General features: G+C 42.4%; 4 protein-coding genes and 1 long non-coding RNA gene across 17 annotated transcripts in view; 1 reads left to right on the forward strand and 4 right to left on the reverse strand.

The window, feature by feature from the left end:
- LOC140508232 (uncharacterized) overlaps window positions 1-4,431 on the forward strand; it is an 18,907-nt gene extending 14,476 nt beyond the window's left edge. For all 3 annotated transcript variants that reach the window (XM_072616021.1, XM_072616022.1, XM_072616023.1), the window contains exon 4: window positions 2,456-4,431. In XM_072616021.1, coding sequence (XP_072472122.1) covers window positions 2,456-3,600 — 1,145 coding nt within the window. In that variant the 3' untranslated portion in view covers window positions 3,601-4,431. The remainder of the gene's footprint in view (window positions 1-2,455) is intronic.
- Window positions 4,432-30,331: 25,900 nt separating this feature from the next.
- Window positions 30,332-51,073, reverse strand: LOC140508230 (uncharacterized). Of its 3 annotated transcripts, none has more exons than XM_072616016.1 (6): window positions 49,353-51,073; window positions 48,631-48,701; window positions 46,976-47,102; window positions 46,421-46,516; window positions 34,470-34,564; window positions 30,332-34,085 (listed from the first exon to the last, which is right to left on the reverse strand). In XM_072616016.1, the coding sequence occupies exons 2-6, from the start codon at window positions 48,664-48,666 to the stop codon at window positions 32,574-32,576; spliced, it is 1,866 nt and encodes a 621-aa protein (XP_072472117.1). In that variant the 5' UTR covers window positions 48,667-48,701; window positions 49,353-51,073; the 3' UTR covers window positions 30,332-32,573. The 3 variants fall into 3 exon arrangements, with proteins under 3 accessions (XP_072472117.1, XP_072472116.1, XP_072472118.1); XM_072616015.1 differs by having other exon boundaries at window positions 49,214-49,364; XM_072616017.1 differs by lacking the exons at window positions 46,421-46,516; window positions 46,976-47,102; window positions 48,631-48,701; window positions 49,353-51,073 and adding an exon at window positions 35,750-38,692.
- A 3,078-nt stretch (window positions 51,074-54,151) lies between these two features.
- On the reverse strand, window positions 54,152-115,348 carry LOC140508223 (uncharacterized). Of its 9 annotated transcripts, XM_072616004.1 has the most exons (8): window positions 77,158-77,260; window positions 75,441-75,550; window positions 73,041-73,141; window positions 67,772-67,824; window positions 60,516-60,642; window positions 59,921-60,016; window positions 57,764-57,858; window positions 54,152-57,146 (listed from the first exon to the last, which is right to left on the reverse strand). In XM_072616004.1, exons 4-8 carry the CDS (start codon window positions 67,772-67,774, stop codon window positions 54,558-54,560), a joined length of 2,910 nt encoding a protein of 969 aa, XP_072472105.1. In that variant the 5' UTR covers window positions 67,775-67,824; window positions 73,041-73,141; window positions 75,441-75,550; window positions 77,158-77,260; the 3' UTR covers window positions 54,152-54,557. The 9 variants fall into 9 exon arrangements, with proteins under 9 accessions (XP_072472105.1, XP_072472110.1, XP_072472106.1 ...); XM_072616009.1 differs by lacking the exons at window positions 57,764-57,858; window positions 59,921-60,016; window positions 60,516-60,642; ... (2 more) ...; window positions 75,441-75,550; window positions 77,158-77,260 and adding exons at window positions 89,048-90,438; window positions 91,332-91,405; window positions 100,354-100,443; ... (1 more) ...; window positions 111,344-111,444; window positions 115,059-115,348 and having other exon boundaries at window positions 54,152-56,949; XM_072616005.1 differs by lacking the exon at window positions 75,441-75,550 and having other exon boundaries at window positions 77,158-77,300.
- On the reverse strand, window positions 67,005-67,765 carry LOC140508238 (uncharacterized). The gene is made up of 2 exons (XR_011968353.1): window positions 67,434-67,765; window positions 67,005-67,328 (listed from the first exon to the last, which is right to left on the reverse strand). It is a non-coding gene; the product is annotated as an uncharacterized lncRNA (long non-coding RNA).
- A 13,587-nt stretch (window positions 115,349-128,935) lies between the features above and the next one.
- LOC140508235 (uncharacterized) lies at window positions 128,936-137,954 on the reverse strand. The gene is given in 5 exon segments (XM_072616025.1): window positions 128,936-130,511; window positions 130,513-132,793; window positions 136,280-136,379; window positions 136,914-137,040; window positions 137,779-137,954. Coding segments are annotated over 5 exon segments (2,793 nt in total). The 5' UTR covers window positions 137,812-137,954; the 3' UTR covers window positions 128,936-130,259.
- Between the last annotated feature and the right edge of the window lie 6,225 nt (window positions 137,955-144,179).

A 144,179-nucleotide genomic window follows, 5' to 3' on the forward strand; every position in this document is an offset into this window, starting at 1 on the left:
TATAAGACATAGCATGTTTGCACATGGTGCATAAATGGATTTTAAAACTGGTAATTATTACAAGATTTTTCTTTTTTTCTTTGTCTTATTGGGAAACAGAGACAATGAAAGATAAATTTTTAAGAATAAATAGATAAAGATTATCCTAAAAAAGTGGTGAACTAGAACAGAATATTTCATATATATACATATATATATTATTCATCTATGTAGAATAGATGAATACAAAAAAAAAGGTTGGCAGTCATGATGTGATGTTGGACATGAGAACAGAAAAAATAAGTGGGATCATGGGGGAAATTAACCTACATCTGTGGACATGATAGGTAGTAAAATAATATTACATGTAATATATAATATTAATGTTCTGTTTATATGTCACAAATGGAACATTTATGGATCTGAACGCCTATAAGAGAGATTGGATATAATATTGAAAATTGCTACACAACATTACTATTTCTTAGCAAATGAAATTTATAAAGAATGACTATGCATCTACATAATGCATCAACACTTGTTAATAAAGAGAAATAGGAAGAAACAAGACCAAATAAAAAGTATCAGCAACAACTGGCATTTGAAAAAAGGCTTGAAAGTATGATGGAGTTCCTGCAGAGGGGTGTGGAGAGGGGCAAGGTGGGCTAGGGAATCGCATGCCTCCTGGGACTGTAGGCTTCTTGACTCTGGGAGGTCTGCAGAGGTCTAGGGGCATTAGTGGTTGGGGGTGTTGCTGTGAAGACCAGCAGCAAACAGGCCACTTTTGGGAAAGAACAAGGATCTCAGAGATTCCCCCCCCCCCCAAGATTTCCTGCCCCTCTGTAGTGCTGTGATATTCACAGTGCCTTCAGCAGCCATGAATATGCCAGCGCAATTCTCAATCGTGAAATACAACAGACTCTCCACATGGAAGACAGAACCAAAACATTTATTCAAACACCAGAAAGCCAAATCCATCACAGCAACAAACAAATTCATGCACAATCACTGTGCAGAGAGCAACACCATCCCCAAGCCTTCCCACAAAGCAGCTCCCTTAAATTAAATCACAAACAAACTCTCCCACTCACAATAGCCAGCTGCCTGCTTTCTCCCCTTTGCTCTAACTACTCTGAACAATTTCCTCTCAGCTCCACCCATTCAGCAAACTCCTCCCACCACAGGCTCCATATGACTCAGACTTCCATGTGACCCAGGCAAGTTACATGGGGCTAGTAATGAATGGGAAAGCTCTTGCCATTTAAATTATCATTACATTTTTAAGTTATCATTATACCCACATAGTGTCATGTGCAGGATGTCCCTGCTGGACCTATGGCATCTATGTTTATGGATGGACTACACATCCTGAATGTAGGCTGCTTGTCTGAGTGTGGAACATGAGTGGAAGAAGACAGACGTTCAAATCCTGCCATTAACTCTTAGAAGCTGTGAACCTTGTCTGAGCCTCAGGCAAAGATCGGAGATGGCTCTACTTAAAGGCATCTTTACACCAAAAGTATGGCTCCTACAGTCAATGCAGAGAATCAGAATCTTAACCTCTGAGAATCCCCCAACTATGCTGACAAGCCACTGAAGGGTGGTAACATAGAGGGACATACAGTCATTAAGAAGGAAAATACTCGCCAGAAGACTGGGCTGGAACTGATTGTGTCAGGGATCATTGTCCCATCTTGGTACTTGGCAATCGTTGCCTTCTATTCGAGGGTAAGATATTGGTCCACTGCTTACAATCATGGAACTTAATGCTGCCTTCCCAAAGAAACTATTTTTCAAACAACTGAATGCAGGATAGTAATCACTATTTTTAATAAGCACAATGAATCTACAGAATGATAGGAACTATAAGTTTAAAACATCCAACCAAATTTATATTTCAAAAATATCTGAACTTAATTCTTTACAGTACATTTCTCATACTGTTCATTAACTCATATTTGTACAATAATGTCTCTAAAATAATATTACAGACATACCAAGTGCCCTCCTCGCACTGAGTATCTGTTTAACCTACTGCTTACACCACAGTCTGTACACACATCTCCAAATCCAAACAAGTGAACATGCAAGGATAAAATAGTTTGACTACTACCATGAACAGTGCTTGCCCCATCCCTAAATTGTAGTATCAGTTGCAGAGATGTTAGTCTGGCCACTCACCCATTCTGAGCTCATGCTCTGAGTTGTGAATCTAATGAGAATGCTGGGACTGCCTGTGTCTCAGGTTCCAGTGTGATTGTTGGTAAACCTCTGTGGAAATTAAATCATCCTGATGATGTGAGCTAAAATCATTTTGAAATAATTGATTCTGCCCATGTGAGTTTGAAGACTCTTCTCTTTCCCTAAGGAAATAGATTCCAAATCAGTTTCCTTTCGGTCAATGGAGAGAAGAGGACATATTTGTGTATATGTGCGTGTGCCCCTATATATATACGTGTTTCTCTGTTTCCTTTAGATGGAGAGGCTAGACTTGAAATGAGGAAGGCTACTGCCAAGTGGAGCTATTCTATGGAAGGGTCACAACAACAAAGGTCCATGAATGGTATTTACTCTGACCTCAACTGGAAAGAAATCTGTGATTCTGCTATCAAGACTGACAAAAAACAAAAGAGTAACGGTGAATTTGATAAAGATACAAGGAGTTTCGGACAATATTCGGTCCTAATTAACTGCAAGAGAATGACCTCAGGAAATGGCTGTTCTCAGGATAGTACCTGTAGCAAATGCTCTATGGAACAGGTAAAGGTGGTTGAGAAGCCTCCTGAAGTGGAAACTGATCAATGTGAGATGGCCTTAAGCTTGAATTCAAACCTAATTATACCTCAGAAAAGTCATACTGGAGAAATACTTTGTACAGGTAATGAAGGTGAGAAGACCTTCAGCAGTAATTCAAAACTCATTGAACACCAGAAAATTAATAATGGAAAGAAACATTGTGATTGTAATGAGTGTGGGAAAGCCCGTATGGGACAGTCATCCACTGTCCACCATCAGAAATTTCATGCTAGCGGAAAGCTACATAATTGTATGCAGTGTGGAAAGGCCTTCAAGAAACAATCCTCCCTTATCTCCCATCAGAGAATTCATGCTAAAGAGAAACCCCATGAGTGTCATGAATGTGGTAAAGTTTTTGATGAAGAGTCATCCTTTATTGTACATCAGAGAACTCATGCTAAAGAGAAATGTTATGAATGTAATCATTGTGGAAAGACTTTCAGACAGAGGTCCAACCTTGCTGAACATCAGAGAATCCACACTGGAGAAAAACCTTTTGAATGTAATCAGTGTGGAAAGACTTTCAGACACAGCTCCAGTCTTGTTAATCATCAGAGAATCCACACTGGAGAGAAACCTTATAAATGTAATGAATGTGGAAAGGCTTTCACACAGAGCTCCAATCTTGCTCAACATAAGAGACTTCACACTGGAGAGAAACCCTATACATGTAATGAATGTGGAAAGACTTTCACACACCACTCCAGTTTTACACTACATCAGAGAATACACACTGGAGAAAAACCTTATGAATGTTATCGATGTGGAAAGAGTTTTAGACAGAGTGTCAGTCTTGCTGTACATCAGAGAATTCACAGGAGATAAATGTGATTAATGTGGAAAGACTTTCAGATGCAGCGCCAGTTTTGCCATGCATCTGAGAAGCCAAACTGGAGAGAAACATGAATGAAAACATGTGGTAAGACTTTCTAGCAACAGTCTTCCCTGATTTCCCATGGGAAAATCCATTCTAGATATAAATGTTATCCATATAATGAATGGAGAAAGGCTTTCAAATGGACTATAGAGCTGGTTAGACATCAGAAAATTCATTTTGGACACAAGATCTATATCAACTCAATATGGGAAGACCTTCAGTCAGAGATCATCTCTTCCTTTCCATCTGACCATTCAGGGTGGAGAGTAACATTATGGATGTGGTCAATTGGGACAAGTCTTTCGTTGGAAGATGGAAATCCCTAGAGATCACCATAGTCACACTGGAAAGAAGACTTATAAAAGCAATGATTACGAAAAAGCCTTGACATGAAGGTCATACTTGATTATACAATGGATAAATTATGCTAGAGATCAAAGTTATGGATCTAATAAATAAAAGAAGCCTCTTGCTTAAGCACAGTCTTAATTAGACAGCCCAAATATCATACTGTGTATAAAGCCCTATAAATATAATGACTTTTACTATGAGATGTCACTGATTTTCAGTACTCCTTAATAATAATTCATAGCACATACCATAATTTCGTCACCCATTTTGTAGTCAGTTAACACTCTCTAGTTTCCTGTTCATTGCTAACACACAAAATTCTGATATAAATGTTGGGGTAACTGTTGGACACTTATTTCTCTAATGATTTCTTTTGGCTGGTGGATGGCACGATGAATAAAATGCTATACGTGTTCAGTCATTTTTCAGTTCTGTCTGATTTTGTGACCCCATTCTGGGTTTTCTTGGGAAAGGTACTGAAGTGGTACATTTCCTTCTCCTTCCACTGGTGCCCTTGAATGGGCCTGATCTCCAGTCATCATCCTGATCTTGCCCTACAAACTGCCAGGCTGTAGGTTTTTGAAGCTTAAAGGCTGGGAGTAAGCGAGAATACGCCAGGCAAGAAATGCCCCATTTGGGCAGAGGAAAGAGCTGATGCCTAGGTAAGCAAGAGACTGTACTTGGTTCTGGCACCTAGAATCCTGTCCCAAGCATGGAGTCAAACCCGGTAACTCCCTTAAGCTGGCTCTCTCTCCTCAGTCACTCAAACATGTCTTCCCACTTTTGAGAGAGTTCAAGGAAAAAGGCATCTTTTCAGAGGCAAACTTACCTTGCATGGCCTTCCTGGGAGCCTACTCAGGGGCAAGTAGAGTTCCAATTCCAATCTCTCCTCTCAGCACAAACCACTGAAAATGAGCTGCTGCAGCTCTTTTATATGATTTCCCCCAGGGATCTCTTCCTCTTTCCACTTGACACCAAGAAGTTGTGAACTCCCATTCACCAAATGAGGGGCACAGGAGAAAGTACCCTTCTGGTTCCTCCACCCCTTCCTCCAAGATTCACACCTCAGTGCTCTCTTCTCTATCAACCTACCCTCACCTTCAGCGCTTATCTCCTGAATGACCTTTCACCCTGAGACTCTTTCCAAAGGTATCCAAGGGGTCCTGCCTCAGAAGCAATTACTCTTGATTTCTTACTCTCATGAGTCTCCTAAAGACTGATCAAGGACCAAGTCTCTAAAGAATGAAGCATTCCTCTAAACTTGACTATCAATTTCATAAGAGTGCAATTTGTTGTAAGAAATCATACAAAGTTAGGAATAAATACATCACTAAGTGTTACTTTTGAGCATGTGGAACCCAGATTGGAACTACATTCAACCATGCTTCACAGTGTGACAATTGTGGTCCATGAAATCCTACCATCAGATGGCCACAACCTCTGCCAGTGGAAGCCCATTAAGTAGAGTACCCCATGCTATGAAATGTTGCCAATAAAAAGAATTCATGTAAAATGGAAAAGCACATGGTTGAAATCATAGCCCCACATTCTGTGTGATATCATTTACAATGTGGATTCAGGTGGCATGGAATTCCTTCTGCTCATCCTTTCAGAGAAATGTTCCCTCCTAATTGGATTCTCCAGGTAAGTCCCAGGGGGCATTGAGAGAATCTGTGCAAATGCACCAATCTGAAATTTGATAACAGGGACACCTTCAGCCAGTTTTGTGAATTTGTTTAAATGAGTATAGAGTGCCCATAACCATGGCTGCCACAGGACAGATCCCACATGTATAGAGAGTATCCTGATGGGCTCCTTAATTAGTTGTGATAAGACACTTGTTTCTAACCCATGAATCAACAGCCATATGATGAAGTACATCAACTGTGAAAACCTTGGCTCCTAAGATCAATGGAATGATCCATGAGAGAAAGGAGTCATAAACAAACAATGCTGGCCCAGTTAAGATGCACTTCCATTGGACAGAGAGCGAGGGGGAGGTCCAGAGCAAGATCAAGAGAGAAACGGAGAGACAGAGACAGAGAGACTGACACGGACAGCAATAGCATTTTTCAATATTCTTTATTAATATTTATTGAAGGATAAATTAATATGCTTTAGACTGGTGTTAGAAACGTACACAGAAAATGGTGAAACAATGTTCCGTACAGAGATCATAATGTTCTTGGAAATCACTTTGATGGAAGTGTTGTTTTTCTCCATCCCCGGAACATGTACCAATATCTCCCACTCCCCTTCTTTCCCAAACTTTCATCTGAAATAACCAACAATCGTTGTCGAAAGCATGATGGAGGGAGATAAGTCAGTCAACCTGTTGGGCTTATCATCACAATCTGCCAAGTAGCACTGCAAAGAATCTTGCTCCTCTGCAAAGTCCTAGCGTCGGAAGGTCTTCTCTCTTCTTTGGGCAAAGGACTTTTCTGTGTCGATGGGCCGCGTGTGCTTCTTTTACATTTGGGTTTGGAAGACAGAGGTTCTTGACCTTTCCTTGAATTTTTCATGGCCTTCCAAAGTGCCTGAAGAAGGCACACGCTGGAGAGTTGCCCTGATTCTTGGTTCCCCAGTCTGTTGTCTGCCCCTTGCGTCCTGCTCCCAACTAGGGAAAACGAGCAGGTGCAGAGACAGGGGAAGCGAATCCGAGGGAAAGCTCTCCATGCAAATGTCCAAAGGGACCTCACGATCACCTGCGCTGGTCACTGGCCGTTTCTTGCGTTTGAGTGCACATGGGCTGCCTGGGGCTTCCTCCAGACTTTGGAAAGTGGCAGCAGGGGAGCCCCAGCTGACCACACAATGGCAAAGGGCAGCCAAGGAGCTGCAGCTGCGATGCTGTTCTGGCAGCAGCCAACCAGCCAAGTCTGAATCCCTCTTGTCCCGTACCTCGGAGTCAACTTGGAGGTTGGGACAGAAAAGGGCATCTTCCAAATCTTCCAGTTTTCCTGGGACAAACACAGGTTCCAGGAGGAGTCCTTTATCAGAACTCCCTTCACCTCCACTGATCTCTAGGTGACCTGCTGCCCACATGGGGACATCTTCCTCGAAAATGGAGCGGGAACATAGTGCTTCAGGATCGTTCCACTGACATCTGGCTTCGCACTCTTTGTGCACTTCATCCGCCTTTGCTTTCACTTGGCTCATTGTCCCACTTCTCTCGGCAGCTTTTCTGGGGCTAACTTCCAAGTCAGCATGCATGCTGTGAAAGGGGCAGCAAGCGCTGGACATTTCTTGTTCTTGCAGTTGACCTGGGAAGGAGAAAAAGTGGAAGATGGATCGTTGGGAAGGAGAGGACACTGGAGCAATCTCAAGAAGGGAACGGAATCGTGTGGCAAAAAGTGCCTCGTTTTCAAGTGAAGGAATACCTCCTTTAAGCAGTTTTGAAATACGGCAAACATTTCACCTTTGCCAACTTTTAACCCTTCCTAAAATGGGCCCTCTCCCCCTCCATAGAAAAGATATTCCCAACAAGGGAATCCTCAAGGCTCCCCTTGCAGTCCATGCCCCATACTCACCATAGCCACTGCTGGAGTCTTCACTGGCACGAACATCCTGCCTGCCATCGTCACTGGCATCATGTCTGCTGTAAACAGAATTGGCACCATCTCTGTCATTGCTACTGTTTCCTTTACTGTCCTCAGTCTGGTAGGCAGTTGGGAGGTCAGCACACAGGAGGGCCTCTTCCAAGTCTTGCAAATGTCCAGGGACAAACTGAGGTGGCAAAGTGAGTGAAGGAAGCAAAAGGAATTCTTCCTCTGAATTCAATCCACTTTCACTCTCCTCTGGATGACTTGAAGCTGACATGATGGCCCCTGTGAAGGAGATGGAATGGAAAATATGATGGAAAGGGAGTCAGTGGAAAGAAAGCTCTTATTCACATTCAACTGCTGCCCATTTTCTAAGCACTGAACAGGCTTTCTAGCACTCTCTCCTCCTTGACAACTCTGCTTCATTCATAATCTCACTCCCCACAGCAGCTCTCTGAAATATTTCCATCACTGCCTTCCAACCTTTCTTAGCATGCCTTCACCCTATTTCATCCAATCAAGCCCATGCTAAAGCACTGGCCCCGCATGACACAAGCCCTTGGAAGACTGTCATCTTGCTGTAAAAACAACTACTTGGACTGCCCCTCGTCTCTTTTCTGAGGAGCAATCATTGTCCCTGCCAAGACAAAGCCTCTAGGGTTATCTTGGATCCCAAGCTGTCCCTCTTTCCTTAGCAGATTGTGCATTCAATCGTTCCCACCACTTTGAATCGTCATCCTCTCCCAACTTCCTGCCTCCTAGGCTTTTTTCTCCAAACTGGCCCATCTCTTTCCCCATTCTTCATCCATTTTCATGGAGGCTAGCTCACCAACTCCCCCATCCATTCTATGGAAAGAGCCTTTCTAGCTAGACCAGAAACTCCACACCTCATGGAGAGGGTATCTAGAGAGTGACACTGGTGCCCTTGGATGGGCCTGATCTCCAGTCATCATCCTGATCTTGCCCAAAAACTGCCAGGCTGTAGGTTTTGGAAGCTTAAAGGCTGGGAGCAAGCGAGAATACGCCAGGCAGGAAGTGCCCCCTTTTGGGCAGAGGAAAGAGCTGATGTGTAGGTAGGCAACAGACTGTCCCGGGTTCTGGCACCTAGAATCCTGTTCCAAGCATGGAGTCAAACCTAGTAACTCCCCTAAGCTGGCTCTCTCTCCTCAGTCACTCAAACACATTTCCTCTCACTTTTGAGAGAGTACAAGGAAAAAGGCATCTCCTCAGAGGCAAACTTACCTTGCATGGCCTTCCTGGGAGCCTACTCAGGGGCAAGTAGAGTTCCAGTTCCAATCTCTTCTCTCAGCAGGAACCACTCAAAATGAGCTGCTGCAGCTCTTTTATATGATTTCCCCCAGGGATCTCTTCCTCTTTCCACTTGACACCAAGAAGTTGTGAACTCCCATTCACCAAATGAGGGGCACAGGAGAAAGTACCCTTCTGTGTCCTCCACCCCTTCCTCCAAGATTCACACCTCAGTGCTCTCTTCTCTATCAACCTACCTCCACCTTCAGCGCTTATCTCCTGAATGACCTTTCACCCTGAGACTCTTTCCAAAGGTATCCAAGGGGTCCTGCCTCAGAAGCAATTACTCTTGATTTCTTACTCTCATGAGTCTCCTAAAGACTGATCAAGGACCAAGTCTCTAAAGAATGAAGCATTCCTCTAAACTTGACTATCAATTTCATAAGAGTGCAATTTGTTGTAAGAAATCATACAAAGTTAGGAATAAATACATCACTAAGTGTTACTTTTGAGCATGTGGAACCCAGATTGGAACTACATTCAACCATGCTTCACGGTGTGACAATTGTGGTCCATGAAATCCTACCATCAGATGGCCACAACCTCTGCCAGTGGAAGCCCATTAAGTAGAGTACCCCATGCTATGAAATGTTGCCAGTAAAAAGAATTCATGTAAAATGGAAAAGCACATGGTTGAAATCATAGCCCCACATTCTGTGTGATATCATTTACAATGTGGATTCAGGTGGCATGGAATTCCTCCTGCTCATCATTTCAGAGAAATGTTCCCTCCTAATTGGATTCTCCAGATAAGTCCCAGTGGATTATACCCTTGGGCGCTGAGAGAATCTGGGCAAATGCACCAATCTGAAATTTGATAACAGGGACACCTTCAGCCAGTTTTGTGAATTTGTTTAAATGAGTATAGAGTGCCCATAACCATGGCTGCCACAGGACAGATCCCACATGTGTATGGAGTATCCTGATGGGCTCCTTAATTCGTTGTGATAAGACCCATGAATCAACAGCCACATGATGAAGTACATCAACTGTGAAAACCTTGGCTCCTAACATCAATGGAATGATCCATGTTGGAAAGGAATCATAAACAATGCTGGTCCAGTTAAGATGTACTTCCATAGGACAGAGAGTGAGAGAGAGGTCCAGAGGAAGATGAATAGAGAAACGGAGAGACAGAGACAGAAAGAGAGAGAGAGAGAGAGAGAGAGAGAGAGAGAGAGAGAGAGAGAGAGAGAGAGAGAGAGAGTGAAGGAGAGAGGCCGGCTCTCTCTCCTCAGTTACTCAAACACATTTCCTCTCACTTTTGAGATTTGAACGAAAAAGGCATCTCCTCAGCAGCAAACTTACCTTTCAGGCCTTCCTGGGAGCCTACTCAGGAGTAAATACAGTTCCAATTCAAAGCTGTCCTCTCAAAATAGGAACTGGAAATGAACTGCTTCAGGCCTTTTAAATGATTTCCCACAGGGACCTCCTCACATTTCCACTTGACATCAAGAAATTGTGAACTCCCATTCACCAAATGAATGGCACAGGAGAAAATATCCTTCTGTTCCCTCCACTCCTTCTCCAAATTTCACACCACACTTCTCTCTTCTCTCCCACCCTACTCCAACCTTCCATAATTATCTCCTTTGCACCACTGAATGACCTTTTGCCTTGAGACACTTTCCAAAGCTATCCAACAGTTCCAGCCTCAAAAACAATTACTCCTAATCTCTTTTTCTCAGGAGTCCTGTAGAAACTGTCCAAGTTTCCAGGGCCTAGAGACTGAGCACCTCCTCATCAAGAGTTGACTGACATTCCTGCTGGTCTCACTGTAGCATACCAACACATCAGGGGAACACAGCTAGGGCCCCAGCTTAACTTCTGCTCAACTTTAGACTAGACAACTCACACATGCTAGATAGAGGGAGGAAAGTCATTCTCAGTAACCTAGTCCCCAGAGCCCATTCCTCCTATGTGTTCAATAGACCCAATACCTCCAGCTACAGGGCCAGGACTTACTAATCAGTACAAAATGCTAGGAGATCCTGGAAACAGTTTAGCAGAATCTTGGTATAGATCAGCATCTCACACTGTATGCCAGATTAGCTCTGAATGGACACATAAATTAGACATACAGGTCACCTCAAACACATTAGCTGAATCATGAAGAAGATATATTTTGCAACGCTGGGTAGGGGAAGAATACATCATGAAAGAAGGGATAGGGAAGGCTACAGAAAATCAAATCAGCAACTTTTGTCACATAAAAAGCCTTTGCGTCTTAAATCTGCAAATCTAAAGAGGAGGAATTAACTAGAAGAAACGTGCAGCAAATTTTTTCTGATGAAAACCTCACATCCAAAATATTTAAAGATGGATATATATTTATAAAAGTGCATCACTCCTCAATCCTCAATAGACAACTGATCAAAAGCTGAAACAGATCATTTTCAAAGGAAGAAATACACATTATGAACAAAAATATGGGGGAAAGTTCTCCATCTGTAATCCCTAATGCAAATTAATAGTTATTAGAAAGATTCTCAGATTAGTAAAGGTGACAAAAAATGGAATTTAATGTTAGAGAGAATTTATTTTACTTGACTGTATCTTTGTTACTTTCCTTTTCTCCTGTGAGATATCAGGTCAGAGAGGGAGAAGTAAAAGTTTGTTTATTTTAAAATAATATTAAGGTTTTTAAAAGCTTAAGGAAATATGTAATAATTAGATAAATGTAAATTTAAATATCTCTGCTGGTTCAGCTAGGTGGCGCAGTGAGTAGAGCCCAGTCCTGGAGTCAGAAGGACCTGAGTTCAAATCCGACCTCAGACACTTGACACACTAGCTGTGTGATCTTGGGCCAGTCACTTAACCCCAATTGCCTTACCTTCCCCCACCAAAAAAGAAAATCTCTCTGTGATTCCACCTCTTACTCATGCAAATTGGCAATGATGACAAGGGAAAAAATAACCAGGGTTGCAGCAACTGTGGGAAAATAGGCAAATTATTCAATTCCTTGTTGATAAAGGTGTGAAGCTCCCAGAATCACTACATTGTGTCTCCACTTTACCTCAGTGATACCATGAGAAGGCATAGTCCCTTAAAGCAAAGAAAGGAGAAGAATTGAAGAATATGACAATATTTATTGGAGCTCCTTTAGTGATCAAAACTTGAAACTAAGGTGTCATGCCCTAGACTGTCATGTCAACTGAACACAAGGTGGTACATGGATGGATTGGAACACAAATATTCCATAAAAACAGGCAATTATTGTAAAGACCAACAACTTTGAAAGATGTCAGTACTCAGATTACTGTGATAACCAACCACTATTCCAGAGGACTCTGTGTTATTTGTTTCCTGACTGAGAGATGATGGATTTGACATGTTGAATAAAAAATACACCTGGGAATTGATTTTGTACATGACCATGTGCTCTTGTTACAAATGCGTTTTGTTTGTTTTTCATATTGGGATAGGAGACAATGGCATTATAAAGTAAACTATGAATGAGATTGGATTCCCACCATGATCCCCACCAAAAAAGGAAAAGAAGGTTTGATCGATTTTTTAAATAGAAGAGATGAAGTTCCTAATAAAACCAGGACAGCTTTCTAAACAGCATATTGGAATTTTTATTGTTCAAAAATAAAACCAGCTCTACATAATAGAAATCATGTCATATGCAATTTCCTTTTTCTAGTTTATACTGTATGTAAAGTGCTCCTTTTATTTGGTGTTTGAGAATTTCAAAGGTAAAAAAAGTCTAATTGTTGGTTTCCTTTTTGTCATTTCCATCATCCTTAAAGGCATGAAAAGTGTCATAAAAGACAGGGGCAAAAGCTAGTTCAAGTTAATGAAGTTTATTGATTATCCCAGATAGTAGCCCAAATACATGCATGTAGGCTGAATATGTGCATGAAGGTGGCCTGGGAGCATCTACAGACTTCACCTAAAAAGGTCTTGTGTATAAACCCTTGAACAATCAACTCTGACTTCTTCTCTTTACCAAACATTTTTCCAGCGTTAACATAATACTGAATCAAGTACTTACCTTTATCCTGTTTTCAAGAACATGGAGATATTTGCTTTCATGCAATCCTGCAATTTATCAGCAAATCTATTGTCTCCTTTTTCCTGTTTGCAATATTGTAGAGGGGGACAATACTTTTTTCAGAATTCTGTTATATACTTATCTAAAACTGAACCATTTATTTCTCCCTCTTGAGACTAATCATCTCATGATTTTCTAATAATTCCCAAAGCAATATGAGCCAGAGCAGATATGACTCACAGCTTACAGAGTAGGGAACATGTCCAAAACACTGAGAGACTAACAACATGATGATAAGGTGAATCAGGAGATCCAGTGAAGCTGCAGATTGAGGAGTGTCAAATCTGGCAGTGTCCAGGATCTATTCCTTCAGGTGTCTGGGAAGCAGCTTCTGTGTCTCTTTCAAGTGTCTGTGCATGTCCCTTTTGGCCATTCCCCAGGTGACTGTCCCAAGGAAGGGCCCCAACTCCAGACAAGATGCCCCCCCCCCCCCCGCACTGCTTTTCAACCATCATCTAGGTTCCAGGTTAATTGTGGAGATTCTCTGGGTCAGGGTTGGGGAGACCACATGTGGCCTTCTTGGTCCTCAAGTGTGACCCTTTGATGGAATCCAAACTTCACAGAACAAACCCCCTTAATAAAAGGAATTGTTCTGTAAAACTTGGATTCAGTCAAAAGGCCACACCCAAGGACCTAGAAGGCCATGTGGGGCCACAGGTTCCCCACCCCAGCTCTAGGTAATGCTGCTAAAGGCTACTAGTGATAAGACTTAGTATAATTTAGAAAACTTGAAAAAAATCTAATCAGATCTGCATTCCAGTACTTAGTTCATGTGAAAACCAGTTCAGACCTTATAGAGCTAATCTGAACAGAGCTAGAGGAAGAACATCAGAGTGGGCTCCAAAGAAGTCCTTTACTTTTACATCCCATTACAGTAATTCAGAGCTGCTGGAACACTGCAATAACAAGATTTCATTAAATAACAAAAATATGGCTCTACCTGCCATAGAGAGATTGGCTAGGAAAGGAAGGAGGGACAGACGTTAGTTGGGACTTTTTAGAAACTAGTAAATAGAGAAGAGGAATGGATTGTAATGGTGGAGACAGCCAGAGAATGTTCTCTGAACCCAGAGATGGAGTGGCTTCTTGTAGAGTAGCAAGGAGGTCAGTGTCATTGGGTTAATGACAACATGGCAGGGAAAAGGTGTAAGAATACTGGAATACCAGGTGATGTCTAGGTCATGAAGGGTTCTCAATGCAGGAGGATTTGCACTTGATCCTGAAGGTGGGGGGGGGACATCCAGGAAACTGGAATTTATTGAGGAGAGGAGTCACAGGAGTAGACCTGTGATTTAGGAAAATTCTTTTGTGGAAAAATGGAGGATGCATTGGAGTAGGAAGAGTCTTCAGGCCAGCTGACCCAGCAGCAGGCCACAGTAACTGTCCAGGGGTGAGACAATGAGAGCAGTATCAGAGGAGAGAAGGGGGTGTATCTGAGAAATGTTAACAAGGTACAATTCACAGACCTTGGTAGCAGATTGGATAAGAGGGGAGAGAAGTGGGAGTTGAGAATGAAACATAGGTTGATGGAGCATGAGGCTGCCTTTGACAGGGAGAAAGAAGGTAAGAAGTTCTCTTGTGCACACTGTGAGTTTAGGATACTGGACATCATGTTGGAGATGTCTGAAAAGAGGCTGGGAGCCGAGCTAGCTCAGCTTGAATGACTTTGCTTGTGAAAGGACAGTCAGGAGTGAGGTACTAAAATGAAAGTGATTGGGTGGTCAATACTCAATCACTATTAAGCACCTACTATGTGCCATGTCTAGTACTAAGGAATATGAAGTGAAATTTTAAAAAAGTGAGATAGTCCCTGTCCTCAAGGAGCTTATAATTTAGTGAGGAAAGTCATCATGCAAAAGGAAGCTGAAAAGTCTAGGGGATGGGAGAAAGTCCCAGACCTTGGGCACGGTGGAGAAGCCAGTCAGATTAAGTCCCAAAGTGGTGGAGGAATATCAGAAATGAGATGGGCCAGCTGGACTCTCTCCTTAAATTAAAGTTCATGCCCCCACCCCACAGTGATAAAGGATGGATGTGGGAGGATGGAGAAGGAAGGAATTAGGAATAGAGGGAAAAGATCTTGAAAGTTTCTGTTGGGAGTGAGTTAGGTATCCAATTATCAATCAACAAAAGCCTGCCTTCCTCCAGTGAGAGTCCACACTGTGAGTAAATGCTGCAAAGGGGAGAACAGGAACTGAAGACACTATATTGAAAAGGAGACACAAGACAAATTCTTGGGAATCTCCAAAATAGGGAGAAGATTGATAAATTCCATAACTGTTCAGCAGATAAATAATAGAAGTAAAGGAAGTAAAACTAAAATATGACCTGCAAAAAGAGCACAAATAAGTTGTTTCAAAGAAGAAATCAAAATGATGGAAAAATAAAAAGATTTTATCTGTATGATAGAGAATGAGCCAAAATAATAGAAACCTTAAAATGTGAGCCATATCACTGTAAGGCAAATGGAAGAAAATGAGATGGCAGAATATCAAATTCGTAACGCGTTGGCCACACGTGGGTTCCACATTTACCCGGTTGGAGAAATAGATCAGTTACCCCAAGTACCAATATATTTCCAGATCTGGTCAACCTCTCCTATACAGCATTCATCAATCTGCTCCTGACTAATCCTCTTCATTCTTGTTTTCTCAAATTCCAGAGTTCTAGGGATCTGTTTAGATCCTTTATTTCTCATAAGGAAACTGGCAATGTTTTTCTCATGAGTTAGATCAAACCCCAACCTTGGTTAATAAAATATTACCTTTGTTAATAAATGAAGGAAACCTCCTTTCCCCTTCTTCATTATCCTTATTTCAATATAACTAAATGTCAAAATTAACAAATATATGTCATTAATGAAAGAAAGCAATCACAAAGCAAAGTCATGAGATGTTTTGTTTGACACAGAGCCACCTCAATAGCCTCAATATAATAACGTAATAATAATTGATAGTTCTATATAATATATAATAATATCATAATTGATAACTCTTTTACCCTTGGCTGGAAATAGTCTCAGTTCAGTCCAGATTGTGATTGATTGATGTGATTGATTGATCAAGATATTTAATTGATATCTCTCAAGAATCCTCTTCATATTTTCTTCTGGATTAGACTTTATTTCAAGTACTCAGGAAATAAGCTAGATCTTTTCTTTTTCTTAATGCTCTTTTCAGTGATCATAGGAAACTCTCCCCCAACCCCAAACCCACCTGAGAACTTAGAATACCTTCTGGCATATCACTAATTCTTCAGGAAATTTTCCTTATAACATGTCCCTTATGCCTGTTCTGATGAAGAAGAAATGTCACTTCATCTTCTCTCTCTCTTTCTCCTCCAGAGATCCTTATATACATCTAAACATAAATTCTCTGATTCCATAGGGAGAAGCAATCCATATCAACACATGCTACTTTTTATTCCAGATGTAAATACAAAATGCTTTTCTCAGCATTCCCTTGAGTTTTTCATGATGTGGTTCTAAGTATGAGTGGCCCTGACACTCATAAGGTGTCCTGACACACATATGGGTCAAATGGGAATTGATGTACAAAAGTTCACTGAAGAAAATAATTCCTTAAAAATTAGAGTAAGGAAGTGAAAGGTAATGACTCCATGAGACATCAAGAAACAATAAAACAAAATCCAAAGAATGTAAAACTAGAATAAAATGTGAGATATCTTGATGGAAAAACAACTGAACTGGAAAATATGAATAGGTAATTGAAGAATTACTGGACTACCTGAAAAGCATGATCAAAAATGAGCCTGGACAGCATCATTCAAAAACTTATCAAGGAAAACTGCAATGAAATCTTCAAACCAGAGGATAAAATAGAAATTGAAAGATCTCACCAATATCCTCCTGAAAACAGTCCCAAAATGAAAACTTCCAGGAATATTACAGCCAAATTCCAGAGTTCCCAGGTCAAGTAGAAAATATTGCAAGCAATAAGAAACAATTCACATATTCTGAGGCTACAATCAGGATCACACAAGATTTAGCAGTTTCTAGTTAAAGGATTAGAGGGCTTGGATTATGATATTCTAGATAGCAAAGGAGCTACGTTTATAATAAAAAATTGCCTTTCCAGCAAACATTTATGATCTGGGTGTGGAGGGAGGGAGCGGACATTCAGTGAAATAGAAGGTATTAAAGCATTTCTGAAGAAAAGACCAGAGTTGAATAAAAAATTTGACTTTCAAATATAAGACTGAAGTGAAGCATAAAAAGGTAAACAGGAAAAGAGAAGTCATAAGGGATCCAATAAAGTTAATCTGTTTATATTCCTACATGGGAGGATAATAATTGTGACTCCTAAGAACTTTATATTGGAGCAGTTAGAAGGAATATACATAGACAGAGCCTGACTGTAAGTTAACTATGATGGGATGATATCTAGAAAAAAATAAAATTAAGGGGTTAGAAAGAGTTGCACAGGGATGGGGGAAGAGGATAAATGGAGTAAATTATCTCACATAAAAGAGCTACAGAAGTTTTTACAATGGATGGGAAGATGGGGAAAGTGAAGGGAAGGAGAATGTTTGAACCTTACTTTCATTGGAATTGACTCAAAAATTTAATAGCACATTCAGTTGGATATAGTAATTAATCTTCCCCTACAGGAAAAAGGAGGAGAAGAGGATGAAAGGAAGAGTGTGGGGTGATACAAAGGAAGGACTATTGGATGAGGTGGTGGTCAAAAGCAAAACATTTGAGTAGGGACAGGATGAAATTAGAGAGAATAATAAATGGGGAAGTGGAATAGAGGGAAACATTGTAACCATAACTGAAAATTTTTTTTTGCAAGTTTCTATGATAAAGGCCTCATTTCTCAAATATGTAGAGAACTGAGTCAAATTTATAAAAATATAAGTCAGTACCCAATTGATGAATGGTCAAAAGGACACAAAAAGGTGTTTTTCAGATGAAGCAATAAAATCTATAGTTATATGAAAAAAATGCTCTAAATCACTATCGATTAGAGAAATACAAATTAAAACAACTCTGAGGTACCATTCTACATCTATCAGATTAGCTCATATGACAGAAAAGGAAAATGATAAATGTTGGAGTGAGTGTGGGAAAATTGAGGCACTAATTCATTGTTGCTAAGGTGGTATACTGATTCAATCATTCTATAGATAAATTTGGAATTATGCCCTTAGGGCTATAGAAACCATACATACCCTATGACTAAGCAGTAACACTACTAGATCTATTTCCCAATTTTTTTTTAAAAAAGGACCTAATTTATAAAGTATAGTGACTCATTTTGTGGTAGGAAAGAATTGGAAATTGAGATGATGTCCATCAACTGGGGAATGGCTGAACAAGTTGTGGTATATGATTGTGATGGAATATTATGTGTTATAAGAAATAATGGGCAGGATAATTTCAGAAAAACCAAGAAAGACTTACAGGAACTGATGCAAAGTGAAATGAGCAAAACTGGGAGATCATTGTATACAGTAACAGCAATATCCTAAGATGATCAATTTTGAACAGTTTAGCTATTCACAGCAATACAAGAATCCAAGACAATTCTGATAGACTTCTGATGAAAAGTGTTATCCACCCACAGACAACTGAAGAACTGATAGAATCCTAATGCAGATTGAGAATGGGTTTCTAACTTTATTTTTCTTGTGGTTTTTTTTGGTCTGTTTTCTTTCACAACATGACTAATATGGACATATATCCATAACTATACATGAATAAGTTATTAATTTGCTTGCCTTCTCATTAAAGGAAGATGATTTGGAGTCAGGGAGATAATTTGTAATTCAAAATTATAAAACGTAATATTAGAAATTGTTTTTACATGTACTTATAAAAAACTATTTTTAAAAAGAATGTATCTACTAATATGAGGATCATTGAGGTAATACCTGTAAAGCTTTGAAAACATGAAATCACTATTTAAAGGCTAGTTTTTGTTATAATTCCTTGAGTCATAAGTTTCATAGTAGAGTCATTGGCTAAAAAGGTGTGGACAGTTCTGTCACTTATAATTCCAATTAATATTCAAAATAGTGTAGAAGAATGCAGCATGTTGCAATGATAGGGCATTGGATTTATAGTCAGGAAGATGTGTTCAAATGCTGCCTCAGATGCTCTCTAGCTGTGTAACTTTGGGCAAGGAACAATCTCTGCCTCAATTTACTGCTCTCTAAAATGAGGGAGTTTGATTCGCTGAACTCTATGATCCCTTCCAACTCTAAATCTGCGTTTCCGTAAAAAGTATGTTTATATGTCTCTTTCCATTGACTCTTCCAGGATTCCAGGAAGGAGGCCTAGTAGGACCCAATCTGAAATTATACCACAAACTATTTTGTAATATTGAAAAATAGAAAGTTTGAAAAATTGAACAGATCGGGTGCATAATATACAAAACAAAATGGGGACTGGAGTCAGGATGGTGGAACAAGACCAGCCTGCTTACCTAGATCTAACAATATATCTCTCCTTGATAACTTAACAAACAATGAACAAAAAAGACAACAAAAACCACAGTGAATCATTTTTGCAGCCCAGGACAACTTACTAAGACATAGAGGTCTATGATGGGAGCTGGTTGGAAACATGGTGCAATGCAATTAGCAGTAGCCATGGGCTTTGGATACAACAGCATCAAAGGCTTGGAAAAAGGATTGTACATCTGGCTGGACAAAGGTTCCATGGGACCCATTAAATATTATTACTGATCACAGGATGTGGAGATATTTGGCTGCTCTGGCACCCATTATCTACTTTCTGATCAGAATTTCAGGCTGGAGAGGTGTAGTAAAGGTCACATGAGGGACCAGGGATCCTACTTGTATAAGGACCAGAGAATAAACCAAAAAGTCAGCAATCAAATCTTTTCCACCACTGTGGAAGCACCAAAAACATACAAGCTTATAGACCTAACAGTAAAAAAGTAGGAGCACATAAAAGACAAGTGCAGGCCAGACGTCCACCCCATTAGTGAACAGAAAACAACTCTAACATGGAGTCCAAAGTCAAAAAATAGACTAGAAAAAATGAGTAAACAAAGAAACAAAAGTGCCTGACCATAAGTAACAACTATGGTGGCAGGAGCTCAAGACTCAAACAGAAGATAATGACTTGAAAATGCCTACAAGCAAAGCATTAAAGTGAATAATTTTTGCAGCCCAGGGCAGCTTAAGAAGCAATATTGCAGGAGAATCAGTAATGGTTCTGGGCTTTGGAGGCACCAGCAACAAAGCCAACAGCACTGGGGTGGAAAACACCTGGTTAGAGAGAGATTCCATGAGCTAGTCTTTGTCAAAGAATGTGAAGATATTTGGTGGTTCTGTCACTCATTATCCAGTTCCCTCTCAGAGTTTCAAGTTGGAGAGGTTTGGTCAAGGATGTGAGGGATCAGGATTCCTACTAGGGTAATGACCAGAGAACAGACTAAGAAGTCGGTGATCAGATCTTTCCCCGAATCATACCACTTTGGAAGCTGTGAAAACTTACCAATCCATAGACCTAGCAGTAAAAGCAGCAGTACATAAAATACAAAAGCTCAGACCAGAGAGTGGTCAGCAGAGAACAACTCTAACATGAAGTCCCAAGTCAAGAAATAGATTGAAAAAAATGAGCAAACAAACAAAGAACCTGACTGTAAGTATCAACTATAGTGGTAGGGAACTCAACTGGAGTTGTCCCATGTTGTCCATTAGGTAGGAATGTATAGAAGATCCTGTTCGTATCCCTTTGACCATTTATCAATTGAGAAATATATATTTTTGGCTCAGTTCTCTACATGCTTGAAAAATGAGACCTTTCCTCTGTGAAAATTTACTAAAGAAAATTTTTTTCTTAGTTTTCTAATTTTCTTGTATTTTGACTTGCATTTTCTTGTATTTTTGCTTTGTTTTGTTCTGTATAAACCCTTTTTATTTTCATGTAATCAAAATTACTCATTTTATCTCCTGTCCATCTTTATCTCTCGTTTGGTCATAGATCTGACAGATAATTTCTTCCAGGATACACTTACTTGCTTATGATTATCACCATGTATTTGAATCACACATGCACTTTGAGTTTATCTTGGTAGGTGCCCTTAGTGGAGAGAGGAAATGATGAGGGGCTGTAGTGGTGTGTGGTTGAAAGGGAGACAGAACACATATATCTAGCCTCATCTTCCTTCCCCACCCTCCCACACACATACCTTTCTCCAAAAGAGAATTTCATTCCTGCTAGGTGCTTTTTTCAGAAGTAGATCTGGAGGTCTGCAAGACAGAGCACCAGGACTAGTCAGGAAAACCTGAGTTCAAAAATGCAGCCTCAGACACTATCTGTATAACCCTGGGCAAGTCACTTAACCTTGTTTGCCTCAGTTTCCTCGTCTGTAAAATGAGTTGGCAGAGGAAATGCAAGCTTCTCTAGATCTATGCCAAGAAATCACCAAATGCATCACAACGAGTTGTAATGACTGACAGGACGGAGTAATAATGACAAAAACATACACAATGTTATGTATTGAAAATATGAAAAAAGTTATTACCAGTTAGACATGTTAATTCGGTCAAATGCATTTCTAAATTATGCTACATAGAAAATAATTAATCTTATTACCTTTAGTATTTCATACTAATCACATCAAAAATCCAGTATAGAGGTGTATATTCAGTGTACATTCACTCCTGTGGTTTCAGGAAGATGCAGAATAGTCTTGCGTTATTTGGATTTCTTTTCCTTTGTATTTGAAGGTCTTTCTCTTGATTTCTTGTGTGGCGGACAGCCTGCATCCCCATAAGGGTCGGTGATGTGGTGAAGAAGAAAGAGACGGGAGGTGAGCAAAGATAGACCAATTCTGTTTATTGATCTGAGGGTCAAGATATTTATAGACAGAAACTGCAAGCCTACGTGATCTTCTGCTCGTCTCCTGTCCTAGTGATGTGGTCAGTCTTTTTGGCTTAAAGACTGTTAGCCTAGAGGGCATCTATTTTACATATCCCTTGTTTTCTGTAATTCCCATGTTTGTATCACGGAGACAGCAACATCCAGGGGGCATGGAGAGCCATTCCAGATGATAATGAGCACAGTCTCAAAGAACAGATTTCCCCGAAGGTCTATCCTGAACTTGTCAACCGCACTCCATCCTGGCCTTCAACCTTCTTGAAGAATTTGTTGGGTTGTCATTAGAACTAATAAGTCTGACCACTATGATTTTGATGTTTGCAGCATTTTTTTCTAAGAAATCGTCTGTGGATTCTTTCAAAGGAAGTTTTACAATTGACAGAAGTGCTGGAAAGTTTTCTTGTATTTCTTGTATTGTACTGTTCAGATATTTTTACTTATTATATTTGTCTGGGAGACCTATAATCTTTAAATTGTCTCCTTTTTCGCCCTGTCTTCTAGATCACTATGTCTATATGGAAATCATGTTTCCTTTTAATGTCATTGCTGTGTTGCTTCTTTCCTAGATCGATACTTCTCAAACTGTGGGTTTTGGCTCAGGTCTCTACATATTTGAGATGTGAGAACTTGATCTGTGAAAGTTTACTAAAATAAAAAAATTTTCTTTGTGTTCTAATTATCTTCTATTTTGGCTGCATTGTACTGGTTTGCATAAACCCGTTTTATTTTCATGTAATCAAAATTACCCATTTTATCTCCTGTTAGCCTTTATCTCTTGTTTGGTCATGGGCTTTTTCTCTACCCATAGATCTGACAGGTAGTTTCTTCCAAACTATATAATTTGCTTATGATTATCACTGTTTATCAAAATCACACACTCACTTTGAGCTTATCTTGGTAGATGTTATGAGTGTGTGTTCATCCTTCATTGCCAAAGAAGACCATGCCATCAGAGAAATAATGACATGATTTGCATTTGACTTTGTTTTGAGTGAGGGAGGGCTGTGCAGGTCACCAGCCTCACTTCTCCTCCAGAGCCATCTGAATCCAGTGACCAGATATTCATGAGGATGACTGGAGATGACCCAGGATGAGGCAATTGGGATTAAGTGACTTGCCCAAGGTCACACAGCTAGTGAGTGTCAAGTGTCTGAGGTAACATTTGAACTCAGGTCCTCCTGACTCCTGCACTGGTGCTCTATCTAATGCACCACCTAGCTGCTCCAGTAGATGGTACAAGATGCTGGTAAATGCCGATTTCTGCCAGACTATTTTCCAGGGTTAAACCAAGCTGTCCTCACCTTGAAGGTGGCAGCTGCCAAATTTTATTCTGGCTCCTTGGTATTGAAACTTTCTTCTGGGCTACTAACAGCTTTTTTTCCTTTTACCTGGATTCTCTGTCAATCCTGGGAGTTTTCATTTTGGGGTTTCTTTCAGGAGGTGATCAGTGGATTCTTTCTATTATCTGGTTCTAAGAGTTCTGGGCAGTTTTCACTTATAATTTCTTGAACTATGATATGTAGGATTTTTTTCATGGTTTTCAGATAGTCTAATATTAAATTATCTCTCTTTAATCTGTTTTCCAGATCAGTTGCTTTCAATTTTATTTTTCTCACATTTGTTTTTCAATTTTATAATTCTGTTTTACTATTTCTTATTGTCTCATTGGATTATGTGTTTGTGTTTGGTTCGTTCTAATCTCCAGGGCATTTAGGTCTTGTGCTGGGATTTCCACACAGATTTTCAGCTGTCAATATTTTTTTTGCCATTCTTTTCTTCTTAGCTATTCTACTTTGTCTCTAATTTCATTTCTTCCAGGTATTCTTGTACTCCTTGTGGTTCAGATATTTTTTGTTCTTGAGGTTTAATTAAACTCATGAGACTGCTCTCTTTTTCAGGGCTTACCCCTTGGGCATTTCTCAGCCAGTTCTGCCATTAGATCACCATGCTATATAAAACACCACAATAAAAAACCACAGTTGTTATGGAGGAAATGGAATTAGAAACACAATATTTCCAGCCACGAATATCTATTTTGTGACAATCTATCATTTTCTCTGATGGTCCATAATTCCTTTATGACTGTTGCTTGAGAGATATCACATGTCCTCATTTCTTTCAAAATGTTTTATTTCAATCTTCTATTTAACACTTAAAGTCTTCCTTTTGCATATACTGCTTGACATTTTTGAACCACGATGCTTACAGATATTGGGGATGTTGGATCAGTGGGGGTTTTTTAATATAAAAAGGCTCACAAATGCAAAAGAATAGCAAAAGGCAGCCTTATAGGATAACCCATGAATGTGGTGAACTGAGGTAGGTGTTTGAGGTGTGTGTGTATGTGTGTTTTCTGTGTTTCTATAAGGCTTGGTTCAGCTTGTGCAGTCACACAAAAGTGTACCAAAGCAAACATGCAATTAATATTGTGCTCAAATTATTCCCTAATATATCAATTGTATCATGACAAATTATGTTTTCAGAACAAGTGTTCTAGCAGAACTGACTGTGTTTGGAATTTTCCTTGGTTCTGTCATCTAAGTATCTTCACTATCAGTCTAGGTTGAGGGGACTGTGCTTGGGTCCTGATCTGATCTGGCACTCTTTAGATCAGAAGGGCCTGCCTAATCCTAATCCTAACCCTTAGTGTAGTGGCCAAGACTAAGTCTCTCCTTCATGAGTCTGCAGGCTGTTCCAGTGCTGATCTCCCACCATAGAGCTCTGAGATACCCCACTTTACCTGGGCTCCCCCCAGCTGCTGGGCCTTGGGATCTGATCTTTGCCCAAGGTCTTTCTCCAGTTTTAGGGCTTAGGGCTGTTTCCTCCCATGTTGGCTGTGGCAGGGCCATGCTGGGCTAGAAACACCTGTCCAGATACCCCAGGGGTGTGTTCTGCTTTAGAACTTTCCAGTTCAAGACTTTTTGTCTCTGGTCTGCATGGAATCTACAGGGGATTCTCCAGTCATTTTTAGCTGGTTTTTCTTTTTGGAGAGGGGAGGGTTTACAGTTGGGTTTCTCTGAGTCTTAGCATAGCTGTCAACTTCCCACACCCCACCCCTACCCTGACCCCATCTGGCCTTTAAGGCCCTTAACAACCTCACCTGATAATCATTTAATATCATTTTTTTTGGACCTTAATAAGGGCCAGAGCCTAGCCTCAATTAACCAACTAGAAGAAAATCCTGGACCTAACAGCTTCTTTGTTCTCTGAGTAAACTCAGAGGATACTTCTTCCTATGTCAACAAGGCCAGATGGGGCCAACTTAACATTCTTTAACCCATGACACTATCTTGAATAATGGGACTTTTCCCACATATTAACATTTTGTGGACATATACTATGTTATGACATGTTAATAGTAAAGAAAACAGATATCCTGGGTCATAATTTCAATTGACACTTTGTCAATTCTCTTATCTTTTTGTATTTACCACCTATTCAATTAAGAAAATTCCTTTCTCATGGTGCAGTTAAGCACATAGAGAGCCCATAAACCTGAGGGCCGCAGATTTCCTGGGATTGTCCTAAAACGTATTTAAGTCTAGTCATTCTTATATCAGACAGAAGTTTCCTTTTGGCTCCATGATCATGGAGCTAGCTTTAAGGGAATAAACAATGTAGATTTACATATCACCTAGCCTGTTTGCCTCTTTAACCAAACTTTCAGGTTGACACACCCTATGCCCCACGTGCCACACAATTATTTCAGCCAAATTAGCTTATTTGCTTTCCCCCCTCTACATCATTCCATCTCACACCCCTGTGCCTTTGTAAAGGCTGTCCCCCATGCTAGGCATACCCAGAGGTGTTGTGAGGCTTAAATAAGTTGATGGAGACCTGGTGAGAGTAACATGAGGAGGAAGAGGATAACTAGCACTTTAAGGTTGGCAAAGTGCTTTTCACCCATCATCTTATTTATTTTTATCACTGACTTCTTTCCCTGAGCTTTCTACTGCATTCCTGCTGAGCTCAGGCAATGCTTATAGAGCAAGACAGGGGTGTGCTGGTAAATGTTTAACAAGCAGGCTGTCTGGAAGACAAAATATATAAGTACACATGCTTTTAAATTTCATCTTCATTATGAACACATTCTTCAGTCTATATAATCAACAAAACAAAAAATCAGGTCCTAACTTGTATCAGTTGTTGATCTCTGAGTTATAAATCCTCACAGTGAAAACCTGAACAATCATCTCTCCCACGCCAGCAAGAGCTGGTTCCAGCACATCCCTGGGTATGCTCTGGAGAACTTCCTATCAGTCTTTTAGAACCTGTAGCTCTGCGCAAGTTCTGCCTCCTACAAGGGGACTAACCTGAATCCTTCAGCTGTTACTGAAGCCCCCCACTCCACCAATTACTTTGTATATGTTTGTCTGTGTGCATATGATTTCCTCAAGAAGAAATCAAGCTTTATGAGAGCAGAACTGAAACTGTTCAATCTTAATTCCTGTATTTGTTGATCATAGCATCTGCCCACTTAGAAGACAGTACATATTCTAGTAACAGAATCTGATTTAGGAGGGACACCAGACATCATTTAATCCAACTCCTAACAGAACCAAAAAAACCCTTTACAACATACTAAAAAAGTGGTCATCCAAAAGCGGTCATACTTTGGCATGAAGACCTTCAGCGCACTGAAGGGGGATAGGGAATTCACCATCTTCCAAGGCATCCCATTTCACTTTTGGCTAACTGTAATTGTTGGGAAATTTGTCCTTACATTAAACCTAAATTTATTGTTTATAACTTTGGATTTAAAAACTGTTAATTTACTTCCACCATTATATATTAAAGAATATTTTATTAGATATACGTATTAATTCCCCAAATATTTAATATGACATAGACAAATAATGTACGGATTTGCAAGCATATTTATGAAGCAAACGTTGTTTTTTTCTCCTCACAATCTCCTTTATTTCTTGTTTGATTAATTCTCCCCCAGTCATAAATGCAAAAAGTTTCTCCTTCCATCCTTAAAAAAACTGAATTGAAATTTATATTACGTGTCTATTTGGAACTTAGTATGGATATGACATAAGATGCCATTTTGAATCGATTTTCTGTCAAAATGCTTTCTGGTTTTCCTAGCAGTTCTTTTCAAATCATAAATCCTTTCATAAGTAGTTTCTTTGAATTAGGCAAACAGTAGACCACTGAATCAGTGCTATTTGTCTAGGTTTATAAGATTTTCCCCCTTAAAACCAAAATGATTTATCTGATCCTCCTTAGTATTTTAATTTCTAAATTTGGAAGTAAATGTCTCTCTAAACAAGTGATTCTGTGGTAAACCAGTATTCATGCTAGGGAGGACAAAAGGAGAAAGCCCTTATACAAAAATGTACATATGAAAATCACATTTTTGGAGATCTTTCCACCCAACTTTCTTTTTTTAAAAATAATTTATTAAAATATTTTTACTTCCATGTCTTAAATTTTCTCTCCTTCCTTTTACCCTCCCTTCCAAAGACAGCTTGCAATCTTATATGGATTCTACACATACATTCTTATTAAAAACATTTTCACATTAGTCATATTGCATAGAAGAATTAAAATGAGAGAAACCATGAGAAAAACCAAACCAAACTAAAACATAACACAAGAGAAAACAGTCTGCTTCATTCTGTGTTCTGATTCCATCCTTCTTTCTCTGTACCTGGATGGCATTTTGCCTCAAGAGTCCTTTGGGAATGTTTTAGGTCCTTGCATTGCTGTGAAGGGCTAAGTCTAGCAGAAACAGTCCTCACACACTGTAGCTGTTACTGTGTATAATTCCACCTAACTTTCAAGACTCAGGAGCATTAGATAAGAGTCCTGCAAACCTCTAAGACTGCAATAAAACCAACTCATGAGGGTTATAGGTGAGGGGGGTAACAGCTCTAAAGATGACTTCTTAGTTTTCCCACTTTTAATTATTAAAATAGGAAAAGCTGAATCTTCTGTGGGTTAGTTTCCCTTGATTCCTTAAGATCTTAGGGTAGTAAATAGCAAAATGTTCCTCCTTCCACTCCAAGAACTACACCTTAGGATCTCTAAGTGTAAAATGGATTAAATGGGATAAGGATCATAGGATTTGAATTTTAACTTCTTCTGCCACTACACAAAGCACCTTAAGAAGAGGTGCAAGGTTCCTATTGGGGAAAAGCCATAATACACAGTAAGAAGTGAAAGCCATTAACTTAAACTCCATGAAAGATGCAAGCCTGGACATGGTGACATGTTGAAAAACTTAGATACAAAATCCTAACTTAAATACTATGACTAGAAGATGACCACTACCCAGCCTTGAGTGCCTGGGCATTTACCCAAACACTTGGATGTCTGAGAAGGGGTTCAATGCTAAGTATCAATTAAAATATTAGCCAAAACATCAACCAAGCAGAAAACTCCAAAATATCCACCAATCCACACTGGGGTATTCTATGGCTCCTCCTCCCTTTGATTTCTATAACTACCGTGGGGGTTTTGGGGGATCTTTGCGGGGATCCACCATTGGTGTGGCTGCCACCCCAGACCAAAGATTGTTACTCTCACAGCAGGGATCCATCATGCCCCAATGTAAGCTACCCAATTAAACCACTACCAACCATCAATCTGGAGCTCCTTGGCCTCTTCCATTGGTATTGAACTTGCTCCACTGTTTGGGAGGGAGGTACAGAATTTGGGGAATTCTGAACTTTACAGCTGGCATAGTCAGAAGGATTCCCTATGTGGGGGAATTTTGGACCTTACAGAAGGATATAAACATTTGTTAAATGCCTCATACGTGTCAGGTTAAGGACTTTCTTAAAAAAATCATCTTATTTAATCTTCACAACTCAGAGAAGTAGGTGCTATTACCATTCCTATTTTACCTACGAGGAAACTGAAGCTACAGTTAAGTGACTTGCCCAAGGTCATACAGCTATGAAGTATCTCAGGCCAGATTTGAATTCAAGTCTTCCTTTCTGCAGGCTCACTACTCTTGCACTGTAGTTCTCCCTAGTGGCCACTAATACAGGGGGTTGTGGACATCTTATTTGTGATCCAAGTGTATAAGGCCATTTGGACCCAGGTGAACACATCTATGAAATCATAATTTTGAAGATGGGGGAAGATTTTCTCAGCTCTATGGTGAGTGTAAGACCAAAAAATGGAAAGAAAAATTATATATACTTACAAAAAAACCCAACCAAAACAACTGGCATAAGCACAAGTCTTGGCAACCTGTGATCCAAGCCTTTATTAACTATTTATTACATGCTAGTGATACGAAGCATTGTATTATGTACCTATCTGGAATTTAGTATGGATGTGGTAAATACATAGGCCAGCTATGTGACGCAGTGGATAGAGCACCAGTGCAGGAGTCAGGAGGACCTGAGTTCAAATCTCACCTCAGACACTTGACACTCACTAGCTGTGTGACCTTGGGCAAGTCACTCAACCCCAACTGCCCCATCCTGGGGTCATCTCTGGTCATTGTGATGAATATCTGGTCACTGGATTCAGATGGCTCTGGAGAAGAAGTGAGGCTGGTGACCTGCACAGCCCTCCCTCACTCAAAACAAAGTCAAGTGCAAGTCATGTCATCATTTCTCTGAGGGCATGGTCTTCTTCAGCAACAAAGGATGAACACACACACACACACACAGTATGGATTATTCTGAATCTGTTTTCTGCCAAAATGTTTTCTAGTTTTCCTTCTTGTCAAATCACAAGTCTGAGTTGGGATACAAAGCAAAAAAAAAAATCCCTGTCTCCAAGGAATTCATATTCCAATGTGGCAGACACTATGTAAATACTATATTCGTACAAGATATAAACAAGTGGATAAAAGATAATCTTAGAAAGAAGTCAGGAGCAACAGGAAAGTCCTCCTGCAGATGGAGGATTTGTGGTTGTTCATCCTTTGTTCTCAAAGAGGGTCATGACATCAGGAAGGTGACGCCAAGACTTGCAAGCGAAGTGTATGTGAGGGAGGACTGTGCAAAGTCACCAGCCTCACTTTCTCTTCTGGGGCCACCTGGCCCCAGTGGCAAGATATAGATCAGGGCAATTGGAGATGGCCCAGTGGGATTTGAGTTGCATATTGAAGGAAGTCAAGTAGATTAGGAGGAGGGAGTATCCCAGGGATGGCAAAGAGCCAGTATAAAGTATGAAGACCAGTGTAGCTGGACCCTAGAGTGGGGAGGAAAGCACAGTGTAAGAAAATGAGAAGGGAATCAGGTTTTGAAGGGGTTTAACTACCAAGAAACTTCATATTTGTTGCTAGAGGCAAGAGGCAACACCAAATGGAGGCAATCCATTGGGGAGGGGGATAATAATCAGATCTGTGCTTTAGGAAAATCACTTTGGTAAGTGAGTAGAGGAGCATTGCCAAAGGGACTCCAACACTAAACAGTTTGGCCATTATCAGCAAAAGGCCTACTCTTCTAATGTAACAGAGAAAAGAACCAGCAAGGGCCTACAGTTTTCCTTTTGTAAATGAAGGGGATAGAAACTCAATATATTCCAAAAATAATGTTAAAAGAAAAAAATGAAAATCACTTACACTAAATAAATAGAAAACATTCTAATGGTTTTATTACAAAAAATCTTTTAGTAATATTGTCATTTAAATAATTCATTACTCTATAAGCTGTGTTAACAGCATGCCTGTTTTGCCACAGCCATACCAGCACTTAATTTTGTCACTTTTCAATATCTTTTGCCAATTTCATGGATATTGAGGGTAAACTTGTCAAACTTGCCTTCTGACTGGCGAGCATCAAACAGCCCAGAAGTGTGGAGAATCAGATAAAAATGTAACTGGGAAATGTTTAACAAAATATATCAAAATACAATGCAATGGAGATAATGCTAATTTGTGGTTCTGAGTCAATATACAGGCTGGCAGAAATCAGTTTCTCGACTCAGGAAATCTGACGTTTTCATCTGAATTCTTTCAGGTAGCAGAGATTCAGAACACCTTTTCATGTAGTTTTTGATATATTGCCTCTCCATTTGAAACCTGCCCATTCACATTTGGATAATTTCCCTGCTGCAGAACGGCTCCCACTGCTGTAGATCTGACAAATCCTTATCAGTTTCTCATGTCAGACTTTTATGAGAAGGCTGTGGAGTGGGGAAAGAGCTCTGTCCAGAAATGACTACCATGTAAAAACAGAAGGCATCCTTAAAACTTACTGTAAAGTGTGAATGCATTTATGTACATAATTGGAATACTTCAACCTGTTTTTAAAACCCAAGATTTTTTTTAAAAATAGTTTAATTGCTATTGATTCTGCAGAGATCACACCAGCAGCACTGACTGTGAGCCCACTGCTATGTAGAGGCAGTCAATATACTGCAGTGAGAAGGCCAAAGGAAGATGCGGTTACTTTTCTCCCCAAATAGCACAAAATTTTATGGCTAGTAACAACTCAGCATCCTTGACTTTCCACACTGAACAAATGGAAGGGCACTGTGACATTTTCCCATCATTATTAGATTTCTACAGTTCACCTCCAGGATGAACCCAAGAACATCACAGATTTCAAAGCAGAAGGTACCTAAGTAATTGAGTTCAGGCCACTTGCTTGGCCTCAGAGACAGGAAGTAACTTTCATGCAGTTACACAACTCAGAAGTTTCTGTGGCAGGAATCGAACCCAGGTCATCCTGATTCCAAGTCCAGCACACTATTCACTACACCATGCTGCCATGGTTATTGAACCGTGGTGGTAGAGGGAAGGGGAGGGGGTCCATTTCAAGTGAAAATGGGCAGGCATGACTAATTCTTATGGAGAGCTTTCCCATCCCTCAGGTCTTCTCCAAAGACAGAGGGCCCCTTGCAGTAGATATGAATGTCTTTTCATCCCTGCCCCGGAACAGCTCATTCTCCAAGGCCAAGGGCTGATCGATTGTGAGCTCAGCATGTTTATGATGAATTTTCTGCCAATTACATGCTGCTACTGCACATAACGAGTATGAAATAAAGCCATTCACTGACTTATCTTCTACACTACAATAAAGTGAGTTCTTTTTGATTGGGTAATCTTTTTATTCTGTAGTAATTCTCTGAGCCTTTCTCTGAAAGTGTTCGACTAGCACTAAAGGCTTTCTCATATTTAATTGCATTTACAGTTTATCAGTAAGGTGTCTTCTCTGGCTGAAGATTCCATATTCATTATTTTAATGGATTTTTTTTCTCAAATAAGAGCTCTCTAATATAGTCATGCAGGAGGCATATCTGAAGGCTTCCCCATATTCATCCTGTTCAAAGATTTAACCTCCAAAGGGAATTCTGTTTTGTAAGTTTTCTTTATTCTAGAAAAGCTTTCCTACATTCATTATATAAATAGGATTTTGTCACAAGATCACAGATTTAGAGTTGGAAGGGACCTTAGAGGCCAGTAAGTCCAAATCTCCCATTTTATAGATGAGGAAATTGAGGCTGAGAGAGGTTAAATAATCTGCAGTGTCACATGGCTGGGAAATCTCTGAGACAAGATTTAAACTCAGGTCTTCCTGATTCCAAGGTCAGAACTCTTATTTACTGGACCACAGAGTTGCCTTCTCGGCATTCTCCCCTGTGTGAATTCTCACATTTGATGAGTGATGACCTCGGGCTAAAGTTTTTCAAATTCACAACACTCAAAGGGTTTCTATCAAATATGAATTCTGATGGTCCGTAAAGTGTCCTTTCAGGTGAAGGCTTTCTCCACAATTATATCTAATGTGTTTCTCTCCAGCACAAATTTTCTGAATTTTCTGATGTTCATTAAGCTGAGATTTGCAGTGAAATATTTCCCATTAATTATCCTCAAAGGGTTCCTGTCCAGAATGAATTATCTGGTGTGCAATAAATGAGAGAGTTTCCAAATTCATTATACTCAAAATGTTTCTCTCCTGTATGAATTTTCTGATGTTTAATAAATACTGACCTCTCACTGAAGTTTTTCTCACATTCTCTACACTCAAAGGATTTCCTTCTAGAATGGGTTCTCTGATGCACAGTAAGCTGAGATCTGTTGTAGTAGGCTTTCCCACATTCATTACACTCAAAGGGTTTCTCTCCTGTATGAATTCTCTGATGTGAAATAAGGGATGACTTCCAGCTGAAGTTTTTCCAACAATCAGTACATTCAAAGGGTTTCTCCCCAGTATGGGTTCTCTGGTGTTTAATAAGTGATGACCTCTGGTTGAAGTTTTTTCCACATTCATTACACTCAAAGGGTTTCTCTCCAGTATGAATTCTCTGATGTGAAATAAGTGATGATCTCAAGCTGAAATTTTTCCCACATTCTGTACACTCAAAGGGTTTCTCTCCGGTATGAATTCTCTGATGTTCAGTAAAGTGAGATTTGTTATAGAAGGCTTTCCCACATTCAGTGCACTCAAAGGGTTTCTCTCCAGTGTGAATTCTCTGGTGCTGAATAAGTGATGACCTCACAGTGAAATTTTTTCCACATTCAATACACTCAAAGGGTTTCTCACCAGTATGGATTCTCTGGTGTTCAGTAAGTTGAGATCTTCTGTAGAAAGCTTTTCCACATTCATTACACAAAAAAGTTTTCTCTCCAGTGTGAATTCTCTGGTGTAAAATGAGCTGAGATTTGTCATAGAAGGCTCTCCCACATTCACTGCAAGTGAAGGCTTTTTTTCCAGTATGAATGCTCAGATGAGAAGTGAGGGATGATCTTTGGCTAAAGTTTTTCCCACATTCATGACACTCGAAGGGTTTTTCTCCAGTATGGATTCTCTGATGGGAAATAAGGGATGATCTCTGGCTAAAGTTTTTCCCACATTCATTACATTCAAAGGGCTTTTCTCCAGTATGGATTCTCTGATGGGAAATAAGTGATGACTTCAGGCTAAAGTTCTTCCCACATTCCTTACATTCAAAGGGTTTCTCTCCTGTATGAATTCTCTGATGCACAGTAAGCTGAGATTTGTTGTAGAAGGCTTTCCCACATTCATTACACTCAAAGGGTTTACTGCCAGTGTGAATTCTCTGGTGTGAAATAAGGGATGACCTTTGACTAAAGTTTTTCCCACATTCACTACATTCAAAGAGTTTCTGTTCAGTATAAATTCTGTGATGTGTACCAAGTTTACACTCCCATTGAAAGGCTTTGTCACATTCATTAGAATTAAAGAGTTCTTTCCCAACATGTGCTTTCTCATGGAGAAGAAAAGCTTTCCCTGATTCATTAAAAAGATGGAATTTCTTCTGGATAAGAATTTTCCGATAATCATTAGGGCTTCCCAAATGACTGAAAGCTTTCTCACTTTCTTTAAATTTACAGGGTTCCTCACCGGGATGAATTACTTCCTGTAGAAGAAAGCAGGAATTATTAATGAAGGCTTTCCAGCATCCATTACACTCGCAGAGTTTCTCTTCCAGTATGTATTCTCTAATAGAAATGCTTTCTCTAGTCCATAAGTCTACGAAACATATTATGGGAAACATGTTAAGTGAAGGGATTTCTATACTTGTTGGCCTTGCAAAGCATCTTACAGCTAAAAACTACTTGCAGCTCTCGCCAAGTATGTCCTATTTACAACGATTGACCCCAGACTTCAACTTCTCCTAAATGTACTGAATTCGGGACATTCATCTTATCACAAGTATTTCATAGAGGGAATTTCTCCTACTTCCTGAAATTGAAATCACATTCCCAGCTTCTCTGAGCACTCTGTCATCCCCAAAACCAACCTCTTGCAGTCTCTCCTGGGAGGATGCTGTCATGCGAATGGCCGGATACACAGCTGGGTCCTTGGTGTCACACCGCTGTTCCTGACAAAGGGACCCTGAAGGAAACCAACAAACCAATATTCACTTTTATCTGATCAAGGAAAAAGAGAACTGTTTAACATTTAAAGTGTGAGGCTGTTCCATCAAGCAGAATGAAGATTTGTCTGGAAAACACAGAACATTGTCATAGAGGCACTGAAACCACAAGCAGTCAAAGAGGGGTAGCAGAAAACGTTGATCATTAGAACTAAGAGAAATATATTCAAATACACTAAAAGCACTGACAGACTGGTTAGTTTTCTCATTTTTCTCTGTGAGAGGTAACATTCTGCTGAAGGATGGGAGGCAGGCCACATGGGGAAATAAAGGTAATATAAGAACAAAAGACATCCATGATGTTTTAACATTCTTAGAGAGCTCAGCCAAGAACTATCCCTGGTAAATCTCTTTTTAAAGCTAATACGCAGAATGCCCAACACAGATACCAGGAAAAATGCCAGTAAAGAGGAGACATCTTTGCTCTTTCTGAGGAGAAATATATTGAGAGATGGCCAACTTAATTCCAACTTAATGACCACTTTTTGGTTCCAGGGTTTGACAACTTCCATATCTCCCTAATTATACAACTGAAGGGACCATGTCTTTCCATCTCTCTCACAAGAAAAAATATGAAACATCATTTTGTATCTTGATTATAATCTGTCCCCTGCTTCAATTCATCCTACAGACCCCTGACAAAGGAATTTTCCTCAGAGTCACTGACTCCTGCCCTCAGATTTCCTTCGCTCTCCACTACTGCTGAGCAAATATCAACTCTTACTGACATCGAAAGGCCCCAAACTAATCACCCACTGTCATCAGACGTTCATTATTCCCCCTCTGCACTCTAGGGCTGAGTCAGACTGACCTTCATGCTGTTCGCCACATTCCTCACAAATGTGAACAGGAATTTAGGGTATGAGCCAATTCACTCAACAGTATCATGGCGATAAAGAAGAATGGGCAGATACTGAAAACCAGAGACAATGTATTTGAGTACACAGAGTGTAGGAATGACAGTGACATGCTCATGGTGAGGGCGATACTCACTGACACATTGGTCGATTCATACTGGGTAACTATTTTAAAAAAATTGTTTTTGTTCCATTTGACTTTCCCCATCCCGTCTCACACCTGACCTAGAGGAGGTCAGTATTTTACACAGATACATATGTAAAACTATACAATACATAATCCCATACCTCAGTTCTTTCTCCTTCACAAGTCCTTTGCAGCTGATTTGAATATTCACACAGCTCAGAATAACTTAATTATTCATGTTAACTCTCCAGACAACACTGCTGTTACTGTATACAACATTCCCTTGGTTTTGTCCATTAGACTCTTCGTTATTTCAGGCAAGTCTTCCCATGTTTCTCTAAAATCATCAAGCTCATAATTTAAAAAAAAATTTTTCCATTTTATTTATTTTTAATGCTCTACAATCACTACCATAAAACTTAGACTTATTTTTTTCCCCTTACCTACTCCCCCCCACTCCCCTCTCTCCCCAAGACAGCATACAATTCTATATAGGATCTACACATACATTCCTACTGAAATAAGTTGTGGTATACAATTGTGATGTATACAACTGTGCTGTAAGAAATTAATATTCCATTACAATAGTATACCACAACTTATTTCAGTCACTCTCCAATTGATGAACTTCAATTTCAAGTTCTTTGTCACCACAAAGAGCTGCTATAACTGCCTTGAAACATAGAAATTCTTTTCCTTTTTCCCCAATCACCTTGGGAAACAGATGTAGTAGTGGTATTGCTGGGTCAAAGTGGCAGTTTTATAACTCTTTGGGAATAATTCCAGTTACTCTCCAAAATGGATGAATCTGTTCACAGTTCTACCAACAATGAATTAGTGTCCCAAGTTTTCCACATCCCTTCCAACATCTGTCACTTCCTTCTATCATTTTAGCCAATCTGAGGGGTATAAAATGGTATCTCAAAGTTGTTTGAATTTGCATATTGATAATAACTTAGAGCATTTTCACATAACTCTATACAACTTTGATTTCTTCCTCCCAAAACTGTCTGTTCGCATCCTTTGACCATTTATCAACTAGGGATATTGGGTATCTTTTTAAAAAGAAAGCGGTTCAGGAAGAGCCAACATGGAGTAGAGGAAGCGCTCAGCTGAGCTCTACCAAATTTCTCCTCCACACAACTGAAATAGTAATTTAAATGGAAAGATCTTTCTCATTATTTAATAGGCCCATATTATCTGGAAGCCTGGGTCACATGTGGTGGGAGGAGCTTGTTGAAGAGACGGAACAGGAAGGGTGGAGCGGAACCAGGACGAAGTGAGTGAGTGGGGTCAGGTCAGAGGGGAAAGAATGCAGGTCAACTGACACTTTGTGACAGCTGATAGTGAGAAGGCCCTGGCTGGGGGAGGGGAGGTTTGAGAATGGCTTTGTCCTCTGTTGTGATCATGGTTAATAACTTCTTGATCACCATGACGGATTTTGCTTTCTAGTTCTGATATTTGGCTTTCTGGTGTTTAAATAAATGTTTTTCTTCTGCCTTCTATATGAAGAGTCTTATATATTTTGTGATTGAGAACTATGCTGGAATATTCATAGTCACCACCAGTGCTGTGAATATTGCCTTCGCAATAAAACAACTCTAAAATAATGTCTCAAAGCAAATTCTGGAGCAGCAGAGCCAACAAAAAGACTACGGTGAGACACTTTTCCAGGAGATGGACAGGAGACGTCTGTAGCACAGAATGGAAGCCTGTCTGGAGCACTGATGGCAGCAGCACTAGTGATAAGCTGTGGAGACAGCCCCAACAGCAGCTATGGCAGCAGCTTCCAGAGCTCTCAGCCCACAGACAGTAAGAGGGTCAGAAAGAGGTTACAGCCGACCCGCTGCTGGCACTGACGCTGCTGGTGCTGACTGGCAACTTTACTGCCCATATACAGTTCTGGGTCATAGTTCCAAGGCTGAGAGGAGCACTAGCACTTGTGGCTGCAGGTGACCAAGGGCCCTGCTGGCTAGAAACCAGAGCACAGAAGACCAGTGATCACACCTCTCCCCAGATCACACCACCTTGGAAGCAACAAAAACTTACAAACTCTCAGAACTCGCTTTGAAAATAGCAGCATAAAAAAGCCTGAAGTTTGGAACAGTGCTTTCCACCCCAAGGGAGCAGAGTCCCACTTTTGCATAAAGTTCAGTCAAGAAAGAGGCTGAAAAAAGGAGCAAACAGCTAAAAAAGAATCTAACCATAAAAATCTACCATGGTGGCAAGGAAGACCAACTCAGAAGAAGACAAGTGTGAAAACACCTACAAGCAAATCTTCAAAGAAGACTGAAATGGACATAAGTCCAATAAGAATTCCTGGAAGAGCCAAAGAAAGAGCAAAAGGCCTTGATTTTAAAAATTAGTGAGTGGTAGAGTCAAAGGCTGGGAAAAGAAATGAAAGTGAAGTAAGAAAATCATGAAGAGAACTGACCACTTGGTAAAACACACACACACGCGTGCATGCGCACGCATACATACATACACATGCACAGACACACACATACACACACATATAAACACACACACACACACACAGTACTGAGAAAAATAACAGAATAGGTCAAATGAAAAAAGAGGCACAAGATCTCACTGAAAAAAAGAATTTCCCAGAAAGAAGAGTTCGGCTGCCAAGGCTCGCAGCTTCATGAGACATGACGAAAAGCGAGAAGCCTTCCATGAACTGAAGCCGAGGGAGGTGAACATTACAGGCTGTAACAGTGACTCTGTAATGATGATCAGCTATGAAACTCTTAGCTACTCTGATCAATGCAAGGTTTCAATGCAATCCTAAAGGAGGAGTGATAAAAACTGCTATCTCCCTTCAGAAAGAACGGAGATGGAATCTGAGCGCAGACTGAAGCACATTTTTTCTTTTTCTGAATTTTTCTGCTTTCTTTCGGCAGCACAGCTATATGAGGATACACCCTGCACAACGTCAAAACTGACATAATACTGCTTTTCTTCTCTGGGTGGGGGAAAGGCTAGAGGGAGGTAAAGAATCTGGAATTTAAAATTTTACAAAACGAATGCTAAAATAAAGTATAACTAGGAAACTGTTTTTAAAAAAAGATCCATCTACTCAGCTTTCAACATTTATCTAATTAACTGAAAGATTACTAAAAAGAAACTAATCGCATTTATATACATTTCTCTCACCAAAACATTAATTTATTAATCATTTAAATATGCTTCATTATATTTCAAATTCATAGTAAAACGTTTCAAAATAATGTTTACTGCATCTTTCTCATACTTTAAAAAGTTTTTGCATATGTTTAATAATTGTAATAACTACTACCTAAGTACTTACCATGTGCCAAGTACACTAAAATACTACTTCACTTGATCGTCACAACAGCCCAGAAGGGAGGTACTACTATGATCCACGTTCTATAGTTGAGAATGCACAATAATGAACTTCTCTGGGCAGCCAAATTTTGCCATGATCTTCAACAGGCTGTCACAACTGACAGTAAAAAGTCCTTGGTCTGATCAATGAACATTATACACAGACCTCTGTTCTGCTCCTGGCATCTGTCCTGGAGTTGTTGGGCAGCAAACACCATATCGACCATTCCTCAGCCCTTTCTGAAGCCACACTGACTCTCAGGTAAGTGACCATTTTCCAGGTGAAGGATCAGCCCATTAAGGAGGACTCTGCCAAGAATCTTGCCAGCAGTGATTAAGAGAGAGACTTAATGCTCTTAAAAGAAGGATGGAAAGAGAGGAAAGGAGGAATACACTGTCAGGGGAGCGGAGGACAGAAGGGAGGTTAGGGAAAGCTCTCTTACATAATCAGGGTATATAAGCATAAGTCTACACAAACAACAAGAATGGAGAGTCGGGGAGATTAGCTGATGCCTAAGACTCTTATCTAGACTGGTAAAAAGAGGAAAGAATACATACACACACACAAAACTGGACAAAGAAATACATTTATAATTATAACAGTAATAACATACTATTTCTATGGTGCCTATTGGGTGCCAGGCACCATACTTAGCATTTTACAAATATCATTTCATTTGATCCTAAGAATCCCAAGAGGTAGGTGCCAAGCCACAACTGAGGAAACTGAGGCAAACAGGGGTTAAGTGACTTGCCCATGGCCACGGCTAGGAAGCGTTTGAAGCCAGATTTGAACTTAGATCCTCCCGATTCCAGACTCAACCTGGCTATCAGCTACCTCATACTCAAAGGAAAAACAGAAGGCAAAGGGGGGAAAGAAAAAGGGGAATTAGCGGGAGGATAGACTAGTATCAGGATTAGTCCCGGACAAAGCAAACTTTAACTGACATTGTACAAAAATATAGGAAGCAGCTCTTTTTGTGGTGGCAAAGATTTGAAAACTAGGGGATGCCCATCCAGTGGAGAATCGCTGAACAAGTTGTTACGTGAATGTGACGGAATGCAGTTGCGCTCTAAATGATGAGGGAATGGGAAGACTTAAGTGAACGGATGCCAAGGGAAGAGAGCAGAGCTGGGAGGACAACCTACAAAGGACCATCAGTGCTGTATAAGGCAATGAATTATCCAACACTGAGGAACTCTGAGCAAAGTGAAAACCGACCCGGATTCCAGAGGATGTGTGCTGACATGTGGCCTGCCTCCCAAAAGAAGGAGGAAAGGCTCAGAGAGCTGAATGAGGCCTGCCTTTCTGGACACAGTCAAGGTGGGAGGAACAAGAAAGGGCAGAAAGGAAACAAAGACGCGGCAGAGAGAGATCTTTAGAGCAGGGTTTTGCTTTCCTTTTGCTTTAACTTGAGGAAAAAAAGAGGGGGAAGAGAAAGATGCAGATTTTTACTAACTGAAAATATATATATAATTTTTAAAACTGTTACAATTAAAAACAGAAAGTAGACCAGAGAAATTAATTTGAAGAACAAGAAGAAAAAACAACCAACGATCTTGTGTCGGGTAAACCACTTTGGGAAGAACTTCTTACTTGACACAAATTTGGGGGCTCTGCACGGCCTCACCCCACAGCCCTCAACGGTCCTCAGTGGAGAGTTAGTTTAAATACAAACGTCCTAAAAAACGGGGAGAGACGTAGGCGTTGACAACCAAGGCCAGGGGAAGAATTCCTGCCCCTGATCACATGAAATGCAAGTCTTCACCCAAACAAAATCACTGCAGTTAAAAGAAGAAGGGAAAACATCCATCTAGGATCAGCCGCTGCCCAGGGACAAGTTGTCAGCAGACATGAACAAAGCCCCAGTAAAAGCGCAGCAGATTCGGGCTCACCCCGAACCTAACCGTGGCCATCCTTTCCCATCTCCTGGTCTTAAAGTCCTGGACTCATCCGAATGAAGCAGACTTTTTCATGGCTTAATCAAATAAATGCCCAGGAAATAGGGTCTGAGCCTGAAATCCGTTTCATAAAAAGCCTCACTACTTTCTAAAGGGAGACTAAACCCAAGTTCAGGACTGAATTCTGGTCTCCTTGAAGACTGGTTAAAAGGGTGGACAGACAAGAGCTCAAACCCCTTCATGGAATCCAAATAGCAGCAGCAACCCTTTCCCATAGCTTGATGGAAATGCTGCTTTGGCATTTTAAGTTAAATTAGAGACTGTTATTAAATATCTAAAATCTTCATCTCAGTCCTAGAATCTGGGGTTGTTTCTGAACTCTACAGGAAATACAAAGCTTTTATCTAGAGACGGAGAGTTCCGATTAGCAGTAATGCTTGTAAATAAATAAATATTCTAACAAGAGATCTCTGACAGACGTGAAACCTCAAACAGAATACTGAAGTTTTTCTTCCAGACTATTAATAACCACTTTAAGACTGCTCAGAATCACTAATGATAACTGTAGATGAAAACATCTCTGAAGTTTTTTACCTCATACTCAAAAAAATGGCAAAGACAGAAATAGCATTGGGGGAATTAAAAGACAAGGTTGGTGGAGCAGTAAAACTGGTCCATTCACCTCTGGAAGAAATTTAAAATGATCGCTTTGACCCAGAGTTTTTCAGTCACATATCCCAAGGACATCAGAAGGGCAGATACAAAGCTCCTGGAGAGACAGAGACTAAAGCATTCCTAACAGCAGGAAGCAGCCAACAACTGGGGAAGGACTAACCAGAGTTTGCCCCTTGCCAGCCATTGCTCTCCCTTTGGCAAGTAAGTCAGATAGTTACTGAAGGCCTTTGCACTGTTTTGGTCTCCTTGTGGCAACTAGTCTACCTTAGTTAAACTTCTGGATAAAAAAGGCTGATAACTGGTGATCTCATGTCAGCCATCCATTTCCCTTTGTGATTTTCAAGTACTTATTTTAATACTACACAGATTTTTTAAAGTTGGATGGCTTATCTTTTCAATCGCTGTTCTTTCTCCCTTTTCACTAAATCTAATATTAGCTCTGATGAGTTAATGGTCTCACTATACACCGACAGCCAATCGCAGGTCACTCCTACATCATTTCCTCTGTTAAAATAAAATCAGTTTTACTGGTCTTTCCCATAAATCAGGGGTAAAACAAGAGCATCCCTTGTCCCTACTGTTTAATGGAGTGTTAGAAATGCTAACTATAATAAGACAAAAAAAAGAAACTGAGGACAGCATGGTGGTGCAGCATATAGAGAGCTGGGCCTGGTATCAGGAAGACCTGAGTTCCCATCCAACCTTAGACACTGATTAGAAGGATGACCTTGGACAAGTCACTTAATCTTCGGTCCAATCTTCTCTTATGTAAACTGGGTATAATGATAACATTTACTTCCCAGGAGTTATGTGAGTATAAAATGGAATAATATTTATAAAGAGCTTTGCAAACCTTAAAGGGCTACGTAAATACCAAACATTGTGACTGGAACAGAAAGCATAGGTGAAGAGGAAACAAAACTCTCCCTTTCCGCAGATGCCAGGACGGTGTACTCAGAGAATCAAGGACCTTCAAGAAGCAACTAAAAAGGAACTGAAATGACAATTTAAGCAAAGTAGCAGGACGCAGAATGACCCACCCGGATCATCAACATCCCTGTTCGTCACAGACACAGAAAGAGAAATTCCACTTCAAATAACTCCAGAAAGCGCGTAACATCTGGGAGTCTGCCCCTCGCCCTGAGATACCACAATAGCTAGAATAATGGCTTTACGTTTACATTGCTAACTCATTTTACAGATGAGAAAATGGAGGCAGACGAGGCCAAGCGACTTGCCAGCGTCAGACAGCCAGCAAGTATCTGAGGCTGGAGCTGATCTCCAGGCTTCCTGATGCCAGCCTGACTCTCTACCCACTGTGCCACGCATAGCAACTAAATGAATACAACAAAACGCTGTTTGCAGAAATCCAAACCTAGGTAACCAGAGAAATATTAACTTTGTGGGGAGTCTGAGATGAGAGAATACAGATAACAATGCTACCTAAATTAATTTTCTTAGTGTCATACAAATCAAATTACTGGAAAAATTACCTTATAGAGCTAGGAAAAAAATTATAAAACTCATCCAGGGAAACAAAAGGTCAAAATTTTCAGAAAAAACTGGAAAGGAAGGGGGCCTTGTACTACCAGATCACAGCTTATACCATAAAGGACTAATATCACCAAAATAACTTGGTACTGGTTAAAAAATAGAAGGGCTGGCCTGCAGGATAAATTATAGAAAAGCCCAAAGACCCCAGGATCCTGGAATAAGGACTCACTCTGATAAAAGTCTATTGGGAGAACTGGAAAGCAGTCTGGTGGAAATTAGGTTTAGACCAACACCTCATACCATAATCCAAATGCATACATGACTTAGAGTAATAATAACAATAAAAAAGGCCACACTCTAAACAAATTAAAGGAACAAGGAAGAAATTACCTTTCTGATTAATTTCAGGGAACAAGCACCTACTATGTGATAAGGGCTTCACATATATGATCTCATCTGATCTCCCAAAACAACCCTGGAGGCCCCTGTTTCTACGGAAAGGGGAAGACTCTGTGATCAAACAATGGACAGAGAGGATCCCAGAAGATAAAATGGACAATTCTGATGGCATATAATTAAAAAAGTTTTGCATAAATAAACCCAAGGCAGCTAAGATTAGAAGGCAAATAGTTAACTCTGGGGTGAAAAAAGCCCTGCAGTAAGTTTCTCTGATAAAGTTCTAACTTCCAAGTTATATACGGAACTGATTCAAATTTATAAAATAAAAGCCATTCCCCAATTGATAAATGGTTAAAGGATATGAACAGGCAGTTTGTCAAGGAGGAAATCTAAGCTATCTACAACTCTATAATAAAGCACTCCAAATCACTAATAATTTGAGAAACATAAATTAAAGCAACTCTGGGGTTTCCTCCTCACACCCATCAGATCAGCAATGTTGACGAAAATGGTAGAAGACAAATGCCGGCGGGGTTGTGGGAAAACAGGCACATTGGCATTCTACTGGTGGAATGGTCTGGCTGTTCCCCAAAATAATTTAGAGTAGGCTCCCAAAGTTATTAACTGTACATACCCTTGACCCAGTCATACTATTACAAGGCACATATCCCAAAGAGATCAAAGAAAAAAGATTCCTGTGTATGGAAATATTTGTAGCAGCTAAAAATTCCAAACAAAGGATGTCACTATCAAAGAAGGAATGGTTGGACCAATGAACCTACGTGAACATAGTACCTCTGTGCCAAAAGAACAGTGCAGAGGATGGTCTCAGAGACCTGGATGGACTGAGGCAGAGGGAGGGAGCAGGGCCAGAATAGTTTAAAAGGTCAACATTTGGTCTTAAGAACGCTATCCACGTAATGCCTCCTTCCAACTCTGGCCCACTTCCCCAGGATCAGTGAGGAAACATGCTGTCCACCTCCTGACAGACAGATAAGGGGCTTGAGGTGCAGAACAAGACACACGTTTTCAGAGGTGGTCAGCATGGAAATCTGTCTGGCTTGGCTACACATATTTGTGACTAGGGTTTGGTTTGGTTTGGTTTTTCCTTTCTCAGCGGAGGAGACGTAGAGATGGTGGGGAGAAAGAGAATAAATGCATGTTAACTAAAAATAAAATCATTCTTAAAAGACAAATTCCATTTCACTGTGGAGACATTATTTGGAGTTTGCTGTGGCTTGGCGCCTTCTGAGTCTTCCTGCAGAAAGCCTTCATGACGTAGAGGCATGGGGTCTTCTGTGCCACCTACAAAGCTCTGGCCTCTCTCATTCCTGAGCTCTTTTCAGTTAGTAAACTAGTACCTCCTACATTCCAGGTACCATGCTAAGTGCCAGGGATACAAAGAGAGGGAAGAAAATACCACACGCAAGCACCTCTGTACAAACAAGACACAGACAGGATAAACTGAACATAACGAATACAGGGAAGACAGGAATTCATGGGGGCTGCGAAGACTTCCTGAAGAATATGGCATTTTAGCTGGGATCTCAAGGATGCCAGAGAAAACGCTGAAGCTGGCAGCCCTCAGATAAAGGGTCTTGTTTGTGGAACAGCAAACAGCAAAAGGTCACTGTCCTCCCCAGGTAGGTGAGGGGAACTTCTCCTTCAATGGCCCAGGGGACTGAGCTCAACCATTGATGCTGCTTCCTGGTGGCCGAGGGGAGTGCAGCAGACATTCCTGATTTCTTCCCAGCCTACAGCGTATGTCTCTGATCAGGGTGTCACCAAGGTCAAGGCTGAGATCAAGGCTGCATCCTGGCAGGACATCCTTTCCATGACATGGCCAAGTAAAACCCCAGCTTGTTCACTGAGAAAGCTCACAAGTTTCCCATCTCATTCCCATTCTACACCTGAACCATCAGACAGGTGTGAGGCAGGCCAGTTTGCTACCTCCCTCACCTACTTCTGACTTGGATGGAAGTGGAAGAGTTTTATCAAAGTCTCTGGAAGATTTCTCAAACCCTGGACATGAGGTGACAGAATGCTCAGAAAAACTGCCACAATTTTGACAACAGCCTCTCTCTGCCACTGGGCTTAGGACAGCCCCAATCCCACCAATTCCTTTGCTTGCTTCTCAAAGGAAGACCTACGAGCCAAGACTGCATAGAGTTAGGGACTAAGGTTGAAAGGAAAGGCACTTTCTGAGGGGAAAGTCAACTAGCCTGCCTGGACTCAAGGCAAGAGGGCGTGCTTTTAAATGCACTCTTTCAAGGCAATGGGAAGGATGAGAGAAGAGAATGGGGTGTGCCCCTTATCTTAGGGACTGATATACCAGTTGTACCAGACCCATGAAGGTCACCAATGGAGAAATAGTCCCAGGGAGAACCACAGAAACAGAATCAGGAGATAAGAAAGCTACAGCAGCTCAGGCCCAATTGAAGCTGTGATCCCAAGGGCAGCAGGACCAGATGGAGGCCAGACCATGGAGGCCAGCCTCCAATGGGATATAAGTAGCCTCATGCAGCAAGGCCAACACCTCCTAACTCCTGTCCTGCTTTCCTTCTTTCCATCATATCTGGTCTCAGTCATCCCATCCCTGTCGATATTGTACAAAGGAAGTGCTCAGCTTCTTGGAATTCCATAACTAGTCCAGGGAAAGTGAGTGAATTCCTTTGGTTTCCTCTAGATCACTGGTCAGTCCTTAACCTGAAACCCCAGACTGCCAAGGGTTCCATGGCAGATGTCAGAAGGGAATGTCTCTAAGACACATCAGAGACAGGCCTTTGCTTCCTTCAGCATCTCCTCACATGTCATGATCCTGATACTTGAATAGGTCCAAATGACTGTTATAAACAGACAGGCCTGGAGAAGAAACACGAATATCCAGCATCCAGCAGAAAGCTTCAGCCCGTCCCCCAACTCGGGCCCTGTGGGGAGAACATCCTGACTGACATTTCAAAGGCCCTGCCACCTAAGTTACCCTTCTGCCTGCCCACATGTCACTCACTCACCTGGGTCAGGGTCTCTTGGGACCTCTCCTTCAAGCATCCAAGGTGCTTCTCCTCTCTCCAACCGGCAGATCACATGGGGTTTCAAAACCGGAAGCCCTAATTATGGGGAGAGAAATGAAGATGTTCTCAGAATCCCATCTCGGCCCCTTTCCTTCCAGGGAAGAGGCCATGCTGAGAGGGCCCAGAGGCTGGGGCTCATCCCCTTTCCCAGATCTAGCTGGGACTCAGAGGGACCACTGATTCACTGACTTCCCTCCCTGCCAAGAGGAAAGGACCTTCTCACATCCTGGGACTGAGTGAGAGCCTCTGCCCTGGGTAGACAGAGAGCTGGGAAGCTGGAGCTTCAAGGCCAGGGGCTGGACACCCACCCCCAAAAAGGCCTAAACCTTTCCCTCAGGCAGAGAGCAGAAACAGCTTCCAGGATCTTCCCCCAATCAATGTGTTAGACCCCACTGCCGCAGAGAAATCCCAGCTCAGGAGAACTCAAGCATCACCTGCCAGTGTTTGCAAGTGAGAAGCAGGCGCCTGGCTCAAGGGAGAGAAGGGTGTGCTTACCCAGGGAGACGAGGTTCTCAAAGTTCTCCAGCATCACCTCCCTGTACAGGGCCCTCTGGGTGGGGCCCAGGTGGATCCACTCCTCCCAGGTGAAGTGAACAGCCACATCTCGGAATGTCACCGATTCCTGAAACATTCAACGCATCTCTCCTTACCTGGGGACCTTGCTCCCCTGGCGGCACAGGGTAGTGAGAGGAGGAAGCCTGGGGAGAGCTTCTCACAGAGACAAGAGTTTGAGGCTCTCACAAAAAGCATACGCTGAGTCCCTTCCAAGCCTCATTTTGTACCAGATGTCCAGGCGTGGAGATGGTCATCTGAACCCAGAAAGACCCTCCTCCAAAGGAGGCCCCAGCTAATCCTGCCCTTTGGTCTGAAAGCCCTGAACAACACAATCCCACGCAATCAACACCACCGGCTGCCCTCTTGTGGTTAGGAAGCCGCCATCAACGCTGTATTCAGGTGTGAGCACTCATGTTCCCGTTCATTAGAATACTCATTTCTAATCAGTAGTGGCCCAGCAAGCCGCCGCCACTCTCCATCACTAGTCACCGTGTCCTGCGAAGACTTGCTTAAAAAACCAGAGGCACAAGGTCTCCTTGTCTCCAGCCAAGCATGAGCGCCTGCCTGTCTGTCTCTCACACACACGCGCTCTCAGAGACCACTGCTCCCCAAGCACTTTCTGACCAGCATCCCCCACGCATGCACAGTAAGAAAGGAGGAAGGTGAAGAAGAGACAGGAGAAGAGGCCTGCCCACTCCATGGCAGGGGGAGGGCAGAGTGGGGGGCCATGCAGGAGGAGCGCTGTGTATACATTTGGTGGACACACCAACTGGTGCCACTGGTTTTCCTTTTCTTCCTGTGGGATGCCTCCCAGAAGTGGGAAGGCAAAGAGGGGTGTGGCAGGAATGCACATCTCTGGGCCTAACAGAAGTTCTATTCAAGAACCAGGCACACACAGTGCCTCCAACAAGGGAAACTGAGGCCATGCACCTCTGGTCCCCACACTTGGCTGGAGAGAGAAGGAGAGAAAACAGCCTGCTTCACACTGCAGACCCCATCAGATGGGGCGACGCAGAAACATTCTGAGACATGGGTGACGAGGGTGCGCAGAGCTAACATCTGGGAGCACCCCTGCGGCTCGGGGGCTGGCATGGGGGGGGACAGGTCTCTCCCTGGCTCAAGGGCATCCGTGCTGGGCTTAAAGGAGGCATCATCAGAGCAGGCAGAGGTGAGGACAAAAGGGCTTTACAGGAGTCTGGAACGAGGCAGACAGAGGGAGGGGAGGGAGGACGATCTCACTTGCTCACCCAGCCATCCATTGGCCCACCCTTTCACATATCCACCCGTTCACACTCATTCAGCTCTCCATCCATTGATTCAGTTGAACCAGAACCTTAACTGCCAACATCTTTTGCTGTTCAGCAGTGCCTGATTCTCAGCCAGCCCGTTCAAGGTTCTCCTGGCAGAGACACTGGCCATTTCCTTCTTGGGTCATTTTACAGAGGAGGAAACTGAGGCAGAGGCCAGCCTTCCCAAGGTGATTGGGGCAGCAGCCCAAAGGGAGAGGGCAGCGGGGGTCACGGGGATGGAGGAGGGGAGGGTCCGCAGGGAGGGAGGTCTGTGTGCCTTTCACGGGGAGGAGGTCCTGCCCTCACCTGGGGAGTCCTGGCTTCACCCTCCTCCTCCTCCATGATGGCAGGGAAGGTCAGATCCAGAGCAGGCGGGGCTGCAGGGGCAGAGGGAAAATGGAGGGTGAGCATCCCATTCCTGTCCAGGCCCGCCCCTTCTCCCACCTCCAGGCCTTTGCCCTCAAGCCCTCCACCCCGACTTCCTGAGAGCCCCTCCCCCCCGGGTTGGGCTTGGGCACACAGTATGTGCTTTCCACAGTGGGGATCCCAGAGGGGAAGGGGTAGACAATGCGGCCCAGGGTGATGGGGATGGGGGCGTGTGGCCAAGGGGGGCCCCGGCCATTGCAGTTCGCCACCCCACCCCCAACAACGCTGGGTACACTGCAGGAGCTTCATAAATGCTCCTTGGCTCCACGGCAGCTGACCAGGGTTCAAGACCCCTCACCCCACACCCGCTGCCCCTGGCTCCTGGGGGAGTCACCATTGAGCCCTGCCCCCCCAAAAGCCCAGGGAAGACCTCGAGGCCACCAGGCCAGAGGGCTCTGGGACAGCATCCCAGGCGTGGGGCACGGCAGGGGCAAAGGCCCGGTGACAGCCCCCCCGCACTCACCTCCCAACGCTCCCAGGACTTCTGCTGGGCCCGGAGGGTCCCACTGCTCTCAGGCCTTGAACCCAGAACGCATACGCATTTCCTTCCCCCCACCCCCACGCACTGAGCCTGCGCGCACGGAACGCCTGAACTACATTACCCAGAATGCAATGGACAGAACAGCAGAACGGAGGCCAACGTAGACTTGCTGTAACCACTGCGCCTGCGCACGCTTCTTCTGAGACTCCTCCTAGATCGGAGTATTCGCTTACACGCACGGAATCCTGGGAAATGGAGTCAGCCCTACTCCGTCCCCTCTCTCCCCAGAAATGGCTGCGGCCTGGGAACGAGGCGCGGACTCCCTTCAGTAACCGCGACTGGTGTCTCCTCTTCCACCGCCGTCAGGTGTAAAGGAGAGCCGCCCTCGGCGAACTCCCACTCCAGCCGAGGAGGCCGAGTCCGGCTCTTTGGGTCACTGAGAGTCTCCGCCCCGCTCCCTCGAGCGAGCGCCCTCTGGGGGCGGGGCGGGCTAGGAGCAGCAGCTGGAGCTCTACCCAATCAGGACTCAACTCCGAGGCCCCGCCCCCTCCCCGCTAGACCACGTCAGCTCTGACCGTCCCACCTCCTCAGCAGCCACGCCCCTTGGGAGGCGGGCGTGAACCTTGGGAGCTCCTCCCAGAGCCTCCTTTTAAGGACTGATCTCCCACGTGGCTGCGAAGCCGCTCCTTCCTCCTGCAGCTTGTCACCACTTTTTAGTCTTGTCTTCCCTTCCCCGGCTGGACGCGGGGTCTCCCTCGGTGCTCCCCAGGGTCGGCCCGGGGTCCCAGCACCTAGGACAGCGCCTGGCATGTAGTGCCTTGGGGTGAGCCTGGGGGCGGGGGGATCCCCAAACCATGCTGTTCCAGAGGTCAGTGGCCCCCTTTCGGGCGTCTTTATTCGGGGTCACTACGCAGGAGGGCTCCTGCCCCTCTCGGATCCCTGACCTGGCACGTGAAGACACGGCCCTGAGGTCGTGGGTGCTCGGGAAGTGGAGGCTGAGGCGGGCACCTGCTGCACCTGCGTTACCAGGTTGTGCAAGGACAAGGTCACGGGCACAGCTGGCCTCATCTGGTCAGCAGACATTGATGAAGTGCCCACCCGTGCCAGGGAAGTCAGTGCCAGCCCGCGGGAGCTCACCGTCTGATGGGGGATCAGTCCATACCAGTGCAGCGGTATGGCCGTGGCCTCAGGTCAGCAACCTCGGACAACGACTGGCATGTGACCCTGGACAAGGCACTTCACCTGGTTGGCTTCGGTTTCCTGGTATGTAAATTGAGCTGGAGAAGGAGATGGCAAACCACTCCAAGATGGCCAAGAAAGCCCCAAATAGGGTCAGGAAGAGTCAGACCCCGCTGAAATGACTGAACCACAAAGGAAAGACTTCCTCTGGAAGGTGGGATCTTAGCTGAGACTTGAGGGAAACCAGGAGGCAGAGGTAAGGAGGAAGGGCAGCTGTGCTGCCTCAGCTGTCTCCTTTTCCCAATCTTTGGCAAACAGTTATCCCACAGTGGATGTGTTGGGGACTGGCAGCAACCTTGTGAGTTCCAAAAGATCCAGAGGTCCTGGGAGGCCCAGTAATGACATAGCGACCTTGTTCCCTGAACGGGAACTGCCACTGGTGGCTGGGAGAGCACTGGAAAGAATGACCATCACAAGAGGAGTGGCCTGGGCCTGACCGACTGATCAGCCCCAAAATGCCAGGCATCGTTACCTAACTAATTAGCAGTATTGAGACCTGTTATGCTGCTCAGGCAGTTATTATTCAGTAATTAATCTGTTAATCCTGCTCATGATTCTTTTAATGCTTAGAATTTTGTACTATGTAAGAATAAAGTAGCTGTGCCACTATTGATTCTTGCCATGTGTCTTTCCAACTCATTTTTTTTTAGAATCTCTTAGAATTCTGAGCCATAATTTTTACTATGTAGTGTCTCATCTCAAGCTAAACCCTGAAAAAGAATCATCTGGGGCCCGGGAAGGGGTAGGATGTGGGGGAGGAGAGGGAGATGACTGATTCACTTGAACCTTAACTTCCTTATCTGTGAGATGAGGCAAGGTCAGGTAAAAGGGTTGGTCCAGAGGAGCCTACATAAACCACTTGCTGTGGCAAGTCACCCTAATCAGCTGACTCTCCCCTTCAACACAGCAGCTCCTCCTTGACCCTACTCAAACCTCTCACAGCCGCTGCTCCCTTCACCCTCTCAGCCAACAACCTATTTCACTGAAAATAGTAAAGCTCTTTTCTGAGAGCTCTCTTCTCCCCCCTCCTCCTCTCAGTCAGATTTCTTCTTCAGCTTTAAGCATTAACCTTTGCCAAGTACACCCCTCTACATTCCATCCAGTCTCTGACAGCAGATTGCCTCTCCCATTAGCCCTGACCTCACCAATCTTATGTTTCTCCTTGTCTCCTGGCTCCTTCTCTACTGCCTGCAAAGACATGACTTTCCCAGTCTCCAAAAAACCCTCACATGATCCATCCATCCCCACTAGCTATTGCCCAATATCTCTCAGTCCTTTTGTGTTCAAACTCCCAGAAAAGGCCGTCTAGAATGGGGCCTCGACTTTGTTCCTTTTCCCTCTCTTAATTCTCTAAAGAATGACTTCCAACCTCGCCCACTCAACTGAAACTTCTCTTTTCAAAGTTACCAACGACCTCTTGCCAGATTTAATGTCTTTTTCTCAAATATCCCATTCTTCTCTCAGTCTTTTCTCCATGATGCTTTCTTCTCTCTAGGTTTTTGGGTCACCACTCTCTCCTGATTCTACTGTAACCATCTGAGTGTTCCTTCTCCATGTCCTTTGCTGGATCTTCATCCAGTTCACACCCTCTAAGCATGGGCGTCCCAAAGGGCTTGGCTGTGGACCCTCTTCTCTCTCCACTATTTCATTCGGCAATCTCCTTGGCTCCCATGGATTCAATAATCTCTATGCAAATGATTCCCAGATCTATTTGTCCAAACCTAACCTCTCTCCTGACCTCCAGTCTCACATCTTCAACTGCTTATTGGACGTCTTGACCTAGATATCCCATAAATATCTTAAATTCAACATGCACAAAACTGAATTCACATCTCATCACATACACACATGCTCTCTACTCTTGCTAGCTTTGCTGTTACTGTGGAGAGTGCTGTGATCCTTCTAGCCACTTAGGCTTGAAACTTAGCTGTCATCTTTAACTCCTCATTCTTAGAACTCCGACCCCCCATATTTAATTCATTATCAAGTCCTGTCATTTCTACCTTCCTAAGATGTTTTTTATAAGCTGCCTTCCTTCTTCTGACACCGCCACCACCCTGGTACAGATACTCATTACCCCTCTGAAGCTAGATTTGAACATAGGAAGATGGGTCTTCTTAACTTCAGGACTGGCCTGTGCCACCTAGCTCCCCCTTAAAAGCAATAGATATCAATAAATACTCTGTTATAAGAAGGGGGGTGGGTGGAATTCAGTTGTTTTACCACAAATAATTTTTTTGTAAAATTGTTTTTTAAACAATTCATAACATGAATAGCATGCCTGTTTCTTGCCATAGCTATAACAACATTAAATTTTATCACTTTGAAATATCTTTGCCAGTTTAACGAGTGCAGGAGACAGTTTCTTAGAATTTCTTAGATTAGAAAAGATTTTGACCATCTTTTCATTCTGGCATCAACATTATGTTTCCCTTCTCAAAAAACACCCAATTACATCTTTTGATGATATACTTAATGAAGAAGGGTATCACTGGTATAACTTTCCATTAGGCCCTTAGTAATTCTGTATGTTAGACCTTTACAAGATATAGGGAGGAGATAGAGAGCTCTGTCAAGAAATAAACACAATATAAAAAGAAGAAGCATCAATAAAATTTAATCCTAAAGATGAATTTTTAAATGGAGGAAGCAAATATTTAATGAAAGGATTCTCCCTCAAATACAGGTGTTTCTGTGTTTATCATTACTGTTTCAAAGGCAGTTTATAGGTTTGGAGTTGAAGTTTCTTATGCTCTTATTTCTGAATATCAGAACATGTTAATGGGACGTAAAAGCTAATTTGCAAATGCTCATATGGATTTTTGATCTCATCAGTATGGGTGTTCCTTCCAGTGATGATAACAACCCTTCCAGTCTTGCTATAAGACAAGTAATGTCTTACCGCTTTGGGGAATATGGTAAAACCCATTCTGCCAAATCCTTCTTTGCCTCTCCCTGGAGTACCCGGGAGCCATCGTTTCATTCAGCTGCAACCTACTTCTTTCTTCTGGTTTTATGAATACCACTGTGTAAACATTGACATAATGCAGAGATCTTACATATTTTAAATAAACATTTTTGAAAGACAGTTTAATTATTATTTAACATCTTGCATCAGCCAAACTTTTCTCACTGAATTGTGCAACTCTGCTACCCCCTGATGGCATGCAAAGGGAGTTATAGCAAGGAGGAACCATGGAAGATGCAGTCATTTCTCTCTCTAAATATCACAAATATTGTTACTGATGAAGAACTCAATTATCTTGACCCTCCAACAAATGGCAGGCCATCCCACTGCTTTCCTATCACTGTTTCATTGCTGTAGGCCATCATGAAATCATTGACATCTAATGATGAATTATACCCCAATATTCCCATGGCCATTTGCATTCATGAACTTTTTCTTCTTTGTGAGTTATCTAATACATCCCAAAAGTTTGATAAGTGTTAAAGACTTTCTCACTTTAATTACACTGATAGACTTTCATTACATTTATAGTTTCTCATCACTACGTACTCCCTGGTGTACAATATGAAGTCCTCTCTAGCTGAAGGTTTTGACAGCATTCATTGTTTTTGTGTATTTTATCTCAAATACAAGAATTCTGAGAATATGAAGAATAAAGAAAGTCTAAAGGCTTTCCCACATCAATTATAATGAAAGACAGACTACAGCAGGAATTTTCTTATGTTTACTAAGTTTTATTTTAAATCAGAAAGCCTTCCTACCTAAAGCACAGTAGGAATTCTTCCCTGTATCAGTTGTTTCATGCCCACTAAATAATGCATTATGGATGAATTTCTTTTTTACATCCTATATGCACAATGGGTTTCTAATATGAATTTTAAAAATATATTAAGGAAATTGTTCCTTCTAGGAGAAGGCTTTCTCATAGTTACTACATTCAAAGCACTTCTTTCCCCTGTAATTGTCTGATGGAAGCTAAGTGATGTTATCTGGATGAAGGTTTTTTTCCCATAGTCTTCACATTAAAAGGGTTTGTCCCCCTATGAATTCTCTGATATTGAAGAAAATGGTTCTTTTAGGTAAAGGCTTTCCCAACTTCATTACAGTCAAAGGGTTTTTTTAACTGGTATGAATTCGCTGATGTGAAATAAATGATGACCTCTGGCTAAAGTTCTTCCCACATTCATGACATTCAAATGGTTTCTCTCCAGTGTGAATTCTCTGATGTGAAATAAGTGTTGCTTTACGACTAAAGTTTTTGCCACATTCATGACATTCAAAGGGTTTCTCTCCAGTGTGAATTCTCTGATGTGAAATAAGTGATGACCTTCTGCTAAAGTTTTTCCCACATTCATTACATTCAAAGGGTTTCTCTCCAGTGTGAATTCTCTTGTGGGAAATAAATGATGACCTCTGACGAAAGCTTTTCCCACACTCCTTACACTCAAAGGGTTTCACTCCAGTATGAATTCTCTGGTGTTCAGTAAGGTGAGATTTGCTGTAGAAAGATTTCCCACATTCATTACACTCAAAGGTTTTCTCCCCAGTATGAATTCTCTGATGTACAGTAAGGTGGGATTTGCTGTAGAAGGCTTTCCCACATTCATTACACTCAAAGGTTTTCTTTCCAGTATGAATTCTCTGATGTATGGTAAAGTGAGATTTGAAACAGAAGGTTTTCCTACATTCAGTGCATTCAAAAGGTTTGTCTCCATTATGAATCCCTTGATGAGAAATTAGTGTTGACTTCTGGCTAAAGTTTTTCCCACATTCATTACACACAAAGGGTTTCTCTCCAGTGTGAATTCTCTGATGCACAAGAAAGTGAGATTTGAAATGGAAGGCTTTCCCACATTCAGTGCACTCAAAGGGTTTCTCTCCAGTATGAATCCCTTGATGTGAAGTTAGTGATGATCTCTGAGTAAAGTTCTTCCCACATTCATGACACTCAAAGGGTTTCTCTCCAGTATGAATTCTCTGATGTTTTATAAGTGATGACCTCTCACTAAAGTTTCTTCCACATTCATTACAATTAAAGGGCTTCTCTCCAGTATGAATTCTCTGATGTACAGTAAGATGATATTTGTCATGGAAAGACTTTTGGCATTCATTACACTTGAAGGGTTTCTTTCCTGTGTGAATTCTCTTGTGTTTGTTCAATTGACTCTTCCACATGAAGACTTTCTTGCACTCATTACATTCAAAGGGTTTCTTTCCAGCATGAATTCCCTGATGTGCTACAAGTGACAATCTCAGGCTGAAGCTTTTTCCACATTCATTACACTTAAAGGGTTTTTCTCCAATATGAGTTTTCTGATGTTCAGTAAGTTGATCCTTTTGGGTCAAGTCTTTCCCAGAGTTATTATATTTAACATGCTTCTCTCTACTATGAGTTCTTTGATGAAGAGTAAGCGATGTCCGTTGGCTGAAGTTTTTCCCACATTCAACACATTCAAAGGGTTTCTCTCCAGTATGAATTCTCTGATGTGAAATAAGTGATGGCCTCCAGCTAAACTTCTTTCCACATTCAAGACACTCAAAGGGTTTCTCACCAGTATGAATTCTCTGATGTTTAATAAGTGATGATTTCTCACTAAAATTCTTCCTACACTCAGTACACTCAAAAGGTTTCTCTCCAGTATGAATTCTCTGATGCTTGATAAGTGATGACCTCAGGCTGAATTTTTTCCTACAGTCAATACACTCAAAGGGCTTCTCACCTGTATGAATTCTCTGGTGTTGAGTATAGTGATATTTATTGTAGAAGATTTTCCCACATTCATTACACTCAAAAGTCTTCTCTCCAGTATGAAGTCTCTGATGTACTGTAAGCTGAGATTTGTTGTGGAAAGCTTTCCCACATTCACTGCACCCAAAGGGTTTCTCTCCAGTATGAATGCTCTGATGTAAAATAAGTGATGATCTCAGGCGGAAGTTTTTTCCACATTCATTACATCCAAAGGGTTTCTCTCCACTATGGATTCTCTGATGCTCATTAAGTTTACACTTCCATGGAAAGGCTTTGCCACATTCACTACACTTAAAGGGCTTCTCTCTAGTATGAATTATTCTATTTTCACCAACATTTCGCCTTTGGCTAAATTCTTCTCCACAGTTATCAGATTCCAAATGATTTTCTCCAACATGAATTCTCTTGTGCTTATCAAGCTGATTCTTCCATCTGAAGGTTTTTCCACATTCATTACATTCAAAGGGTTTTTCTTGTGTATGAATTCTCTGATGTAGGATAAGGTGAGATTTGTAATGGAAGCCTTTCCTACACACATTACATTCAAAGGGTTTCTTTCCAGTGTGAATTCTCCAATGTAAAATAAGTGAGGATCTCAGGCTGAAGTTTTTCCCACATTCATTGCACTCAAAGGGTTTCTCTCCAGTATGAATTCTCTGATGGTCATTTAGTTTATAACTCCCTTCAAAGTCTTTGCCACATTCATTACAATCAAAGGTTTTCTCATCAACTTGAACTCTCTGATGTATAGTAAAAGTTTTCCTGAACTCATCAGAAAGATGTAGTTTATTTTTAGCCTGAATTTTCTGATCATCAGGGCTTCCTAACTGCTGAACTGCTTTTCCACATTCTTTTGAGTTATCACCAATATTAATTCTCTGCATAAGGGGTGCATTGTGGCTGAAGGCTTCCCCACCTTTGTTGAATTTATAGCATTTCTTGCCAGTGTGAATCGTCAGCTGTAAAAGAAGACAAGAATTATTACTGAAGGCATGCCTGAATTAGCCATTTTCACATGATTTCTCTCAAGTTTGAACTCTCTAATAAACATGAAGGCTTCCCTACTGAATAAAGACTTTTATATATTTATTTAACATTTAGGGTTTCTCTCCAATATGTATTCAAATTATAAGAATTTTTTTCCTTAAGGCTTTTCCACATTAATTATGTGGAATTAGTTAATTATGTTCATCCTGCTTTTCTCTGGTATTTAAGAATGAAATAGAAGATAGTCCAAATAGTGATATAAGAGACTTCTACGTATCTTTTCTCTACAAAGCATCGTCTCCAAGGATACTCTATTACAGGTAGTTTAATCTGAAGACTTTGCAGCACATTCTGAACATATCTTATTTATGGTTACTTTTTCCTGTAGCAACTCCTGTGAAACTCTTTGAGTGTAAGGATCAAGGACTGATGATCCCACACTGAAATGCCTATCAAATTCATTAAACCCATCTTATTAAAATTTATTAAAACTCATCTGGGCCATCTGATCCACTCCTTCCTCCCCTCCCTTCTCTAACCTGACCTTACAAATCCCAGCTTCTCCCATTTGGCAATCTCAGGGACCAACCTTTTGCAGTCTTCCCTTAGCAGATGCTTTCACACAAATGCCTTGATTCACAGATTGGTCCTCAGGGATACACTGCCTTTTCTGACAAAGGGAGCCTAAAGGAAAACATATGGTAATATTCACTGCTATTTGTGCTAGGAAAAGGAAAACTTTTACATTAGGTTTGAGATTCAATTTATTTCATTAAGAAGAATGAGGACTAAAATGCAAAGCACAAAACACTGATAAGGGAAGTTGAAAGCCAAGATGACTAAACAATGAATTGGAGAAAGCATGTCTATATATTTCAAGTACAGTGCTGGGACTCAAATTACAAAAAAAAAACAAAAAAACCCAAGATAGCATCTGCCTTCAAGCAGCTTGTATGTATAGGGAAGGGGGAGCAATGGGGAGGCCATCCCTGACACATTATATGGATGGCAGGTGAGCCATAAGAGAAATTGACTGACGCATGTCCTTTCCAAGAACTGTAGGCTTAATTTAACTACTAGTCTCAGAGCTGGACATGAAAAAGGCAGGGTATACATGAGGTGACATTTCATAAAGAGCAACAAGGAGCATGACAGATCTGGGTGAACCCACCCAACCTGGACACACATCTGGAGCCTTGTCACATTCCATTCCTGACTCTAGCCAGATGTAAAGAATATCTGTCAATAACTCTCTTTTGGATGTGTGAGTTTTCCTTGTAGGCTTCCTTCTCCTCTCTTCACTGTAGATTACCACACAGTCAGTCATTCACAGACAGCCATCGCTCACTGTCCTGACTCTTGTCCCTCACAAATCAAGACATCACCCTCAAAACACTGTTGGTCTTCTTTGAGAATGATGAACAACATTCTGTGAGTAGTACTGGGGCCAGTAGTAGTAGCAGGAATAGTAGTAGCAGTAGCAGTAGCAGTAGTAGCAGTAGCAGTAGTAGCAGTAGTAACAGTAGTAGCAGTAGTAGCAGTAGTAGTAGTAGTAGTAGTAGTAGTAGTAGTAGAAGAATTCTCTTCCTCATCTTCTTTTTCCCTGGCTGCATGTGGCCCCTTCTCCACATGGGGAGTCACACCCTTACATGGGGGTACTATGTCCAAAGGAATATACCTTTTGGTCACTTGTATTCAGTAAGATATCTTGGGGTTTAGGGGCTAGATTATTTTTTAAATTTCTCTATTTTTCAAAAAGCGGGGACAATTTATTCTTTGTCCTGCACTGTTTTCATTTATGATTTCTTGAAACTGAGCATTGAAAAAAACCCAGGCTTTTAAAAAAGCCTATTGTGATTCCAATAGTGACTAGATTACACCTTGAAACCCAAATCACTTTGGCTTTCATTGAACGGTCAATAATAGGCCCCAGCCCAAGCTTCCGTTACCCAGGGTTTAGAATGAGTATAAATAGCAACTGTTTTCCGTTCAGGTCAGAAACTCTGAGGGTCTTTCCCTTCCAGATTGATATTTGTGTGATAATAAAATAGGCCATTTTTTGGCCAATTCTTACCTAGCCCTTAGTCATTGCATAAGTATTACCTCAGACAAACAGAGACCTGGGAAAGAACTTAGTCTAAAAAGGCCAAGGTCACCCACTGCACCCTGCCCCATAACCAGTCATCCGGACTTGTCTTGCCACTGGACTCATGATGACTGGAGGAGAACATGAGGCTGATGACTACACAACTCTGCCTCACTTAAATCCAGTTCACTTGCAAGTCAAGACATTACACTCGTGATGTCACTGGTCTTCTTTGAGAACAAGGATGAACGACAATGGCATTCAAGGAGGCATTTGTAGCCAAATGAAAGCACTGGGATGTGATCAAGTCGCATTTTTAAATTTCTCAAGCTCAGAGAACCTTCACTGCAATTGTTGCAATGAGTGGACTTAATTTAGTTGGGTGAAAAGACAGCTGTCATTCCCTCCCATAAGTCTTCCCTTTTGCACACTAAAGAGCCCTGTTCCTTCAGCTTATCACATGGCAGGACATTGAAGCTTAAATAGATAAGTGGTCAAATGTTATAAAGTATGAAACAAGAAATACACATTTGTTTCATCCCTTGCCCATGGGCTAAGGCTCTTTGCAGAGAACTCCCTGGCTAACATTTCAAAGGGGTTGCCACTTCAGCTACTACTCACCATGACTCCCATCTGCCTACTCCCCTGTCACACACTCACCTGGGTCAGGTTCTCTTGGAATCTCTCCCCTGGGCATCCATGGTGCTTCTCCTCTCTCCAACCGAGAGATCACATCTGGTTTTAAAACTGGAAGCCCTGATCATGGGGACAGAAATGAAGATATTCTGGGGACAGAAAACCAACTCAGAATCCCATCTTGGTCCTATTCTCTCTCAAGGGAAAAGAGGTCATGCTGAGAGGGCCAAGAGGACAGAGCTCATCCCTTCTATGGGAATGTAGCCAAGATCTAATTGAGACTCAGACACTGGCCCCTTCACTGGCAGCAAGAGGAGAGGACCTCCTCACATCTTCAGAACACAAGAACCTTTGACCTGGGGAAACAAAGAGTTGAGAAACCAGACCTTCAAGACCAGGACAATGAAGCCCCAGGATGTCTCTTTGTGAAAGGCCAAGATCTTTCACCAGGGAACAGAGAACAAAAATGTTGCTTCCAGAATTTTCCCCCAGCTGATACTACACAAAAATCTCACACTCAGCATACTTCTTCTGTCACATTCTCTCATTTTTACCTAGTAAGAAGCAGAGACACCCCAGTGATCACAGCCTGTCTCAAGGGAGAGAGGGGTGTCCTTACCCAGGGAGACGAGGTTCTCAAAGTTCTCCAGCATCACCTCCCTGTACAGGACCTTCTGAGCAGGTGCCAGCCTTCTCCACTCCCCGTGAGTGAAGTCCACAGCCACATCTTGGAATGTCACCAATTCCTGAAACATGAAACGCATCTCTTCTTACCCAAGGACCTTCTCATAATTCTCAGGGGGAGATAAGGAGTTGGCAGTAGGAAATTTGGAGAGAGCTTCTATTGACCTGAAAGTCTGGTTAAAGAAGGCAAACAGGCTAGGTGATATATAAATTCATATTGTTTATTCCCTCAAAGTTAGTAGATACATGCTGCGTGGAGTCAAAACATAAGTTCTGACTGTCTGAATGACCAAGCTTAAATATGTTTTAGAACAATCTCAATGCAGGGTCTCTATATCACTCAAATTTATGATCTCCACATACGTTTAACCATCTTAATTGAAAAGGTGGTTAATACAATGAGATAAGGGAGTTGACAAAGAGTCAATTGAAAATACAACCCAGGATATCTGTGTTTTCTTTACCATTAACATGCCACAGCATAGTTTATGTCCATAAAAAAATATTAAGATAAGCTCCATTATTCAAGATGGTGTCTCAGGTTAAGGGTCTCATCCTTAATGGCCATAAATGGAGGAAAAATGCTCTTAAGTCAGTCCCATCTGGTCTTGTTGACATAGGAAGAGGTATTCTCTGAGTTTACTTTAGAGAACAAAGAAGCTGCTAGGTCCAGACTCTTCTTCTGGTTGATTAATTCAGATTCTGGCCCTTATTAAGGTCCAAAAATGATATTAAATGATTATATTTCTTATAGAAGTGAGTTTTAAGCATTTCGTGGCAGATATTTATTGAGTCCCTACAAATACCACCTCTCATTTTGTACTAGACTCAAAAGAATGGAAACTGTTCTTTATTGCTGAATTTAATCTAGAAAAATCATCTCCCAAAGTGGTGTCCTAGCAAATCAAGCCCTTTACTCTCAAAGAACCAAATCAATCAATCAACACCAATGGTCTGTCTCTTCTAACATCACAATCATACTAAAAGCATTAATTCCTTATTAGCCACACTGAAGTAATCATTCTTCCTTACTCATCACCCTGTTCTGGGAAGATTTGTTTTTTTAAAAATTTTTTTTAAAAAACCAGTATGCCCCAAGTGGTATACTATAATATGACTCTTCTTCTCCATTCAAAAAGAGGACCCTGCTGTGACTCATGGGATACTGTTCCCTTTGTACTCTGTGGGAACAGAATAAAATTATCTCCATTTATTTGAACAAATATTTATCAAAAACCTATGTGTGCATACACTATTTTAGGAGTGGAATGAAATACAACATTAAAGAAAACACAGCCCTTGCTTCCAAGCAGCATATACTTGAGGGTACAGAGGCATGCCAAACACAGAAACAACTGTAATACACAATCAGGGGTCTAACAAAAGTACAGCTTGTGCTTAAAGTGGCCCATATGGAGGAGCCAGGAAAATAATGCACATGGTAACTTCTGTTGCTGTTCAGTCATTTCAGTCACATCTGACTCTTCATAGCCCCATTTGGGATTTTCTTGGGAAAGAAACTGGAGTAGTTTGCCATCTCCTTCCCTAGCTCATTTATAGATGAAGAAACTAGGGCAAATAGGGTTAAGTGACTTGCCCAGGGTCACATAGCCATTAGGTGTCTGAAGTCAGACTGGAGTTCAGGTCTTCCTGACTCCAGGACCAGTGCTCTATCCACTGCACCACCTAGCTGCCCCATACAATGACTACAACAATGCAGCTGGAAAGCACAAAAAAACAACCTAACTGCTGCATGATCATAATGGACACCATATTGAGTGCTCCTAGGCCCTTTCTGCTCAATGGCTCTCAATCAGGTGGAGGATCAGCCCATGAAGGAAGATTCTGGCAAGAATCTTTCCAGCAATGACTGGGGGAAGGGGCGGGGGGGAGAGAGAGGGACCCTTGCTGTGATGGTCACAGGGCAATCTATTTCTTTTACCTGGAAATGGACAATGGAGGCATCATCTTGCCATATAACCTGGAAAATTTCAATCAGCTTTTGCATGAGCAATGAACTTCCTGCCTTGTAAATCTCAGCTGGAATAGACACTTTGCCACATGAAAGGAGCCTAATGGCATCCAAAACCTCATCTTCAGTTGGAAACTTGACTAGAGAAGGATTGGTTTCAAACTTAGGTATGTAGTCAATTACTTCAGCATTGATTGATGATGGGCTGTTTAGAACGCTATGGAAGTGTTCAGCCCATCCCTCCAGGATCATATATTTATCACTAATCAATGTGGCTCCATCAGCAGAGTAGTTGAGATGTAGCATATATCTTTGACCCATAAATAGCCTTTAGGGCATCACAAAAGCACTTTCAATTGCTACTATCAGTGTAAAACTGAATTTCATCTGCCTTCTTACTGAGCCAAGAATCCTGCATCTCTCTAAGCTTTGCTTGTACTTTGCTCTTGATAGAGTGAAATGCTGCATTCTTAGAGATGGATGAACTGTCCTGCTGGTAAACCCTGTGGAATTCTCATTTTTCATTTAGCAGCTTCTGAATTTCCCCATCATTTTCCTCAAACCAGTCTTGGTATCTGTGGGTGTTCTGACCCAGATGAGCAAATGCAGTGCTGTACACCAAATCTCTGAAACCTGCCCACTCCTTTTCTGCTCCACTGTTGCCAACTGTGTGTTGGCTCAACTTTCCCTCCAAGTTGGCAACAACCTGTTCATGCTTAGAGAAGCACTCTAATCTGTTGACATTGTCTTCTGGTAGTCACCTTGCCTTTGGGCTGCCACTTTTGTTGAATGTGAATATTTAGGTTTGAGAGGCTGCTTATGATCAGTCCAGCACTCTATGCCACACATCACCTTTGTCACTTTCACATTCTGTCTCTTCTCCTTAAAATGAGACAGTCTATTAAATGCCAATGTTTGCCCTGAGGGTGCATCCATGAAGTTGTATTGTATTTAGGTACCCTGTGAAAAATGTGGGACTTTGCTACATAATTGGCTCTTCCAAAATAAAGGTTAACTATGACTTCTACCTGGATTCAAAGTTAAAGAAGCTCTACCCTTTAAGGGAGAATCTTAATATCATCATAACCATTTCTCTTCCTAGCAAATGTATTTAACAAGGGCAGGTGAATTGTAGAAGTGTGTCTCTCTGTGTGTGTGTGTATACCCCCACACATACATACATATATAATAAATCCTGTTTTTGCAATACTCAACATCTCTGAGTTACTATAATGGGAAGCAAGTATGAAAGATCTATTTTTACTTTTAGTATTCTGAATTTGTTGTCACTAATAGTTACATTCATGTATAAGATTTGGTCCTTAATCTCATTTTTTCTGGATAATTTGAGGATAATGTTGTTGGCCAATTGTTTTTCAGTAACGTCCAATGCTTCATGACCCTATTTGAGATTTTCTTGGCAAGGACACTGGAGTGGTTTGCCATTTCCTTCTCTAGCTCATTTTACAGATGAGGAAACTGAGGCAAATAGGGTTAAATGACTTGCCCAGGGTCACACAGTTGGTGTCTACGACCAGAGTTTAACTCAGATCTTCCTTTGAGATTCTATCTACTACACTACCCACCTGCCCCAATATATATCTTCAATATGAGGATAGGGCAGTTAGGACTAAAATGTGATGTGATGAAGATGTAAAAGTTTTCAATTTTATTGGGTAGTAAACTTCACTCGGAGAAAAGTGACAAAACTGTTTTCTCTAAGAACTAAGATTTTATATTTTTATACATACACACACACATATACACATATTTATGTGTGTTCATGTATAACTGGCTTTCAAATGTTCCTACCAAAAACAATGACAAGAAGGCAAATGTAAGATTAACTCTATAACTGAGCTGGTTTACACATGAACTAGTTACTAGAAAACCAAATTTAAGAGGAACATCCTTCTAGAACTGCCTTGGAAATGAGACCTATTCCAGAATTTCCAAGGGAAAATGTTTCCAAGTAACAGACAGATCCATACTACAGCTAAAACTCAAGATGAAATAAATTGATTAAATGTAGTTTAATTTGTAACATAACATAGTTTACCTGCAGAGTTTGTTAAACAAGGTTCCTTTCCTTAAGGGACATATGAGGTTATGATTTCAAGTTTGTTCCACTTTCATGACATTGAAGGAAGCATGAGATTGTGAATTTCTCTTTTTTTTTAACTTCTGTGACATTTGTGGCTGTGTGTCCTTTCAATATCTGGGAAACCTCCTTGCCCTGGGTAGTGCACTTGTTTCCTGGTCCAAGTCTCAAAATGATCCCTCTGACTCGGAGTTACCCATTACACTACTCCCAAACACCCCCTAGGCAAATTCTATCCAGCTCCAGAGGAGATGAGCAGTGACTCCCTAGACAGGGGTTGTTGTTAAGCCTTAGCCTAGCTCTCTGCGTCTACAATGGTGCTTTTGCTGCCTTAGCAATGTTGGGCTTTAACGCCCATGGGGAAGCTGAGGAAAAATGATAATGCAGTTGGAACCTAGCTCTGTGCAACAAGGAAACAGACCTGCTGCTCAGAGATCAGATTGAAGGCTTAACTCAGGACCAAGGTCCTGCTGACCAGAAACCAGTCAGACCCCAACCAACTAATGGAAGGAGTTTTCTCCCATTGTACACCTTATGTGTCTTATTTGGAAACTCCCTTTACACTAGTCAGTTACTGTTTACTTGTTCTTTTGTCTGAACCCTATAAAATGTGTAACTTCTCCTTTTCAGCTCTCCCCTCTGCTGGACAACTTTCTAAATTATTTCAGTTCTACATTTAGCAGAATTATGTATATAGACAGACTCAGTATTATGGTAATGGGAGGAACTATATATATATATATATATATATATATATATATATATATATATATATATATATATATATACACACACATATATATGTATATATACATACATACATACATATGTATGTATGTATATATACAGAGGGCACAGAGTGACTCGAATATGAAGGAATGATATCTAAAAAATACAAGTAAGGGGTGAGAGAAGAATATATTGGGAGGAGAAAGGGAGAAACAGAATGGGGTAAATTGCCGCTGCCACATCATGACTCTTTTAGGTGAATGAATTATGGCATTTATTTTTCAGACAAATGATCATTTCTCTCCCATATTAATAGCCAATTATTAAAATTATTTTTTCCCTGTTTTATTTTCTTATCCAATCTCTCAAGGGCAAAGCTGATGGAAGACAGGATTAACATTTTCCTCATTCTGGAGATTGCTACTCCATGGAACTAGCTCAGGGTTCAGTGAGGGATATGGATTCTTGGTCTAGACTGTCCAAGGCTGAAGGTGGCCTGATTACAGGGATAGTCTCTCTGGCCAAGAGTGACATGATGTCACTCTCAGCCCCTCATTGAAGCAGGTTCACTTCTCTCTGTAAACTTACCAGTCAGCTGATTGTCACCCTTGGGAACACATCTTTTCTAAAGGGCATATGAACTGTGGTCCTAACACCATGACTGTCTTTGGCACTAAAGAGGGCCATTGACCTCCTTTTATTAGAATGCTGACATCATTAACAAAGTTCTTAAATTACCAGAAATGATGTCCCTCAAACTTTTTAAATGCCATTTTTTTTTGCATATAAAATGATGACTGTCAGGCTTATATTTTCCTTTATTGATTTTTTTTAACACTTTGTCCCTACAATAAATTTTTCTTAAATGACAATGAAAGTGTTAAGAATGATGACAAAGCCACACTGGAATGCTACAAAATAGGACCAAGGGCAGCCCCAGTGAAGAGCCATACGGATATGCCTCTCTCCATTTTTGGCAGAGGCTGGGGGGGCAGGTAGGAGAATTTCATAGAGAATGGGTCAGTTCTGCTGATTTGTCTTCTGTCTCATTTTTTGTTATAAGAGGTGGCAATCTGCATGAGAATAGGAGGGATGTGAAGGTGATTTTAAAAAAAGGCATGCATGGAACTGAGGAAGGAGGAACTTCCAGACCCAGGAAAGGCATGGCTCCTCAGTCCTCTGCCCTGGTCAGGTCCTATCTAAAGTCCTGGGTTTGGTTCTGGAAGGATTGCTGTACAGCTCCCTCAGGTAAGTAAGGAGGATAAAGAAGGACCTTGCACACATTCCACAGGAGAACAAACTAAAGACATGGGGATGTGAAGCATTGGGAATAGGAGACAAGGGGAGGGGGAAGGTGTGACAGGTGTGACAGGTGTCCTCAGGTGTCCTCAGGGCCATCATGAGGAAGAGGGGTGAACTTTGTTCTCCTGTCACTGCACGCAAAGAATGAAGAGGTAGAGGGCAAATGCAATGAGGCCAGTTTGATCTCGATGTCAGGCAAATTCTGAATAATTAAGTTATACAAAAGTGGAAAGGGCTACAAAGAGACAGAGGTAGTCTCTTCAAGCAGGCACTCAAGTCTCACTTGTCAGCACTTAGACTTGGAATCGCAAAGAGCCAAATTCAAATCCAACCTCAGACATTTATTAGCTGTGTGACCCAGGGCAAGTCATTTAGCCTCTGTTGGACTCAGTTTCTTCAGCTATAAAAAGGGAATGAAAATAGCACTTCTCAGGTTGCTCTGAGGGTCAAATGAGATCATGCTTGTAAAGTGCTGAGCACAGTGCCTGGCTCACGGGGGGCATATACACAGGGGGGTTCACTCCCTCCCCCCACATTCTCATTACAATCATCGTCATTTTCATCCATGCTGCTTTAGTAGAAATTCTTTGTCAGGGGTTAGAAGGACTAGATGGTCATGGAGTTTCTCTCAAATGCTGTGGACTCTGGAAGAGAGAGTGAGGGGGACAACTTTGTGCAACTCTGCCTCACTTAAATACCGTTTACGTATGAATCAAATGACATCACCCATGCCGTTTTACCATTCTTACTCATCTCAAAGTCCTCTGGCGACAGGTTAGTGATGAAGCAGCCAGGGCAGATACACTGGGAGCTGTAGTCACAACCCTGCACACGGGCAGCCCAGGCCATAGGGTCGTTTCTCACTGGAAGCAGCAGTAGGACTCGGCAGCCCCCGGGGTGTCTGAGCAGCCTTTTAAGGACTGTACTGCTCACCTCCTGCTGTGAGGAAGGGGGCTAGAAAAGGTTCCCTAAACATTTTCTGCTTACCCAACTCTGGTCTGATTACTGCACAAAGCAGGGACCGCACCCTGTGGTCAAAACACATACGCACAAATACAAAAATTTCTGCAAAGATGATTCCACTCACCATCAGCACATGGAATGTGCACACCCTTATAGACTATATAAAATCCAGTAGACCTGAAAGACAAACAGTTCTTGTTATGGGAGAACTCAGTAGGTATTACATTGAAAAAGCAGCCTTGAGTGAAACGAGGCTGGCAAATGAAGGCCAGCTTACTGAAGTCGGAGCTGGACACATTTTGCTGGAGTGGTCACAGTGAAGGGGAGCGCCGTGAAGCTGGTGTAGGTTTTGCAATCAAAACAATTCAAGTCAACAAGCTTGTATGCCTGGCAAAAGGAGTGAATGACAGGCTCATGACAATGTGATTGCCACTCGCAGGAAAACGTCACGCCACCATCATCAGTGCCTACGTTCCCACCATGACAAACACTGAGAGGTTAAAGAAAAATTTTATGGAGAACTGGAGACCCTCATCATCAAGGTGCCGAAAGAGGACAAGCTTATAGATCTGGGTGACTTTAATGCTAAAGTAGGTTCAGACTACCAGACTTGGCAGGGCGTCCTAGGGAAGAATGGAGGGGGAAACAGCAACAGCAATGGTCACTTAATACTGAAGACTTGTGCAGCTCATGACCTTCTCATCACCAACACTACTTACCTAAATGCAATAAAACTTCATGGATGCACCCTTGCAGCAAACACTGGTATTTAACAGACTGTGATTCTAAGGAGAAGTAACAGACAAGATGTGAGAGTGACGAAGGCAATGTGTGGTACAAAGTGCCGAACCGATCACAGACTTATCCTCTCCAAGCTAAATCTTCACATTCAACAAAAGTGGTGGCTCCAAGGCAAAATAACTAGAAGACTTAATGTCAAGAGATTAGAGTGCTTCTCCAAGCATGAACAGTTTGTTGCTAATTTGGAGGGGAAGTTGAGCCAACACATAGCTGGCAACAGTAGGGCAAAAAAGGAGTGGGCAGTTTTCAGAGATTTGGTGTACAACACTGCATTTGCTCATCTGGGTCAGAATACTCATAAATTCCAAGACTGGTTTGATGAAAATGATGGGGAAATTCAGAAGCTGCTAAATGAAAAACGAGAACTCTACAGGATTTACCAGCAGGATAGTTCATCCATCTCTAAGAAGGCAGTATTTAATTCCATCAAAAGTAAAGTACAAGTGAAGTTTAGAGAGATGAAGGATTCCTGGCTCAGGAAGAAGGAAGATGAAATTCAGTTTTGTGCTGATAATAATAATCAAAAGTGTTTTTATGATTCCCTGAAAGCTATTTATGGACCAAAACCTACAGTGCATCACAACTACTCAGTGCTGATGGATCCACATTGATTGGTGATAAGGACACGATCCTAGAGAGATGGGCTGAACACTTCCAGTGTTCTCAACAGACCATCATCAATCAATGCTGAGGCCATTGACCATTTATCTCAGGTTGAAGTCAATCCCTCCTTAGCTGAACTTCCAACTGAAGAAGAGGTTTTGAGGGCCATTAGGCTCCTTTCATGTGGCAAAGCACCTGGTGCTGATTCTATCCCAGGTGAGATTTACAAGGTAGGGGGACCATTGCTCATACAAAAGCTGACTGAAATAGTCCACATTATATGGCAGGAGGAAGGTTATCCCCAGTTCAAGGATGCCTCCATTGTCCATCTCTATAAAGGTAAAGGGAATAGACTGTCCTGTGACAATCATGGCAGGGAATGGGGAGAATGACTCTCTTAGTCATTGCTGTACAGATTCTTGCTAGTGTCCTCCTTAACAGGCTGATGCTTCACCTGGAAGATGGTCGTATACCTGAGAGCCAGTGTGGCTTCAGAAAGAGCTGAGGAATGGTCGATATGGTGTTTGCTGCCCAACAACTCCAAGAAAAAGGCCAGAAGAAGAACAGAGGTCTCCATACAATGTAGATCTGACCAGGGCCTTTGATACTGTCAGTCATGAGGGCTTATGGAAAATTATGTCAAAATTTGGTTGCCCAGAGGTTCACCAGTATTGTACATTAATTTCACAACAGCATGATTGCCTGAGTTCTAGGCAATGGATGATGCTCTCAAGTTTTCCTAGTCATCAATGGAGTAAAACAAAGCTGTGTGCTTGCTCCCATGCTTTCTAGCATGATGCTTTCAGCCATGCTGCTAAATGCCGCCAATGAGGAAGAACACGGCATCAAGGTCAGCTATGGCACTGACTGGTAAATTCAACTAGAAAAGGCTACAAGCCAAGACCAAAGTGGAGGGAGTGTTGGTGCATGATTTTCTGTTTGTGGATGATCGTGTACTCAAGGCAGCCTCTGCAGCTGAGATGCCACAAAGTACAGATCAATTCTCTGCTACCTGTGCTAATTTTGGCCTAATAACACCAAGAAAACACAGGTGCTCCATCAGCCACCACCACACCATCCATATGTGGAACCATCGGTTACAGCACATGGAGAAGTTTTGAATACTGTGGATAAGTTCACTTATCTTGGGAGTGTACTTTCCAGGGATGTATACACTGATAATGAGGTTGATGCACACATTGCCAGAGCTAGCTCAGTGTTTGGGAATCTCTAAAAGAAAGTATGGGAGAGAAGAGGTATTAGACTGACTACCAAACTGAAGGTCTACAGAGCTGTTGTGCTGACCTCATTGCTGTATGCTTGCACAACATGGACAGTCTACCAGCGCCATGCCAGGAAACTGAATCAATTCCATTTGAATTTCAGGAATCTTAAGAAGATTCTGAAGATCACCTCGCAGGATAAGATACCAGACACTGAGGTCCTTGCTTGAACTAAACTGTCAAGCATTCAAACTATGCTTCAGACAGTGCAACTCCAACAGGCTGGCCACGTTGTTGGAATGCAAAACCTAGATTGCCAAAAAGACTGTTTTATGGAGAATTCACACAGGGCAAGTGCTCACATGGTGGTCATAAATGATACAAGGACACTCTCGAGGTCTCTCTGAAGAACTCTGGGATTGATTTGTGAGATGAGAGACACTGGCAGAGGACTACTCAGCATGGCGTGCTCTCATCAGAGAAGGTGCTGCACTTTGTGAACAAACCAGAATTGCAATAGCTCAAAAGAAATATGAGATACACAGTCCCTCCCCAAATCCACCCCAAACATCCACAGGGATTATTTGTGTGCGACCTATGGTAGAGCATTCTGAGCTCGCATTGGTCTGATCAGCCAAGCTGGACACAGTCAAACATGACTCTAGCACAGTCATGTCATTTGGGTCCTCTTCAAGAACTAAGGACAAGAACCAACAATCAACCAAAATGCTGTGAGATTCAAGAGCTGAGCAGCCACAAGGCCTGGCTTGGGAATAAGCAGGGTGACATTGGGGGCAGGGGAGGTGGAGGGGCAGCTCACGGCAGGCAGTGCTGGGAAAGAGTGGGAGGGAGGAAGGTAAGATGGAAGGAAGGAAGGAAGGATTATTTAAGCACCAATTCTGTGCCAGGCATTATTCTAAGTGCTTTTCAAGCTACTGGGGGCAGGGGAGGGCAGCAGAGAAATTCTCTCTTTTTGGTATTTGGGGTCCTGGGGGCTACCATGATTATCCCCATTGTACTAGGGATAACTGAGGTGGGGAAACTGAGGCAAATGAGTTCTGTGACTTGCCCAAGTTCACACAGCTGGTAAGTGTCTGAGGCCAGATGTGAACTCAGGGCTTCCTGACTCTGTGCCCTGTGGCACACCATAGCTACCTCTACAGCACAGCAACATGAGCTGGTATAGATGAATGGATTGAAACTTGAAAGGAGGAAGGCTGCAGATTAATGGCAGCAGATGGACAGTGGCAGGAGGCCGGGGTGGGGCGGGGAGCGGTGGGAGCTCTCTCTGTTGGTCCTGTCTCCAGGAGCTCTCTAGGAGTAACTGAAGATGGCATGTGGGGAGGAGAAAGCTTGCCAAAAAACATGGACTCCCAAGGGAGCTGGGGACAGGGACATCAGAAGGTATGGACTGTGGAGGGTCAGGACAGCAGTGACCACAGAGGGAGCTGGGGTGATGGCACAGAGAGGATGGGTCTTCATCTCAGCAAATGGTGACTGAACCACAAGAGTCTACCAGTTACAGATCATGGATCTAGGTGCCTACCCTCCAGGCTCCTGCCATGACTAAATAGGGCTTTGGTCTTGGGAAGTGGGTGTCTGGGTCCCCATTTAGAAGGTGGCATTGAATCTGGCTGCATGACAGTCACTGTCACTCCCTAGTGATCCCTGCTCTGGGTTCCAGACATTCTGGGGCCTTATACTAACATGGTGCACTTGAAGGATGCCCCAGTTGGGGAGCTAGCACTTCGTTCCCTCAAGTAAAGGTCATGAATGCTGTTGGATGATCAGTAATTCTATTGGATGGGAAACTTCATGGGACCCTGCTTCTGGCACCTCAGTGATTCTCCCTGGACAATAAAGGGCATGCTTTCCACCAGATAGGTGGTGCTACCATCTCTAAAACCTCAGTAATTGAGTTCACAGCTTAGCTTTGAATTTGTTGGTTTATATTAGGAAACAATTCTGACTGAAACGTTCCATGAAGTCAATGGCATCCTTCAGAACACCCAGATCCTTTTGGGATAAAGTAACACAGCCTGGGGTGCTGGCTGGGGGCCTGGGGGAGTGAAGAATAAATTCTAACAGGAAAGATCTTCCATATCCCTTGTATGAGTTTAATGGGAATGTATAACACATTAAGAATTAAGCTGTCTAATCTGGGAATGTAGCTGGTCCCCAAGAAGACATGTTTCAGGAACTAGGCCAGTTCTCTGTAACATGTCAAATTTTGTAGCCTCTCAAGATGCTTCCCTTGCTTGGGAACCTGGCCAGATCCTGAACCATGGGAAAGCAACCCCTAGAGTCACGAATACACCCAACTTCAAGCCTTCTTTGTTTCAAGCTTCACATAACTCTGACTTGGGAAGGTAGTCTCTGGATTCTCACCCAAGGAGAGAACGCTCTGCCTGAGGGCCTTCCCAATTTGGACCCTGAAAAGCTGTCCCTAGGGAATCCCCAGCTTGGACTTCAGGTGTTGGTGCTTCCCCAAGCTGGTGATGTCTCTTTACTTTGTTATTCTATGTATTCTTAGTTTAAGTCTAGGCATTGTAAACATTATCTGTTGTTGTTGTAAATTTAAGTTCTATCTGCTTTAAAATTCTTTATTAAAATCACTTTCATTTTTCTTTGAGAGTGTCTTATTGTGGGAACAAATCAGAACATTCTTATTCCTTAATTACACAGTGAGAAGACAAGACCAAGGTCCAAGGAAATGTTCTCTGAGAAAGTAGGCCAGAGAGAAAGTGAGAGGGAGCTAGAACTCACCTTGGGCCTGACTGTCAGCAGCTCAGATGTTATTTCCTCATCCTCTTCCTCCTCCATGCTCCAATGTGGGGGAAAGTCAGTGTCTAGAGAATCTGGCAGGGCTGCAGGTGAACAAAGGAGAGTTTTGAGGGAGACCAAGGATGGCTTGGAGCTCCCAGGTCCCAGAGTGGAAGGCCCTGCCCAGCACTTGCCCAAGACCAAGAGGTCCTAAAGAGACCATCTATACTTGGAGGGAAAAGCCAAGGATACAGAGGTATGAACTGTTGAGATGCCAAGTCTGTGCCTAGGGCTGCAGTAGACTCCTCTCTGGTCTCCCTTGGTCCAGTCTCTCTTCCCTCATCCCATACTCCACACAATCACCCTCTTAATAGTCTTAAAAGACAGGTCTGACCACAATACTACTCAGATATCTTCACTGGCTCCCTATTGCCTCTAAACAAAAACATAAAATCCTCAGGCATTTAAAGACTTCCAGAAAGACAACTTAGAATTATGGAAACAACATGGCTAATATGGAAATACGTTTTGCACAACTGCACATTCCTAATACATAACCAACTGCTTGCCTTCTTGCAAAGAGAACTCAAAATTAAAAATAAAAAACATTTAAAATTTTGGTTTGAGAAAAAAATTAAAGTTAAAAAAATTAAACGTAGAATTATGCAAATAAAGTGACTAAAATGTTCCTATGCTTTGATCCAGAAATAAATGACTAGGCTCTATGAGGGCCTATAAATGACCCTGTGAGGTCAGTGACAAAAAGAAAGGCCCCTACACACACACATATTTATGCTTTTTTTTGCACGTGTGGTAGTAAAGAACTGGAAGCAGTGGCGGGGGGGACATCGATCAGATAAAGGATCAGTAACTTATGGTACACTAATGAAATAGAATATTACTGCACTTGGAGAAACAATGACCATGAAATATACAAAGAAGCACTGGAAGACTTATATGAACTGATGTAGCAGAAGTCAGCAGAGCCAAGAAAGAAAGACACAACTAGGAAAGCATCAATGGAGAGAGGGCAGCCCCGGAACAATCCAAATGGAAAGGTCTCTCAAAATTATGGAGGCCAAGCTTGACTCCAAAGAGGAGCTCTGCCTTATGGGAGACCAGGGCTGTGGAATATTGTAGATAACACCAGACTTTCTGGATGTCACTTGGTTTTGTGGACTTTTGTTTTCTTCCTCTTTTTAAAAGGTCAGGAACATGAGAGATGGCTCAAAATGAGGGGGAGCATACATATAATGGGAATTGTAGGTGATGTAAAAAAAAATTAATAAAACTGTACTCCAAAAAGAGAAATAAGGACCTCTGACTAAGTAAGGCTGCTTACTTCTACTTCTACAGATAGTACCTATTACTCCCCTTCTGTGAACCCTACCTCCCAGTCAAAGGCACATCTAATGAACCTTGATACACAACCTCTGCAACACCTCTTGTCCATTTCACCTCTGAAACATCCCTTGTTCATTTCACCCAACCCCGCCTTTGCAACATCTCGTCCATTTCATCTCTGTAACATCTCTTCTCCATTTCACCCACACACATCCTTTGTTCATTTCAACTCTGAAACATCTTATCCATTTCACCAGCCCACACCCACCGCCCTTGAAACATCTCTTGTCCATTTCACCTCTGAAACATCCCTTGTCCATTTCACTCCCTGGCAATATCTTTTATCTTATATATCTTATATATTTCATCTCTGAAACATACCTAGTCCATCTCCACACACACACACACACACACACACATCTTTTGTCCATTTCTGTCTGAAACATACCATATCCATTTCACACATACCCACCTTTGCAACATCTCTTGTCACCTCTGCAGTATCTCTCCAATATCTTTCCTGATACAACCTCCACACTGATACAGGGCATCATCACCTCACACCTGGACTACAGCAATGGCCGCTGGTGGGTCTTGCTGCCTCAAATCTCTCCCCACTTCAGTCCATCGTCCATTCAGCAACCAAAGAGATTTAACTGAAGGGCAGGTCTGACCATGTCACTCCCTGCTCAACTCACCTGGCTCCCTATCACCTCCAGGATCCAGTGTAAAATCCTCTGCTTGGCATTCAAAGCCCTGCATAACCTGGCCCCCTCTCACCTTTCCTGTACTTTCCATGTATAAGACCCTCCCTCTCTCTGCTTTGGGCATTTTCTCAGTAATCTCCCAGGCCTGGAACATTTTCTCTCTCCTCTGCTCTGACTCCTGCCCTCCCTGGCTTTCCCTTCTTCATGAGACTGGTGCCTTCCCTCTGTTGTCTCCAACCGATCCTGTCTCCAGCTTGTTTGCACCCAGTGGTTTGCTTGACATCTCCCCTGCTAGGCTGTGAGCTCCTTGAGGGCAGGGACTTTCACCTCTCTTTGTATGCCCAGCACTTACCATGGTGCCAGGTACACAGCAGGCCCTTAATAAATGCCTACTGATACACTGGCTTCCTGAATTCACTAAAGTCCTTTGACAGCTATGAGATGACATCTAGCCAGGGGACACTGGACAAAAAACATAAATGGCATAAAATAACATCAGTATTATTTCCATTTGGTGATGCACAGTAGGGCTAGTTTCAAACTACAGTGGGCAAGAGGTGGGCATGTTGAGGTTCAGGGTACTGGGGACCCCAAAATACCGACACATGAGGTCCTGCTTGAATGAATTCAACCCAAGTCTTCTTTCAGCCAAAGTAAAACAAAGTTTATTAAAGATTTGCCATATTGGGTTTACTCTTAAGAAGCCTCCCCATTTGTGATGCTTGTATTAACATGTAGGTCAGATACAATCTGAACGCTTTCATGGAAGTGAGATGGACCCTATATACAGAAAGACTGTGGGAGGAATCTGGAGGTAGTCTAGTAGTCAGGGGGTTCCAGGAAACCCTTAATGGGAGTGGCTAGTAGCCTGGGGTGTCTAGAGGTCTTGAGGGGAATGCCCAATACCTTGGGGTGAATAAAGATGGAATCTAGGGAGGATCTTGATGGGACTGGCCAGTAGCCTGGAGAATGGGATTTTGATAGGATCAAGGGTGGAAAGTATAACAGAGATTTGAGCATAGTGATAATGAAAAGCCTATGGGCCTCCAGAGACTGCCAGAGCAAGTGGGAAGATTCAAGGAGGTTCCCAGAGTCTGCACCCCATCAGGCATAGCTCAGGTGAGATTCCATGACACAAGTGTCAGCTCTGAATTGGAAACAATAATGAGCTGAGCTCCTGTAGCTCCCCTGTGTCTGGATTCCAGCCCTTAGTGTCCATTCAATTCAAAATGGCTGCAATGAGCACCTACTATGTGCCAGGAGCTGGTCTGGGCAGGAGGGATGCAGAGAAAACAGTGAATCTGTCCAGGTTGGGAGAGGTCAAGAGGAGCACAGGTAAGGGACTACAAAGGCCCCAGCCTCAGCCCCAGCTTGACCCCCTGCAGCTGGGGAGGTGGAGGGGACTGATTATGTTATGGGTGTACAGGGGCCTGGCCTCAGGGGTCTGGATAACCTGAGTTCAAGCAAAGACCCTGAAGTGGGGAGGCTCCCAGCAATCCATTTGCAGCCCAAACCATGCCCTTTCCCACAGGTGAATCTGCAAGCCTGTAAACCAAAGTGGAGTGCCTGGAAGTCAACAAAATCACGGGCCAGACCCCAAGCTAAAGAAGGGGCTGGTGGGGGGAGGCGGGTGTTTATAGAAAGTTTGGCCCAGAGGCAGGGCACCCAAAGTCAGAGCTTCGGGAGGCTAAAGCAAAGCAATGAGGAGGGATGGCAGGGGAGGAACAGCCTGTGCAAAGGTTCAGAGGATGGAGACGAGTCTGCCCTAGAACACAGCAGGCAGGAGGCTGCAGCTGATCACAGGGTCAGGCTGGCACCATCCTCAGGGCTTTGAAGCCCCTCCTGGCATGTCCTCAGGAGGGCCATTCCCCCTTTCCCCGTGCCTCAGTTTCCTCATCTGTAAGGGCTGCTGGACTGGGTTCTTTCTGGATCTGGGCCCAGACTCGCAGCGAGGTTACAGGGAGCAGCTTATGGTTCTTGAGCAGGGACATCCGGCCGGAGACCTGCGCTCCCGCCCCCAGGGACACCCCCATTCGGCCCGGTCAGCGCTCACAACCGCAGACACTCACCTGCCGCGCGCGACGCAGGAGTCTCAGAAGGGCTCAGGAAGGGAGGCCATAGCGCATGCGCAATCCCGCCCTGGGGGCCCGGCAGATTGCGCTCCAGAGCCTGCAGCAGAGCGTCCAAGTCCCCGCTTGTGAAGAGTGCGCCTGCGCATAGGGAGCCCGGGAACTCCAGTCCCCAGAATGCACGGGGATACTTCGAGTCGGGCTTCGCACTTGCGCACTCCCGCCCTCTCCTCGTAAAGGGAAAACATGGGGCTGTCCACTGCGTCTCCGCCACCCCACTGCTGTACTACCATTCCCAGAAAGCATCGGGACAGAGGATGGCGGGACGTGAGGCTGAGACGCGCGAAAGGAGTCCTGGGAAATGAAGTCTTTTCTGGTTCTTTCCCCACACCGCCTGCGAGGGACGACATGCTGAGCCAGAGCCTGGCCCGGTCCTACCTGTGCTGGGTTACCTTTTCTCATTTCATTACCAGGGGCGAGCCCTCCACGTATCCACTTCCTCTCCTACCTCCCTTGTGGGCAAGATAGATTTCTCTGTCCAACTGAGTGTGTAGACAAATTCTAATGAGAGTCAGGTTTAGACGCTGTCTGACACCTCTGCCCACTTTCCCTCCGCTATGAAAGCTCTTTCTTGCTCCCCTCTTCTATGAGAAGATTCTCCCCGTTGAACCTCTCCCTTCCCCTTTCTCCTTCACACCTCTGCACTCCTTGTTGAAGATCCCAGCATAAGCAGCTCACACCTGTGCCATCTGTCTATGCAGTCTCCTCTAGCTGCCCAGTAAGGATGGAGTTCTTAGGAGTTACGTGAATCATTCTCCTATAGAGGAATGTAAACAGTTTGACTTATGAAGTCCCTGATGATTCTCTTTCCTGTTTGCCTTTCTATGGTTCTCTTGGATCTTCGGTTTGAATCTCAGGTTTTCTGTTCAGCTCTGGTCTTTTCATCAGGAGTGCTCCAAAGTCCTCTATTTTGTCAACTAGCCATTTTCCCCCCTAAATGATACTTAGTTCTGTTGGGTAGACTACTCTTGGTTGTAATCCTAGGTTCTTTGCCCTCTGGAATATCACATCTCTAGCCCTCTGTTCTTTTAAGGAAGAAGCTGCTAAGTCTTGTGTGATCCGGACTGTGGTTTCATATTTGAATTGTTTCTTTCTGGTCTCTTACAACATTTTCTTCTTGACCTAGGAGCTTTGTAATTTGGGTATACTATTCCTCTGAGTTTTCATGTCAGGATCTCTCTCAGGAAGTGATCAGTGAGTTCTTTCAGTTTCTATTTTACTCTTTGTTTCTAGAACATCAGAGCAATTTCCCTTTTTAGTTTCTTGAAAGATGATGGCAAGGCTCTTTTATTGATCATAGCTTTCAGCTAGTCCAATAATTCTTGAATTGTCCCTCCTTGATTTATTTTGCAGGTTAGCTGTTTTTCCGATAAGATATTTCACATTCTCTTCTATTTTTTCATTCTTTTGACTTTGGTTGATTGTTTCTTGAAGTCTCATGGAGTCATTAGCTTCCACTTGGTCAATTCTGATTTTTAAGTAATTATTTTCTTTAGTGGGATTTTGAGCTTTGGCCTAGCCCATAGTCTGAGTCACATGGAACTGATTGGGGAAGGAGTTTACTGAATAGGTGCAACAGGAAGTGAGAGGCAGAGTTGGGAGAGAGCCGGCAGGGCAACTAGCATGACAGAGGGAGTGATTTTGCTTAAAGGAGCTTGTTTGTGAGGAGGACTGGAGCAGGGGGAGCGGAGACTTGGGGATGGCTGTGCTTCCTGTATAGATTTCTTTGTCACTATGATGGATTTGGCTTTCTGGTATCTGAATAAATATTTTGGTTTTGTCTTTGAGGAAGAGAGTTTATATTTGGCAAATTTACCCTGGAAATACTCTTGCATATCCATAGTGGCTGCTGTGGGTATCACATTGGGGCTACATAAGGCAAAGATGAGATTATGAGAGGAATTTCTGAATTCTGGATCATCGTGGTGGAATGAGTATGTGTGATGGTGAGATCAAGGATAGGACTAGAACTGGGCTTTTTTCTCAGTAGTTGGTAGGGCCCATTGTAGTGTCTCATTTATGTTGGTTGTTGCACCAGACTTCACAGGTATGGCTAGGCCTCTTTGGGATTCATTTCCCAGCTCCTCCTTTCCTGCAACCAAGTAATTAGGCCATTCAGGAGCTTAGCTAGGTTTTCTGCCAATGAAAATGAATGTGTCATCAGTATAAGGAGGTGGCATCCAGTAAGATTTGGAATCACTGGAGTCGGGTTCCAATCTCAGATCATCATTGTGTGACCTTGGGCACATCACAACCTTTCTGGGCCTCTGTTTTCCACTTTGTAATCGGAATCTAAAGTGCCACTTATCTGAAGTGAACTTGTCCCAGTTGTGGTGGGGGCTGGAAAATTTACATACTCTTTAGCAGATGGGTGAAGGTCAGTATTGGCCTTACCAGGCAATATGGACCATCCAGTGGGATTGTTGAGATGTGCCAGTGTTGGGAGCAAGTCTAGGTCAATCACACCATACCACTCTCAAGGGACCCCACCTGCTCCAAAGAGGTCAGTACTGAATCAAGACAAACTGGCATCCTCACTGCCATAACTGGCTTCACCACCTGATGTAGCAATGTCATTCCACATGAGACGTCAGTTATAGAGGGAGGCCACAGGTGTCAGCTTTCCCATAGGCCATATATGGCAGCTATAATTTTGGGCGTATCTTCTTGCTTCTGATTAACTCTTTTTGGAAGAGGGGAAAATTCCAAGAGTCAGCCCTTCGCACCAATTCAGTTCAACCAACATTTGTAACACAGACCTCTCAGTATGGACAAGGCAATGTAGAAGGGCCTGGAGATACAAAGACAACAGTGAAATAGCCTATGACATCAAGGAGTTGATGTTCTACTGGATCGCAGCTTCAGAAATCCCTCGTCCAGAAGACCCACATAGGAGCCCTGCCAATTCCTCAGGCTATCCATATCTGAAATCTATTCAAGGGCCAAGACTAGAACAGAATGTGAAGAGCACGTAATGACATGGATTTTCAACCAGGACTCTCATGATTCAGTCTCCCTATGCTCAAATACATACTGAGCTTCTCCTAAACCATCTGAACATGTGAGGGATTGAGGAACTTTGGACACAGAGTCCCACCAGTTCCTGAGTGTGCTTGTTCCATCCGTAAGTGAAAATACACTGGTAAAGAGCCTCAGGTAACATAACAGAGGTGATAACATGCTTTCCCATCATCCTAGGGATCCTAGTCATCCTACCATTTAAAGAGAATAAGATTCTGGAACTGAGATGAGGATAGGATCAGGATGGAAAAGGGGTCCTGGGATTGAGAAATAGAGGGACTTAAGCCCCTTTACACTCTCACTGACTATACAGGTCCAAGGGAACTCTTACCTGGTTGACCATCTATCTTCTTTGTGAAGAGATCACTGGCGTCTCCAAGTAACTATGACCACAGGTCCCTTCTATTCATAGCCCCACCTGTCCAACTTTGAGCATTTTTGGTGGGGATCTAGATCTTAGCTGCTAGCACTTGTACCTTAGCCCCTTTTCTCCACTGACACTGCCTCCATCCCGGTGCAGGCTCTCATCACCTCATGGATGGATTATTACAGTAGCATGCCAGTGGAAAGAAAAAGAAAGACGAGTAAATTCCTGATGCCAAGTTCAGAGAACGCCCTGAGGAAACACCACCAATGTAAAAAGTGGGATCTAGACCAAGAATGTAGCCAGCAACAGGGCACTCTGAGAATATGTGGAGTTTGGGAACTTGGTTCTGATGCCTCAATGATGGCCCATCCTCAGTGACCAGCACTTTGACCCACTGCTTCCTCCTCAAGGATTGTGAAGCCCTTGGGCTCTATCAAGGCTTCCTAAGACGCAGAGCCAGCTAGAGCCCAGGACTTGTAGCCAGCATCACTGGTGGTGCCAGTCGAGGGGGAGGGGCAATCACTTCATCAGTGTCATAAACCCTGCTCATTGCTTTCAACTGGCTAAACTCCATCACCATTGCCACCATCTATGATGTGATTCATATACAAGAGGCCCCTCAGTGATCACTATGTGAACATCATTGCTTCCTGCCTTTCTCCCTCAAAGGTGAAGCCAACTATGGAGTGGACTCAAAGGGTTTCCTGGAGGTTCCAGCCCCACAGGACATTCAAATTATGTCAAAGGACCTGACCAAGAGCTACTTCTTCCTAATTCCCTCTAGACAATCCCACAGAACCTGCAGGCCTATGGTCACGTTTGGGGCAGTGATGAAAGCCAAGGCTGTGGGGGGAAGGGTGTGTGTGTGATAGCATGGTTGTGTATGTCTATATGTGTGTGGCATGTGACAGCACCTGGTGGGGGAGGGGGTTTGTCTGAGACATGATGGGCCTAGGGAGCTTTCTTTTTGGTTTTCTTTCCAGTGGGTTACTGAATACTTGTATTCTTCACATAGAAGTCACTAAGGATCTGCCTCTGGGCTCATCAAGGCTGCATCACAAGCACATAGCTGCACACATCAACACCCGCAGTGGGGGTGAGTACAGGCCATTCTATCCCAGTCATGAGATGACAGAGCCTGGTGATCAGGTAGTCAGTCTCTGGTGTAAGACAGTTCTAACGAAGCAGTGAGAACATCACGGAAAGGTGGAAGTTAAGCAGTAGAGGCCCCTGCCCCCAAAACAAGCCTGGTCTAATGCTTAGTGGCTGCCCATTCTTAGGACAGGAGCAGACTGCTACAGAGGTAACTGGCACCTGTGAGCTCTGAGGTCTCCTGGCCACAGTGCTTAGTTGGCCCAAGGGTTTCTGAAATTCTAGCAAATTTAGCCTTGCTGCCCAGCTCTTCCTCAATTCTCAAAAGCTGGTTGTACTTAACCAGACACTCAGATTGGCAGGGGGCACCAGTCTTGATCTGCCCAGTGCAGAGACCCACCACCAGATCTGCAATGAAGGTGTCTTCAGTCTCCCCTAAACGATGAGAGACCATTACTCCCCACCCATCGGACTGGGCCAGCTTGCACGCCTGGAGAGATTTAGTCACAGAGCTAATCTGATTTACTTTGAGTAGGAGGCAGATTCAGGCTTTCTCGTTCACAGTCTTTTCAATGCACTTGGGGTTGGTCACTGTGAGATCATCTCCTACCACCTCGGTGCCAGCAGTAGCAGTGAAATTCTTCCAACCTTCCCAATCATCCTGGTCAAAGGGATCTTCAATAGACACCACTGGGTAGTCCTTGATGAAGCTCTTGTAGAGGTTCCCATGCTCAGAAGGGGAAATGCATCTGCTGGAATCATCAGGAGACTTGAAGTTCAAGTCATATTTCCTAGATCAGAAGAATTCAGAGGCAGCAACATCCATGCCAATTAGGACCTTATCAGGACAGCCAGCCTTACCAATAGCATTCTTTAGCAGGTCCAGAGCTTCTTTATTCTTTGGAATATTGGGAGCAAAGCTACCCTCATCCCTTATGTTGGTGCGTCCTGTCCATATTTCTGCTTCAGGTTGTGGTAAACATCAACTCCAATGTGTATGGCCTCCTTAAAGTTTGCTAGCAGGAAGGATCATGAACTCCTGCATGGCCAGCTTGTTACCAGCATGGGAGCCACCACGGATTACACTGAAGGCTGGAACTGGCAGGATGACTTCCTCCTTGCCTGCAAGATCAGCAATATGGCAGTACCTCTCTCAGCAGCTCCGGTCTTACAAACAGCCAGAGATACTCCCAATATGGCATTTGCACCAAATTAAGATTAATTTTCAGCGTCATCCATCTCTATCACCAATTTGTCAATCTTCTCCTGCTCCACAACATTTAGTTTCTTACTGATAAGGGTCGGGGCAATAGTTTTATTGATGTGCTCAACTATTTTTGAGACACCTTTCCCCATGTAGCAGGTCTTATCATTGCCTTAGAGCGCCAGGGCTTAATGTATTGAAGTAGAAGCACCCCTGGGTCCAGGAGCTCGGAATCGATCTTTTTCAGTGCAGAGATCAACTTCAACAGTGGGATTTCCACGAGAGTCAAAGATCTCTCTTGCCTGGATCTTGTAAATAGACATGTTGAGTTTCTGGGTAGGGCTTCCTGCACAGGACTCAGAGAATTGGGAGTTTTCTTTTTTAAAAAATTAAAAAAAATTTTTCCCAATTACTTGTAAAAACAAATTTCAACATTCATCTTAAAAAGAGTTCTAAATTCTCTTCCTATCTCTCTATCACCCTCACTGAGAAGGCAGCCACACATGTATAATCATGCAAAACATATTTCCATATTAGTTATGTTGTAAAATAGACCAAAATAAAAACCCAAGAAAATAAAATTTTAAGTGTGCTTCAATCTGTATTCAGAGAGCATCAGGTCTTTCTCTGGGGATGGATAGCACTTTTCACGTTGAGTCCTTCAGAGTTGTCTTCAATCATTGTATTGCTGAAAAGAGCTAAGTCATTCACAGTTTGTCATCTTAGAATGTTGCTTGCTACTGTGTACAACATTCTCCTGGTTCTACTCACTTCACTTTGCATGAGTTCATGTAAGTCTCTCCAGATTTTTCTGAGAATATCTAGCTTATCATTTCTTATATCACAATCGTATTCCTTCACTGGTACCACAAATTGTCCAGCCATTCCCCAGTTGATGGGCATCCCCACAACTTCCAGTTCTTTGCCACCAGAAAAGAACTGCAATAAATATTTGGGCATAGTTCCAACCTGCTTTACATAATAGCTGAATCAGTTCACAACTCCACCTGAAGTGCATTAGAGTCTCAATTTTCCCACATCTCCTCCAACATTAGCATTCTTCTTTTCTGTTCTATTAGCCAATCTAATAGGGGTAAAGTAGTACCTCAGCATTGTTTTAATTTGCATTTCTCCAATCAACAGCGATTTAAAGTATTTTTTTCATATGGCTATAGATAATTTTGATTACTTTATCTGAAATTGAATGTTCATATTTTTTTGATCATTTCTCATTTGGGGAATGGCTCTTATTTTTATAAATTTGACTCATTTCTCTCTATATTTGAGAGATGATGCCTTTATCAGAGAAACTTGCTTCAAAAATTTTTTCACAATTATGATTGCTAAGTGTATTTCCCTCCATCACCCATCTGCCTCAGACCCTCCCCCATTTGGTCTACTCTCTCTACCCTTTCACCGGCATAGGGAGTTTCCAACGGGAGTCTCAAGGCCTGGGTTCAAAACCTAGCTTTACTATACTCAGAGCTAGTGGCGTGACTGTGAGTAGGAGGCCCATTCCCTGCACTGTACTGTCTTCACCTGTGACATGAAAGAACTAACCTGGAATGATTCTCTCAGCTCTCAATCCTTTGATAATGGAGGAGCCCCAATACCAGCTTGTTTCTCACTGGTCCCTGGCAGACAGAGCAAGATGGGGCTCCTGCTCCAGTTACATGTGGAAACATGAACAGAGGTCCAGCATTGAGTTCGAGACTATACCTTTTCTAGGCCAGGCTGGACCAAGAAATAGTTAAGCCTAAACCCAATCTGACCATGTCATTAATCTCCCCACTGCCCAGTTCCCATGGGATATGAGTCCATCCTGTCTTAGATTGAATACACATTGCTCCCCATCATGCACTTTGTTCTTCCTATTACCTTTTCCTCCTTGCTCTTTACCTTCTACAGTGTTCTATCTCCTGTTTCTGTGCCTGTCTCCCACTCCAAGTATGAGTACTCTCACCTTACCCTCTTAGACTCCTACTTCCCCAAAAACTCAGCCCAATCTCCATCTCCTCCAAGAGGCCTTCCTTGCCTCTCCAGCTGCTTTCATCACCTAAGTATTTCCATCACTTTGTATTCTGAAAATCTGGTACTCCTTTATTTCCTGCTGTGGGGCACACACTATTTCACCTCTGTCTTGACATGCTGAGAGGCAGCACATTTTAAGGGCTTAATAAATGCTCTTTGGATTGAACTGTGTGTCAGCTAACCTCAGTTTTAATTTCTACGCTTGCTCAGTGGCAGTCTGCCCACAAACCAGAGTTGGAAGGACACCAGAGGCCATCTAATCCAATCTAAACTGCTTCCTAGTCCCAACCAGAAACGCTTTATAACAGAACTGACAAATGATCATTCAAGTTGTGAGTGAAGACCTACAGTTGGGGGTGGGGGTGAGGGGGCAGCTCATGATATCCAGAAGCAGCCCATTTTACTTCCAGCTGCCCCTATCAGGAAATCTGTCCCTTCATACAAAGATTTCCCCTTAATCAATATATCCCTTTCTTATTCTAGCTGCACTGATTTTGTTTGTGCTTAGCGTTGTTGAGTCATTCGGGCATGTGCAACTCTTCATGAAGCATTTGTGCACAAGATTTTCTTGGCAGACAGTGGGAGCCATTTGTGATTTCCTTCTTCAGTGGATCACTTTTTGTCAAAGCTCTCCACATGACCTGTCTGTCTTGGGTAGCCCTGAATGGCAGAACTCATTGTTTCTTCACTTCTGTAAGCCTTTTTAATTTTATGTAGTCAAAATTGCCCCTTCCTTCTTTTATGACCTCTTCTATCCCATCTTTGGTGAAGAATTATGCTCTATTAACTGTGAAAGGCATTTGCCTCCATTCTAATCTAATTTTTTTATGTTATGAACTTTCTGAATTTTATTCAGAATGTATTGTGGTACATGAGTTAGGTGTTACTCCAAGTCTATCTTTTGCTAAAGTGATTTCCAGTTTTCCCAAAAGTTCCTGTCAAATAGAACATCCTTCCATAAATAGCTTATGTTCTTGGGGTTTTTGCACACTTGGCTATTGAATCAGTGTTATTTTTCTAGGTTGGTAGGATTCCTTCATTAAAATGAAGAGAACAGATTCAGCTTTTCTACTCATTTTATTTCTATATTTGGTAGCAAATGGCACTCCAAATGAGTTATTATTTTTAGTCAACCAGTGCTCATGCCCGGGAAGGGAAAAGAAAGAACCCATGAACAAAATACACACATTCAAATGAGATCCAGCCAGCTGAAGCCTCAGGAAGAGAAAGCCAGTACAGTGAGATGCTGCAAAGCTCCCAATCAACAACAAATTAATTCATGAGGGCTGGAATCAGGTTCCTAGAGTTCCAAAGATGGCTTCTCACTTTTCATCTCTTTTATAGGAAAGGGTTCCTCTGCAATTCATGTAAGTTGGCTTCCCTAGATTCCTTAAGAGTTCTATGGCAATGACTGATTGAGAAGCAAAGTGTCTGCTTCCCTCACTCCCCAAACCATACTTTAAGGTTCTTGAGTATTCAGTCAATTACAACAGATAAAGGGCAGAGGGTTGAATTGTTCATTTTCCTCCATCTCTACTCAAGGTCTGTTAACGAAGGATGCTAACATCTCATTTGTAATCCCAGGGAGGAAGGTGGCGTGTTTTGGACCCAGGTAGGCACAGCTATCAAGTCATAACTCCAGAGACAGCAAGGAGACCTCAGCTGCCTTAGGGGTATTAGGAAAAAAACCATCAAGAAGGAAAACTATGCAGGCATGTGAACAAGTCCCTGGTTTGGGCACAAATGTTCAAGGGAATTCTTGCAATCTCAGTTTGGTTTGGCCATTGCTAACATGGATCTTTAGGACATTAGGTTATCAAATGAGAGAACAAGGGCCCTTTTCTAAAAGACTGTCCTGACAGGTTTACCTTGGGATTCTCTCTATGAATTCTTGGTGAACAGTGGGATAGGGGAGATTTACACAGCAGAAAAAAATTTTTCAGAGACCTGATATTAGAGATAGGGGTCTTGATTATAATACAGATATGCATAAATGTGGGTACTGGTGTATAACTAACAAGCAAAATCAATCATTTACATTAATAAAGATCAATGTGATGTCAGAAGACTGAAGAGGCAATAAACCACTCATCTCCTGCTGGGAAAGGGGATGAACTTTGAATGTAGACAGACATGCATTTGATGGCATGGCCAATCTGGGAACTGGTTTTTGGTGGACTGTGCATGCTTACAATTAAGTTATTTTTTCTTTTAGTTTTATGGAGAAGCAGTAAGAGGAACAGATTATACCATGCATAATGAATGAATGAATAAATGAATGAAGCAAATACAAAAACAAAGTAAGGTATCTGCATTTAAAAAACCCTAAATAATAACCACATCTTTCTACACCTTGAGAAAAAAGTCATAGTACCCATATTACCCATGCTATGCACTCGGCAGTCATAACTCAACTGATCCCACTAATCACTTCTCATTATAACTTTTCTGATTCCTGGTTATCTGGTTTGTTTCACTGATAGGCTTTTAAAAAATTTTTAATCTGTACCAATACTTTTGATGACTACTACTCTGGCATACAGTTTGAGGTCTACAATGTCTCCATTCCTACATTTTATCCCCCATGATTTCCTCTTTGATTCTAGACCTTTTGTCCCTCCAAATTAAGGATGCTATTTTGTCTAGGGCTACAAAGTAACTCTTTGGTGTTTTTATTGGTAAAGCACCAACTGTGTAATTAAAGTAATATTTTTATCATAGTAGTACAACCCAATCATGAACTATTTTCTATTTGCAAATGGACAGTCCGTTAGAAGATCTGAGAGAGGGGATGAAATATATTGAAAAATAAAGAAACAAAAGCTACCAATAATATTTTTGAAAGGAAAAGGAAATGTCATTTACACCTAAGTAAATATATAATATTTCAGGAGTTTTACTACAAATAACTTTTAGGAATCTTAATTAAATAATTCATGACTCTACAAGCAATATATTTTTACCATAGCTACAACAGCATCGAATTCTTTCACTTTTAGCAATCTTTGCCAAATCCATGGGGTTGAAGAGAATCTCAGACCTTTTAGATCCTGAAGGCATTTCATATGATCATGGAGAACTTGTGTTTCCCTTTCTTAAATCTGCCTATTTACATAGTTTGATCACTTACCCTGTTCCTATTGTAATCAATTCTTGTCAGGTCCCTATCTGTGTTGGATGTCCAACTGTTATGAGAAGTGTATGGTGTAGGGTAAGGCTCTGTGGAGACATGACTCATGTTGTAGAAACAAGGGGCATCAATAAAATGTATTATAAAACACAAATAAATTAATGGAGGACTAAAGTATTTAATGCACAAATGTATTTCTCAGTTTACTTTAATGTTTCTTGTGACTGTGTCAAAAACAATATACACGCATTTTGGGTTGAGGTTTCTTATGCATCTGAATGTCTGTAACTTGTCAGTGGGAGTAAAAAGAAAAGGGATTTTTCAGATGATAGTCTAATTGTGATTTAAGATACAGCCATATTTGATGCATTGACCAGTACAACTCGACTGCCACCTGGTGGCAGCCTATGTGAACTGCATGGAACTCAGAAGAAACAAAGGAAATTGTTATCTGTCCCTCTCAAAATACCACAAAAGAGTGTGTGGCTGGTAATCAAGTCAGCATTTTGACTCTCCAGCAGTAAACACCTGGCAAGCTGTTAGGATGCTCCCATCAGTATTACATTGCTGCAGTTCATCTCCAGCATGAAGTCTAAATTAAATAAGGGATGAAGTACATACGATGAAGGTCTTGCCACCTTTTCTTCAGCATGAATTCTCTGAGCCTTCCTAAGTGTCCCACTGGTGCCAAAGACTCTCCTGCATTTTAGTACACTCATAGAGTTTCTCACTGCACACTCTCTAGTGTTCAGGAAAGTGTCATTTCTGCTGAAGGCATCTCTTCATTTATTGCTTCTATGTAATTTCTCTCAAACATGAGGTCTCATATAATCAGTCAAGTATGAGCTATATTTCAAGGATTTCTAGCTTACTCTCCAGCATGAACTCTCATTTATTAATTCTGCATGGCAAAGTTTTACTACATTTATTATATTAAATAGGTTTCTCTCCTGTATGAATGTTTTTGTGTTTATTAAGCAATGACCTCCGCGTGAAGTTCTCCCCGCATTCATTGCACTCAAAGGATTTCTTTCCAGTGTGAGTTCTCTGATGTGAAGCCAGTGATGACCTCTGGTTGAAGTTTTTTCCACATTCATTACACTCAAAGAGTTTTTCTCCAGTATGAATCTTTTGATGTGAAATAAGTGATGACCTCCGGCTGAAGTTTTTCCCACATTCATTACATTCAAAGGGTTTTTCAGAAGTATGAATTCTCTGGTGCTTAATAAGGGATGACCTCGGACTAAATTTCTTCCCACAAATATTACACTCATAGGGTTTCTCTCCTGTATGAATTCTCTGATGTACTGTAAGGTGAGATTTGTTGTGGAAAGCTTTCCCACATTCATTGCATTCATAGGGTTTCTCTCCAGTATGAATTCTCAAATGGAAAACGAATGATTTTCTATGGCTAAAGTTTTTCCCACATTCATTACATGCATAGGGTTTCTCCCCAGTGTGAATTCTCTGGTGTACAGTCAGCTGAGATCTGTTGTGGAAAGCTTTTCCACATTCATTACATTCAAAGGGTTTCTCTCCAGTATGAGTTCTTTGATGTACAACAAGCTGAGATTTATGGTAGAAAGCTTTTTCACATTCATTACACTTAAAGGGTTTCTCTCCAGTGTGAATTCTCTTGTGTTTATTAAGTTGGCTCTTCCACATGAAGGCTTTCCCACATTCATTACACTCAAATGGTTTCTCTCTGGTATGAATTCTCTGATGGAGAGTAAGGCAAGACTTGTAATGGAAGGCTTTACTGCATTCACTGCATTCAAAGAGCTTCTTCCCAGTGTGAATTTTCTGATGTAAAATAAGTGACGACTTCAGGCTGAAGTTTTTCCCACATTCACTACACTCAAAGGGTTTCTCTCCAGTATGAATCCTTTGATGTAGCATAAGGTAAGATTCATCATGGAAAGCTCTTCCACACTCATTACATTCAAAGGATTTCTCTCTAGTATGAATTTTCTGATGCCTTTTAAGACAAACCTTCTCACTGAAGGCTTTTCCACATTCACTACATTCAAAGGGCTTCTCTCCAGTATGAATTCTCTGATGTGCATTGAGTTTACACCTCCACTTAAAGGTTTTGCCACATTCATTACAATAAAAAGGTTCCTTTACAAAGTGAACTCTCTGATGTAGAGTAGAAATTTTATCACATTCATTAGAAAGATGGGCTTTCTTTTGCACATGAATTCTCTTAGAGTCATTAAGGCTTCTCAACTGACATAAAGGTTTCCCATATTCTTTAATCTTACAGGTTTTCTCACCTGCAAGAATTCTCTCATGATAATTAAGGAGGGCATTCTGGCTGAAAGCTTTTTCATATTCATTCCTTTTACTGGGTTTCACTCTAGTACAAGTTCCTTGCTGTAAAAGAAGGCAAAAATCATCAATAAAGGCTATCTCACATTCATCGTGTGGGCCATCTTCAGTCATCCTGATTGCTATCTGACCATTGGACCCAGCTGGCTCTGGAGGAGAAGTAAGCCTAGTGACTTTGCACAGCCCTCCCTCATTCAAATCCAGTTCAATTCATGGGTACCAAGCCTTCTCTGTTGACTAAGATCTTTTCTATATTCACTAACACATTTAGTGTTTCTCTCTAAAAAACATTCACTAATAATAACAGCATTTATATAGCACTTTAAGGTTTGCAAAACTCTTTACAAGTATCATCTCCTTTTATCCTCATGACAACCTTGGGACATAAATGCTATTATTATCCCCATTTTACAGATAAGGAACTGAGGTAAAGGTTAAATGACTTGCCCAAAGTCATACAGCTAATAAGTGTATGAAGATGGATTTGAACTAAAGTCTTCTTAACTCAAGGGTCCAGAGTTCCATCCACTGCACCACCTTAATGTTAGTAAGGAAGGGATAGATGCTCTTTTACTGAAGACTTTCTCACATTCATTTTGGTCATAGAGCTGGTCTCTAGTATATAAGTATGAAATTGAGTTCTGAGCAGTGTCTGAAGGGATTGCTACGTTACTGCCCCAGCATATGGCATTCTATTACCTCTAAGTAATTCTTATCACTGTGTGACGTTTTCCTCAACTGCACAATTTATAGAGATGTGCTCTCATGGGGACTCTGTCTAGAGGAACTTCTTCCAAATGTATTATAATCAGAGGCATTCATCTTATGGGTCATGCTACTGTGAAGGGAGTTCAGCCCCCCTCCCAGTTTCCCTTTTCCTTCTCTACACTGGCAGAATATTGTCCAGTTCCTCCTACATTGACACCCCAGACACCAACCTTTTGTAGTCTTTGCTTGGCTGATATTCTCATGAGAATGTCTTTGGTTTCACATCTTTCCTCATTAAAAGAACCTGAAAAAACAAAGTCAACAGTCACTGTTGTCTATGTTAGGAAAAAGAAAATTACTTTACACTAAATTTGAGATTCTGTTTTTTCCATAAAGAATAAAGACTAATGTGATAAAGAAAGAACACTGTCAAAAGACAGCTGAGGAGGCAGGAACACAGCACTTATGCCCGGGGCCTAAGTGAATCATATTCAGTGACACTGAAAGCACTTATATGATGCATCGGTTAGAATTTAGGAACTGCTTTTATCCTTTTCTTTTTTCTTTTTCTTTTTGTCATAAAGGATGGAGGTCTGGGTTGGGGGTGGAGGACAGATAGATTGGGAAATGAAGATGATGTGAAAATAAAAGCTACCAATACAAAGTTTTTTAAAGTTCTTCTAGCCATCAGTAGGGAACAGCACCTTGCTATAGCATATAATTAATGAGATGTCGGGGTCAAAAAAACCTGAACTCAAATCTTACCCTAGACATTTACTAGCTACACCTCTCTCTGCCTCAGTTTCCTCATCTATAGAATGAAGAGGTTGGACTGGATGACCTCTAAGGGCCCTCCCAGGCCCAGATCTGTGAGGCCATGAGCAACTATGAGGGCCAAGCACAGACCTGGGGCCCATTCCACTGGAGAGGGCCCTTCTCCTCTTGGGAGCTGGCCGTTCCAAGTCAGTGAGCTCTTCCTGGCTTCTTCATGTTCCCCTAATGAGACTATCTTTGAGATCAGCACTTCTGTGTGACCCCTAACAATGTGGGGGTCACAAAAAATTTGGCAACAGTAAAAGGTTTCTGAATGTGCAATGACCAAAAATGAATTCAAAATCAAGCATGCAGTGAATCCAACGTTTTTTTTCTGGCAGCACTTGCTTGTGTTGCATTGTGTGACTTCATTATGGCTATGGTTCTGAATATCCATGCTCACTTTGCACTGCACCTGCCATCACGCCACACAATGCCAACAAACACTGCCAGAAACACTTCAGCTCAGATTTGAGACTACTGTACGTTATGAATTGAGTGTTTTTACTGCACATACAAAGTTTTCTGTTCTTAAAGAAGCAATTGTTTCATTACAGAAAATAAAGACTTTTAATATTTTCCTATCATCATTCCTCAGCATGTAGGTATCAAAATAGTATATCTCTGGAGTGTATTGGGTTAGAATGTTTGATTTTAAAAACTGCTGCTATCTCCTTCTTTTACAGAAACACAAGTGTTTCACTGCAACAAGTAAAGACAAAAGGCCTTTAGTAATATTTCTCCACCATCACTGCTATATGTGTATATAAATGTGAACATCAATTGTTTAAGTTAAGCACAGACAAATGTAATTTCACAAGCTAAAGCTAGTATGTATTGGAGGAATTCTTAGCAAGATTTATTTATATTTTAGGACAAAAATATTTTTTCAGTTATAGGTAAATGGCTCAATTTTGACAGAAGAGTTAAAAATACTGATGAGAATGTGGCAGAGTCTTCACTACCAGGTTGCAGTATACCTAACTTGACAAGAAAAAGAAAATATGTCAAATTATTTTTGCAATACACGTTTATTTCTAATGATGATGATCATGTGGAAAAACCTCTCTGCTTGATTTGTAATGAAGTTTTGGCCACAGAGAGCATGAAACCAGCCAAACTAAAACAACATCTTAATACCAAGCATGCAGTGCACTGCAGTAAACTGAAGGAATACTCTGAATGACTATAAAATCTTCAAATAAAGAGAAACAATGCTTTGAGATATTTGTTACTGTCAACAAATAGCATTTACTTGCATCTTACAAAACTTATTTAATTGCAAAAACTAAAAAAATTTCTATGAGATAGAAGATCTTGTGTTATGTGCTGCTATTAAAATGTCAGAAATAATTCATGGGAAAAAGTATGGGGAGGAAATTCATAAAATTCTTTTATCAAATGATATGGTTTACAAAAGAATTTTTAAAATTGGTAATGACCAATTCCAGCAGCTTATTACCAGGATAAAGGGCAGACCAAAGTGTGCAATTCAGTTAGATGAAACAACTGATATTTCTAACATGGCACAGTTGTTCCTTTAGTTAAGATATGTTTACTAAGGAAGCATACATGAGGAATAATTGTTTTGTCGCCCTTTGGAAGGGCACACAAGAGGGGAAGATATAAATCTTAGAGTAGATGAATTTTTCACAAATGAAGGTTTGCAGTGGACGAATAGCATTGGAGTCTATGCAGAAGGTGCTGGATTAACGATGGGTGAGAATATCGGATTTGTAGCATAAGCTAAAGGTGGTAGCAATGAACATATCACATATACTCACTGCATGACCCACAGGGAGGCACTCATAGCCAAAAAAAAATATCACCGTGCTCCATGATACTATCAAAATCATTAACTTTGTAAAATCCATGCCCTTAACAGTCATTGGATTTCAAACCTTTGGAAAGACACAGACTCCTATTACAAAAGCTTACTACTACAATGCACAGGTAAGGTGACTCAAGAGGGGTAAGTTTAAACAGATTACTGAAACTGAAAGATTACGCTGTTACATTTTTAACTGAGCCAAAATCCATTTTTGTTAATTTTTTCTTATGGTTTCAAAAATGTTACTTTTCAGATACTTTTGAAAAACTCAATTACTTAAACATGTCACTTCAAGTAAAAAAATATGGCATTTATGTTAAGAGATAAAATGAAAAGTTTTACTAAAAAGGTTAACATATAGAAGAACAGGATGGAAAATGGTTTTTCAGAAATATTTATAGCTACAGATGATTTTGTAATTTTAAATAACTTTCCCAAAGATTTAATTGTAAGAGTTATAATTGATCATCTGAAGTGCCTGGAGACACAGCTTCAGAAATACTTCCCTTCCAATTTTGATTCTAAAAAATTAAGTTGGGGTCATAAATTGAAATTAAAAATATCAGTCATCTGCTATTAAAAGTTCAAAAAGGATTTGCTGAGTGAAACAGGTTTAAAACTTGACTTGGCTAAAAGTGATTAAATGAATTTCAGCTTGGGATTAGGACAGAAGTTCCAATAATTTCTGAAATGGCCCTAAACATACTTCAGTCATTTTGTACTATGTATTTATGCGAAGTGGCATTCTCAACAATGATTATAAAATCAAAATCCCAATCAACTCTAAAAAATGTTAAAGATGCTCTCCATCTGCAGTATCAAATATTCCACCAAGATTTAATTCTTTATGTACAAAAGAACAAGTACATCCATCTCCTTAGTGTGCAAACTTGCTTTCATTTTTAATAAATGATAAAATGCTTTGTATACCAAAGAACTGTTTTAAAATAAATTTCTCTATGATGTATTATCAGTAATGCTTGATTTGTATACCCATTTAAATACCCACATACCCAGAGTCAAGTAAAAATTTCTCTAGAGAAAAGGGGTCACAGATAGAAAAAGTTGAAGAAATCATATTCTAGATCATGTCTCAATTTTTCTCACAAGAATTAGAGGGAAGACTTTTATCAAATGCTTTGCTAAAAGGCAAAGATGAATTATATTTACAGCATTTCTCTATTCTATAAGGAGAGCAACCCTGCCAAAAAGGGAAATAAGGTTAGGCCAACATGACCTTTTACATCTATTGATCTTTCCCTAAAATCATCTCTTTTCTGAGTCCATCCTGCCACCTCTCCTGCCCAAGGAGCAACCTGTTAGAACAACAGTTAAAAGTAAAACAGGAAGAAAGAAAGCAGGTCAGCAAAGCCATATAACCAGTCCACCAGTGTATTCTGGGGCCTGTTCTTGATGAAAGAACACTGGCTCTTGGGGATCACTCCTTTCTTTTATGGATTTTTAGTCACCAACTCTTTAATAATATGTCTAAGGATTTTTTAAAAAAATTCTTCTATTTGTTTTTAGTGTTCTACAATCACTTCTGTATATCTTAGGTTTCTTTCCCTTCCTTCCCCCTCCTTCGCTGCTACCTGCCCACTCCCTCCCTGAGACAGTATACAAGTTTATATAGGTTCTACACGTACATTCCTATTAAATACATTTTCACCTTAGTCATGTTGCATAGAAGAATTAAAATAAATGGAAGAAATCATAAAACAAATGGAAACGTAACATAAAACAAAATGGTCTGCTTCATTCTGCGATCGAATTCCATAGTTCTTCCTCTGGATGTGGAAGGCATTTTGCCTCAAGAGTCCATTGGGAATTGGATTGCATTGCAATGAAGTGCTAAGTCTACCAGAAAAATTCCTCGCACACTGTGGTTGTTGTTGTGTACAGAGTTCTCTTGGTTCTGCTCCTTTCACTCAGCATCAGTTCATATGTCTTTTCAGGCCTCTCTGAAGTTTTCCTGTTCATCGTTTCTAATAGCACAATAGCATTCCATTACATTCATATACCACAATTTATTCCATCATTCCCCAATTGATAGGCATCCCCTTGATTTCCAGTTTTTGACCACCACAAAGACAGCTGCTATAAATATTTTTGCACATGTGGGACCCTTTTCCAATTTTATCATCTCTTGGGGATACAGTCCTAGAAGCAGTATTGCTGGGTTGAAGAGTATGCACATTTTTGTAGCCCTTTGGGCATAGTTCCAAATTGTTGTCCAGAATGGATGGATCAGCTCACAGCTCCACCAGCAGTGAATTAGTGTTCCAACTCTCCCACATCTTCTCCAACATTTATCATCTTTCTGTTTTGTCATGTTAGCCAATCTGATAGGTATGATGCAGTACCTCAGAGTTGTTTTGATTTGCATCTTTCTAATCAGTAGTGATTTAGAACATTTTTTCATATGATTATAGATAGCTTTAATTTCATCCTCTGAAAACTGCCTGTTCATATCCTTTGACGATTTATCAATTGGGGAACAACTTGTATTCTTGTCCATTTGACTCAATTCTCTATATATTTTAGAAATGAGGCCTTTATCACAGACACTAGTTGCAAAAATTTTTTCCCAGTTTTCTGTTTCCCTCTTAATCTTGGTTGCATTGGGTTTGGTTGTGCAAAAACTTTTTAATTTAATGTAATCAAAATTATCCATTTTGCACTTCATAATGTTTTCCATGTCTTGTTTAGTCAAAAATTTTTCCATTCTCCATAAATCTGATAAATATACTATTCCTTGCTCCACTAATTTGTTTATAGTATCAATCTTTATACCTAGATCATGTACCCATTTGGACTTTATTCTTGTGTACAATGTCAGGCATTGGTCTATGCCACACTGTTACCCAGTTTTCCCAGGAATTTTTGTCAAACAGTGAGTTCTTATCCCAGAACCTGGGGTCCTTGAGTTTATCAAACAGTAGACTGCTACATTCATTGACTACTGTGTCTTGAGTACCTAATCTATTCCACTGGTCTACCCCTCTATTTCTTAGCCAGTACCAATTGGTTTTGAAAATTGCTGTTTTATAATACAATTTGAGATCTAGTAGAGCTAGGTCACCTTCCCTAGTATTTCTTTTCATTAGTCCCCTTGATATTCTGGACCTTTTGTTCTTCCAGATGAATTCTGATGTTATTTTTTCTAACTCTAGAAAATAATTAGCTGATAGATTGATTGGTATGACACTGAATAAGTAAATAAATTTAAGTAGAATTGTCGTTTTATTATATTGGCTTGGCCAACCCACGAGCAACTGATGTTTTTCCACTTACTTAGATCTGACTTTGTGCAAAAAGTGTTTCGTAATTGTGTTCATATAGTCCCTAGGTTTGTTTGGCAAGTAGACTCCCACATATTTTATAGCGTCTACCCTGGCTTTAAATGGGATTTCTTTTTCTATCTCTTGCTGTTGGGCTTTGTTAGTAATACATAGAAATGCAGAAGATTTGTGCGGGTTTATTTTGTAACCTGCAACTTTGCCAAAACTTTGTTTATTATTTCAAGTACTTTTTTACTTGATTATCTGGGATTCTCTAAGCATATCATCATATCATCTTCAAAGAGTAATAACTTAATTTCTTCTTTGCCTATTCTAATTCCTTCACTTTCTTTTTCTTCTTTTATTGCTACAGCTAACATTTCTAGTACCATACTGAATAATAGTGATGATAATGGACATCCTTATTTTATGTCCAAGGATTTTTCCAGGAACGAAAGAGAAACTCAGACACAGAGTTTGTGTGCTTTATTTTCTTTCATCTTTGATGAACGGGGACAACCATCCCCAGTTCCAGAGTACCTCACATCGATCTGCCCCTGCTTTCCCTGCTCTGGGATGGACAGTCCTTAAGGCAATCCAGGTGCTCTCTCTGCCCTTACCTACTTGGGGCCTCAACTCCCTATTAGCCATATTTATTCTCTCCTTTCCAGCATAACCAACATTCTCTCTGGCAAAGAAAAAATAATAGAAAGAAGAGGAGAAAAGCTTTTCCTTCTCTCCATCACTGCTATCACTGTCCCATCCACCCCAAACAGAAGAAGGCCGACAGCTTCTGGGATTGTCCTGTTCACCCCAATGTAGCTTAAAAAGAACACCAAGGCCATCCTTTGTGATCTCCAGCTTTCCTCACAAGTTCTAACTCCTCCTGCGCTCTCACACCCAGGACACGTCTTATGTGACTATACCCATCTTGTCATTCATCCTTGCCTCCACCTCGCATACATCTCTGAATGACATTTCAGCTGCATCATCCCAGGCCGGCTGGGCCATTGAGGAGGCACCACAAGTAAAAGGACTCAGTGAATGCTGACAGCAGTAGGCCTTTCTGGGGATGACTCAAATCTCTCAAGAGAAAGCTCAAAGAGGAAGAAGATGTGCAGAGGAGGGAGCAGAGGGAGCACAACCAGGATGGTCACGAGACCCCACAAAATGAAGGTAACATCCAACAATCCAACACCAAGGGCAGGACCAAGCAAAGCCACAGTGAGCAAGCAGCAAAGAGAAGCCAGACAAACAGGGAGGGATCTGGGACAAACGGAGCACACACAGAGTGCTATCTACATGGAGGATGGCCCGAGGCCTGGGGAAGCTCTGAGGCTGGTAAAGCCAGTTTTTACAAAGAAAGGCTGGCTCTCCCTCCAAGCGATGGGGGTAGGACAGGCCTCAGATTCACTAACCATCATCCTAATCACTCAGGAGGCTGTTGTTTAATCATGGCCTGCAACCTCCCCAATCCTGGGTGGTGAAAGCCCCCTCAATCCCAGCCCTTCTAGGGAGGAAATCAGGATGTGGGCAGGGGAAACAAGACAAGCCTAAAGCTGACTGACCATAATGGAGAGGCTCTGATGCTCATTCTAACTTCTGTTTCCTTGTAGTTCACTAGAGTGGTCTCTAATGAGACTTGCCTATCCATTGTCACCCAAATCCCCACTTCTGCCATCACTTCATGAGCTGCCCCTCCCCCTGCAAGGACTGGCCCTTAAGAATTAAGGGCACAATGCTTTGTAGGACTACACACAGATGACCTCTATCAAACTGCTTGCTGTCTCTGGGAGTGGGGAGGGGAAGGAGGAAGAAAGAAAATTTGGAACTCAGAATTTTAAAAATCAGTGTTTAAATTTGTTTTTTGCATGTCATTGGAAAAAATGAAATATTTTTAAAAATCAAGAGTGCATTCACCTCTGTCTTTAACTGTTGAAAATACAGAGTCCCTCTGTTTTCATTCTTGTTATATAAGGGACCCCACTTTTCTGAGACTGTGAGTAAGAGACAGGGGATGGATATGCCATCTGTCTACATTCATATCTACCTTGCAGCCCAATCCTGCAGGATCAGTGGCCCTCCTCTCTCCTTATCCCACTGAGGGGGCTCTCCATATCTGACCAGATGCCCCCAGTCACAGAAAACTGGATCTGGCCATCCAGCCATCCAAGGCCCCCAAGGCCTTCCACACTTCAAACATCAAAGGGTGGCAGCTGCGGATGCCACAGGGCACAGAGTGTGGGGCCTGCAGTCAGGGAGACCTGAGTTAAAATCTGGCCTTGGACACTCCCCAGTTGTGCAATCAGAGGCAAGTCACTTAATCCATTTGCCTCAGTTTCCTCATCTGTAAAAAAGGGAGACTAACAGCACCTACATCACAGGGTCATTGTGAAGAACTCATGATACAACATAGAATCTGGGATATGACTGACAATCAATAAATGTTATTTAGCCATAATTATTATGGAATTGACCCCCAAGTCATTGTGGTCCAAACCTCTCAGATAACACCTAATATTAAAACCTGATTTGCCCCTCCCCACGGGCCCAGAACCCTTGAAGTAAAACTGCCTGTGGCATATTTCAAAGGGTCAGTGGGTAGGAGACAGAGGGATGGGGTAACAACATCAATGAGAATGAAAAAAGAACAGAAGGAACCTCAATAAAATACGTGAAGGGATAGAGAAGGGCCCAGGCAAGAGGGACAATGTTGGTGCAGCCACGGAAAACTGGTGCCAATCTGAAAAGCAAGATGAGTCCAGCTTCCCACCCACATCTCTTTGTCCCATTTGCTGATCATAGTCAAGCTCCTAATAAAGAACACTTATGGCAGGAGGGCTGGACCATCAGTCCAGGAAGCTTCTGAATAAGGAAGTCCCTTTACTGTGGCAGGTCTCAGAGGAGCACTGAGAGGTGAGGAGCCCCAGCCAGGATCACACACTCAGCAGGAGGCATGGAAGGCAAGAAGGGAAGCCACATCTTGGTTTCGAGACTGGCTCCAAGCGCACGCACACACACACACACACACACACACACACACACACACACACACACACACATAATCTTTTATCAAAATACATTGCATTTGTAGTTAAAGATATTTATAGAGAGACATTTATATATACATATATATATATATATATATGTGTATGTATTTCAAAGGAAAAAAGACCTGTAATGCCTACCTGCTCAAATAATTAAATGCAAATCATTTTGCAAACATTAATGCCCTACGTGGAAGACAAGAAAAAAAACAAGGCTGCCTAATGGTCCAGCTGAAACGGTCCATGATTCCACACACCCATCCACTTTTCACTCACTCACCTGGGTCTCTCGGGACCTCTCCTTTGAGCATCCATGGAGCTTCTCCTCTCTCCAATCGGGAGATCACATCTGGTTTCAAAACTGGAAGCCCTGATCATGGAGAGAGAAGTGAAGTCTTGGGGACAGAAAACTGTCTCAGAATTTTATCTTGGTCCTTTTCTCTCCAGGGAAAGGACCATGCTGAGAAGGCCCAGAGGTCAGGCCTCAACCCCTCTTAGGGGATGAAACCCAGACTTGATTGGGACTCAGAGAGACCACTGAGCCCCCAACTGCCAAGAAGAGAGGATCTTCTCATTTTTTCAGGCCTCACGGGCCCTGAGACTGAGCAAGAACTTTTGACCAGGGGAGACAAAGAGTTGGGAAGCTGGAGCTTCAAGGCCAATTATTACAAAGGAGGAGCATGCCCACCCATAAAAAGCCAAGTTCTTCCCCTGGGGAACTGAGAGCAGAAACATGGCTTGCAGGACCTTCCCCCAGTAAATGTGCTGGACCCCAGTGCTGCAGAAAAATCTCCAGCTCACAAGAGCTCATGTATCACTTGCTGGTGTTTGCCAAGTGAGAAGCAGAGACATTCCAGTGATCAGAGCCCAGCTCAAGGGAGAAAAGGGTGTCCTTACCCAGGGAAACAAGATTCTCAAAGGTCTCCAGCATCACCTCCCTGTACAGGGCCCTCTGAGCAGGGACCAGGTGGCTCCACTCCTCCCAGGTGAAGTCCACAGACACATCCTTAAATGTCACAGATTCCTGAAACATCAAACACATCTCTTCTTACCCAAGGACCTTTTCATAGTTCTTTGGGGGAGATATGGAGTTGATAGGAGGAAATTTGGGGATAGCTTCTTACAGAAGTGAGTTTTAAGCATTTCATGGCAGATATTTATTGAGTCCCTACAAATACCATATGTCTCATTTCGTTCTTGACTCAAAGTAATAGAAACGGTTCTTTATTGTTCAATTTAATCTGGAAAAATCATCTCCCAAAGTGGTGTCCTAGCAAATCATGCCCTTTACTCTTGAAGAAACAGATCAATCAATCAAAACCATTGGCTTCTGTCTTCTAGTTAGGTACACAATGTTAACATCAGCAATCATTCTAAATGCATTAATTCCTCACCAGCTGTACTGAAGTAATCATTCTTCCTTACTCATCACCCTGTTCTGGGAAGATTTGTTTTTTTAAAATTTTTTTTTAAAAACCAGTATGCCCCAAGTGGTATACTATAATATGACTCTTCTTCTCCATTCAAAAAGAGGACCCTGCTGTGACTCATGGGATACTATTCCCTTTGTACTATGTGGGACCAGAATAAAATTCTCCCCATTTATTTGAACAAATATTTACCAAAAACCTATACACTATTTTAGGAGTGGAATGAAATACAACATTAAAGAAAACACAGCCCTTGCTTCCAAGCAGCATATACTTGAGGGTACAGAGGCACGCCAAACACAGAAACAACTGTAATACACAATCAGGGGTCTAACAAAAGTACAGCTTGTGCTTAAAGTGGCCCATATGGAGGAGCCAGGAAAATAATGCACATGGTAACTTCTGTTGCTGTTCAGTCATTTCAGTCACATCTGACTCTTCATAGCCCCTTTGGGATTTTCTTGGGAAAGAGACTGGAGTAGTTAGCCATCTCCCTCCCCAGCTCATTTATAGATGAAGAAACTAGGGCAAACAGGGTTAAGTGACTTGCCCAGGGTCACACAGCCATTAGGTGTCTGAAGTCAGACTGGAGTTCAGGTCTTCCTGACTCCAGGACCAGTGCTCTATCCACTGCACCACCTAGCTGCCCCATACAACGACCACAACAATGCAGCTGGAAAGCACAAAAAAACAACCTAACTGCTGCATGATCATAATGGACACCATATTGAGTGCTCTTAGGCCCTTTCTGCCCAATGGCTCTCAGGTAGATGGCCATCTTACTGTGGAAGGATTAACCTATTAGCAAGAATAGCTTTTTCAATAGCAAGAAACCTTTTCAGCAATGACTGAGAGACCCCTCTATGAAGGTCACTGGACAATCTATTTCCTTTAACTTTACAGAGATCAACAACGGAGGCATCCCTCACCTCTTTTTGCCATATAACCTAGAACATTTCAGTCAGTTTTTGTATGAGCAATGGACCCCCTACCTTGTAAATCTCAGCTTGAATAGAATCAGCACCAGGTGATTCACCACACTAGAGGAGCTTAATGACACTCAAAACCTCTTCTTCAGTTGGAACCTTGGCTAGAGAGGGATTTGCTTCAACCTGACTGATGATCATGTGTTGAGAATACTATGGAAGTCCTCAGTCCATTTCTCCAGGATCGTGTCCTTATCACTAATCAATGTGGCTCCATTAGCACTGAGTAGTTGTGATGCACCATAGGTTTTTGGTCCAATAGCTTTCAGGGAATCATAAAAGCACTTTGGGTTGTTACTGCCAGTATAAAACTGAATTTCACCTGCCTTCTTACTGAGCCAAGGATCCTGCATCTCTCTAAGCTTCACTTGTACTTTACTTTTGATGGAATTAAATGCTGCCTTCTTAGAGATGGATGAACTATCCTGCTGGTAAACTAGCAGGTTCTGAATTTCCCCTTCATTTTCATCAACCATTCTTGATGTTTGCAAGTGTTCTGAACCACATGAATAAATGCAGTGCTGTACACCAATCTCAGAAAGTTGCCCACTCTTTTTCTGCTCCACTGTTGCTGACTTTGTGTTGGCTCAACTTTCCCTCCAAGTTAGCGACAAACTGTTCACACTTGGAGAAGTGCTTTAGTCTGTTGACATTAAGTGTTCTGGTAGTCATCTCGCCTTTAGGCTGCCAGTTTTGTTGAATGTGCAGAGAGTAACTCTATGATCAGTCCAACACTCTGCACCACACATTGCCTTTGTCACTCTCACATTCTGTCTCTTCTCCTTACGATGACATAGTCTATTAAATGGCAATGTTTGCTGCAAAAGTGCATCCACGAAGTTTTATTGCCTTTAATTAAATGGAAGAGACATTCATGACAAGGTCATGAGCTGCACAAGTCTTCAGTAGTAAGTGCCCATTGCTGTTGCTGTTTCCACCTCCATTCCTCCTAAGGACTCTCTGCCATGTCTGAGCTTACTGTGGTGTTAAAGTCACCGGAACTATAAGCTTGTCCTCTTTTGGCACATTAATGACAAGGGTCTCCAGGTCTTAACAAAATTTTTCTTTGACCTCATCAGGTTTTCTCACGGTGGGTGCCTAGTCACTGATGATGGTGGTGTGGTGTTTTCCTGCAAGTGGCAATCACATTGTCATGAGCCTGTGATTCACACCTTTTATTAATCATACGACCTTGCTGACTAGATTGGTTTTCATTACAAAACCTATGCCAGCTTCATGGCACTCCCCTTTTCTGTGGCCACTCCAGAAAACCACGTATCCAGCTTCAACTCCAGTAAGCTGGTCTTCACTTGCCAGCCTTGTTTCACTCAGGGCTGCTTTTGGATGTGATAGCTGCTGAGTTCTCTCACAATGAGAACTGTTTGCCTTTCAGTTCTACTGGATTTCATGTTGTCCATAAGCGTGCACATATTCCATGGACTGATGGTGAGTGGAATCATCTTTGCAGAAATCTTTGTACATTTTTTGTAGGTGTTTTGACTGTAGGGTGGGATCCCTTCCTCTCTCAGTAAGCAGATCATGAAGAAAATTTTTAGGGCATTTTTTCTTAGCCGTTTCTTCATAACATAAGCAGTACAGTCCTTAAAGGGGGCTCAGACACTCTGGGAGCTGCTGAACCCCACTGTTCCTTCAGTCCAGTGACTGAAGATGATCCTATGGCCTGGGCCACCTGTGTGCAGGGTTTTGACTACAGCTCCTAGTGTACTCACACCTGCTGCTTTGTCATTTCCCTGTTCCCACAGGTCTTTGAGATAGGTAAAAGTGGTGAAATGGCATGGGTGATGTCTTTTGATTTGTATATAAATTGGATTTAAGTGCGGCATAGTTGAATGAAATCACTGTTCCCACTTTCTCTTTCAAAGTCATAACAGACCAGGGGCAAGATGAAGTCAAGATGACTGGTGATAGCTTGGGATTCTGTGGATGACTTTGGCATCTTTAATGTTTAACCAAACTCTAAGCACTCCATAGTGCCTGCTTCAGCCACCTTCATGGCCACTGGAACAAATTGTTCTCATCTACTCATTGCATTAGGTGACATCTTCACATGCTTGGGGTAGACATTTCCCTAACTCACCAAAGGGTTTGAGACCCCTCAGTTACTCTCAACCTGGTTAAGCTTATCTGCTGAAGTGGTTTACATGGCTGTGGCCACTGCATGTGCTAAAGCTTCTTCAAGTCACAGGTGATCAGGTGGATCAGGTGGACAACAAAGGTGGAAAGCAGCCCTGGAAAGGGCTTGACAGTCCTCATAACAAAGGTACTAGTCTTCCCTGAACCCGTACATCCCAAAAAATGCAGCACATGGGAAATCACCCATTATCTCCCTCTGCCCCCCAGCCCACTGAAACATTAATCAACAAGAAATTGGAACCACAGGAGGAGACCAGGCCTGAGCTGTTCCTCAGCACAGGATGCTTGGATGGGTGTGGGGTGTCTCTGGGCCTGCCTCTTTAGAGGGCTGCCCCTCAAGTCCAGGGACACAAAGTGAGTGAACTGCAGGCAGGGCTGTGACAAGAACACATCTTGGGTGGGAAACAGAGGACAGTAGGTGAAGTCCTAATACACAGTAAAAGACACCTGCTTCTCCCACCTTCCCTTCTGTTACTCTGACACTCTTCTTGATCAAACTTACAATCCATGGGGCCTAGGCCTACGGTATAGTGGGGGTGGTGAGGATGACTGTTATTTGCCCTGAATATTTGTCTCATCTCTCACCACTAACAATGGACCCTAACCTGGCTATCCCACTCTCTCATTAGCACAAGCTCAGGGAGTATGTGTGGTCAGCCTTCTCTCTACATCTCCATACAACTGTCAACACTGATCCTCCAGTCTCTTTGCACTCTCCTTTGACATAATCCAATTCACATATATGAAGCACCTATTATGTGCCAGACACCATGCTATGGACTAGGGATACAATTAGGACAGTCCCTGCCCTTAGGAAGCTTACAATCTAACCAGAAGGATAAAACACAAAGGGAGGTAGAAAAGTGGACGAGGGAAAATGGGGGAGTAAGGGGGAGGGGATGCCAGGGGATACCTCTTGCAGAATCATTTTATTCTGTGAAGTTGAAACCACATGGAACAGCAGATGCAAAGTGAGTGAACTGAGTCAAATGTCTGCCCTCTATTAAGGAAGGAACTGGGGAGAGACTGGGACTCCAGCCTCCAGTCTGAGGGTAGTGGAGTCAGTCAAGGTTGGAGTTAGCATCCTGGTGAGGAGATCTGAAGTGCTGAACTTACCCTGAAGGGGTCTGCTTTGTTCTACAACCAAGCCAATCTCCAAGCACAGGAAATCTCCTCCTGAAATACTGGCCACTCCAAATGTTCCCATCAAGCTCTCCCTACAAGAAATCCGTTATATCTTTCCCAGGATTTTTGATAATCTTAGAAATGGACATTTTATTTCTCCATCCTGCTCCTGCTGTCACCCTTGTGGATTTCAACATCAGTGCTCATGGCTCATCTGACTACAATGTCCTCACTTCCCTCACTGATTCACACAGACTCTCAGAATTTGAAGGAACCTCAGTGGTCTATTCAAACTGATGCCAAAACAGGAATCCTATTTAAAGTCCCTTCATCTGCTCTTTTGCTCAAAGACCTGGAGTGAAGGGGATCTGAGTTTTTGCTTCTCCAGTTTTTTGAACTCATTTTCCTATGATTTAGCCCCAAGGCCCTTGACTGTCCTCCTCTGGATACTCTCTAGCTTATCCATGGGATGTATGGAATGTTCAGTAGACCTATCACTTCTAGTTCGAGGGACTGATGATCCCTTTCAGGGCTGCTAATCCACCTTTGGTGTCCACCTGATTCACCCAACTCTCACCTGTGGCTCCAAGAACCATCTCAATAGATGGGATAAACCAGATTTAGGATAACCGGCAAGCCTCAAACTCATTGGTGACTTAGAGGGATGTCTATTCTAAGCAAGTGAAGACTTCCTCCAGTGGAATGGGTAGACGAGGACAATTTGTTCCAATGCCCAGGAAGGCAGCTAAAGCTGTGTAGTGCTTAGAGTGTGGCCAGGCATTGATGGTCGTCCACTGCATCCTGAGCCATCACCAGTCACCTTGACTTCTGTCTTCCCTCTGAACTTTGATAACTCAGGAAGAGAGTAAGGTTGATGACTCTGTGCAACTCTGCCTCACTTAAATTTAACTTGTGCAAATCAAGACATAACCCATCGTCCATCCTCTTCGAAAACAAAGGACCAAACAACAACAGCTTATCCATGTCCTTCTTAAACCCTGAGCCCCAGAATTGAACACAATGCTCAGATGGGGTGTGATAAAAGCAGATGACCTGCAGTAGGACATCACCTCCCTATTCTAGCAAACTCCTCCTCTTCTCTCTTTATGCAACTCAAGATTCTATTGGCTTTTGGGAGTTCTGCATCACATGGCTGACTTCTACTGAGCTTGAGGTCCACTAAAACCTCCAGATCTCTTCTAGAAATGCTGCATAATCATGCTTCCTTTGCACTTAGTAAGCACTCAGTGACATTTTTCCTGTCTAAGTAAAAGATTTTACATTTAACCCTTTGGCCCACCAAGACACTTGTATTCTGACCCTGTCATCCCTCCCGGCTTGGTATCATCTGCCACTGAGATGAGCAGGTCACTGACACCTTTTTCCAAGTCACTGATAACAATATTAAACAATCCAGCACCAAGCACAGATTCCTGAAGCACTCCACTGGAGACCTCCTGTCACAATGGTACCGAATCATTAACAGCTAGCTACACTTTGTGTACAGACATCCAAATGGCATAATGGCATAGTCCGTATCTCTCCATCTTCTCCACAAAAAAGTACAAGACATTTTTATCAAATGTTTTGCTAAAATCTAGGTAAACTCAATGCCAGCATTTCTCTCACCTACTACTTTAATTGTATTGTCAAAACAGGAATGAGGTTGGTCTAGCATAATCTGATCTTGATAAAGCTATGCTGGCTTTCTTCTCTGAGTGTCTCTTGTTGATCCATTCCAGAATTTGCTGAGGATTCAAAGTCAAGTTCATGGTCCTACAGTTTGCAGTTTCTCTTCATTTTATATTTCTTTAATCAGGATATTTGCCCTTCTCCATGTGTTAATACTCCCCATTTTCAAGGACCTTTTGAACATCACTGCCAATGACCCAGTAATGATATTTGCCAACCTTTTCAGTACTCAAGGATGTGGTTCATCTTGGGCAGGTGACTGGGATTCAACATAGGCAGTGAGCTCCTTCCAGTTAGTGAGAATCAGATCTGGAACAGAATTTCCTTTGTTGGCTCCTAGACCTTTGAAGGATGAAATCATCACTAAGGCAAGTCAAGGGGTAACTAGCTGCTCTGCTTCTAGCAGAGAAAACTAGTATTCTTCTCATCATTTGTGCCAAGCTAAGTCAGATGACCCCCTTCACCTTGACCACCACCTCCCCTCAGACACTGAGGGAAACAGCGTAGGAATCTGAGCCCAAGAGCCTTGGGAATGATAGAACTTCCAGTCTAGTGTTCTCAGCCATCATCCTGGAAGCAGCCCCTATGGAGACACAGCCTGAAGGTGCTACAGTCACAGCTATTGAAAATCCAGGAGACTTCTGCCACTGCCGTCTCTGGTACTGTGCAATGGTTCAGCATCAGAAAGGGGTGTGATTTTATTAGTGGAAATGTCATGATAGAAGAAACCTGATCATTTGCTTTGCTGCTGCCCCCTGAGACCTGCCCTCTGACTTGCAGCTGAAACCTTCCCTGAGCTGTCTCCACCATTAGAATTGGAGCCCTTTGATGGCAGGGACTGTCTGACTGTTCCACCGGTATCCCCAGAACAGTGCCTGGCACACAGAAAGCACTTAATACTTCATCCATTTATGCATTACCACCACAGCACGTTTATGTGCCAAACTTGTATCCATTTCCCACCTTCATCTGTTTCCTCTTTCTATCCAAGTGATTTGTAGCAAATATCTTCTATTTCTTCCTCCTTTGACTTTCACCTGAATAATTCCATTTTTTTTCCTTCTTTTCATGAAATTTCTCAAGACCTTACCTTTTTACTGCATATTCTTATACACCGTATACTATACACTGTGCACTGAGGTACAATACATATTATACAACATTAATATACAAAACTACTCTGCTCTTAACTCCTTTTACCTATCTTGCTTATTTTCAATAAATTATACCCAATATATAGAGCAGGCATGGCTTTCATTTTACCAATTCTCCATAATGCCTATGAGGTCAAATGGGTCACCTTGGGTTAGATTCTCCAAATCTTACCTATTGTCTAAACTTTGAGCTTTTGGTTAGAGACATTTGAGGCCATGGATTTTATTGCTGGCTCCCTTCTTGGATTTTTCTCCTGTAAATTTCTGGGTATCTCAACTATCTTTCCTTCATGTCATCACTCCCTAGGTTACCTAAATTGGAGAATATACATAGGTAGTCATCTCTCTCTCCCTCTTATTCTTTTTTAAGTCATTTTGATTAGAGTTGCAAATGTATTTATACTAGACTTTTTAAGTGAACCCCATCTCTAAACAATATTTTTTCCTAGAAAATAATCTGTTATCTCTATATTTTAAGGCATGGTCCAGGAATCCAAATCCTGTTTTTCAGGTATCATTTTCTTAGCCAAATGTTGACTTCCCAAGTCATTTTTTCTCTTCTACATCCATTGATTTCAACAGTTGACAGTAATGACAATACAACCTGTGTTCCTATGGTCTTGTTTCTTGACCAAGATTTCCATAATCATGGACCATACTTTTTAACATCCTTCTGGAAGTATCATTTATGAATGGTTAACTGTCACCCATGTTTTTAAGTCTTGAAACATTGTCTGTTATGTCCAGGATACAGTCATGGAAAGACAACAGATTTCTCTATTGTGTTTTATCAGTATAATAGGTGCATAGGGTATCCTACCTATAGTGGAGGACCTCATATTTCTCAAGTGGGAGTGTAAACACCTTGCTCATTCTCTGAACTCGTTCATTCACTATATTGTGCTCTCACACCTGCAGGTCTAGGTTTCCAGAGAAGAACTAACTGCTAGAATGTAGTTATACTCATATACTGTCAAGATCCTAGGAATTAATGACATTGTGGGGAAATATACTGCCCCCTCCATTCATCACTTTAGCTATTGAATCCCCACCAATGCATTTTCATTTACACAAACCATCTATTCACAATGACGACACTTTTAGAAATTAAACATAATCCTTTACGTAATAAAGCAGAATTCATGATATACCAAAGGGACCTATATTTTAAAGCAAGTGCATGAATAATATAAGACACTCCTCTTCCAAAGGGCATATGAACTATGATCACACCACCCTAATTATCTTTGGCATGTGAGAGGGTCACTAACCTCCTTTTATTATTAATGCTGGCATTATTCATAAAATAATTAAATTATCCAGAAATTATATATCTCAAACTTTTAAAATGCCACATTTTTGCACATAAAATAATTATCAGGATTGTATTTTCCTCCATTTCTTTCTTTAGTATTGATATTTTTTAGTTCCCGTCTTTTAGGTCAATACTTTGTCCCTACAATTAATTTTGTTTAATGACAATGAAAATATTAATGACTGACAAAGCCAAAGTGGAATGCTGAAAAATGGGACCAAGAGTAGCCCCAGGGAAGAGACATAAGAATGAGGCTCTCTCCCTTTAAGACAGAGGCTGGGGGTGTTAGGTAGGAGAAACTTCATAGATTTGGCCAGTTGGTCACTGGTCACTGGTCAGTTCTAATGGACTGGTTTTTCTTCTATCTCATTCTTCATTATAACAGATGGCAATTTGCATGAGAATAGTAGGGAAATGAAAACAATGAAAAAAAAACATGCATAAAATGGAGAAAAGTGGAACTTCCAGACCCAGGGAAGGCACAGCTTTTCTGTCCTGTGCCCTGGTCAGGTCCCATCTAAAGTCCTGCGTTCGGTTCTGGGCACCACAAATTTGGAAGGATTCTTGGACAGCTCCCTCGGGTAGGTAAGGAAGATGAAGAAGGGTCTTGGGCCCATTCTACAGGAGGACAAATTAAAGAGATGGGGATGTGAAGTCTTGGGGAAAGAAGACAAGGGGGTGGGGGAGGGTATGACAGGTGCCCTCAGGGATATGAGGGGCCATCACAAGGAAGAAAGGCCAACTTTGTTCTTTATCTCAAAAGAGGGTGAATGAACCACAGAGAAATGGAGAACAAGAGTCAACCAGTCCCAGGTCATGGATCTAGACGCCTACCTTCCAGGCTCCTGGCATGACTAAGTATGGCTCTGGTATGGGGATGTGGGTGTCTGGCACCCCAGCTAGAAGGTGGTATGCACCCTGACTGCATGGCAGTCTCTCCCACTCCCTGGTGATCCCTGCTCTGGGTTCCAGAAGTTCTGGGGCCTTATGCTAAGATGGTGCACTTGAAAGATTCCCCATTTGGGAAGCAAGCATTTCATTCCCTCAAATAAAGGCCATGAATGGTGTTGGATGCCCAAAAAGGCTCAGTAATTCTACTGAATGGGAGTCTCCATGGGGCCCTGCTCCTGGGACCTCAGTGATTGTGCCTGGATGTTAAAGAGAGCTGGTGCTACCATCTCTAAAACCTCAGTAACCAAGTTTAAAGCTTAGCTTTGAGTCTGTCAGTTTATATTAGGGAAGGATTCCAGCTAAAATGTTCCATGAAGTCAATAGTATGCTTCAGTACAGTCAGATCCTTCTGGGGTAGAGTAACAGAGGCTGGGTGCCTGGGTGAGCAGACAAGACCAAGGTCCAAGGAAATGTGCTCTGAAAAGGTAGGACAGAGAGAAAGTGAGAGGAAGCTAGAACTCACCTCGGGCCTGACTGTCAGCAGCTCAGACGTTATTTCCTCATCCCCTTCCTCCTCCATGCTCCAGTTTGGGGGAAAGTTGGTGTCTAGAGAATCTGGCAGGGCTGCAGGTGGACAAAGGAAGAGTCATAAGGGAGACCTAGGATGGCTTGGAGCTCCCAGGTCCCAGGGTGGAAGGTTCCGCCCAGCACTTGCCCAAGTCCAAGAGGTACCAAGGAGACTACCTAGGCTTGGAGGGAAGGGTCAAGGATGCAGAGCTATGAACTGCTGAGATGCCAAGTCTGTGCCTGGGGCTGCAAGACTCCTCTCTGGTCTCCCTTGCTCCAGTCTCTTTTCTCTCATCCCATACTCCATACAATTACCCTCTTGATAGTCCTAAAACACAGGTCTGACCACAACACTACTCAGACAACTTCACTGGTTCCCTACTGCCTCTAATCGAAAATATAAAATCCTTGAGACCTCCAGAAAGACAATTTAGTATTAAGCAAATAACAGGGTTAGTGCAGAAATATCTTTTGCACGACTGCACATGTCTTTCCACAGCCAATTGCTTGCCTTCTCAGGAAGAGAATCTGGGACTTAATTTTGTTTTTTAAATTAAAAATTTTGGTGTGAGAAAAAAATTAAAGTTAAAAAAATTAAATGTAGAATTATACAAATAAAGTGACTAAAATGTTCCTGTACTTTGATCCAGAGATAAATGACTACGTATATAGCCCTATGAGATCAATGACAAAAAGGAAAGCCCCTGTGTATCCAGAAATTTATGTGGTTTTTTTTTCCATGTGTGGTAGTAAATAACTGGAAACAGTGTGGGAGGCAATGATCAGAGAAAGGCTCAATAACTTATGGTACACTAATGAAATACAATATTACTGCACTTGGAGAAATAATGATCATGAGAAATACAAAGAAACACTGGAAGACTTATATGAACTGATGTGGCAGGAAGTCAGCAGAGCCAAGAAAGACACAACAACTCGGCCAACATCAATGGAAAGAAGGGCAGCCATGGAACAATAATACAAATGGAAGTTCTCTCAAAATTATGGAGGCCAAGCTTGACTCCAAAGAGGAGCTCTGCCGAATGGGAGACCACGGTTGTGGAATACTGTAAATAACACCAGCTTTCTGGATGTCACTTGGTTTTGTAGACTTGTGTTTTCTTCCCCTTTTTAAAAGGTCAGGAACATGAGAGATGGCTCAAAATGAGGGGGAGCATACATATAATGGGAATTGTAGGTGATGTAGAAAAAAAATCAATAAAACTGTACTCCAAAAAGAGAAATAAAGAATAAGGCTGCCACCCTCTTTTACAGATATTCCTATTACTCCCCTTCCTGAAACCTACCTTCCAGTCAAAGGCACATGCTATCCCACCTTGAAATACAACCCCTACATTTCTGGTCCATTTCACCTCTGAGCCATCCCTGGTCCATTTCACCTGGTCACAGCATCTCCTGTCCATTTCACCTCTGAAACATACCTGGTCCATTTCATCCTCTCACAGTATCTCTTGTCCATTTCACCTCTGAACCATCCCTGGTCCATTTCACCTGCTCACAGTATCTCTTGTCCATTTCACCTCTGAAACATACCTGGTCCATTTCACCCTCTCACAGTATCTCTTGTCCATTTCACCTCTGAACCATCCCTGGTCCATTTCACCTGCTCACAGCATCTCCTGTCCATTTCACCTCTGAAACATACCTGGTCCATTTCATCCCCTCTCACAGCATCTCCTGTCCATTTCACCTCTGAAACATACCTGGTCCATTTCACCCTCTCACAGCATCTCTTGTCCCTTTCACCTCTGAACCATCCCTGGTCCATTTCACCTGCTCACAGCATCTCCTGTCCATTTCACCTCTGAAACATACCTGGTCCATTTCATCCCCTCTCACAGCATCTCCTGTCCATTTCACCTCTGAAACATACCTGGTCCATTTCACCCTCTCACAGCATCTCTTGTCCCTTTCACCTCTGAACCATCCCTGGTCCATTTCACCTGCTCACAGCATCTCCTGTCCCTTTCACCTCTGAACCATCCCTGGTCCATTTCACCTCCTTACAACCTCTTTTGTCTCTTTCACCTCTGCAGCATCTCTCCAATATCTCTCCTTCTCTCCTGACACAACCTCCACACTGATACAGGGCATCATCACCTCATACCTGGACTACAGCAATGGCTGCTGGTGGGTCTTGCTGCCTCAAATCTCTCCCCACTTCAGTCCATCCTCCACTCAGCAACCAAAGAGATTTAACTAAAGGGCAGGTCTGACCATGTCACTCCCTACTCAACTCACCTGGCTCCCTATCACCTCCAGGATCCAGTGTAAAATCCTCTGCTTGGCATTCAAAGCCCTGCATAACCTGGCCTCCTTCCACTTTTCCTGTACTTTCCATGTACAAGACCCTCCCTCTCTCTGCTCTGGGCATTTTCTCAGCCATCTCCCAGGCCTGGAACATTTTCTCTCTCCTCTGCTCTGACTTCTGCCCTCCCTGGCTTTCCCTTCTTCATGAGACTGGTACCTTCCCTCTGTTGTCTCCAATGGATCCTGTCTCCAGCTTGTTTGTACCCAGTGGTTTGCTTGATATCTCCCCTGCTAGGCTGTGAGCTCCTTGAGGGCAGGGACTTTCACCTCTCTTTGTATGCCCAGCACTTACCATGGTGCCAGGTACACAGCAGGCCCTTAATAAATGCTTACTGATACACTGGCTTTCTCAATTCACTAGACAAAGTTTTTTGACAGTTATAAGATGGCATCTAACCAGTGGACAAATGACATAAATGAATGACATAAAATAACAAGTTATTTCTATTTGGGTGGGCATGGCTAAGGTGAGATTCCATGATACAAGTGTCAGCTCAGAACTGGAAAAAAAAATGAGCTGAGCTCCTGCAGCTCCCCTGTGTCTGGAGTCCAGTCCTTGGTGTCCATTCGGTTCCGAATACCTGCACTGAGCACCTTACTATGTGCAAGGAGCTGGTCTGGGCAGGAGGGATGCAGAGAAAAGAAGGAATCTGTCCAGGCTGGGAGAGGCCAAGAGGAGCACAGATAAGGGACTACAATGGCCCCAGCCCCAGCCCCAGCTTGACCGCAGGCAGCTGGGGAGGTGGAGGGGGCTGGTTATGTTATTAGTATATAGGGGCCTGGCTTCAGGGGTCTGGATAACCTGGATTCAAGCTGAACCCCTAACATGGGGAGGCTCCCAGCAATCCATTTGCAGCCCAAACCATGCCCTTCCCCACAGGTGAATCTGAAAGCCTGTAAACCAAAGAGGGATGCCTGGAAGTCAATGAAATCACAGGCCAGACCCCAAGGTAAGGAAGGGGCTGGTGGGGGGAGGAGGGTGTTTATAGAAGGTTTGGTCCAGGGGCAGGGCACCCAAGGGAAGAGTTTCGGGAGGCTAAAGCAAAGCAGTGAGGAGGAATAGTAGGGGAGGCGGAAGGAACAGCCTGTGCAAAGGTCCGGAGGCTGGAGATGACTCCAGAGTCTGCCCCAGAACGTAGGAGAGGGCAGGAGGCTGCAGCCGATCACGGGGGCTGGGAGAGGCTGGCACTACGTCCTCAGGAGGGCCATTCCCCCTTCCCCCCGTGCCTCAGTGTCCTCATCTGTAAGGGTCGCTGGGCTGGGCTCTTTCTGGACCTGCGCTCCCGCCCCGGGGACACCCCCATTGGGCCCCGTCCGCGCTCACGACCGCAGACCCTCACCTGTCCCGCGCGATGCCGGAGGCTCAGCGGAGCTCAGGGAGGGAGGCCATGGCGCACGCGCGCTCCCTCCCAGGGGCCCTGACCGACGGCGCTCCAGGTCCTGCGGGCGAGCGCCGAAGTCCCGGCCTGGAAGAGTGCGCCTGCGCACAGGGAGCCCGGGAACTCCGGGTGCACGAGCCCCTCTGGGCCGGGCTTCTCACTCGCGCACTCCCGCCCTCTCTGTGTAAAGGGAAAACGTGGGGCTGTCAACTTCCTTTCCGTCACCGGACTGCTGTACTACTATTCCCAGAAAGCACTGGGATAGAGGATGGCGGGACGTAAGGCGGAAGCACGCGAAGGGAATCCTGGGAAATGAAGTCTTCTCTGGTTCTTTCCCCACATGGCCAGCGCGGGCGAGATGCTGAGCCAGAGCCTGGCTGGGTCCTGCCCGTGCCGGGATCCTTTTTCTCATTTCAGCACCAGGGGGCGAGGATAGCTTCGTTTTTCCCCCTTTCTAAACATGAGACAGAGACAGAGAGAGTTTTTTTATATATTTTAAATATATTTATACATACACACATCTACATAACATACATATATGCGTGTTTATATTTTAACATTCTCTTCTTTTTAAATTTGAGCTCCGGATTCCCTGCTGAATGAGAAGGAGAACTATATATATATAATATAATATAATATAATATAATATAATATAACATAATATAATATAATATAATATAATATAATATAATATAATATAATATAATATAATATAATATAATATAATATATAATTGTAAAACCATGTAAAATATTTTTCCAAATTAACCATATGAGAAAAAAACAAATTAAAGCAAGCAAGAAAACGCGACCTCGATCTGCACTCAGAGAGCCTTTGTCCATTACGAGTTCTTTGGGATTGCCTGGGATCACTGTAGTAACTGATCAGACAAGTCCAGATCGTCTTTACAATGCAGATGTTCTGACAGTTCAGTGACATCTTGCCTTGTTAATTCTGAAACCACCACCTGTCATATCTTAAATCATGACAGTACTCCATTACATTCTTACCCCCAACTTGTTCAACCATTGCCCAATGGATGGATATCCCCTCAATTTCCAATTATTTGCCATCACAAAAAGTGCTGCTATGAATATTTTTTTTTATAGGTTCTTTTCCTTTTCCTTTGCTCTCTCCAGGATACAGAGCTAGTAGTGGTATTGCTGGGTCAAAGGCTATGTCACAATGTTTGGACCAGTGCACTACTCTAACACTTCAGTAGTGCGTCTATTTTCCCTCATCCCCACCAGCATTTGTCATTTCTGATAGATGTGAGGTAGTAGGTACCTCAGAGCTGTTTTAAGTTGTCTTTCTCTAGTCAATACTGAGCTAGAGGGGTGTATGGGATACTCAGAGGAGAACTGAACCTCTGATGTGAGATCTGCTGAGCCCTTTTCAGGGCTGCTCGTCCACCTTTCACCCAACTATCACCTGTGGCTCCAAGAAGCTGTAACATGCAGAGCAGCCACACCCTGGCAAAACTGTCTTAACAGATAGACCACATTGAGGGCAACCAACAGATCTCAAACTCATCAGTGAGTTTAGGGGATGACTACCCCAAGTATATGAAGACTTTCCCTGGTGGAAAGGGTGGATGAGAACAAGTTCTTCCAATGGCCACAAAGGCGGCTGAAGCAGGCACTGTGGGGTGCTTGGAGCTTGGTCACACATCAGAAAAGCCAAGAATCTCCTCTTCTGATAAGGAACACCAGACCCAGCAGTATGCAGCCCTGGGCAAAAAGGAACCAGCAGATTCCCTCCCAATGAGTGCAGAAGTAGTGGGGCAGGAAATCACTGGCTGTGGGCTGGTGGTCTTGATTTCAGTTTCAGGCCAAAGGGGACAATGAAAGGAGGGTATGAGGCCAGAGGCACAATTCTCCATACCCTGGGATTAGAGATGATTACAAAAAAATAAATAAATTAATAAGCTGCTACGAAGGAAAAAATGAGCATGTAAAGGAGAAAGACAAACCATAGAAAGTTACTTTGGGAATAAGAAGATTGGGCTTTGTCTTCCAAGGAAGATACTGAGGCAAAGAAATCCTCTTTTATCCTAAAAAGTAACATCAAATGGTCACCTGCACAAAAGGAATTCATAGAACTTTAAAAAGATTTTTAAAAATCAAATCAGAGAGATTAAGGAACAACAAAGACAACTAAGAACAATCCAAGAAAAACAAGAAAATTGTGAAAAGAAAATCAACAAATTAGAAAAGGAGATCCAGAATCTTAATGAAGAAAATGACTTCTTGAAAATCATAATCAGGCAAGAGTAAGCCATCAAAGTCATAAGAGACCAAGAAATAATAAAATGAAATATAAATAGAATAGAAGAGAATGTGAGACATCTCATTAAAAAAACAACAGTTCTGGAGAACATCTCAAGAGGAGAAAACAAGAATAATCAGACCACCCGAAAGCTATGATGAAAAAAAGAATCTTGATACAATAATACAAGAAATAATTAAATAAAATTGTCCTGAAGTATTAGAACAAGAGGGGAAAGTAGAAATAGAAAAAATCCACCTATCATCCCTGAAAGACTTCCTACTTTGAAAACCTACAGAAATATCATAGTCAAATTCCAAAATCCCTAGCTCAAGGATAAAATATTTCTTTTTTTCTCTTTTGATTTTTTAAAAAATATATAACTTATTTATTTTTCAGTTCTCAACATTCACTTCATATTCAACTCATCCTCTGCCCTCTGGCTATGTGTATATATGTGTGTGTGTATACATACATACATCTATGTACATATATACCTACACATATATGACACATATACATACATAGCCACACACATACATGTGTGTATGTGTATACATGTTCCCTCTAATTACTTTAATATTGAAAAAGGTCTCATGAGTTACAAATAACATCTTTTTATACAGGAATGTAAACAGTTCAACTTTAATGAGTTCCTTAAGTCTTCTCTTTCCTCTTTATCTTTTTGTGTGTCTCTTGGTTCTTGTATTTGAAAGTCAAATTTCTATGCACCTCTGGTCTTTTCAACAATAATGCTTGGAAGTCCTCTATTTCATTGAAATTCCATTTTTTCCCTGAAGTATTATATTCAGTTTTGCTGGATTCTTGATTGTAATCCTAGCTCCTTTGACCTCTGGAATAGCATATTCCAAGCCCTTTGATCCCTTAGTGTAGAAGCTGCTAAATTCTGTGTTATCCTGATTGTATTTCCACAATACTTGAATTGTTTCCTTCTGGCTGCTTGTAATATTTTCTCCTTGATCAAGGAACTCTGGAATTTGGCTACAATATTCCTAGGAGTTTTCCTTTTGGGATCTCTTTCAGGAGGTGAGCAGTGAATTCTTTCCATTTCTATTTTATCCTCTGGTTCTAGAATATCAGAGCAGTTTTCCTTGATAATTTCTTGAAAGATGATCTCTAAGCTCTTTCTTTGATCACGGTTTTCAAGTGTGATTTTTAAATTATCTCTCCTGGATCTATTTTCCAGGTCAGTTATTTTTCCAATGAGGATATTTCACATTGCTTTCTAATTTTTCATTCTTTTGGTTTTGTTTTATAATTTTGTGGTTTCTCATAAAGTCATTAGCTTCCATCTGCTCCATTCTAATTTTTAAAGAACTGTTTTCTTCAGTGAGCCAACCTCCTTTTCCATTTGGCCAATTCTGCTTTTTAAAGCATTCTCCTTATTGACTTTTTAGACCTCTTTTGCCATTTGGGTTAGTCTCTTCTTAAAGTTGTTATTTTCTTTTGGAGTCTCCATTAGCAAGCTGTTGACTTGCTTTTCACGATTTTCTTGCATCTCTCTCATTTCTCTTCCCAATTTTTCCTCCACCTCTCTTACTTGATTTTCAAAGTCCTTTTTGAGCTTTTCCATGACCTGAGACCATTGCAAATACTTTTGAAAGCCTTGACCTTGCTATCTTCCTCTGATTGTATGCTTTGCTCTTCCTCATCTGAAAGGATGGAAGAAAATACCTTTTCACCAAGAAAGTAATCTTCTATATTGTTATTTTTTCCCCTTTTGGGGCATTTTCCCAGACAGTTACTTGACTTTTGAGTCCTTTGTCAAGTGGAGGGTATATTACCCTAGGCTTTAGAGATGTTGTGTAGCTGTTCTCTGACATATCTCTAGGGACCTGTAAGTCCTCACTTCCTCTAAGGTGCCCCAATCAAGGGAGAGGAATTTACTCCTCTCCAGGCCTGTGCTCTGGTCTGTGAGCAACCAAAAGCACTCTTTTCTGCCCTGAACTGCAAGTAGGATTCCCTCTCCCCAGCCACCACCAGCTCTGCTATGCCATATTCCTCCTCACCCCAGGACCTGGCATGTAGCTGCTCGATTCTCCCAGGGTCTTTAGGCTGAGGGTTCCAAAAGTGGGCTGCTGCCACCCTGGTGCCAGGGCTGAGGCCTGATGAAGCTCCCCTCTCATCCAGGTGAAAGAGCTTTCTTACTGACTTGAAGCTGTCTTTGGCATTTGTGGGTTGAGAAATCTGGGAACTGCAGTAGCTGCTGCAGTCTTGTCCTTGTTGCATGGCCCAGGTTGGACTGTACTCTGCTCTGAGCCCAGTGTGATAGACCTTTTCTGTCTACCTTCCAAACTATCTTGGGCTGGAAATCTGTTTCACTCTGTCATTTTGTGACTTGTACTGCTCTAGAATTTGTTTAGTTATTTTTACAGGTATTTTAGGGGCTGTGGGACAGAGCTTCCTTCTACTCCACTATCTTGGCTCTACCTCCCAAGGATAAAAAATTTCAAGCAACAACAACAAAAAAAACCAATTTAAATATGGAGGTGCCACAATCAGAATCACTCAAGACATAGCAGTGCCCTGACCTGCAGGGCCAGTATGAGTGGGGAGATCGAGGAGAACGCCTACCTGAAGGGGATGGGTGAAAAGAGGAGTGAGACCAAAAAGGTGGTAAGCAAGGTCTGATTTTATTATCAGGGCTGCAAACTTATATAGAGAAAAGACAAAGAGATTCCAAGCAAATTCCGTGGTGGGCCAGTTCTATCTTAGGATATCGTACTTTGGCCATCTGTGTTTACATAACGTCTATTGCTTCACCAGGTCCCGCATTGGTATGTTTGCATAGCCTCAGGCAGTCCCTTCTCTTATCTCTCCACGGGATCGTGGGGCGCGGTTTTTCTTCTCAGGCTGGACGAAAGCAAGCAGGTTAGAGGAGGTACAGGTGGGGGGCCTCAGTCCCCGACATAGCAGCAGAAACACTAAAAGACTGCAGGTCTTAGAACACTATATATTGAAGAGCAAAAGTACTGGGTTTGTAGCTGAAAATATCATACCCAGGAAAGCTAAGCATAATTCTGAATGACAGTTGAAGGAACCAAGCAGACATTAATTCATTGTGGTGTTCTATGAATGGTTTTCTGAAACTCCTTTTGAGTGAAAGTTTTTATCCTTCATCTACAGTTTCCTAGTTCTTTCCACCTGCATGACTCTCCTAGTGGTGGTCAAAGGGATTGGCCCATAGTTAGGGAGGTTATCATAACTCAGGAGGGGATACATCAAGGGTGGACCTAAAGCATCAAGGTTATGTGGTAGAATGGCTTGTTACCTTCAGTTTCTTCCCCACTGGGTCCATAAGTTTGGTCACTGACTTGAGAAAGCTGCTAATTCAACAGGTTCAAGCATGAGGCCTGAGATCATAATACAAAGGGCCTCACCTTCTGGCATCTTTAAGGCATTGTAAAGATGCTACAAGGTGGGATCTGCCTCCATGGCTCTCCCAATCCTGAAGGCCATGGTTCTGAAGTTTACTTTGGCTTGGAATAAGAAACAGAAGCCTCCAAAATGGGATCTGCCTGCAGAGAAAAGTTCCCATCCCCAGGAGGAAAAAAATCAAACAATAAAACACTTGGAATCTAGAAGTGACCAGTACCTCAAGACACTCCCTTAGGTATGGAGATAATACAGAGTTGGGGCTGAGCTAGAAGCAATGAAGGAACTGAGAGAAGAAAAGAAAGAGTAAGTTTCTGGTGCCAAGTTCATAGAATGCCCTGAGGAAACACCACCAAAGTACAAAGTTGGATCTGGACCGAGAATGTAACAAGAGACAGGGCACTCAGAAAATGTGGAGTTTGGGAACCTGGTCCTGATGCCTCAATGATGGCCCACTCTCAGTGACCAGCACTTTGACCCACTGCTTCCTCTTCAAGGATTGTGAAGCCCTTGGGCTCTATCAGGGCTTCCTAACATGCAGAGCCAGCTAGAGCCCAGGCCTTGAAGCCAGTATCACTGGTGGTACCAGTGGGGGGGGGGGGGAAGGGGCAATCACTACATCAGTGTCACAGACCCTGCTCACTGCTTTCAAATGCCTGAATTCAACCACTATTGCCACCATCTATGATGTGACTCACCTACTAGAGGCCCTTCAGCTATCACTGTGTGGACATGATTGCTTTCTGCCTTTCTCTCTCAAGGAAAGACAAGTGGCCTGCCAAAGGTGCGCAACTATGGAGTGGAATCAAAGGGTTTCCCAGAGGCTCCAGTCCCACAGGACGTTCGAATTATGTCAAAGGACGTGACCAAGAGCTACTTCTTCCTAATTACTTCTAGACACTCCCATAGCACCTGCAGGTCACTTTTGGGGCAGTGATGAAAACCAAGTCTGTGGGGGGGGAAGGGTGTGTGTGTGATAGGATGGTTGTATATGTACATATGTGTGTGTGTGCATGTGACAGCACCTGGTGGGGGAGGGGGGTTGTATGTGATACGATGGGCCTATGGAGTTTTCTTTTTATAATTTAATATTTTGTTTTTTCCCAATTACATGTAAAAACAATTTTCAACATTCGTTTTTAAAACTGAGTTCCAAATTCTCTCCCTCCCTCCCCACCATCCTCATTGAGAAAAAAAGCAATTTGATATAGGTTACACATATGTAATCAGGCAAAACACATTTCCAATTAGTCATGTTGTAAAAGGAAACATAGAACAAAATAAAGCCCAAGAAAAAAATAACGTGAAAATTTTTTAAATGATGTATTCAGATTACATCAGTTCTTTCTCTGGGGATGGATAGTATTTTTCATAAGTCCTTCAGAGTTGTCTTGAATCACTGTATCACTGAGAAGCATTAAGACATTCACAAATCTTCATCATGCAATGTTGCTGTTACTGGGTACAATGTTCCCTTGGTGCTCCTCACTTCATTTTGCATCAGTTCATGTGAGTCCCTCCAGGTTTTTCTGAGAACATCTAGCTCATCATTTCTTAGAGCACAATAGCATTCCATAGCAATCAAATACCACAAATTGTTTAGTCATTTCCCAATTGATGGGCATCCCCTCAATTTCCAATTTTCTGCCACCAGAAAGGAGGTGCAATAAATATTTGAGCATAATTCCTTTACATGATGTTTGAATCAGTTCACAACTCCACCAACAGTGCATTAGTGCATCAATTTTCCCACATCTCCTCCAATATTTATCAATCTCCTTTTTGTTCTATTAGCCAGTCTAATAGGTGTGAGATAGTACCTCAGAATTGTTTAAATTTGCATTTCTCCAATCAATAGTGATTTAGAGCATGCTTTCATATGACTATAGATAGCCTTGATTACTTTGTCTGAAAACTGATTGTTCATATTTTTTATCATTTGTCAATTGGGAAATGGTTCTTTTGTTTATAAATTTGACACATTTCTCTATATACTTTATCAGAGAAACTTGTGTCAAAATTTTTTTCAGTTGTGATTGCTAAATATATTTCCCTCCATCCTCCATCCCCCTCTTGCCCTCCCCCATTTGGTCTACTCTCTCTCTTTTCACCAGCCTAGGGAGTTTCCAAAGGGCATCAAAAGGCCTGGGTTCAAGACCTACCTCCATCTCACTCTGAGGTAGTAGTGTGACCCTGAGCAGGGGGCCCATTCCCTGCACTGCACTGCCATCATCCGTAAAATGAAAAAACTAACATAGAGTGACTCTCAGCCCTCGATCTTTCGATAACAGAAGAGCTCATTTCTCACTGGTCCCTGGCAGACAGAACATGATGGGGATCCTGCCTCAGTTACAAGTGGAAATGTGAATAGAGGTGCAGCACTGAGTACAAGACTATACCTTTTGTCGGCCAGGCTGGAACAAGAAATAGTTAAGCCTAAACCCAGTCTGACCATGTCACTAATCTCCCTACTGCCCATTTACATGGGGCATCAGAGTCCATCCTGTCTTAGGCTGAATACACATTGCTCCCCATTGTGCACTTGGTTCTTCAAACCACCTTGCCCTCCTTGCTCTTTACCTTCTACAGTGTTCTGTCTCCTGTTTCTGTGCCTGCCTCCCACTCTAGGTATGAGCACTCTCACCTTACCCTCTTAGAACTCCTACTTCCCCAAAAGACTCAGCTCAAGTTCCAGCTCCTCCAACAGGCCTTTCTTGCCTCTCCAGCTGCTAATGCCCCTCCATCACTTTGTATTCTGAAAATCTGGTACTCCCTTATTTCCTGCTGTAGGGCACACACTACTTCACCTCTGTCTTGACATGCTCGGAGCCAGTACATTTTAAGGGCTTAATAAATGCTCTGTGGATTGAACTGTGTCAGCTAAACTCAGTCTTAATTTCTGTGTTTGCTCAGTGGCAGTCTGCCCACAAATCAGAGTTGGAAGGACACCAGAGGCCATCTAATCCAATCCAAACTGCTTCATAGTCCCAACCAGAAACCCTTTATAATAGAACTGACAAATGATCATTCAAGTTGTGAGTGAAGACCTGCAGTTGGGGTAGGGGTGGGGAGGGGCAGCTCATGATATCCAGAAGCACCTCATTTCACTTCTAGCTGACACTATCAGGAAATCTGTCCCTTCATACAAAGATTTCCCCCTAATCAATACATCCCTTTCTTATTCTAGCTGCATTGATTTTGTTTGTACTTAGTGTTATTGAGTCATTCGGGCATGTCCAACTCTTCATGAACCATCTGTGCACAAGGTTTTCTTGGGAGACACTGGAGCCATTTACTATTTCCTTCTCTGGTGGATCACTTTTTGTCAGAGCTCTCCACATGACCTGTCTGTCTTGGGTAGCCCTGAATGGCAGAACTCATTGTTTCTTCACTTTGGTAGGCCTTCTTAATTTTGTGTAGTCAAAATCACCTCTTCTACCCCACCTTTGGTGAAGAATTATGCTCTGTTAACTGTGAAAGGTATTTGCCTCCATTCACCTCTAATTTTCTTTATGATATGAACTTTTTTTTAGGTAATGTACCTATTCAGAATGTGTTGTGGTACATGAACTAAGTGTTACTTCAAGTCTACATTTTGCTAAAGTGATTTCCAGTTTTCCCAAAAGTTGTCAAATAGAACATCCTTCCATAAGTATTTTATATTTTGGGGGGTTTTGCATACTTGGCTATTGAATCAGTGCTATTTTTCTAGTTCTGTAGGATTCCTTCATTAAAATGAAAAGAACAGATCCAATTTTTCTCTCATTTTATTTCTATATTTGGCAGCAAATGGCACTCCAAATAAGTTGTTGTCTTCAGTCAACCAATGCTCATGCCAGACAGGGGAAAAGTAAGAACCCATGAATACACACATCCAAATCAGATGCAGTCAGCTGAAGCCTCAGGAAGAGGAAGCCAGTAGACTGGGGTGCTGCAAAGCTCCCAATCTATAACAACTTAATTCATGAGGGCTGGAGTCAGGTTCCTGGACCTCCAAAGATGGCTTCTCGCCTTTCATCTCTTTTATAGGAAAGGGCCCCTCTGCAATTCATGTAAGTTGGCTTCCCTTGATTCCTTAAGAGTTCTATGGCAAGGGGTGGAGCCTAGATGGCAGAGTAGAAGGTTGGACCTGTAGAAGCTCTCCACCCATAGCCCATAAAATACCTGTAAAAAATGATTCTAAACAAATTCTAGAGCAGTAGAAGCCACAAATCGACAGAGTGAAAGAGATTTCCAGCCCAAGGCAGCCTGGAAGGCAAACAGGAAAGGTCTATCCCACCAGGCACAGAGCAGAGTGCAGCCCAGCCTTGGAGGTATGGTGCAGCAGAGACAGGACTGGAGCAGGCCTCAGGAGGTGGAATCCCGGGTAGCAGCTGAGGTTCCCAGATTCCTCAACCCACTAACGCCAAAGACAGCTTCAAAGGTCAGTGAGAAAGCTCTTTCACCTAGGTGAGAAGGGAACGTAGTTTGGCCCCAGCCACAGGCAGCAGCAGCGTCCATTTCTAGAGCCGTCTGGCTAAAGACCCTGGGGGAATCAAGCTGCTGATCTGGGTCTCAGTTCTGAGTGGCGGTCCTGGGGTGACAGGGAGCACTGTCTGGTGTGGTGGAGCTGGTAGAGGCTCTGGAGAAGGAATTCTACTCAAAGATGCTGGGCAGAAATGTTTGTGGCTGTTTCAAGACCAGAGTGCAGGCCAGGAGTGGAGTAAACTCCTCTCCCTTGATTGTGCCACCTTGGAGGAACTGAGAACTCACAGGTCCCTAGAGTATACCCTTCACTTGACAAAGGACTCAAAGGTCAAGTAAATGACTAAGAAAATGACCCAAAAAAGGGGGGGGGGAGACTATAGAAGGTTACTTCCTTGGTGAACAGGTATTTTCTTCCAACCTTTTGGATGAGGAAGAACAATGTATACCATCAGAGGAAGACATAAAAGTCAAGACTTCTGCATCCAAAACCTTCAAAATAAATATGCAGTGGTCTCAGGCCACGGAAGAGCTCAAAAAGGATTTTGAAAATCAAGTAAGAGAAGTGGAGGAAAAATTGGGAAGAGAAAAGAGAGCAATGCAAGAAAATCATGAAAAGCAAGTCAACAGCTTGCTAAAGGAGACCCTCAAAAATGCTGAAGAAAATAACACTTTTAAAAATAGACCAACTCAAATGGCAAAAGAGTTCCAAAAAGCCAATGAGGAGAAGAATGCTTTAAAAAGCAGAATTAGCCAAATGGAAAAGGAGGTTCAAAAGCTCACTGAAGAAAATAGCTCTTTAAAAATTAGAATGGAGCACATGGAAGCTAGTGACTTTATGAGAAACCAGAAAATTACAAAACAAAACCAAAAGAATGAAAAAAATAGAAGACAATGTGAAATATCTCATTGGAAAAACAACTGACCTAGAAAACAGATCCAGGATAGACAATTTCAAAATTATGGGACTACCTGAAAGCTATGATCAAAAAAGAGCCTAGACATCATCTTCCATGAAATTATCAAGGAAAACTGTCCTGAGATTCTAGAATCAGAGGATAAAATAAATACTGATCACCTCTTCAAAGAGATCTGAAAAGAAAACCCTGAGGAATACTGTAGCCAAATTCCAGAGTTCCCAGGTCAAGAGAAAAATACTGAAAGCAGTCAGAAAGAAACTATTTGAGTATTGTGGAAATACAATCAGGATAACACAAGACCTAGCAGCTTCTACATCAAGGGATAGAAGGGCTTGGAATATGATATTCCAGAAGTCAAAGGAACTAGGATTAAAACCAAGAATCACCTACCCAGCAAAACTGAGTGTAATACTTCAGGGGAAAAATGGTCATTCAATGAAACAGAGGACTTTCAAGTATTCTTGATGAAAAGACCAGAGCTGAATAGAAAATCTGACTTTCAAGTACAAGAATCAAGAGAAGCATCAAATGGTAAACAGCAAAGAGAAATCATAAGGGATTTACTAAAGTTGAACTGTTTACATTCCTACATGGAAAGACAATATTTGTAAGTCTTGAAACTTTTTTTAGTGTCTGGGTAGTTAGTGGGATTACACACACACACACACACACACACACACACACACACACACACGGCACAGGGTGAGTTGAATAGGAAGGGATGATATCTAAAAAAACAAAATTAAGCAGTGAGAGAGGAATATATTAGGAGCAGAAAGTGAGATACAGAATGGGGCAAATTATCTCTCATAAAAGAGGCAAGAAAAAGCTTTTCCAATGGAGGGGGAAAGAGGGGAAGTGACAGGGAAAAAGTGAATCTTACTCTCTTAAGATTTGGCTTAAGTAGGGAATAACATGAACACTCAATTTGGTATAAAAGTCTATCTTACACTACAGGAGAGTAGGGGAGAAGGGGTAAGTTGGGGTGGAATGATAGAAGGGAGGGCAAATGGGAGGAGGGAGTAATTAGAAGTAAACAATTTAGGGGAGGGAGAAGGTCAAAAGAGAGAATAAAATAAATAGGGGGGCAGGATAGGATGGTAGGAAATATAGTTAGTCTTTCACAATATGACTATTATGGAAGTCTTTTGCAAAACTATACATATATAACCTATATTGAACTGCTTGCCTTCTCAGTGGGAATGGGTGGGTAAGGAGGAAGGGAGAGAAGTTGGAACTCAAAATGTTAGGAACGAATGTTGAGAATTGTTTTTGCATGCAACTGGGAAATAAGAAATACAGGTAATGGGGTATAGAAATCTATCTTGCCCTACAAGAAAAGAGAGCTGGGGATAAGGGAAGGGAAAGGTGTGATAGAAGGGAGGGAATATTGGGGGGAGGGGTAATCAGAATGCATGGTGTTTGGGGGTGGGAGTAGGGAGAGATGGAGAGAAAATCTGGAATTCAAAATTCTGTGGAAATAAATGTTGAAAACTAAAAATAAATAATTTTTTTAAAAAAGAAAAAAAGAGTTCTATGGCAATGACTGATTTAGAAGCAAAGTGTTTGTTTCCCCACTCCCCAAACCATACTTTAAGGTTCTTGAGAGTATGCAGTCGATTAGAAGAGATAAGGGGCAAAGGGTTGAAGTGTTTATTTTCCTCCATCTCTACTCAAGTTCTGTTAACAAAGGATTAAATCATTTGTAATCTGGGGGGAAGGGGGTTTGGACCCAAGTAGACACAGCTATCAAGTCGTAACTCCAGAGAGGAGAGGAGAACTCAGCTGCCTTAGGGGTATTAGGAAAAAAAACTCCAAGAAGCAAAACTATGCAAGCATGTGAACAAGTCCCTGGTTTAGGCACAAATATCGAAGGAAATTCTTGCAATCTCAGACTGGCTTAGCCACTCCAACATGGATCTTTAGGATGTTAGGTTATTAAATGAGAGAACAAAGGCCCTTTGCTAAAAGACTGCCCTGACAGGTTTACCTTGGGATTGTCTCTATGAATGCTTTCTAGCTGGTGGGATAGGGGAGATTTACATAGCAGAAGAAATTCTTCACAGAGACCTGAGATTAGAGAGAGGGGTATTGATTATTAATGTAGATATGCATAAATGTGGGTACTCATGTACAACTAACTAGGAAAATCAATGCATTTACATTAATAAAGGGAAGAGTCATGTGATGTCAGGAGACTGAAGAGATAACAACCACTCATCCCCTGCTGGGAAAGGGGATGAATTTAGAATGCAGAGAGATACATCTGATGGCACGGCCAGTCTGGGAATCGGTTTTTGCTGGACTGTGTATGCTTACAATTCAGGTATTTTTCTTTTACTTTATGAAAGAGTCATGAAAGAAACAGATTATATAAAACCACGTATAATGAACGAATGAATGAATCAAACAAAAACCCTAAATAATAACCATATTTTTCTACATATTGAGAAAAAAGTCAGTACCCGTATTACTCATGGTATGGACTTGACAGTCATAACTCAACTGGTCCCATGACTAGCTTCTCATTTTAACTGTTTTTGATTTCTGTTTATCTGGTGTGTTCTACATACAGGTTTGTTTTTTTTTATTTTTAATCAGTACCAATAGTTTTGATGACTATAGTTTGACATCTGGAAGGTCTGTGGCTCCTTCATGCCTACATTTTATCCCCAGTTATTTCGTTTGTGATTCTAGGCCTTTTGTCCCCCCAAATTAAGGTTACTATTTTGCTTAGGGCTACAAAGTAATTCTTTGGTGTCTTCAAAGATAAATCACCAACTATGTAAATTAAAGTAACATTATTTTTATCAAAATCGTACAGTCTAACCATTGAACAAATTTTCATTTACAAATGGACAGTCCCTTAGATGATAGCTACCTGAGAGGGGAGGAAATACATTGAGAAATGAAGGAACAAAAGCTATCAATATTTTTTGAAAGGAAAGGGAAAATAATTTATAATAGTAAAAACAAAATATTCCAGGGGCTTTATTACAAAAAATGTTTAGTAATCTTAAGTAATTCACAACTCCAGAAGCAGTATAAGAGCATGCCTGTATTTACCATAGGTAGCCATGCGAGCATCAAATTATTTTACTTATAACAATCTTTGCCAAGTCTATGGGGCTAAAGAGAATCTTAGACCTTTCAGATTTTGAATGTTTTTTTATATGATAGTGGATAACTTGTGCTTCCTTTCTTAAATCTGTCCATTTACATAGTTTGACCACTTGCCCTACTCCTGTTGTTATAAATTCATGTCAGATCCTTATCAACTTTGGATGTCAGACTGTTATGAGAAGTGCATGGAGTAGAGTATGGCTCTATGGAGAAATGACCCATGATGTCAAAACAAAAAGTATCAATAAACATATTATAAAACATAAATAAATTGATGGAGGAAGAAAATGTTCAATTCACAAATGTATTTCCCACTTTGCTTTGATTTTTCTTGTGACTATGTTAATAACATGCACACATTTTTGGGCTGAGGTTTCTTATGTTTCTGAATGCCTAGAAGTCGTCAGTAGGAGTTAAAAACAAAATGAATTTTTTAGATGGCAGTCTGATTGTGATTTGAGATACTGCCATATTTGATGCACTGATTAGTACAACTGTTCTGCCACTTGGTGGCAGCCAATGTGAACTGCATGGAGCTCAGGAGAAACAAAGGTAATTGATATTTGTCCCTCTCCAAACACCACAAAACAGTGTGGCTGGTAATCAAGTCAGCATATTGACTCTCCAGCACTAAACAGGTGGCAAGCTGTTAGGATGCTCCCATAAATATTACATCGCTGCAGTTCATCTCCAGCATGAAGTCTAGCACATTAAATAAGGGATGAAATACAGATGATGGTCTTTCCACGGTTATAGTATTTGCAACTTTTTCTTCAGCATGAATTCTCTGAGCCTTCCTAAGTGTCCCACTGGTGCCAAAGACTCTCCTGCATTTTAGTACACTCATAGAGTTTCTCACTGCACATTCTCTAGTGTTCACAAAAGTGTCATTTTTGCTGAAGGTGTTTCTTCATTCATTGCTTCTATGTAATTTCTCTCAAACATGAGGTCTCATATAATCAGTCAAGTATGAGCTGTATTTCAAAGATTTCTAGCTTACTCTCCAGCATGAATTCTCATTTATTAATTCTGCATGGCAAAGTTTTACTACATTTATTATATTAAATAGGTTTCTGTCCTGTATGAATGCTTTTGTGTTTACTAAGTAATGACCTCCGGGTGAAGTTTTTCCCACATTCACTGCACTCAAAGGGTTTCTCTCCAGTGTGAGTTCTCTGATGTGAAGCCAGTGATGACCTCTGGTTGAAGTTTTTTCCACATTCATTACACTCAAAAGGTTTTTCTCCAGTATGAATCTTTTGATGTGAAATAAGTGATGACCTCCGGCTGAAATTTTTCCCACATTCATTACACTCAAAGGGTTTTTCTCCAGTGTGAATTCTCTGGTGCTTAATAAGTGATGACCTCAGACTCAATTTTTTCCCACATTCATTACACTCATAGGGTTTCTCTCCAGTGTGAATTCTCTGATGCACAGTAAGGTGAGATTTGTTGTGGAAAGCTTTCCTACATTCACTACATTCATATGGTTTCTCTCCAGTATGAATTCTCAAATGAAAAATGAATGATTTTCTATGGCTAAAGCTTTTCCCGCATTCATTACACATATAGGGTTTCTCTCCAGTGTGAATTCTCTGGTGTACAGTCAGCTGAGATCTGTTGTGGAAAGCTTTTCCACATTCATTACATTCAAAGGGTTTCTCTCCAGTATGAGTTCTTTGATGTACAACAAGCTGAGATTTATGGTAGAAGGCTTTTTCACATTCATTACACTTAAAGGGTTTCTCTCCAGTGTGAATCCTTTGATGTACAGTAAGCTGAGATTTGTTGTAGAATGCTTTCCCACATTCATGACACTCAAAAGGTCTCTCTCCAGTATGAATTCTTTGATGAACAACAAGCTGAGATTTGTTATGGAAAGATTTTCCACATTCATTACACTCTAAGGATTTGTCCCCAGTATGAATTCTGTTATGTGCAGCAAGCTGAGATTTACTGTGGAAGGATTTTTCACATTCACTACACCCAAATGGTTTTTGTCCAGTATGAGTTCTCTGGTGGAAAAGAAAGGACTTCTTATAATTGAAATTTTTCCCACATTCAGTACACTCAAAGGGTTTTTCTCCAGAATGGATTCTCTGATGGAAAGTAAGTGATTTCCTTTGGCTACAGTTTTTCCCACATTCATTACATTCAAATGGTTTCTCTCCAGTATGAATCCTCTGATGTTCAGTAAGGTGGTCCTTTCGTGTGAAGGCTTTCCCACAGTTACCACATTCAAAGGGTTTCTCACCAGTGTGAATTCTCTCGTGTTTATTAAGTTGACTCTTTGACATAAAGGTTTTCCTGCATTCAAGACATACAAAAGGTTTCTGTCCAGTATGAGTGCTCAGATGTACAGAAAGCTGATATTTGTTGTGGAAGGTTTTGCCACACTCAATACACTCAAAGGGTTTCTCTCCTGTATGAATTCTCTGATGTTCAATAAGGTGAAATTTGTCTCGGAAGGCTTTTGTGCATTCATTACATTCAAAAGGTTTTCTTCCAGTGTGAATTCTCTGATGTGAACTAAGTGATGATCTCAAGCTGAAGTTTTTCCCACATTCCTTACACTCAAAAGGCTTCTCTCCTGTATGAATACTCCGATGTACAGTAAGATGAGATTTGTCCCTAAAGGCTTTTCCACATTCATTACACTCAAAGGGCTTCTCTCCAGTGTGAATTCTCTGATGTGAACTAAGTGATGATCTTTGGCTAAAAGTTTTCCCACATTCATTACACTCAAAGGGTTTCTCTCCTGTATGAATTCTCTGATGTACAGTAAGGTGGGACTTATCACGGAAGGCTTTCCTACATTCATTACATTCAAAGGGTTTCCTTGTAATATGATTTCTCTGATGTGAAATGAGGGATGACCTCTGGCTAAAATTTTTACCACATTCAATACACCCCAAGGACTTTTCTCCAGCATGAATTTTTTGATGTGCTGTAAAGTGAGATTTCTCATGGAAGACTTTCCTACACATATTACATTCAAATGATTTCTTTCCATTTGGAATCTTCTTGTGTTTATTAAACTGACTTTTCCACATAAAGGCTTTCCCACATTGATTACACTCAAATGGTTTCTCTCTGGTATGAATTCTCTGATGGAGAGTAAGGCAAGACTTGTAATGGAAGGCTTTAATGCATTCATGACATTCAAAGAGCTTCTTCCCAGTGTGAATTTTCTGATGTAAAATAAGTGATGACTTCAGGCTGAAGTTTTTCCCACAATTACTACACTCAAAGGGTTTCTCTCCAGTATGAATTCTTTGATGCAGCATAAGGTAAGATTTGTCATGGAAAGCTTTTCCACACTCACTACATTCGAAGGGTTTTTCTCCAATATGAATTCTCTGATGCCTTTTCAGACAAACCTTCTGGCTGAAGGCTTTTCCACATTCACTACATTCAAAGGGTTTCTCTCCAGTATGAATTCTCTGATGTGCATTGAGTTTACATCTCCACCTAAAGACTTTGCCACATTCATTACAATAAAATGGTTCCTTTGCAAAGTGAACTCTCTGATGCAGAGTAAAAAATTTTCCACATTCATTAGAAAGATGGTGTTCTTTTGAGCATAAACTCTCTTACAGTCATTAGGGCTTCTCAACTGACAAAAAGCTTTCCCATATTCTTTAATCTTACAGGATTTCTCACCTGCAAGAATTCTCCCATGATACCTAAGGAGGGCATTCTGGCTGAAGGCTTTCTCACATTCATTCCATTTCCTGGGCTTCTCTCTAGTATGAGCTTCTTGCTATAAAAGAAATAAAGGCTATTTCACATTTATCCTATTCAAAGGGTATCTCCTTGGTATGAATTTTCTGGTGGGCAGAAGTCAAAAGTTTCTCAAAATTCATTAAAAGAATTTCTCTCTAATGTGAGCTCTTTGATGGGCACCAAGTCTTCCCTACTGACTAAGATCTTTTCTATATTTATTAAGACATTTAGTGTTTCTCTCCAATATACATTCACTAATAATAACGGCATTTATATAGCACTTTAAGGTTTGCAAAGCTCTTTACAATCTCATTTTATTGTCAAAACCACCTTGGGAGGTAAATACCATTATTATTCCCATTTTACAGATAAGGAACTGAGACAGAGGTTAAATGACTTGCCCAAGGTCATACAGTTAATAAATGTATGTGTCTGGATTTGAACTGAAGTCTTCTTAACTCAGGGGTCCAGAGCTCCATCCACTGCACCACCTTACTATTAGTAAGGAAGGGATAGATGCTCTTTTACTGAAGACTTTCTCACATTCATTATGGTCATAGAGCTATTCTCTAGTATATAAGTATGAAATTGAGTTCTGAGTAATGTCTGAAGAGATTGCTATGTTACTGCCCCAGGATACGGTATTCTATTACCTCTAAGTAGTTCTTATCGCTGTGTGATGTTCTCCTCAAATACACGTATTTATGGAGGCATGCTCTTGTGGGGACTCTGTCCTGTGAAACTTCTTCCAAATGTATCATAATCAGAGACATTCACCTTATGGGTCATGCTACTGTGAAGGATTATTACTCTCCCAGCACCCCTTCCAGTTTCCTTTTTTCTTCTCTACATTGACAGAATATTGTCCAGTTTCTCCTACGTTGGCATCCAGACACCAACCTTATGTAGTCTTTCCTTGGCTGATACTCTCACAAGATTGTCCTTGTTTTCAGATCTTTCCTCATGAAAAGAACCTGAAAAAACAAAGTCAATAGTCACTTTTGTCTGTGTTAGGAAAAAGAAAACTACTTTACATTAAGTTTGAGATTCTATTTTTTCCATCAAGAACGAAGACTAACATGCAGAAGAAAGAACACTGCTAAAGACAGCTGAGGAGGCAGGAACACAGTACTTATGCCCATGCCTAACTATTCAGTGACACTGAAAGCACTTACAAGATGCACTGGTTACAATTTGAAAACTGCTTTTTTCCCTTTATTTTTTCTTTTTTGCCATAAAGGATGAAAGTCGGTGGAGGGGGAGTGGAGGACTGACAGACTGGGAAATGAAGGTGATGTGAAAATAAAAGCTCTCAATACACAATTTTTTAAAGCTCTTCCAGCCATCAGCAGGGAACAGCACCTTGGTATAGCATATAATTCATCAGCTGTCAGAGTAAAATGAGACCTGAACTCAGATTGTACCCCAGACATTTACTAACTACATGACTGAGTCAGTCAGTCCACCTCTCTCTGCCTCAGTTTCCTCATCTATAAAATGAGGAAGTTGGACTGGATGACCTCTAAGGACCCTCCCAGGCCCAGATCTATGATGCCATCAAACACTGTGAGGGCCACACACAGACCTGGGGCCCATTCCACTAGAGAGGGACCTCATCCTCTTGGGAGTTGGCCGTTCCAAGCCAATGACCACTTCCTCATTCCCTCATGTCCCCTAATGAGATTATTTTCTACATCACATGTCTCAATTTTTTTCCCACAGGAATAAGAGGGGAGAGTTTTATCAAATGCTTTGCTAAAATGCAAAGGTGAATTGTATTTACAGCATTTCTGTGTTAAAAGAAGAGTAACCCTGAAGAGAAAGGAAATAAGGTTAGGCCAAAATGACCTTTTACATAAAATTTCTATTGATCTTTCCCTAAAATCACCTCTTTTCTGAGTCCATCCTTCCAACTCTCCTATCCAGAGAACCATTACTTATAAAAAACAATTAAAAGGAAAAAAAAGGAGGGAAGAAAGCAGGTCAGCAAAGCCACATAACTAATCACAAATTCACCAGTGTACTTCCGTGCCTTTTTTTCATAAAAGAATGCTGGCTCTTGGGGATCACCCCTTTCTTTCATGGATATTCATTCACCAACTCTTTAATAATGGAGGAACAGAGTTGGAAACAGCAACAGCAATGGTCATTTACTGCTGAAGACTTGTGCATCTCATGACCTTATCACCAACACTGCTTTCTGTTTATCTAAACATTATAAAACCTCATGAATGCACCCTTACAGCAAACATTGGCATCTAATAGACTATGTGATTGGAAGAAGAAGAGACAAACAAGATGTGAGAGTGACAAAGCCAATGTGCACTGCAGAGTGCTGGACTGATCACAGACTTATCCTTTTCATGCTAAATATTCACATTCATCAAAAGCACTGCTCCCAAAGTAAAATGACTACCAGAAGAATTAATGTCAACAAATTAGAGCTCTTCTCTGAGCATGAACAGTTTGTTGCTGACTTGGAGGGAAAGTTGAGCCAACACACAGCTGGCAGCAGTGGAGCAGAAAAGGAGTGGGCAGCTTTCAGAGATCTGGTGTACAACACTGTATTTGCTCATCTGGGTCAGAACACTTGCAAACACCAAGACTGGTTTGATGAAAATGATGGGGAAATTCAGAAGCTGCTAAATGAAAAACTAGAACTCCACAGGATTTTTCAGCAGGATAGTTCATCCATCTCTAAGAAGGCAGCATTTATTTCCATCAAAAGCAAAGTACAAGCAAAGCTTAGAGAGATGCAGGATTCCTGGCTCAGTAAGAAGGCAGATGAAATTCAGTTTTATGCTGATAGTAACAATCCAAAGAGCTTTTATGATTCCCTGAAAGCTATTTATAGAACAAAATCCTGTGTTTCATCACAACTACTCAGTGCTGATGGAGCCATATTGATTGGTTAGAAAGATATGATCCTAGAGAAATGGACTGAACACTTCCACAGACCATCAACAGACCATCATCAATCAATGCCAAGACCATTGACCATTTACCTCAGGTTGAAGTTAAAGATAATTATAGAGAGCCATTTATATATATGTATATATAGTATATGTATATGTGTGTGTGTGTGTGTATATATATATATATGCACATATATATATCTAAAACAAAGGAAAAAAGACCTGTAATGCCTACCTGCTCAAATAATTAAATGCAAATCCTTTTGCAACCATTGAAGCCCTATATGAATGATAACCAAGAATACAAAGCTGCCTAATGGTCCATCTGAGACAGTCCCTGACTCCATCCTCCCAACCACTTTTCACTCACTCACCTGGGTCAGGGTCTCTTGGGACCTCTCCCTTGAGCATCCATGGAGCTTCTCCTCTCTCCAGTCGGGAGATCACATCTGGTTTCAAAACTGGAAGTCCTGATCATAGAGAGAGAAATGAAGTTTTGGGGACAGAAAACCATCTCAGAATCCTGTCTTGGTCTCTTTCTCTCCAGGGAAAGCACAATGCTGAGAAGGCCCAGAGGCCAGGACTCCACCCCTCTTAGAGGATGAAACCCAGACTTGATTGGGACTCGGAGAGACTACTGATTTACTAGGCCCTTCCTTGCTAAGAGGAGAGGATCTTTTCATGTTTTCAGGTCACATGGGCCCTAGGACTGAGGGGGAACTTTTGACCTGGGGAGACAGAAAGTTGGGAAGCTCGAGTTTCAAGGCCATTATAACAAAGGGGCCACATGCCCATCCACAACAGGCCAAGTACTTTCCCTGGGCAACAGAGAACAGAAACATGGCTTCGAGGATCTTCTCCCAGTAAAGGTGGTGGATGCCATCACTGCAGAGAAATCCCCAGGTAAGATGTGCTCATGTATTGCCTGCTGGTGTTTGCCAAGTGAGAAACAGAGACTTCCCAGTGATCAGAGCCCAGCTGAAGGGAGAAAAGAGTATCCTTACCCAGGGAGATGAGGTTCTCAAAGGTCTCCAGCATCACCTCCCTGTACAGGGCCCTCTGAGCAAGGATCAGGTGGCTCCACTCCTCCCAGGTGAAGTCCACAGACACGTCCTTGAATGTCACTGATTCCTGAAACATCAACACACCTCTTCTTACCCAGAGTTCGCAGAGATACTCAGAAATGACAGGGGGACAGATGGGGAAAGTTCTCCAATAATGAGCGCTCTCAAATAAATCAAGTCTGGTAACATCTTTGGCTGCTGGGTGGTGCCATAGTGCACAGAGAGATGGGCCTGGAGTGAGGAAGGCTCATCGTAAGTTCAAATCTGGCCTCAGACACTAGCTGTGTGACCCTGGGCAAGTCCCTTGACCCTGCTTGCCTCAATTTCCTCATCTGTCAAATGAGCTGGAGAGGGAAATGGCCAACTACTCCAGTGTCTCTGCCAAGAAAACCCTAAATGGGGTTGCCAAAAGCCAGACATGACTAAAAACAACACAACACCCTTTTTACCCTGCAGCTCAGGATCTCTGATGGGTGGGAGTTCCCTTATGTCCATGCTCTCCAGTACTACCAGGGAAGCTCCTGGGGCTCAGAATTTCTGGCTGAGCCTCTGGGTATCTGAATTCCACCAGGCAACTGGTGTGACAGTCTGTGAAACCTCAGGAACCAGCCACAGAGCTAAGCTCTGCACTTGGTCAGATTCTAACAGCCTATGATGTCAAGCTGGTCCCATGGGGGAGAATATGTGAGGCTTGGAGGCCAAAATGGAACCTGCAGGAGCAGACACAACTGAGGTTGAAGGGGAATGTTTCCATACTTGGAGGCATTAGATGGCATTTCATTTAACAGCAGAAACTTGAACTCACTTGGTAACCAGAAGTCTGGAGCTCAGGAGACATCTCTTCCTTCTGCTCCCCACTCCTCCCTCTCTTCCTCCTCCACGTGCTTATCCTAGGGAAGGGCAGAGTCTTCAGAAGGCAGAGGTGAAGGGAAAAGATAAGTATCCCAGCAATCAAGGGAAGGCACAAATCCTAACCTCATCAGGGGGACACTCTCCTCCCAGCATTTGGGTGCAGCCACCTTGGTCTCTACAGGATGGAGGTTATGGGGGTTAAACCCAATGAACTTTCAGAGGGTGTTTGAGAGAACATCCATGTCCAGAGAAAAGTAAGAGGTCCAAATGTTTACACTCCTCTTCCCTTCCATGAGCCTCCCTATGGTCCCAAGGCCTGGAGTTCCAGGCTGTCCAACAGGCTCAGGTGATCACAGGGAAGGGCCTAGAAGCAACTCAGCACCTCGCACAAACTCACCATTTAGTACAATATTTATGTATTTCAACATGCACCCAAAATAATGCTACCTTTTCCATAAGGTTCCTATCTTTTTCCATGGGCCACTGACAATGTTGGTCAGCCCTGTGCTTCTAGTCCCATTTTTCCCATCAGTCCTGTGGTTTTTACTGTGAGATTCTGAATAGCCTGAGGCTCTGGGGGGATGCCTGTGTCCCTTTATAGCAGAACTGCTAGTATTGCCAATAAAACCCAGAAGAAAAACACAGAAAAAGAAATCCCACTCGCAGTTACAACAGAATACACCATGCCTTGCAGTTTACCCACTAGATACATGGAGAAATTACAGAAATACAACAACATACTCTTCACAAAATAAAGACAGAATTTGAGAGATATTCACTGCTAATGGATGGGCGATGCCAACACAATTATGATGCCAATGCTACCAAAATTAACTTACAGATTCTGTACCATGCCACTCAAACAACCAAAGGATTACCCTACAGAACTAGAAAAAATGAAGTAGAATTCATCTGGAGAATGTCAAGAGAAATAATGAAAAGAAATGGTGAAACCTCAAAATACACGAGAAAACGGTAATCATCGAAACGCCTTGGCATTGGCTAAAAATGGAAAAAACTGATTCATGGAACAAATTCAGGACACAGCATCCAGAAGCCACTGAACCTCAGAGTACAGTGTTGGATTAAGCCCCAGGACTGCACCTGCCCGGGGAACAAAGAACCAGTGGGGACGGGCCTCTTACATCACTCATGCCAAGGAGCTCCCAAGGGCACATGACCTAGACGTAGGGGAGATGTCATAAGCACACTTGAGGAGAAGATTCCTTTTCCAAGCATGGATAGAAGAAAGCTTTCTAAAATTTTAAATTATTGGCACCTTTTGTTTTACATCCCCTAGATTTTCCTTGGTATTCCTCCTCCTTCCCAGAAAACCATTGCTTACAACAAAGAATGTTTTTTAAGGGATAAAAAAAAAAAAGGAAAATTGTTCTTTAGCAAAACCAGTAAATGCATTTTTAAGAACTTGTTACTGCAGGCAGTGCCCACACCGATGGGCCCTGACTCCTACAAAAACGCAGGCTGAGATGGGAGAGGCATGTCTCCTGTTATCTTTGGGCTGTGTGCATGGAGATGGTCTCCCTGGCTCTGCTTACAGCCCTGTGCACTGCCTGACATCAGTATCTCCATGTTTCACGTGCACTGCTTCTTACAGCACAATAAATATTCCATTACATTCACATACCACCATTTTTTAGCTCCTCCTCAAATGATGAGCATTTCTGTTTCCAGTGTTTTGCCACCACAAAAACTGCTATGATAAATATTTCAGTGCATTTTTACCAGTTTACCAATTTTACTATTCCTCCTTGGAATAGTGAGGTCTCTAGGTCAAAGAATATGGGTACTTTAGCCACTTTTTTTTTTGTTGTTTCAAACTGCTTTCCAGAATGGCTGTACCAACTCACAGCTCCACCAACAATGTATTAGAGTATCTGTCTTACCACAATTCCTTCAGCATTAACTATTCCCATCTTTTTTTCACCTTTGCCAATTTGTAAGTGGTGAGCACTTTCGATTTGCCCCTCTCTTATTTGCTACTGAATTGGAGAATTCTTTCACAAGGTTGCTAATTGTTAGCAAATCTTTTAAGAATTGTTCGGTGACAATCTTTTCCGTTGTCTTTGTATCTTGGATATCAAATTCTCGTTGATTTTTTTGATTTTTTAAAAAAGGTCTTTTTTCCTCCTCCTACGTAACTTCTTCCATTCATTACTTCCCGTCACAATCTAGATCTTGATCTTCCAAATGAACTGTGTTATTCTTTTATCTAACACGGTAAAATAGCTTTATGGTCGTCTGATTGGTATTGCACTAAAACCATACATTAACTTTTGTGGGGTTTTTCTTTTTTTTATATCTGTCCGGCCCAGTCATGAGTCGTTCCAACTTGTCATAATCAATTTTTATATAAAAATGTTTTTACTAGGATATTGTTTTAACTATTCTAATCAATGTTCATGAATGCTCCTGGCCTATAATCCACTTTATTTGCTTTATCCTTCCCTGGCTTAGGTATGAGGATGATATTTGTCTTGTGAAAGGATCTCGGTGGATCGCTTTCTTCCTCAGTTTTTGAGAGTCGTTTGTGTAGTATAGGTATTAACTGCTCCCACAAAGGGGAGTTTGGAAAACTACAGTGACACAGACTTTTTCTGAACTGCCCTTGAGTTAAAAGCTGCTTTGTATGTTTAAATAGTTGGGGCAGTCCACAAACTGGCTGTGAGCCTTCAGGTCAGTTTGCTGACTCCTGCTCTAGAGTCTGAAAAAACTAGCTGTAAAAGAGCTACCAAAACGTGAGGATGGGGAACTCATGGAAACCATGGATTATGGGAAAAGAAAAGTTCTCAGTCAGACAAAGAACAGGTATCGGAGGAGATACGACGGACGATGGTGATTACAGAAAATTGAAACATGTTTGTAGTGAAACCAAAATCAGAAATTAGAAAAGAGGCAACAAGAAAGTTTTGCATAAAGTTTCTCTGAAAATGGCCTGGTGTCTGAGGTATGCAGGGAAATGATTCAAATACAGAAGAATCAGAGCCATTCTCCAATAAAGAAACAGTCCAAGGACACAAACAAGCAGTCTGCTAACGAGGAAAGACTCTTGAAAAATGTTCCCAATGAGAGAAATGCAAATGAAGACAGCTCTGGGGTTTCCTTTCGTCCCCATCACACCAAGAGCGATGACCAAGAAAAGGAGAATGACCATGGTGGGAGAGGTTCAGGAGTGCTGCTGAGGGGCACACACCCCACTGAGAGCAGGTGTGGGAGAAGGCCCGAGTGTGAATGCCACCAGGAGTGACCAGGGAGTGAGCTGGTGCGAGTGGAGGAAGGCTTTGCAGGTGGGATGCAGGGACTGGAGGAGACACAGGAGAGCCTGGCTGGCCCGCACCACGTCCACCTGCCTGCTCCGCATCACGCCTGCCTGCCTGACCCGCACCACACCCACCTGCCTGTTAGATCGGACAGGCCAGAGTAGGACCCCCAGACTGACCCACGAGGCTATGGCCCTCCTCCAGACCAGGGGGCTGCAGACCAGGAGGCACACAGCTACATATTGGTTGGCCTGCACCATGCCCGCCTGTCTGTTAGACTGGACAGGCCAGAGCAGGACCCCCAGACTGACCCAGGGGCTGCAGACCAGGAGATGCACAGCTGCACACTGGCTGGCCTGCACCATGCCCACCTGCCTGCTCCGCACCACGCCTGCCTGCCTGACCCGCACCACACCCACCTGCCTGTTAGATCGGACAGGCCAGAGTAGGACCCCCAGACTGACCCACGAGGCTATGGCCCTCCTCCAGACCAGGGGGCTGCAGACCAGGAGGCACACAGCTACATATTGGTTGGCCTGCACCATGCCCGCCTGTCTGTTAGACTGGACAGGCCAGAGCAGGACCCCCAGACTGACCCAGGGGCTGCAGACCAGGAGACGCACAGCTGCCTGCTGGCTGGCCTCTGTGCCAGACAAGGAAGCACAGAGGGCTAGAGCTCAACAGCACCTCTGCAACCACCAAAATAAAAGGTGCCAGGCTCTTTGGACGGGCTCTGCCCACCCACGGCCCCTCGGTGCCACAGGAAGCCCCTACTACAGATGGAAAAACCGAGGCAAGGTGCAGCTCCCTAACAGCCACTAAGGGCTGGAGGCTGGCCTGGCTGGGGGGAGGGGGACACTGAGCTGGACCAGATTGGGGGGGGGGTTGGCCTCAGGCCAGGATCCCTCCCCACCCAAGAGGAGGCCCTGGGTGACCCTGGACCTGGCAAGCTGCTGCAGCCCAGTTCTGGCCGCATCCAAGGGTGCCAAGAGAAGGCAATGAAGAGGGAGGAATGGCCTGGGCAAAGGCCTGGAGGGCGGAGAGGACACCAAGGTCAGACCGCTGGGGCACAGGGCCGTGCGGCGGCCGTGGAGTCTCCCCTCCGCAGGCCTCAGTTTCCCCGCCTGGGTGACTCTGGAGGCTATGGGGAGCCACAGAGGGAGGGGGCAGCCCTGCCAGTCCCACCGGAGCCTGGGGAGGGGGTGGGGAGCACAGAGGGGGAGGGGGCGGAGGCAGCGGGCAGATCCAGGTCCCCACGCGCGCCCACTCACCGGCCACGAGGCTCGCTGAACCGCGCATGCGCACTCGCTTCCTCAGGGTCTGGCCTGAAGCCGAGAGAACTGCGCCTGCGTACCGGAAACTGTGAACTACCTTTCCCAGGAGGTCTCGGGACCTTGGGCTTGATGAGCCGTTGGGCCGCGCGCCCCCTAGGCTCTCTGACCTTCTCGGAGACAGGATTCAGTCATCTTCAGAGGCTTCTGCCGCTGACGACACAGCCGCCGCGTGTGCGTACTCCCTCTGTCCCCTGCTGATGCGGAGCCAACCCGCCGGCGTAACTACGCTTCCGTAGAGAGCGATAAAACTACAATTCCCCGAATTCTACGTCGTCTTTGGTGATTGGTTCTTACAAGCCACGAGTCCGAGAGCAAGGATTCTGGGAAATGTAGTCATCCCTAGACCTTCCCTGGAAAGGAGAGCAACGAATGTTTGTTGGATTTCGTTACATACCTTTGCTTTGAGCGTATGCTCTCTGGCTGTCTAACAACACAGCAGTGGCGGCTCTGAGCTCTGGTGGTTCGGTGGATACGGACCCAAAAGAAAAGAAAAGGCAGCGCTTTTTGTAGGGGCGGGGCCGAAGAGTCACCGAGGGCTCTTCCCAAAGCTCAGTAACCTTCAGTGTGGATGGATGGATGGATGGGTGGATGGGTGGATGGATGGATGGATGGGTGGATGGGTGGATGGGTGGATGGGTGGATGGGTGGATGGAGGGATGGAGGGATGGAGGGGTGGAGGGGTGGATGGGTGGATGGGTGGATGGGTGGATGGATGGACAGACAAGTAGACGGATAGTTAGGTAGACGGATAGATAGACTGGATGGATGGATGGATGGATGGATGGATGGATGGATGGATGGATGGATGGATGGGTGGATGGGTGGATGGGTGGATGGATGGATGGAGGGAGGGATGGAGGGATGGAGGGGTGGATGGGTGGATGGAGGGACGGGTGGGTGGATGGGTGGATGGGTGGATGGGTGGATGGAGGGATGGAGGGATAGATGGGTGGATGGGTGGATGGAGGGATGGGTGGGTGGGTGGATGGGTGGATGGGTGGATGGATGGATGGATGGAGGGATGGAGGGATGGAGGGGTGGAGGGATGGATGGGTGGATGGGTGGATGGGTGGATGGAGGGATGGAGGGATGGAGGGGTGGAGGGGTGGATGGGTGGATGGGTGGATGGAGGGATGGATGGGTGGATGGGTGGATGGGTGGATGGGTGGATGGGTGGATGGGTGGATGGAGGGGTGGAGGGGTGGAGGGGTGGATGGGTGGATGGGTGGATGGGTGGATGGAGGGATGGAGGGATGGAGGGGTGGAGGGGTGGATGGGTGGATGGGTGGATGGGTGGATGGATGGACAGACAAGTAGACGGATAGTTAGGTAGACGGATAGATAGACTGGATGGATGGATGGATGGATGGATGGATGGATGGATGGATGGATGGATGGGTGGATGGGTGGATGGGTGGATGGATGGATGGATGGAGGGATGGAGGGATGGAGGGGTGGATGGGTGGATGGAGGGACGGGTGGGTGGATGGGTGGATGGGTGGATGGGTGGATGGAGGGATGGAGGGATAGATGGGTGGATGGGTGGATGGAGGGATGGGTGGGTGGGTGGGTGGGTGGATGGGTGGATGGGTGAATGGATGGATGGATGGAGATAGATATTGTTTCATGGCTGTTGGTGATGGAATCCTAATAAAGCTGCCCCCAGCCCCAAAATTCTAACTCCTTGTGGGTCCCCCTGAACAGCAGGCTTGTCCTGATCTAACCACCCCACAGGCCTCCAG

This window comes from Notamacropus eugenii, chromosome 5 (assembly GCF_028372415.1).
Source record: "Notamacropus eugenii isolate mMacEug1 chromosome 5, mMacEug1.pri_v2, whole genome shotgun sequence".
In the NCBI taxonomy this organism is placed as follows: Eukaryota; Metazoa; Chordata; class Mammalia; order Diprotodontia; family Macropodidae; genus Notamacropus; species Notamacropus eugenii.

What these genes read in the sequence shown, in the direction of transcription:
- LOC140508230 (XM_072616016.1), bottom strand. Translation starts at nt 48,666, where the DNA reads ATGGAGGAGGAGGAGGGTGAAGCCAGGACTCCCCAG. An exon ending in CCCAAGAGACCCTGACCCAG is followed by an intron (nt 34,565 to 46,420) that starts GTGAGTGAGTGA and finishes GGTTTCCTTCAG; the next exon opens with GGTCCCTTTGTCAGGAACAG. An exon ending in CCCAGGAGAGACTGCAAGAG is followed by an intron (nt 34,086 to 34,469) that starts GTTGGTTTTGGG and finishes TTTCTTCTACAG; the next exon opens with GAAGTAATTCATCCCGGTGA.
- LOC140508223 (XM_072616009.1), bottom strand. Translation starts at nt 111,400, where the DNA reads ATGGAGGAGGAAGGGGATGAGGAAATAACGTCTGAGCTGCTGACAGTC. An exon ending in TGCTGACAGTCAGGCCCGAG is followed by an intron (nt 101,098 to 111,343) that starts GTGAGTTCTAGC and finishes TTGATGTTTCAG; the next exon opens with GAATCTGTGACATTTAAGGA. An exon ending in CCAAGCAAAGACTACAAAAG is followed by an intron (nt 90,439 to 91,331) that starts GTTGGTGTCTGG and finishes CTTCTTTTACAG; the next exon opens with CAAGGAACTTGTACTAGAGT.